Source organism: Solea senegalensis, unplaced genomic scaffold (genome assembly GCF_019176455.1).
Source record: "Solea senegalensis isolate Sse05_10M unplaced genomic scaffold, IFAPA_SoseM_1 scf7180000017154, whole genome shotgun sequence".
Taxonomy (NCBI): Eukaryota; Metazoa; Chordata; class Actinopteri; order Pleuronectiformes; family Soleidae; genus Solea; species Solea senegalensis.
Window position 1 is genome coordinate 81,777 of NW_025322259.1, and position 144,179 is coordinate 225,955.

The window sequence follows — 144,179 nt, forward strand, 5'->3', positions numbered from 1 at the left end:
TGGATCAGTTGACGTTTCAGTCCACTAGATGACGCCAAGTGGTCACTCTCACTAGAGCTTTATATATCGTCATAATATCGTATGGTGACTTAAATATCGTGATAGTATCATATCGTGGTCATTCCCACCCCTACTACCCAGGGACTAAGGCTGGAAAATTATTGATGTGCCCTTAATAAATTAATAAATATAAATAAATAAATAGTTGTGGTAGTGAGGGAGGCAAAAAGCTGCCATCAGTGTCACACTTTCACACAAAAAAAGCTTTAAAACAGAGTTGAAATTCATCCTTTCATCCACACACAATCTGAAGAAGTTTCAAAGTATAAATTAAACTTGCTCGACTACCTGTTTTGGTTTAGTTTTATTACTATTTACATTGTTATTGACAAGCTTTTACAAGGATGTTATAATGAAAATAACATTTATATTACTGTGTTCTTACACTGATCACTTTTGGGTAAGTTTGTATTCATTTTTAAGGAATAAAAAGGCCCTGTTGGTCAATATACTTTAATTGTTTTTACAATGTTACAATGAGATCATACTCGACATTTCAATTTCAATGGAAATTACTATAGCTGGGGCTTAAATGTGTGACTTTTACACTTAATTACAGTCACTTTTAGCAGAAGAAATGCTGATAAATTATATTAACATAGTATTAGTTTGAACTTGACAGTGAATAGTTGTCAATTTATAGTACTTTGAGAAAGTAATCCATATATGCAGGTCCATATCTGCCGTGGAACCTTCCAAATAGCACAAACGTTTGATTTTTGAAAACAAACACAAATCATCATCAGCAGAAATCTGTCTCTGAGTCTCAAACTCTGCCAAACACGTCAGGTCATACATGGTTTTCATGACAACTCACAGTTTCCAGCTCCGAGAACAAAGTCCTTTAGAGGGTTCAGTCTGGCTTAAAAACACAAAAAAATAATAGTAATACTAATGACAAAGGCATGAAGTGTTTGTACATTTCCACTTGTCATAAACAATCGGGGAGAAATCACCGTGGGCAGGAACACGGAACACCTCGTTATTCTGCACATAATCAGATAAAAATAACACAACAGCCTGGATTTATTTTTTGCAGAATATCACCGTGTGCTTTTATCTAATTATGTGCATTACACACTGCTCTCTCCACAGGGGGGCACTAACAACTCACATGTCTCTGTTGGGTTTTGTGACGTACAGTGGTCAGGTTATAAATCACAGAGGCCCTTTATTATGGACTAAGCCTGTAAGAATGACTCATTTATATAATCACCAGGTGTAATGTGCAGATGTCACACTCATTCTCATTTTTTCAGGAATCCATGGCCCCCATTTTTAGATATAATTATTGCATTTTATTTTGCTATGTTAATGAGAAAAACCACCACACATTCAGTTGTTCCAGACAGTTTTGACTGAGTGGAAGATGAGATGTCGACTGTTCATGAACTGCAGCTAATTTTATTCATCTAAAATGAATCTGTTTGATTAATCGTAGCAATCGTTTGGTGCGTAGAATGTTGGAAAAATGTCGATTGGCGTTTCCCAAAAACCTGTAAATGATGTAAATGTTCTCAAATGTCTTGTTTTTGTCCACAAGCCAAAAATTGATTCAGTTTTAATGACTTCTTTTCTTACATGGAGCAAAGAAAACCAGGAAATATTCATATTTAAGAAACTAAAAAGTCAGAGAAACTTGTTTTAATTATAAAAAACAAACATTCAAATTAGTAAAATTAGGCTGCGAGGGCCCACATGGTTTTATTATTTTATTTATTTAAATTTTTGAATATAATATTAGGAATCTTTCGTTTGTGGATAAAACAAGACGTTTGAGGATGAGGTTACTTAGAGGTTTCTGACATTTTACGGATCAAATATGGAGTCGATTGTTGATTAATCAAGAAAACAAACTAAAGATGAATTCAGGACATGTACAGAGAAGTATTTAAAGAGTAACAATGTGTCACATTGTCATTTAAGACTGGGGTGTCAAACTCATTATAGTTGTATAGTAGTACAGTTGAACTCAAGTGGGCCGGACCAGTAGGATAATTGTGTAAAAGCCGATAAACAACAAGAAATCCAAATTGTTCCCTTTGTTTTAATTTAATGAAGTATCTTTTTACAAAAGAAATTATGAAGAACCTGAAATTTTTTGAGAAAAAGAAGTGCAATTTAAACAATATTATGCCTAAGTTTTACCATTTACACGCACAATATATAGTATTTGACATTACATTTTTTCATTCAAATTCAGCCTGTGGGCCGGATTGGACCCTCTCACGGGCCAGTTCTGGCCGCACAGGCCATATGTTTGACAACCCTGCTTTAAGATAATCAAACTTTGGTTATTAAAAATGTAAAATTAAGCAACATTTACTGGTGAATATCCCTCGACTGACCCGTCCCTTACGAGTGTTTTGGAGGATTTACTGTATGTAGCCTTCAGTTAGCATCAAAACCCTAAAGATCTTTAGTTTGTCCTTTGTGGGCTCCTGTAAAAACATGGTCCAGAATGGTGGCCTCCATAGAGCTGACCCGGCTCCTGATATACATATAAACGGCTCATTCTGGAGAAATGAAACGCAGCAGAGACTTATGAAAACATTTATGTATGACTGTTTTATCTTAAGTCTCTTGTGTAATAACCTCCCTCAAGGAAACGTGAAGTCATGATCCACAAAAAGAAACAAAACGACTTCCTCACGCGTCTAATAGTCTGAGTGTAATTTAAGACAATGAACGAGGGCAGCAGAGTCTTTATGAGCTGCAGTTTTTGTCAGCTGGCTTCACATGCTTTGAATCACATGGTTAAAATTACATCTGAAAGTGTTGCATCAGTTCCACACAGAGATAATTTTAAAAATTGATTTGCTCAATTTGCCCCCTCCCCTCCACCACCACCCCGCTTCATCAGCTTTGTCCCAAATATAGAGCCGTGTATGGAGCTACAGGAGTGTGATTATTATATTAGTCAGTGCTTCTTTCCCTCGGAGGCGAAAAAGGCTGGACTGAGTCCACCGTGACAGCACAAGACGTTATTTATATTAAAATAACGGCTGCTTGGGATAGAAAGTTTAATTTTATATACACATTATGGAAGTTTATGCAGTCTGAAGGCCACTTACTGTATATAGATATATAGCTGGTTCTTTGTCTGTGTGAGTGTCGACAGTAATGACATGTGGTTACATGCTTGTGGTTACTTTAACAGGGGAGAGTTCAAAGATAAAAAAAAATATGAATGTGAGGGTGTATTAGGGCTGAGCTCAAGAAGAAATTGCAGAGTTCTTGCTGTCTGAACCCGTGATGGTGTTGTGCTGCCACCTGCAGGCGAAATGTCATCAGATTTAAAATAATATGTTAAAAACAAATGTTGTATGTACCAGGAATGGTAAAAACCTAAAAAACAAAAGTTTAAACAAATCCAGAGTCAGATTCAGCTTTGAACTTTTCTTTGGTAACTCCATTTCTTGCCGCTGTTGTTTCATTTTTGTTGTGACTTTGATGCTTTTACTTTGTTTTCAAGCAGACATGAGCTTGTAAGTCGAAAAACCTGATCTGACCAAGTGAGACTACTTCTAGAGTGAACTATGTGATAAAAACGTGTATTTTATCTCACAAGAATCAAGGCTGTAAACCATTTTTATTGCAAATAATTTTGACATGAGAAACAGATAAAAGCCGAAGTCAGTGGCTCTTATTTTGAAAGCCAGATAAGGAAGTGGTGCTGATATAAGATTGGCTGATGATTGTTGTGTATGAAGTAAAAAAAAAGAAAAGAGTCTGGCTCATGTCAGGATCCTCCACGTCACTTTTGTTTTCAGCTGTACAATGTTCATGAAATTTGTTTCAGGATACCTCTTTCCGTAAATACTGTGGCTTTTGTTTTTCGAAAATGTAAATTTGTCTCAAGCGTTCACACTTTTTAGTAATGTTTGTAAGAGTATTGGGGCCACATTGAGAAAAACAAAAAAATCACAGATTTAATTTATGAGACTAAAGTCATAAATTTACAAGAGGAATATTCTAACTTGTTGTTTTAGAAGAGGAGAGTTGTTAAAATGAGGGCTGTGGAGCATTTCGTGGAATTGCACTTAGGTTTCACAAATAAGGAGATACTTAATCTTTTGGCACATCAGCATCACATCGTCATAAGTATCAGTTCTTTGGATCCAGAAGGAGTCGAGATGTGGCGAGCATGGCGTCTCCGACGCCGGCAGTACACCTGAAGCGACACAAACACCTTATCGCATATGGATTCATAATGATAAACTGGAGAAATCCTGCAGGGAACCAGTTCCAGCTATTTCCTCCTCCACAAAAGTCCGCCTGGTTCTTTCTGCGGAAAAGATGCGTTTTCTTGCTCTCCTCTTCTAAAACAGGTTAGAATCTTATGACTTTATTCTCGTAAATTTATGAGATCAATCTCATAAATTAAGACTTTATTCTCACGACTTTCAACTCGTGAAAAACAACATTTACGAGATTTAAGTCCGAAATTTACATCTTTGATCTAGTAAATTCTAGTAAAGACTTTATTCTTGGAGTCTGTGAATCTTTGTGGCCCTACTGCTCTGTCGAATGTTTGCACTTCAAGGCCACTGTATAAAATAGATATAAAATTACATTAAAATACAAACTACAGGGTAAAAAAAAAATTACTGAATTGTTTGCTACTACATTTTTTGGTAACACTTTCTTGGAAATTATATCCCAAAAAGAGGTATCATTTCAAAATCACGTGATATTTGAAATCATGGGAAATGTGTGGCTGCAACAAACCAACAACTACATGTACGTCGACAGTATAACAATATAATAGTGAACATTTTAGCAGGAAAACAACAGTGTAGTCCTCAGAGCCGCAGCAGTGATTATGGCCGACACAAACTAATCAGTCTCCGCCTCGAGTCTCTAACTGAATGTAAATGTCAGAACAATTTGAGAGGTGGGAGACGCTCATTTGGCAGAAAGTTGACTGTGGAGCGACTGAGGTTTGGGAGAACTATCATCTGGAGAAGAAGCATGACATTTGCTTTAAGAATCATATAAGACTTGACGGGTTGATATGAAATCCCCCTGGGCACAGTTACTGAGCAGCTTATTAGCCTTTTTTTCTCCTTTCTATTTTTCCTCGTCCATGACATTTTATGGTCGTTCATTACTTTTCCCACAATGATCCAACTTTGACAAAAAAAGAATGGAAAACGTCTGCCAAGGCAAACAAAATACCCAGGCTTGTGTAATTAGGTAATTAGGAAAGAATTACTTATTTTAAATACATGCAGCAAAATGTATAAGATGGGTTAAGGTTAGGGTTAGGATTTATTTCCCCATTAGCTTTGATAACTCTTGCATTTTTTATTTTATTTTTCGAGTTTTGGTATTAATAATAAAATGCTACTAGAGCATCCTCCTGGAGCATTGGCCAGTGACGATTGTCCTCCAGTGCAACATTAAAATGCAATACATTATAATATGTTTCTTGTAATTAGATTCCAAAGCAAATTGTATTACTACTAAAACTAATGATTAGTTTCATAATCGATTCATCTCTCAATTATTTTCATTATTATTTGATAAATTGTATTGTTTGGTCGATAAAATGTCAATGTTAACGTGAATTTTTTTTTAATTATAGTGCTCTTTTTTGGACTAGTAAACTTAGTAACTAGTAATTTAAATATATATATGTACATATACATACATATATGTATATATATACATATACATATGTATAAGTATATATTTAAATAGCTTCCACGTCTGTGTTTCTGCAGGACCCACTGCCAAATTATAATGGATTATAAAGGATTCAATAGCCTCCAATTTCATGAAACAAACTGACAAAAACCAGTGCAGAAACCCGAGAGATGAACAGTACTTTTATATTGGATTTCAGTGCCTCTTATATTTTACAAGAATCATTTTTATTTGAGTGCCTTTTTTTATTTGCACATTAATATTACAAAACATTCCCCCCCCATACTTTCCACGGCGTAATTCAAACTAACTCTATACCGATGCCAAACACACACACACACATTTGTATTGCATTTTAGTGCTTCATAAATTTGAATGTTATTATTCAGAAAATACATATTTTTGCAACAGTTTGGCACAGTACAGTGAACAAAAAAACAGAATCAAATTTGTGTGTGGAGCCATATTTTGCACATAAATACTGGCCTGTCAGTAAATGTTTTCCATTCTTTTGGATACAATTTGTCTCTGTGCATGTTATCATTTTCAATTTGCCACCGTTAAATGACTCGGGCTACAAAACTATAGGAATACTATCCAGAGGTAAAGACATGGGAGAGGTGTGGGACTTAAAAAGTCAAGCGAAAATAAATATCAATCCTCACTGTGGTGAAAACACTGCTCTGACACGGCACTCAAGCAAATAAAAGCACAATTTGCAGTAAATGGAAAAGTCGTCCAGTTGTGGCTGGCACAAATTGGCCATCTTGATCCTTGTTGTCAAAATAGTGATGCAAGCAGTATTTTTGAAAATGCTGTGAAAGTCTCGGCGCCTCATTAAAATGAGCTCAGCTGTCAACGTGATGAAGCACAAAAAGAAACGGGAGCACAGACCTCCGCCAAGTCACGTCGCCTGTGTTTTACAAACCGGCACCTGAAGTGATATTTCTCATCCACTGGGTCAAGTAGACTTTCTGGATCTGTATAGAACTTTGTTTGTTATACAGCTATTACCATGTTACCTTATCTATCAATCACCTTCTACCACTTTATCCTCCACATGAAGGTCACGCTGGTGCCAATCCCAGCTGACGTGGGTCGCTAGTCCATCACAGGGCCACATAAAGACAAACAACCATCCACTCACACACACTTGCAGTCAATTTAGAGTGTCCAATTTGACTAATCCCCTAATCTGCATGTTTTGGACTGTGGGAGGAACCAAAGAAACCAGAGAACTCACAGAAAACCCATGCACATCAGAACATCCAAACTCCCAGGTTGGGACACGGTGACCATCGCGAAAGACATAAATATCCTGTAGTCTGATCCCAGTATAAGTCCATGTTTACTTCACTGGTACAAGCTTTTTTCACCTTGTTGTCTAATCAGTGCAAGGATTGTTGTAAATCTTTTTTTCACAACAATTTTTTCATTGTTGTGGCCCTAATACTCCGTCAAATGTCTAACCCTAACCCTTGAGACGAGGCTCTCAATCGCTCTGTCTTGCAGAACACCTTGTGAGGCAGCTGCATTTCAGTGTCAGATCTTACTACCAGACAACGCCCTCTACTCTGCCTCCCTCAGCTCTCAGCCCACTTCTACAAAATCAGGCATGGGGTGGAGGGTTATCACCTACCCATCGCCAAAAATTCAGATTGATTCGTCAAAAACTGAAGTTGCAAAAAGAAGGACAAACTTACTGATAAACAAATTAAAAATGTGGGGGTTCTTCAGTCAATTATAATTCAGTGGAAACACATTATCAGTTTGCTGTGTGTTAATGAGACTGACTTCAGATCAGATGCTGTTTACAGATGATGACGCGACCTGCTGAGACTTTCCCTCAAAGGTCAAATTTAGCCCCAATTTGATTTGAGCAACCGAGCCAAGTCTCTGTTCTGTGTGTGTGTGTGTGTAGTCCTGCCAAATTCTCTCAGAGTGCATGTTGGGGGAGATCAGCTTTGCTCCAGTAAAATGTGTGGGCTGAAAATAGGCCTGATCGAAGAATAGTGCCTCGTATTACACAGCACAGGAGACCCGTGCAGCTAAAGCTCCCGTCTCTGGTCGTCCTCTTCACTTTTCTAGACTGACAGCACACAGTGGACTCCTACAGGACACTGGTCAAGGTCGTTTTTATCACAGCACAACACAACACGAGCAGAGGCCTGGGACAGTGACATTCAGACCAGACCTCAGTTTTAAGGGGGGCATATGAAATGCACGGGGGGGCACAATTATTAGCCTACAGTACGTATATTTTTTATTATCCTATACTCTATTCACGCAGCATGTAATCATCACGTTAAACATAACCAACAGCAATATAACCAGGTATAGCCTACAACCAGTGCGTACTTTGTAAATCATAAGGTGCCGGAACGCAAAGTATACATATGACAGCGCAGGGATGACGAGATGGGCACAGGTCCCGGAAACGCATACAGAAAACGGTGTAAACACGCAAATGCCCACTTACAATGCTGTGGGACTTACAAGCCTCAATTTAAAATTATATCCATGGTATAAATGTTATGACAATAATTTACAATTATTAAATGCTCAAATCACCACAGGTGGGACCATAGGTGTCAGATAGGCCGGGGACATGTCCCCAGCATTATTTATGATCAACAATCAACACGCACCACACACCACTTTACACACGGGGGAAGCTCTCTTTTGATTTTATTGACTGTGCTAAACAGGCAAATATTTTTAATGTTTTAATGACAAAGAATGCAACATTAGTATCTATCAAGTCATTTATTTAGCTAATATGATAATATAAACTAAAAATGAAAGTAATTTTTTTTAAGAGATCTGTGCCTCAAGTGGGGAGGCGCAAGCACTCTTAGGGGCGGGCCTGGCCCCATATGGCCCGCCCATAGTGACAGGTGTGGTGACACACACACATATAAATAAAATGTCCAGAATCACAGTTATTTAAATAGGATTCTCCAATATGAGAATCAATACACCAGGGCAAATATCAATATTTTATTTATCTAAAGTAAACAGCCACTGCGTTTCACTCGTCGGGTGTCAATACCTCATGTCTCCTCACGGCGGCACTGTTCAAATGAGTGAGGGGAAGCTATGTTTTGAAGTAGAAGCTTATTATTGCTAAGAAAGTACAGTAACACTCTTTCTGGTATGTAAGGGCCACCGTAGTTCACTGACACGCTTGTAAAAAGTTTACTGTGATCAGAGGAGTCCTCAGTTTATTACAAATTGCAACCTCACCACGAGATGTCACTTATTTTTTTATCAGGTGAATATTATATTTTCTGTTTTCTAAGGGGTATTGTATTTAATTTGACTTACTTTTAATTTATTATATATATATATAATTACTTCTATTTGTTTGTAATATTTGGTTCTGTCTCTCTTCTAACTGTCTATCTCTTAATATGGCATGGAGCAACAGTATGACCACACAGGTTTGTTTCAATTTCTAATACTGTGGGACATGCAATAATGTTATCAAATTTGCATAACATGCTATGACATAGGCTACTGTATCTGTATTAGCTTCATATCTTTGGCTTGTCAACAAATGCACACGTTACTGCAACATACAGTAGATTTTAAGACAGACAATACCGCTTCCCAACTGTAGGGGAACCTTGGGAGCAAATTCTAGATTGTATTACTTTAATATTTCAACATAAAAGTCGTATAACTTCAACAACTTGGTCCCACACAGAGCCTGTTTTTTTTGGCCACTTCTTTTTCTTTCTTTTTTTTTGGATAATAAAATGTCCTAAGTGTGACTTTGTTGATCACACCTGAGATTTGAAAAGCAACTAAAAATAATAAGATAGTGAGGAGGAGCTTTTTCAGTGGGCCGGCTCACCTGGGAGCAGACAGGATAGATTATCAAACAACACTGCTACGGTTGAGTCACAATTCTCTGGGATATGAGCCAAGGCTGGCAGCCCAATTCTGGATATATCTACTGTGGCAGGACCACAGTTTTAACCCCTCTCTTCAAGCAGCTAATGTTCCCCCAGCACCAAAGCATCACTCTCTCTCCTCCCCATCAGAGCCACATATCTGGGTCTCTCACACATAATGCGTCGCCTGTGGCAAAATTGTTTTTTGAGAGGTAAGGTGAGCAGAGTAAATGACACCTGAAAATAACCACCTACAGCTGTGACTCTTCAAATGGAAGAGGAATTCTTCAAGGTAGCGCCACAAGGACACATACTCTTGTTTGACTAAGACTGTAAAACAAGTGGCAGGGGGCGAGTATGAAGTGAGAGTATGGCACAGGCAGTATATAAGAAGCAGTGTTCTGATCTGAAGTAAACTCACTTTGAATGGAAGTCTATGGGAGAATAAGCCAATTTCTCACTTGATTTATAACATCGGTATAGACTTTCCTGACTTAATAGTCTCAATCTGTAGTTTCAGTTCTTCTACAATGCCAATTTCTAAAATAATGTTTCAGTTTTAAATTAACGACAGCTGGTATCATCCAATAGAGCTACGTCTGGGAAGTTACAGTTTCAAAAAGTGACATGGTGCAGGTCAAATTGCAGGTCTTAAGTTAAATGTGTGTTTCAAAAGACCATGTTCAATATTCTGTTGGCCCAGTATTATCTATAGCTCGGTCTCACTTTTCTCTCAAAAGATCAAAACTGGTAAAAAAGAAAACGTGAGAGAATGAGTTATGAAATTCCATGAGTTATCAGTATTTTAACCCAACAATAAATTAGCTTTGTTTGTTGAAATCAAGCTCATGTTCTTCAGGCAGTAATTCAACGTTAAACTGTTTACGTTGGGGAAACTATACTAACTGACTCGACATACTAGGAGAAAATCAATATCCTCAAACCCTAAACCGAGGTGACACAGGGTTAAATATATAACAATAAGAGTTTTAGTACAATCGTGGCACTTGCACATCTTTAATAAAGTACACGTGAATGTTTCCATCCTTGGAGTGCACATATAAATGAATGAAAACTGAGCCTCATTTTTCTTTTTTATTGCGTTTTTCCGCACGTTTTCCAGAGTTCACTTATTGTACTATATTTGCCTGACACCGAAATTGTATGGTATCATTTTTTCATTGCCTTTTTTAATTTCCTTAAATAGAACATTAACACCAGCTAACCATTAAATATGATGTGATAGCCAATGTTCATTTAGCTATAGTTTAGAAAACGGGGGGAGAAATAGCCTAAATCTGTCTGAAGGTGACAAATTCCTGTGGCTAAAAGTTGCTAATTAACACATTTTTATGAGCAAATGTTGGTTTGATCCCTAAAAACAACATAATCATTCGTTTCTTTCTCTTTTTTTTTTCTTTTCTGCTGTTTGATACTATTTCTTCCTGTAACTTCCTGCACTCTCCCCTGGTTGCCTGGCAACTGTTCAGAGCCAAGAAATAGTTCAGCATATAACCCTAATGGAAATCATCAAACTGTCACTTTCACTTTGCTTTACTTTTGTGAAGAGTAAAGGGTCACACTATCCTTATGCCATGCTAACCTAAGCTAACTATTAAATACTGTAAATATGAAGCCCATAGTGTATATATTCTGGTCACTGTTTAAAATATACATTGTATTTTAACTTTTTATAGTTGTATTGTTAATACTTTGTGTCCTGTCCATTATCAACCCTATTAAAGGGTCACACTTTGTCTCCAGTCTCTATGCTATGCTAACTGAAGTTAACTGTAGTAGTAAAGGCCGATTCATACACAAAAAAAAAACAAAAGACAGACATAGATGGGCGGAGCCTTTTCTTCTGTATTTTGTGGTAATTTGGTCCATCGTTGTGTGCTTAGTAGTGGAGCTTACCATGACGGATGAAACGGAGTAATACCACTGGAAATTGCCAGAAGAGTCAATAGTCCAATCAGTCAGTTGCAGTGTCCAGTTTAGTCCAGTGTCTCATCAGCTACCAGAGGTGTCCCTTGGCCAATGGTCCCTTCAGACCTTTTTTTAATAGGTTTGGAAAAATGTGGCCAAAAAACGTCACTTCCACGGAAGCTAAGATTCTGGTGGGCGCTGGGCTTCTGCATGATGATTGGAGACAGTTTTTGATTGACAGCGCTGCAGAAACACACGACAGCTGAGCCTTTTCAGGGAGGTCTGTAGACAAATAGCTGTTGTGCGTTATTTGCTCAGCGATATAGACCATTTTAGTTTGTACATATAAACTGTAAATGAAAACACCATTAGCATTTCCGTCTTACATAATTATCGCGTTTTCTTTCTTCTTCGTTTGCAGAATTTATGTAAGAATAACTGGGCCTGAAATGAGCTGCACCTGTTGTTTCAAAGACCAGCAACTGCCACTGTAAGTCAGTATTTAGTCAGTACTATGTGCACTGACTGAATGTGAAAAAAATAAGACAGGGTGTTTTTACTCTTGACACAAGTGGCAGCCATCTTGTGAGGTTGCTCCGACTTTACGACTCTTAAATATCACACCTTTAAAAACAACCTTAACAACCTCAAATAATATGCCTTCATGGTCGTATTAGAACTGAATTAGAGCTTCTTAAATGAGGACACTAGATGTTTAACAAACATTCAGAAGCTATAAGAGCGGCACGTTCACATGGATTTGCAAGTTGACATATCTCAATGAATGGTGACGGCGCTCGTGAGGAAAACAACAGGGAGCGAGAGCTCCTGAGCTGCACAGACTGATGGAAGCAGCCACACAGGGTTTTTACTCTCAGTGGTCAGGAGGCTCATTATCCACAGTCAAGCTCACATAGTTAGAGGAGACGTGAACTCTCATCCTGCTATAATGAGCCTGGCATTCCACTCGAGACTTTGGCACGGAGCTGGAGTGAAGCAGCAGTCGCCTTGTTGCTCTGCGGCTGACTGAGGGAAATGAGCGCAGCCTCCGCCGGTGTGGTGTCCTGAATGAGCTGTTAGGCGGCGACAGCCAAAACACCAGCGCTCTGTGAGGAGCAGAGTGACCCGACTTCACATAAAACCTTATCTTCGAGGCTAATCTGTGGGCTGCTGGTGAATCTTTGAGTCTTTGAGAAACAAATGAAAGTCATGTTTGTTTTGTTTATACTCCATCTCACTCCTATGGTTTTAATAATTCATTAGCTCATCTCTTTTTTGGATGATCACAGTATCACACGCAATGACATTCTGTCTGTTATGGTTTCATTCCTCTCTCTTTTCAACTCTTTTGGTTTCAGTTTACAGTGTTTTTCATTTGTCTTTTAGAGCATTAAAAAGCTGCAACTGGAGTTTTAACCAGAACCAGTCTTTACACTGCTCCCAGTCAGTTACAGAATAAACTTTAGAGTTCTGCTGCTCGTCTACAAATCACTAAATGGTTTAGGTCCAGAATACGGATCTGTGCCGCAGGTGCACCCTTGGTGAGTTGGCATTGTAATAATACACAATTATGTACAAATACTTCATTACCGTACTTAAGTACAAAATTCATGAATCAGTACTTGACTTTGTTATTCATATTTCTTGCAACTTTTTCTTTTACTCCACTACATTTACTCCAACTATCTTTGTTACTCTAAAATAAAATCAGAAGCAGAGTTGGTAATGGTCTGTTTTTTTATAGAGCTTTTCCAGTCTTAGTTTTGCCATTAACCCATTTCACATGGGGTTAAGTGTCTTTGCTCAAGGACACATATAGACTAGCAGAGCCAGGAATTGAACCCACAACCTTCACAGTTGAAAAACAACTCACTGCCTACCACTGAGCCTTCATGGCTCAATCTTAACTCCTCACTTTTCTGACTTTTACTTCTAAAACTTAAATGTAAGTACATTTTTATATTAGAAAATGACTTTTGATACTTAAGTACAGTAAATGTCATACTTTATAAGACTTTTACTTAAAAAAGTGGGTAAAAAAAACTTGATAATACACAACTCCTTACATGGACATCCTGAGGGTGTGTGTTTATACCTATGTAGAAGTCACAAAATATAAAAATGAAAAAAAAGTTGAGTACTTTTGCCCTTTTCTGCACTTTTTGTTCTAGCGGTTAATGACATAATAAAATGACTGTACACCTCGTAGGGCTCTGATCTACTGACTCAGGTCAAATGGTCGAGCCCAAATTTGAATATTTTTAAATTCAGGTGAAAAAAACCCTGCTTTTCTCATAAACTTATGATTGAGCACTTTTAAAGGATATTAAATTTTAATCTCCTGCACTTTACTATTGTTATTTTAATAGAGTAAATTATTGTTTTGCGGCACTATCACATTTTATGCTCCATTTTAGTCAGATTTTTTATTACTCTGTAACTTTATATTATTTCAAACTGTAATGGTTATTTGTGTTTTTATGCAAAGCACATTTATGCAAAGTACAATGAGCTGCGGGCCACACGGTGGTGTAGTGGTTAGCACTCTCGCCTTGCAGCGAGAAGACCCGGGTTCGAGCCCCGGTTGGAACAAGGGCCTTTCTGCATGGAGTTTGCATGTTCTCCCCGTGTGTGCGTGGGTTCTCTCCGGGTACTCCGGCTTCCTCCCACAGTCCAAAAACATGCAATTGACCATAGGAGTGAGTGTGAGAGTGAATGGTTGTTTGTCTCTAGCTGTGTGTGGCCCTGCGATGGACTGGCGAACTGTCCAGGGTGTACCCCGCCTATCGCCCAATGTAGCTGAGATTGGCACAGCACCCCCCGCGACCCTCTGGTGGAGGATAAAGCGGTTAGATGATGACTGACTGACTGACAATGAGCTGCCCTCATATATGAAATGTGTTTTTTATTGAAACTTTTTATTGATTCATTCAGTCATTTAAAGCACCAGTGTGTAACTTCTGTCTGTTCTGTCATGGACGACTCTATGACCATATTACATACTCATACATTTTTACTTCTATTTATTAATATGCAATACCGTTTTTAACTTTTACCTTTTTTAATGTGTATTTTTTATGTAACAGGACTAATAGGATAGAAAAGAGAGATGAGAAAGAGGTGTGAAGAGATAAAACAAAAAGCCAGTTTTACAAAAATAACAAAGAGGTGTTTAAAGGATTCTCATCACCAAACAGCTTTAAACACACAGAGAGTTTAAAGTCGTTTCAGTGGCTATTTCCAGCTTGGAAGGAGTGAAAGATAATGAGGTCCCCTCCTTTCTGTGTCTTTGTCAGAATAATAAGCAGCTGTAAGTCTCAGAACTCAGCTGTTTCGACGGTGACATTGTGAGATTCAAGTGACGGCTAAATTACAAGGAGGTTTAACACTAACCGGCTTAAAGTTGCCGTGCTTAACTTTTGTTGTTGTTACTATTTTCTGCCTCCGTTTGGTCTTGATGAAATGTTGAAAACGATGAAATGTTCTTCTTTAAAAAAGGGGCTCTGTGCAGCAAAACTATCAGCGTATTTGTGTGTACACAGACAAGAAGACTTCATCCTGACAAAGTGCTGAGTGACTGTGATTTTTTGCTGGAATGCCAACTTTGATCCCAGAAATCTGACTTATTTCTCAAGGAATTCTGAAGAATAAAAACTGACTCTCTTAGAATTCTTTGAGAAAAAAAAATCTGATTTGTGAGATTAGAGTCAGAATTCCAACAAAATGTTTGGAATTATGGGGTTCTTTGTATTTTCATTGGGGGTGCACAATTAAATAATATAAAATAATCTCAATTGCAATATATTTGATTGTAGAAATTCAGATTTGTTTTACTCCAAAACACAACACCAACTGTAAAATGTAAAAATCACTTTGAATCATACAAAAACGGCAACAACTGTCAAAAAGAATCTACTTTTCACCCCCACTCCAATCTGTCTGCAGTCGTCTCTGTCTGTCTCAACTTTACACAACACACTTTTTATGTGTACTGCTTTAATGTCATCGAGTGACACGCGATCTAAACACTGCTTTACTGAGAAAAGAGAGTCGTAATCGGCGTTCAGCTTAATCTGAGACAGAACAATGTGTATTTAAAACATCTAAAAAAAAAGCATCAAGTCACCAAGTGTCAAATACCAGGAAATTAAAGTCCTGTCATCCTCCTTCAAAGGCTCCTCATCCTCCGTCGAAGAATATTCTGACAACACAAAAGGCTACTTGATCTCCAACCGCCTCCACTGGGCACAGAACTAATGAGTTTTCATTCAGTTACTTCTTTCTGATTTTGCATGCTCAGTTTAATAACAAGTTTGTCTTGGCCGAAACTATCACTGTCTACCAGTCTATTGAATTATCTCTTTGGACACCCACAGAAAAACTAATTCTGCAAAAAAAAAAAAAACCTCAGTGACGATGTTCCAAGTTTGAATTATTCTGCTTTTACAAATAGACACAATTAAAGTGTAATTTAACCCCTGAACCACATTTTTCAAGTGTAAACCAGTGTATATGTGTATCTAATTAAAGTTATTTGTTGATCCAGGTGCAAATCTTTAGACTTTAAGTATTGAAATTATACATGTTGTGATAAAAATCAGTGTATCTACTGCTTCTCAGGTCAAACACCATGTACGGCATTCATATTATGCTTTGGCTTTCTTATGCTGTGTCCCCACCGAACATAATTTGTCGCGTCGCTCAGCTGGCCGCAAGTCACAGTATTTTCAACAAAAGTGACGGGCATTTCTTTTCACCATCAACCACAGCATTGTTGCACACTCTGTTTGTGGAAACATGTGCAGAGAAGAAACCAGTGTGTCTTGTGGTTTCACAACACCATACAGAGCCGGACACAAAGTGGCTTCAAGATTAACTTCACCGCTTACTTCGGGAGCTCCGTGTGTAGCTTGTCATGCGAAAGTATCGCTGGAAGCAGCTCTCATCCATACAGAGCTCCCAAATGTAACAGTGAAAGTCGCCAAGTTGTGTCCAGCTCAGAATGATGTTGTGGAAACACAAGACGACGGTTTCTTCTCTGCAGATGTTTCCACGAGAGATAAAGTGTCGTACAGTTCCACACACAAAAATAAAACAATTACCCAAGTGGAGTCTGGCCGCTGGCAAGTACATAATTTGGGGAATCTGTACGCCGATTGGCAATCGTGTAAAAACTCGATATTTGTGCGATAGACACAATTTTGTGAGCTGGGAATCAAACCCACAACCTCCGAGTTGAAAGACGACACGCTCTACTGTTGGTTCTCTCCAGCTCGTCCAAACAACAGGGTCCTCTGTCACAGTGACTGAGACTCACACAGCTGCAACTCAAAATCAGATTTCACTACTAAACCACACCCCCTGGACTGCTCTGCTTCCACTCTCTCTCCCTCGGCTCTCAGCCCAATTTGTTGGCATTCCTCAAAATTTGAGTTACCCTCAGAAAAGGGCGTTAAGTTAAGTTTAGTTAAAGTTCAATGGAATAGCTTGAGCTAAACTGAAACTTGCCAACAACACACACAAGTACAACAATGATGTTCAGAAAGTCACTTTCCATTCGAGTGACGACCTTGAAACTCAAACTCCCGTTATCACTGGATTTTCATCTGCAGGAGATCTCAAAGTAATATCCTGCAGCTGCAGTACTGGGTCACGGAATACTTTTGTACTGTACGGCATGCTGTCAGCTCTGTCTCACTCATGGTCATCCTGGCTATCCTTTCTTTCTGTTGCCATGACAACACCTCCCTGTACTGTACTGCACTGCTCTGCCTCTTGATTGTGAGGAAAATGAAGGAGACAAAGGGAAAAATGTCAGACACTGAGCAGCCAGAGACTGAACAAAGACGAGCAAGTCAGCCCTGACTGGCCTACTTTGTCTGAAATTTATTTAAAGGATCCGCTTGATGTATTTGAGATGTTGCACATCTTTGCCGGTTTTAGTCTCAGCGATGCCAGCTATGTATAGTTACGGGAAGTGTCAAATCTTTCACTGTCATCATAGTACATACAGTACAGTGTTTGCGTTTGTTTTTAAAAGTTGATTTGGATGTGGCACGACCTCTGGATAGCTCCAGTGATGTGCTGTCTGCTGCATCCTTCACAATCTAGACAGTGTAGTTAGGTCGCTGTTTTTTTCTGGAACCCTCAAGTGCTTTTTATAACTAGGACAAATGAAAACAAGCACACTCGCTACTCACCAAGGCCCACTCTAGGTCCAGGAGCCCGAAGTGACAACTCCCAGCTTTTTGACCCAGAAACATGGTGGCGACAGACCTCATCACCGACCTGCCAGCCTGAGGAGGAAGGAGGACAAGTTGAGAATGAAGGCCCAGGCTGGAATTTAGGAAAATGTGTCATATAATAAAGCCGGAAGATCAACAATGAACGGACATGTAGTGTAACATGATTGAAGAACGGAGATTTGGCATCTGGGGCGCTCCACAACAACCCGACGAGAAGTCTAGCATGTTAGAGTTTTCTTTTTTCCTGGACGTTAACCAATAGGATAACAAAGTTCTCTGATGCCGTGTAACATATAGATACAAACATGGTGAAGAGGTGACCCTGAAAAATGTTTCGTTGAACTTTATCGACTCTCTGATGTCTCTTCAAAGGATGACTATGAGAAAGATGTTGGCGAGAAATAGGGGAGGCACTCACAGAACTCACATAATGTTGTGAACGGTGGTTGGTCGGGGTCACACTTAGTGTTGCCAGTCCCCCGAACATGACTTGGTAAGAATCTGTGCCGCTGATTGATAATCTGACATGGTGAAAAGTATCGTGTAGTCTGATCCTGACATTAGACTGAAGAAGAAGTTCACAGCTGGTAATCAAATCGTGCCACGATAACCAATTCAGAAACATATGCAAGCAACTGTGTTACCGTTTCCAAAGGTTTCGGTGCTAAAGCAAAGCCAACATAACCAGCTTTTTTGGCTCTAAAATAACAGTTTTTAAACATAAATGGAGTAGTATGGACGCAGCCTCGAACTAACTAAATTTAGCGGATGTATACCTCACTCATGCCACTACAGTATATCTCATTTAACATTAAAGAAAACAGCCAAAAACTGTTATTTAATGAGGCTATACTGTGACATTTGATTTTTGGCCAAGCAAATTCAAACAATTAACCTGTGAGTTTTTGTTGCCAAATTCTCTTTGTACGTGCTTCAAATAACACATTTACAAGGTAGCAAAATGGTTTTGTGAGGTCACAGTGACCTTGAAGCTTGACCAGAAACATTCAAATCAGGTCGTCCTTGAGTTGAAGCAAATGCTTGTGCCTGGTGTACTGAAATTATTCTTTTTTTTTTAATCACTTTATGACCTTGAGTTTAGATGACTAATGTGTACTCAGTTTCTTTTTTTGCACCAAATTTTAAGAAATTCCCTCAATATGTTACCAACATTACTTTGATAACATCAAATGGTTTTGTGAGGCTATGGTGACTTTGGTTTTTAACCTTCAACCTCCAAATTCTAATCAGCTCATCCTTGTGTCAAAGACAATGTTTGTACCAAATCTGACCAAACTCCCTTGAGGCATTCTTGAAATATAACGTTTAGAAGAATGGGCCGGGAGTTACTTTAAAAACAAAAGTTCTAAAAAAGGACATGTAAGAATCAATCAAAAGCAGAACGCTGGGCTTATTTTCTCTCTGCTTATATAATATTAGAACAATGAGCAGTTCATCCAGTATGAAAAGTGTTCCGGAGATGAAACAGCTCCACCGAGTCGAGAGAGGGAAATCAGAAGGTCGTGTACATTTGTTTTTTTTGTGTGTCTCTCTTTGAAGTGGAAAGCTTCGAGCATGCATGAATCACTCACACAGCTGAGCGCAGAAGCCATGACACTCAAATCACATGACCACAAAGAGTGTCTGCACAGACGCCTCCCGCTCCATACCTGTGCCCAAACTCTGGTGAAATGACGCAACAGCCATTTTAGCATTGCGATTAAAAATGGGAAATAGTAAGTAATTTATAGAACAACTTGCTGTAAAGTGTTTCCCTAACAACTTCTTTAAACACTGGAATGACAAAAGTCTGATTTAGCAATGAATAATAGGGCTGAAACAATTACTCGATTAATCGATTATTAATCAATTACTCAATGAATCGATCGATTGTGTTTTTAAGGAATTAAAGCAAGTTTTCTGATGTTTCAGCTTCTCGTGAATGTGAATATTTTCTGGGTTTTTTTTGCTCCATGTAACAAAGAAATCAATTTTTGTTTTTTTGGACAAGCTAACAATTTGAGGACATCATCGTTTCCAGGTTTGAGAAACAATGATCAAGGTTGGGCAACATTTTATGGACCAAACGATTACTCAAGAGAAAAATCGACAGATTGACCGACTATGCAAATAATCGTTAGTTGCAGCCCTCAATAACACTAAGCAGATTTTCATTCAAACGTTTTGAAAATTCTAACCACGTTTTCCAAAGAATTGGTACGTAAAAATGTGTTTTTATGTGTGTCAAGCAGATAAAGATGCACAAAAAGAGTGTTTGTATTCAAAGTAATTCTGCACAATAGTAATAATAATAAAAAAAAAAGTTTCTATTCAAGTTTTTTATGGCCAGCTTTTCAAGGTAGAAGCTTGAGCATGTTTGGTCTCAGGCGTGATCCAATCCATGAAACAGTTGCATTACTCAAATAAAACAGAACAAGATTAAAATTCCCCTCTGTGCACGCATTTAATTAGGCGCTCTCTCTCTTTCTCTCTCTCTCTATCCATCTGAGCGGAATTACAGCACTCCAGTCTGCACACCTGCTCCCTCCTGAAGAAACAGCTCAACAAACGACTTCAAAAAAACTTTGAAAACCTTTGTTGCGGATTCACCTGAACAAGAATTCACACAATCGTCATATGTCTGTCGCACAGAATGTCGATATTCACGTTTGTACATTATTGTAATATCATCTTCTCCGTGCTTCCAAATAGCAGATAGAGTGGTTTATTTTTACACAGCTGGTTATTGTTATTGTTGCACCATGTCATTTTCCTACTTACTCATTACTTACTCTGTGTGAAATAATAAAAAAAGAGAGAATAAAAATACAAACATAATATCCAAAATGGTACTAACACAACACGCCTGAGCATCGGAACAAACTAATTAACACCAAAGACGAGGATATTATTCAGACTTCAGGACATAACTCCTCCCGCTTTATTATTGCTCACAGGTGGATTTTGCAAACAAAAGATAATTGCCACTTTTACAACTGTTGTTTTCGTGTAAGGTGTATAAACAAATCCTCCACATAATGGAGCTGTAAAAATGATTCATGATGACGTTAAAAAAAAAGCAGAGACATTCACGTTTACAGAATGTCAGAAAGACACCGACGATTGTCATCTGTCGTCGTCCATAAACGGCAGCTCACCATTTCACACTTTACGAGTGAACGTTTGAATTAAATGTCACTGTCTGGAGAGTGTCTCGTGGTTTTATTTAAAAAAAGAGAGTCAAGTTTCAGGTCCTCTGGGGACTGCGTGCACTATTTATAAGGAAACTTTACAGATGCAAGAAGACGAGAAGTTACTGTAAATAAAAGTTAGTTGGCTCTCATGGTCCGAGACGCTTCCACATCAAACAAAAAAACAGTGAGCGTTCTCAAGAGGAAGATGGTGAGCCTCTGGTGCTTTAATCTTAATTTTAGATGAAAAGGTTCGTCTAAAAATAAGATCAATGCCTGTCAAGGCCTCTTCATCATCTGTACATGATTAACATTTAAGAGCCGAAAGGACGTGGTCAGCACAAGTGCCAGTAATTCCCTTATCCATGTTAGGGCATGTACGTCTGTCGGCGTTATTAAATCGACAACTAGGATTGTCACAATCTAAATGACGTCCCAATCTCGACCTTCATGTAGCACAGCACAGGACATCTCCACATGTATCATAAGACAAATACGAAGACAACTCGGTCAACTCTTCCGTTCTTCCGTCATTTGGAGCTAAACTTCCTGATATAGAAGTTAAAATATCACTTAACATTTTGTGTTTACTTGGGTTATCCTTGTTTAATCTTTAAATTTGTTTGATAATCAGAAACATTTAAGTGTGACAAACATGCAAAAAAAGAAAGAAATCAGGAAGGGGGTAAATACTTTTTCACAGTAATGTATACGCTGCAACAACGGGCTCAGCCATTTCTCCGCATATGTTTTGGTTGTGTGTACCCACAATGCACTGGAGTCAGCTTCCTGCATTTGGTTCACTTGAAGCGAATAGAGACCTATGTTTGTTTTTAGGCGGACAAGAGTTTTCGCATTCACAACTCCTTAAACGAACCAGACTTTCTGCCATGTCTTGCCCAAGGACACGTCAGCATGTAGACTGTAGCGGAGCCGGAAGTCAAACCCACAACCTTTAAGTTGAAAGACCCTTTTACAAACAAACTGAGGGGTTGTATGTTCAATTTAAGCCCTGTTACACAATGGACCTTTAAAGAATCCACACAAAAATAAACATCGGAGAGGTTTGTAATTAGAGCCATTACACCATGAAGGCTCTGTGTCTCTCTCTCTCTCTCTCCCTGATTCACTCACTCATTGGGTCTATTCTTCCCCCCTCTCTCTCTCTCTCTCTCTCTCTCTCTCTCTCTCTGACAGACACAGTATAGAGTGAATCAGTCTCGGTGTTGTCTGACAACCTTCAGCTCAGTCAAGGGCAGCACATCTCTGATGCCAAACCCTCTATCAACTGTTGTTTTTTCTTTGGATAATAGTTCCACTTATTGCAGAGTTACTTGAATTTATTTCACAGGGAACAGTGCAGGAGCCACACTCAGTGCTTTTTGTTGTTGTTGTTGTTGTTGTTTTTTACTCATGGAAGTTGGGATCAGCCTCGCCACTTTTACGCATGGCTGTGCCGCGTCTCTCCGCAGGAAGCAGCCGCGCTTCTGAGGAGTAAAAAAGTGAGCGACGATGCGGGGCACGGAGCTGCTGCTCGGCTACTTTCTGGTCAAAGTTCTGGTGTGCGACGCGGAGGGCGAGCCGGGTCACGCCACCGACGACGACGACGCGGGCGCCGCCGACGACTACATGATAGTGACCGGGTTTAACGACTCGAAGGAGACGGAGAGCGCAGCCACGGAGAGTGCGCACACCGAGGACAAGTGCCGCGGCTACTACGACGTGATGGGCCAGTGGGACCCGCCGTTCGTGTGCCAGACGGGGAACTACCTGTACTGCTGCGGCACCTGTGGCTTCAGGTTCTGCTGCGCGTTCAAGAGCTCCAGACTGGACCAGACCACCTGTAAGAACTACGACACTCCGCCGTGGATGATGACGGGGAAGCCCCCGCAGAAAGTGGACGTGGCGCAGGAGTCGGCGAAGGATAAAACCAACCTGATCGTGTATGTCATCTGCGGGGTCGTGGCCATTATGGCGCTGATAGGGATTTTCACCAAACTCGGTTTGGAAAAGACTCACCGGCCGCACCGAGAGAACATGTCAAGGTAGGTCTAACAGTCACTGACAATCACTTTATTCATCCTGTCATCACATTAACACATTTAAACTAATTCATGTTATATCAATACAAAAGGGTTTTCAAATCAGTCGATATCCAACAACGCGATAAAATTTAAAGATTTATAAAGTTTTACTCTATGAAGATACGAGTTAAAATCAACACACACCTGTTAAACAGAGAAACAATTCAGCAAATTCTGCAAATGTGTCTATATATATATATATATATGCCATGTATATATATATGTATATAGATATAGATATATCATTGCCATGTCACAAATCACAAAGCTATATAGAAAAAAAAAGAGAAGAGTTAAACCGAATGAATGTTATATGTTTTGGGATTTTGGGTAATGGAGAAATGCCATGGATGAGTTCACTGCATCAATTTCCTCCTTAATATGCTGCTTTTCTCAGTTGGATCATATTTGCACAATAGTGTTAGGCTAGACACGTTATTGGTCAGATGAAGACAAAAAAACAACAACTAATCAGTGTCATATCAGATATAGTCTGCCCTAATTTTATAAAGATCGATAGATGACACAAAACTCATAGACTGTATACAGAAATTTCACAAACATCACCTGCAATCAGGCACCTATTGGAGCATACCAATTGTTAATCACACTGTGAGTTATAAGTGAGTGAAAAGTCGGCTAATTTTCCAATAGACTGAGTTTTGATTTGCCAAAAGTGGAGTCGCCCCCTGGTGGCTTACATATGATCTCCTTCATGGGCTTAAATGACCTGGGTGCTGCCAATGAGTGTCTAGTCTGGTCAAAAGGGGGTCAATCAAAGAGAAAAGGGTACCTCAAAATGTGACACTCGATACAATAATATCACAATGATAATCAATATATTGCAAGACAGTCATATATACATCACGATAGCTGTCCGAGTGAAGAAAACAAAACGTTAAAAGTGCAGGATTTCTCTATTTATTCACAACATAGAGAACAACATGCATAAAGTCTATGTATTGAACGTGGATGGAGCATCTCTTAGCATAGCTTTCTCCACCACTATCCCGCTGTAAACTCCCTCTTCTTCAGCCAGGTAACCTACACCTATAAGTTTCCCCTCATTCATTTGAGCAGCGCCCCCGAGTGGAGACACAAAGTAGCGACAGGGACTGTTTACTTTGGAGCACCTTCATTTGTTCATTAAAATATCGGTATTTGCCCTGGCGTATTATCGTATTGCCCGAGGAAGGACTACGGTGTATCACCAAATCGATGTTCTGAGCCATTCCTAGTTCACACAGAGTATAAGCAGCATATGACAGTTGCTTGTGAAAACAGCTGTGAAAACTGTCCAAGAATGAGTGAAGAGTGTTAACCCTTCTGTTCCATAACTCCTAGACCGTTTGTGATATCTAGAACACCTATCTAGAAAATTCGAAATACTATTTCAACACTGTAAAGATGAATATTTATTAAAAGTGGGTCGTCTTGTGTAGAAATGTAGTAGAAATGCGAAAAAATATTTGAATTAAGTGCCTTCTTGGCCGAAAAAGGCAGAAGATGTATTTTTCGGCTCATGTACTGTATATGAATGACAGCATCTCCCAGAATGCACTGCACTCGCTGCCCTGCAAGGCCATGCCCCCTTCTTACCAAGTGAAGCAGACTGAGCGCCAGTTGTGTAAACACAAACATCCCTTTGAGGAATTAGATGGCAAATACATTACAGACTTGTAAATTACTAATACTGCGATGTACAGTAAAAACAAGAAAAGAACAAGCATTTGCCAGTCAGAGATTCAGAGCAGTTCGCCTGTAGGCTAAAGCTATCAGCTACATTTTGCCATTGAAAACTACATTCTCAGTCTACTCTGTGGCGCAAGAGCCTGTTAGCGCTGCTGTTAGCAAAGATGGCAGACACCTTGTTTACATTGTGGGAATGAGGTCCCGTCCCCCTATGGGTGGGTTCAAAAAAGTGTGGATCTAGCAGTGTAGTTTTCAGCCTAGGACCAAGAAATGCCCTCTGATGACACAAAACAACAGGAAATGGGGCATTTTGGGCATTCCCGGGAAGCCGGGAATTGAACCCACAACCTTCAAGTTGTAAGATGACTCACCACATACCACCTATATATATATATATCCATACCACTATAGCGTTGCCCCCTACATACTACTGCTAATAGCAGTAGTATAAAGGGGCGACGGTAACTCAGTGGCGAGTCATCTGTCATCTTTTAACTCGAAGGTAGTACTAGTAATACTTAACTAGTAATACAAAGCTGAAGGCAAATAAGTATTTGCCAAGTATTCTTTTAACCAAGCACAAGAAAATGTAACAACCTTCACCTCTCTGATCCTTTCCCTCGTCTTCCAGGGCTCTCGCGCATGTCATCCGTCACCCGGCCTCAGAGCACACGGACGACATCGGACTTGGCCAGCACTATGAGAACATACAGACCAGAGTGACCATCAACAGTCTCCGTAAGTACCGCTGAACTCCTACATTATCGCGTACAATAAAGAGCAGTGTTTTTTTACACCTGTATGTGCTCACACACCGCTGCCATCTGCTTTTGCCCCAAAATCCCACTCACAACGTTTCTTTAAATATACACAAGTCTAATTTTGTCCCACATACTGTACATTTGCCTGCACATCCTGAATTAGCTGGAACCGGAAGTGGTGGTGGTGGTGGAGTGTGGGGGGAGTTAAAAAAATAAATAAATAAAATAAATAAAGATACGTCCAATTTCCTGCAGGCTGGTGAAAGCAATTAGTCATGCCCTTAGCAATCACTTAAAATACACACTAATTACCGTCGACAACCTAGAACTTTCTTTCCTTCATCAGTGGCTACTGTATGTAACAATGTTAGACACCCTCATTCTCTCATTCATCAGCATCAACGCCTACGTGCACACCCACACTCGCACGCACAGACAGGAAGGGTTCCTCTTATTAACACTAAAGTGGTTTACTGCTGTGACAGCTACAGTCAATGAAGGTCTCTTTCTGACACACTAATGCACTTTATATTCAGGAAAAATATAACCATGTTTTTGTGTGGCTTTATTAATTATTTATGAAAAGGTACAATAGATGCTGAATTATTTCATTTACGTGAGAAAGAAAAGTCTGATTGGGTCCAATATAAATTACACATCATGTACGGTAAAAGGTCAAGGAAAGACAAGGAATCCAGTTACAGTAGAAATAAGTTGAAATAACAGTGAGTCACCTGAGCTGTGTTTGTTATAAATGTGTATTCTTGTGGCTTTATTCATTATTTATGAAAAGGTAAATGCTGAATTATTTGATTTATGTGGGGGGGGGTCCAATGTAATTCCACATTATGTACAGTAAAGGATAAAAGGACAAGGAATCAAGAAAGCAATTATTCAAAGTCAGGATCAAATTACAGTCCAAATAGGTTGAAATAACAGTGAGTCACTAGTGTTTGTTCAACATGCATTTTTGTTTAGTTTATTTGAGAAAAAAGTAGGGATGCACCAATCCGATATTTGTATCAGTATCGGTCCCGGTATTGAAGAAAATTCTAGATCGGGTATCGGTGACAATGGGCTGATCCATAGCGGCCGATCTATTCAGTCTAATTCCATGCTGTGCGCTGAGTGACGTCGCACGCAAGCAACACGCTGTGCGAAAGCCTACATTGTTTTCAAAATTAAGTGAGCGAAAGGATCAATTATCTGGCATTTTTTTACACTACCTCAGCCAACATAAAATCAACGGCTCTTTGCAATACCTGCGCAGTAAATGTTCCGAGGGGTGGTCATCATTATGGATGGGCAACCGCTGTCGGTTTTCGGGGACAAGGGATTCTGGCTGCTAATTAGCCATCTAGAACCACGGTACAACATTACTTTATTCAGCTGCTTTTATGTTGGATGTTGAAATCATTGTTGTACTAAACTAAACCATTAACAAAGAACTGACTGTTTATTTTGAATGTCTATAAAGCTTGTGAAGCTATTGGTTTATTTAAGATTGCTGTACTGCATGGGGTACATTTATTAAATAAATAAATAAATAACCAAGTAATTCAGTACATTTCTATCTGTTTATATGGTTTTAAAAAAACAGGAAAGAAATGTTTAAGTCAAGTCTGATGTTACCTTGCACAAAAGAATGATCCCAATCTTTTCCACACAATGAAACATACCGTTTGTTACCAAAATCACGCTGTCACGCTGTTTTTCTGTATCGGTATCGGATCGGGATCAGCCCATTCAAACCTCAGATTTGGCTTTATTCATTATTTTGGTCCAATTTTATAAAGTGTTTAGTGAAATAATTACTCCCTCTGTACAGGAAAAGTACAAAACAAACAAATAACTAATTAATCAAAGCCAGAGTTTGGATTAAAGATCCAATTACAGTGTTGAAAAAGTTGAAATAACAATGAGTCACCTGAGCTGTGTTTGTTAAATGTGTATTTTTGTGACTTAATTCATTATTTATGAAAATGTTAACACTAAATTATTTAGTTTAGATGAGAAAAGTGTAATTTGGTCGATTTTCATAATGTGTTTAGTGAAAAAATGACTCATTCTGTGCAGGAAAAGTACAAAACAAACAAGGAATTCATTAATCAAAGCCAGAGTTTGGATTAAAGATCCAATTACATTGTTAAAAAAAGATGACAGAATGAAATAATGGGTCACCTGAGCACAGGTCTTCATTAAACATGTATTTTTTGTGTTTATATTCATAAAATTTAGAGGAGAACTAAGTACAATTTGCTCCAATTTCATATTGCAAAATTAAATAGTCAAACTGTAGATTACTCTACAGTAAAGGGAAGAAAAAAAAAACCAAGGAATGAATTAATCAAAGCCAGGATTTGGATTAAAGATCCAATTACAGTGTAACAAAGATTACAGAATGAAATAACAATGAGTCACCAGGAGCCCAGGTCTTTGTGAACACAGCTGCTGCTCTACATGTTTGATCTGAAGCAGATGTTAATAAATATCAGGGATTATTGTGTGTGCTGTGGGAAGACCACGCATCTACATGTTCTCATTAGAAATGATAAGAATACAGCTGCTGAGGTCCCTGATTAGTTTGGAAGCTTTTCCTATTAGTGAAAACCACTCAATTCTCTGTTTGCTCACGACACACAATGTTTATCTCATCACACAAGTTATTTTTTCAGCACAAACTCAAATCTGTAAAGCACACTGGTGGCGAAAGGTTTACAGATCACATGTTCCTGTACAGTATATAAGGACACGAAATGTATTGTATCCGGACGGACACTGGAACGACGGAGTTTACACAAAATCAAAACTGTTTATAAAGCCTTTACGGCATGATTTTGGTATTTAGCAAACAGGAAAACTGTTTACTGGCATCAATATGATGGGGTTTTTTTTTTATGGCAAAACAATCGTTTTAATGAAGTCTGTAGTGTTAAGTAGCGTAATGAAAAGCATCCAATGTTAAATCAATATTTTGGTATGAGTGCACAGCACAGCGCCCCTGTTACCCGGTTTAGATAAATGATAACTGACGATTACAAAGACTAATCAGAGTGCATACAAGTAGGGCTGAAACAATTACTCAATCGATTATTAATCAATTACTTAATGAACTATTTTGATAAACGCTTAATCGGTCTAAGTGTTTTTAAGGAATTAAAGCAAGTTTTCTGATTTCTTTGCTCCATTTGACAAAGTTTTTTGTGATAACAACACGGGATATTTGACAACATCATCATTTCCAGGTTTGAGAAACACTGATCAACATCTATTGAGAAAATAATCAACAGATTAATCGATTATGAAAATAATCGTTAGTTGCAGCCTTACATACAAGGTGTCGAACTTGAGGCCCGTGGGCCACATGTGGGTCTGCCACTTAATATCAAGTCATGAGTTATTTCTGTATGTTTTTTCATAAAGACATTTCTTATTGTTAACTCCATATCAAACCCATATCAACACCAATGCTTTTATTGCTTTTAGTGTTATATCGTCAAAACAAAACAACTGACATTGCAATATCAAGATGTAAAAATCTTGATATAATTTGAAGTTCATATTGCCCACCCCTACAGAGTAGATGCTTTTTCCCCACTTGACTGGCCACCTACTGTCCAGACTACATGCTCAGTTGGTCATTTGAGTTTGCGCCCGCCACCTAAATGTGAATATTTTCTTGTTTGTTTACTCTTGTGGATACAAACAAGCAAACACCTCACTTCAAATGACATTTTCTCCAATTTTCTGGACCAAACAACGTAATCGTGGAAAAACGTATCATGTAAATGGTTAGCAGCAGTCGTGCATCTCCCTAACATAGTGGAGAAAATGCAGCTGGCTGACCTTGGGTACGGCAGTGTGCCAGCTGCAGTACGTGTGTGTGTGTGTGTGTTTGCGTTTGTATCTCGCAGGGAAGTATAGGAGGGATTCTGTGTAAGTGAGCTGGCTGCAGCTCAGGGATGACTGTGGTTTTGACAGCAATCCTCGCAAGGTTACAAGAGGTGAGGCGATATATTCATTTATTTTACCACATGTATCCATCCTGTCCTCTCCAGCTGTGCTTTCTAGTGTGGCAGGTGTGACTATGCCCCAGCTATAATAATCACTGCATATACTGTAACGGCTACTGGTAAAAAGCGGCGAGTGAAAGGTTTCAGTGGGAGCTTCTGTTCCTCATCTGCTGCCTGTCAAAGATAACAAAAATCTGTTCAACCCAGTTCATCAGCTCTCCTTTCTCTTCAAGACACAGATTTCTGTGAGCTGCCTTTTTTCTTTTTTTTGCGACCAGTACTATCACGTCCTTGTCCTGCTGGTCATGTGTTTGTGTGTATGTGTGTGTGTGTACATTTTTTTTTTTCTTACTCACCGGCAGTCAGCCAAAAAAAGAGAACAAAGTCTCAGCTCAGTGCCAGCACTCCACTGGTGCGTGACAGTCCACTTCCATGCTGCCAGATAGAAATGTATTTTATTTTAGCTGCATTTTCATTTGACAGCAGCTGAGAAATGGTCACCAAATGTAGAGTCTACCTATGGATTCATTTTCCACCTGCCACATGCTTCACTCTGGACTGTTTTGGTGATTTTTCAAACCTTAAAAGGTACGGTTGGAGATTGTGGAAAAACAGTTTGAGCAGGCTACATCTTTAATACCAAAAGTCCAAGCTCCTTTCTTAAGACGAATGTCCAAAGCTACGTGTCCAGTGAACAGTGCCACTGCGTGGCATCGGTAACCTTTTTTACTTTTCGGTGATGCTAAGTTCTGGATTTATTTTATGGCCCTTTTTCCCAAAGATAACTTTCACTTTCGATCTGGCAGTTATTCAACGGTTTAGGAAATTATGGTACTGAGAAGCCGACGTCACAAATGTTTGACGCTATGTCAAAAGTCGTGAGAGCAGTAAAACGTGCTCACGAGCAAATAATATTGCTGCAAAAAAACAGTGCCTCTGTTTTACGTGCACAGTGGTCACATGTGTGCTCTCAAGTGAAGTCTGGTCTCAAAGTTAAAATCTGCTCGTGAAGTTGAAATCCACTCGCTGGAGTGACCAGACCTATGACATTTTGTGGGTGGAGACCAAAGAGGACACCGGCCCTCTTATGATTGGTCACTTTCAGTGTGATCACAGCTACAAACAACATCTTATTTGATTGACAGATATCACTACAAGACGTCCGGAGCAGAGAGGAACGTTAGCCTGAAGCAAAGAATTTGTAATGGTCGTAACAATTGCACAGACGAGAATGGGACAAATGAAGCAAAGAAACCGGAGAATATTTGTATTATAAGAAGCTGAAGAATCTAAAAACTTTTCTCAGTTCTTTAAAAAAAATACTCAAATCAAATGAGTTCTTGTTTCAGCCCGAATTTATTGTTCCCTTGCTTGTTATGGGCTGTATGATTCAACTGTCTCTGTGTTGTTTTTAAATGTTTTCTATACAGCATTAACACTCACAGTGTCTCTGTGAAAAGGGCTTTATACATAAAACTCCCTAATATTAAATTAGGATCTAAGTTAAGATCAAATAGTTTACACATGTATTTATGTATAATTTAGCTCAACAATGATTCCTCAGAGTGTAAATCTAACAGTGTATATATATAAAGAGCTTCAGAAGACCAGACAGATGGAAAGATTTTGACTCACAGAGAAAAGAATATTTTCATCACTAAATAGAAAGTAGGCTGTCTGTAAATAAGAGCGTCCTTCTCCTTGTGCCATTTATTTCAGGGAACAAACAGCTCCCGAAATACTCCTTTAAATCTTTTATGAGTTCCACTGACGTCTGTCTGTCTGTCTGTCTGTCTGTCTGTGGCGTTAACTCGACTTATTTCGCCGCAGAAAACCGCAGAGCCTTTAGCCTTACAAGTCTCCAGAAGTGGCCTACTTTCTCCCGCGCAGTCGACATGAAAGCTGCGACGTTGACTGTCACAACAATACAAAACACAAGTAAACACAAAGTCAGAACAAATATTAAAGAGGCCGATAAATAACTCTACAGCGAGTTTGGCCTGAAAAGAAATCCTAAGACTTTAAGCTAGTTTTATCTGAGACAGGAAATAGTGGAAATAGTGGAAAACGTAATGGAAAACACAGCAGCTTGTAACGATTATTATTTAATTTGGTGGCTTCTATATTTAAGAGGATAGAACCCCAGTTTGACCTTGAATGGAGACGGTGTAGCTTACAAACGAGCGCCTGCGTGGGTGACTTGACTAACGAGCTCTTCAAAAATACTTTTCCATTGTTGGGTGATCTTTTTTTTCATAAGCACGAGAAACACATTTGATCTGTTTGTGTTGTTGCCAACTTTGAGATTTTTGGGGCTGATTCTGATGTTGGGGAAATGGAAATTTCCAATAATAATAATAATAATAATGTTGAATATATTCAAGGTTCTTGCCAGGATTTTATTTAAGTGTAATGGTTATGGCGAGGGAGCGCAGCGACCAAGCGGGGGGGTTGGTGTGGAATAAAATCAAGTGATTTTTAGGCAAAATAAAAACTTACTACGTTATGGTAAGAGCTGCAATCGCTTTATTCCAAGTGCAAATTAGCCTTTTATGGGTTGTACTGGCAAATTAAAGTTATTCAAACAAATAAAAAGGGTGAGGTATAATCTGTCATATATTAGCCTCAGTAATTTTGTGGCAAAATAAAAACATACCTCAGAAGGTAGGAGGTATGTTATTGTATTGATACACCATTAATTATATTTGCTAATGCATGTTTCTGCTGTGTTTAATCAGTTAAGTAAATGTTTTCTTCCCAGTAAACACAAACACTGAGACTATGAATGCCACGTTATTGCTGCAAAATGTATAATGTGGGAGCAGATGATCTAATTTGACTTTCAACTTAAATGAGACCACACTGATTTGAGAGTGAATGAGTGTGTGTGTGTGTCCCACTTGTTTGAAAGTGAAACAGGTCAATAAGCTCATAAAAGGAACCCGACGAGGTAACTGGGTTTGATGAAGATGTTTGTTTCAGGTTAGAGAGGATTTAAACTAATCGTATGTTACAGTCAACAACTTTTAACATGTTTATATGAGTTTTTTCATTTTATGGTTTTAATGAGGTTTTAATAGACCTCTCCATCACTGTGATTAATGCGTTATCTGCTCTTTCTTACTGCTTTTAATACTTTTTTTTTTTGTTATAAAAGAAAGTGGAGCTTGTTATGAAGGAATCAGTGACAACATCAATCTTCTCACATGTGTGATCTCTACCCACTTGTTTAGGTGTGGTAAATTCAAAGAGTGTCCTCTGCATGTTTTCATGAGACAGCATTGATAATTAGAGACGTTTTCAAATTAATTAGTGCGGTAGAAAAATAATCCTTGCTGACCAGTAGGGAATAAGAGCCCAATTAGCCTATTTTCTTTATTAATGATCTGTTTTTTATCGGACACATTTTGAAACAAGGACTAAGGACCCCGTTGATTTAAAGTTGGTCAGCTTTTACCATTGTGTGGTGATGATATCTACTCATATATACAATATAAAAGTCTTAAGAGTTCATAACATTTTTTCCCCCTCAATTTCTGCAACACAAGTACAGTGATTAATCTTAAAAGTTGTGGTCACAGGAAATTAAAAAAAGGAGAGCTTTAAGTAAGTAAAGAGAGCCAAAAAACTTAATAGAAACAATTACAAGAGTCCCAACAAGGGATGTGCATGAGTATTCAATTAGTATTGAGTATAAAAAGTCAAAAGGTTACTGTGACTATTTGCATATAATAAAAAGTTACAAAACAAATGTTTTTATGAATAATGGTCTTCATAAAAAAAGTTTTTGTCGACTCGGTGACAACCTAGTTGTGGCGCATCTATGACCACAAGGTGGCAGCAGCAGCAGCACGGATTTATTTAGTATGTAAAAGTGATAAAATTTACAAGGTTCATGAAGATAGAATTGTCCATCCCTAATCCAAACATTATTGATTTTGACCGTAGAAAGTGTGTAGAAAATCTAAATCTAATCTTAATCTAATAACACTATACCAGTGTGTGAAGTATATGTGAGGAAGAAGAAGAGGATGAGAGAGCTAATTATCTTATTGGGAATAAATCTGCCTCCTGTGAAAAGTCAGCAGCTGACTTTGCTCGACCTATTTACACCACTGTATTTTAACGTTGGTGATAATGGTGTTACTTCGAGAGCATGATATTTTCTCATGTGGTACTTATTATAAAAAGCGTCAGAACTACTGCTCTAATGCACTACTAGGATCATATTCTATGACAAAAAGTACTGTACTAATAACTTTCTGAATTCTGAAAGTGCCCATAAATGAACAGATTATAATCACAGGCTAATTTCCATCTGTATTCTCTGGGTGGGTTGATGTAACATACAAAATGAACACATACATGCACTCAGTAATGGATTCATAGTAATAGGGCTGCGACAAACGATCATTTTCAAAATCGGTCGATTATTTTCTCGATTAATTGAGTAATTGTTTGGTCCATGAAAATGTTGAAAAATCAGTCAACAGTGTTTCTCACACATGGAATTGATGATGTTCTCAAACCCCAAACCAAAAGTTATTCCGTATTAGTTCAGTTTCTTTGTTATATGAAGCAAATAAACCAGTAAATATTCACATATAAGAAGCTGAAAAATCGAAAAAAAATGATAATCAAGATAGTTCAACATGATACAAGCCACAAATACACATAATCCAAACAATATCAAGTGCTGCATTACAAAATTAATAGTGAAAATAACAAATTGCACGAGTGTAGCAGAATTAAAATGTGATGAACTGAAGGTGAAAACAAAGGGAACATCTGGGACAATTTCTAAACACACTCTGTGAACATTTCATTTCATTTCCATTCCAAGAATATTTCATTTCCATTCAAGACCACTGATTCTGTTACAAACCACATAATTCCTTTAAAAACAATCACATATTTGGATCTATGCACTGATTCTGTTCTAAACCGTCGCCTGTGAACCAGAGCGTTCCACTGATCCTCCACCGATCTAAAGACAGAGGAAGAATAGGACTCTGAACATCTGTTTGCTCTGTCATGCCAGTAGGCAGGGGGCCAGTCTCTCTCTGCTGTGCACCCCTTAATTTACCAGATGTCTACTGTAGGATAAGTACAGTTTTACAAAGAGCAGTCATGACGCACCAGCTGGATCGCCACAAAAAGCCTACTCGAGGTTACAAAGTGACACCACCATGTTAGTGAAACCACTGCTGCAGTTGTTGTCGTCGTATATTCACATGCGTCCGTCGAGCTCATTTACATTCTGGGAATTGTAAAAGGTCACACGAGCATGTTGGATTTTCAACAAAAACTAATTAGAGCCTGATCAGTATAGATTTTTTTTCTGGAATGACATTACTGATATTGAGTAGTGAAAAAGATATGATTCAGAATTTGATATTTGGTGTAAATTTGCTAATGATTCCCTAAGATGTCGATATCCAACCCTGATTTCTAGATCAATTTGGTGATATTTATCTAAAGTAAACAGTCTCTGCCAGTTTTCACTCGCTGGGCATCACTACTTCAGGTCTCCCCGTGGTGGCACTGCTCAAATGAATGAGGGTGAAACCTGGGTGGAAGTTACCTGGCCGAAGAGGAGGGAGTTTACGGAGCGATAATAGTGGAGAAAGCAACGTTAAGAGATGCTCTATCCACATTCAACACAGACTTCATACACTTTGTTCTCTGTGTTGTGAATAAACAGAGAAATCCTGCACTTTTAACTTATCACCGACATTGATTGTCTTGCATCACAGAATCGCTGTATCGTGATATTATTGGTATCGTGGACCATGTATCATGTATGGTGAGGTACCCTGTGATTCCCAGATTTACTCTCATCATCCTCTTCCTCACATATACTTCACAAACTGGTATAGTGACATTTATTATTATTATTTTTGTGTTATTTGTTTCATTTTCTACGCTCTCCAGTCAAAATTCCTCAGCTCCACTCTGATCACATACCCTGGTATATACAGTAGAACAGTATTGCTCACTTTCCTTCATGTATCACAAGAGGAAGCTTGCGTACCGCAGTTTGAGAACCATACTAACAATCATATATTATTTGTACATTTTACCTAAATGATTACAGGGATTGGCCTTTCTGCAGGGAGTTTGCATGTTCTCCCCGTGTGTGCGTGGGTTTTCTCCAGTTTCTCCGGCCCCTTCCACAGTCCAAAAACATGCAGATTTGGGGATTAGGTAAATTGGACACTCTAGATCAGTATTTCTCAAACTTTTTCAGACCGAGGACCACTTAACCATAACAAAACACTCACGGACCACCTAACTCAAAATAGCCTCAAAACAATATGCCAACTTCAACAGTTCACACATTACAACCTCCTAAAATAAACTAGTTGATTTGATATTGAAAACAACACATACGTATGTCGCAAAACATGATATGTTACTTGCTTGTCATCTCGCTGGCCACTAGGGGTCGCTCACGGACCACCAGTGGTCCCGGGACCACACTTTGAGAAAGGCTGCTCTAGATTGACCATAGGTGTGAGAGTGGATGGTTGTTTGTCTGCCCTATGTCAGCTGAGATTGGCACCAGCGCCCGCCGCAGTGATAGTGGTAGGAAATGGATGGATGGATGGATTATAGTGGTAAAATATCCAATTGCTCATTGCTTGCATTCAGTAAAAGTGTCTAAACGTGTGTGTTTCTCCCTCCTTCAGACAGCAGCCAGATGAACAACATTGTTCAGACGTCGACTTTGATAGCTCAGCCGTACCCGGCCGTGGGACAGGTCGCCAGTCCGTACGAGCAGCAGCAGCAGCAGCCGCCTGTCAAGGACCTCAACAAGTATGCCACGCTCAAGGCTGTGGGTAAGAGACGCTGTTTACAGTGAGGCGCCATGACGATGAGAAAGCGGTTAGCGCTCTTCATCTGATCTGATTAGTAGCGGAAAAACCTGCATAATTAATCATGGATTCCTTGCATCATGCAAGGTGGTGTGCTGGGGGTTTAATTGAGTGAACAACAGAAGCTGTAATCTGAGTAATCACAGGTTTATTATACATTTTTATTTATCAGCGACACTAAATTAAATGTGGTAAGTGTTGCTCATCTCAACAGAAATCTATTTTCCGCCATCCGTAGTTGCTAATCAGCATCCTTCTCTTTTTTAAGTGGTAAATATTTTATGATAATATGAATTCAGTGTTATTTATTTTTTACACATACAGAACAGCAAGATTCCTGCAGACACACACACACACACACACACACTGCATGCGTCATTAAAAACTCCAATCTAGTCTAAGGCTGCCAGAAATCCTTGTCAGGAAATCAATAGTCCATCAGTGCCAACAGAGTTTTTTTATTTCAGAGAGAAGTTTGGGCTAATTTTGGAAAGTCTGTAGCCTGGGCCTGAAGAAGCAGCACATGGAAAAAGAAATAATGGGAAATACCAAAATAGTACGCACAAAACAAGACAGTGCTAAGTGATTTTTCTTTAAAAACGAAAAACGACATAATTGTAGAGTTAAAAGGCATGAAATGTTATACAACACCACCCTTTATATGGTTGTTGTCCCTTAATAAATAGGAGAAATACTTATTTTTATTGATTCAATCAATCAGCCATATTTCACAGACCTCATCATATTACACTAGATTACAGACATCCGCTTTATTTCTATGGCCCTTTACAACAACCCACAAGTGACCTGAGTGCTTTACAAAATAAAAGCATGACTCGTGCAGTGAGTGAGGTCCAGTCACTTACTCGAGCAGCTGAAGCGTCGCCACCACTAATCCGCCCAAGTGCCGTCAAACAAACGGATCATTAGGGAAAATAAAAATAGAGCTAATCTTAGCTAATGAGACTGGGGACAGGAGACAATCAGGAGCAATCAAAACACAAATGAGTCGTCAAGGCGTGGCGATGGGAGGCAGTGATACGCCGTCAGTGTTGCCTCTGTGGTCTTTACAGATGTTAATATACCTGCACTGGTAGCAGAGTTTAATGAAGTAGCTGCTGTAGAAGGATCTCCCATCTTTATTCATCTACCAGGAAGTGTGGACAACAGCAGAGATCATAGACTATATACACAGTATATAGAAATGCTTAAAACCTTTATTCTCTAGAATGGCCATCGGGGGCAACCGTTGCACATTTTAACGCATACAGGACAACACAAATAATCAAATAAATGATAAGGGTCAGCAAAAAAAAGCTCAAAAGGTCACTGAATCAGAAGCTTTAAAATGTTCCTCCTCTCATCCAAGAGGCTTCTTCATTACAACTCACTTCTTTATTTATCATGTCAGTGTATATTTTCCAGGAGGAGTCATGTTAGTAAATCACTTGTTTTAGGTTTTTGTCAAAATGTAGCATGACATGCATTTCTCTTACTGAACTGAAATACAGCTAAATAGGTTGTGATTCGGCTCGTGATCTTCGGCTTTCAGCAGCTAAATACACTGGACTCCTCTGTTAAATATTGAGATTTTTGAGAAATTCCTTTGCTGAATGCTGGAGATAAACACATGTTTTCAGGATTTTTAAGTCTTTTTAACTGATGTACAGTTTGGTTTGATTCCTGTGTTGACTACCTCTAATGGAAAAGCACAAAATAACAAGTTAAGTCAAGCCGAGCCGTGCTAGAACTGTACAATGGAAAACAGTGTATCTGAGAGTCTCCGCACTCTCGGTAAGACCCACCCCTCACTTCTTCCCTGGCTCCACCCCCTCATCCAAATATGATCAAGTCTATTTTCAAAATCTAAAAATTAGATAGTGCTACCCAAACTGTAAAAGTGAAATGTTAGTAGAGAATCACAGTGAAGCTTCTACGGACTTCCTTTGAAAATTTTACACAATAATAGTTCTCTCTGTGAATAACTGTTATTGTGCTGTAGTGATTTGAATAATTCCATGTTTAATTCATAGCCCTTAGTAACCACTGACATTAACTCACCATTTAAATATGAATTTAAAGTAGCAGACGTGTTACGCGTTAATAAGTCCCAGGAAAGAAACCAGGACAGTATACATAAAAAAAAAAAGCATTACAGAAACATGTTACTTACATGTTGTGTAATTATTTTCTATGATAATGGCTTATAATTATGTTCACTTTTAGACTCTGTGTCTATGTTTTGTCATGTGTCTGCCACTGCTCTCAGGATACAATAAAATGAGCAACGTGAGGTTAAACACAATTATTTATGTATCTTTTTTAGCAGAGAAAGCCGACAACGGCTTCTACAGCAGCCGCCGGCAGCTGATCAAGGTGACGACGAAGGGCAGCCTTCCTATGGAAGCTGTAGATATGGAGCCCGAGCCGAGCAACCCTTACAGTCCACCCAAACAGCTCTTTGCAAAGCAGAACGATCACAAATACAAAAGCCCCAGGAGCCGCAGCTCCCAGTCGCTGTGCTACAGCCCCGGCTCTGTCGCCAGTCCAGCCGTGCCAAGATCCTGGGACAGCAAGGACACGCTGGGGCTCCGGCCGAGCTACGGCCCCAAGAGACTCTGCATCATAGAGAAGGAGCTGCACACCACTCGCTACCTGCCTCCTCACCCTTACTTTGTCACCAACAGCAAGACAGAAGTGACGGTATGAGGTACTGAGGGACAAAGACAGGGATTGCTGACTGACTTGACTGTTTCAAGGACTTGCTGAATGTGCGCACCTTGTATGTGCAAAGTACAAGGTGACGCCACCTACAGGTGAAGTGTGTTGCAAAAAAAAAGAAGAGCATTCACTGTAACTCAGCCCGACACAGTGATGACTATAGAGTATATATAATCCAAGTGCTTACACATAACACAAAAGCTTAATAAATCCTTTATATCAGTGACATGAAGAGTGACACACTATGTACAGTTGTCAAAACTCAGTCAGTTAGATCATCCGCCATTTCCACGGAATCAAATCGATTGTAAATAAGAACGTGTTTCTGATTTACTGTTTACTGTGGTTGAATGGATATTGATACACAAATTATTTAAAACTCATAGACACTGTTTGAAAAACTCTGACACATCTTATAAATGAATGCACTATTTGAGTTTATATATCTATGAAAATTGCATAGATAAACTGAACCAGTCCAAACTCTGGATATATCATTTAATTATGCAAAAAGATCGAATAGTTTGTGACTTTGAATGAAAAAAAACTTGCAGATCCACATATGAAAATTCCCCCCCCAAAAAAGCCAGATTGTTATGTTTTAAATCAGAATTCAGAAGTTTTTTTTCCAAAGTTTCTGACTTTATTCTTAGAATTCTGCCCTTTTTTTAATCCGTTTTGTTTCCAAAAATGTTTTACCATTTTGGACCTAAGCTAAACTCTAAATATGAAACCCCAAAAGGTCGGTTGTAATCAAATGAGATAGGATACAATAAAAACATATATTACTGTTGATTTTCAAAGTGTCTAAAAAGCATGACAAAGCTGGTAAATGACAGCAAGTTAAAATTAAATTAAAATTTAGTAAAATATAATAAAAAATAAAGTTATTCAGGAACATTTTCGAAGACATTTCAGTCTGTGAACGGTGTTAATGTGAACTTAATGGTCTTTGTGAATGTGGTGTGTCCATGTAAAAGTCTCATTTTGGAGGGAAAATTGTTACTGCCAAAAGATGAGCTGTCCTACTGATACATAATTAGGAGAAGTAGCTGCTGACTGTTGAATCTGTGTCGTGTTGGTGTAATAGTGCCTCTCATCAGTTACCAGCATGTGAGTTATTATTTTAGAGTTTTACTGTAGAGGAGGAATCCCCAGTGTTAGAACGGTGATTGGTCTTATTCTTAGTCATCCATTACGCCCCCAGCACAAGTCACTTTTACAGTGAAGATGGCCCACAGTGTCCATAATGTATGTAATCTGATGGACTTTAATCCCATAATCTCACTGGACTAAAAAGAAGGAGGAGTGGAAGGAGCTGATATGTATATTGTTAATGAAGTTACGTCAGGATTAATATAAAGTTGTTGTGGAATTTGTTTTTTTCATCTGTTATTATTAGCGTTGGGTTGTGCTCATATTTCAATAATAATACCTGGAATTTAGTTTTTTTTGTTGTTGTTTTTTTGGTGTGTTGGCTTCATATATACCTCTTAAAAACAAAAATCACACAATGACACCATTTGTTTACTTCAAATAAAAATGCTCAGGAGGAATTGTGAAGCAGCTAGTGGCCGAACTTGTGCTAATAAATATGCTAACAAAAGTGAGAGCTGTTCAAACTCGCACTACTAAAGCGAGTTGGCGGCGCAGATGCCAATTTCAATTACACTGTTGATACCTCGCAAGCTTTGTTGTTCATGGAGGTTTTCAACTTCCTCTGTGCTAGCTGCAGGTACACTAACATTAGCAGTAGCTGCGACTAACGTTAGCAGGCTAACATATACGGTACACCTGTTGCTAGAATAAAAATAAAAACACTGCTGTTGTCATGGACAGCCTGGTTAAATGAGGAATAAATGTCCATAAAATGACTTGCATGTGTTAGGCTCAAAGAAGAAGCAATAAGTCTACAGGACATTGAAATGATGCACAATAAATATCAACAGTACGAGTACATATCTCACACACATTTATCTTCATAACAAGCTGGTGATTAAAGACAACACCCACATAGCCTAAGGGAGCAAATGTGGGGTTTTGTTGACTGAAGATGTTGTAAGACACTTTGCCTGATGAAAATACGATCTTTAGGTCCCAATATTCAATCCTTTGTAGCCACATTTACTTGCTGATCCCTGCAGTACACAGTTTTTACTGATTTTCACGCTTCATTCAGACATACGCCTCACACCAACACTCGCTAACGTTGCTAAATGGTGAAGTGAAGTCCGAGTCATTTTTGTTTGTTTTTTATTTACAGAGTAATTTTGCATCATAAATGTAAATACAAAAAACTGAAATATTTTCTCATCCCACCTTAAAACAAACACTTTTATTTTGAAATTCTATGAAGAACTTTTAAGTGGCCCAAAGGTCATTTTAGTTTCAGACACCTGATTTAAATATGGAGTTAAAGTACACATCCCTGGTTGTTACACAAAGAAATTGGTTCTCTAAAAACATTCAGACCAGTGGTTCTCAAAATGTGGTATGTGTACCACCAGTGGTACGCGAGATTCCTCTGGTGGTACTTGGAGGAAAATCAGAAATGTTGTTCTACTGTATATACCAGAGTATGTGTGTAGTAAAGGAAAATAATAATAATAATAGTAATTACAGTCACCATCTTAATCTAATTTCAGCATACCAGTGTGTGAAGTATATGTGAGGAAGAGGGAGAGCAAATTATATTTGGGAATAAATCTGCCTCCTGTGAAAAGTCTGTAGCTGACTTTGACTTTGGCCTATTTACACCACTGTATTTTAACTTTAGTGATAATGGTGTTACTTCGAGAGCTCAGTAATTTCTCAGCTGGTACTTGGTATAAAAAGAGAACCACTGTTTTAGACATTTAATTGAATAAAAAACAACTATACAACATTATTTACCTGCCGTTTCTGGTCAATCTTTAAAATAAAAGCTCAGTTTCAGACACACGTCTGTTTTATCTAAAAGGTTTATGAGAGAAACTTTTTTGTTGTTGTTTTGTTTTTACTGAGCCGAGTTACCGACGCTACCGAGAACTAACAATGCTGTTATTAACTGATTTTTTTCCCAGTCAAGCAACATAGTGGGATTTGCTCGCGCCTGCCTGCCTGCATATCTTACTCATGCGGTCGATTATTTCAAGCGGCCGATGACAAGGTGGCACTTCACAGCTGAGTGGGAAGTGTTAGTGTAAAAGGTTTATTTATGTGTTCTCAAGTCCAGGGCTTAAAAAACAACAAAAAAACAACAACACATATAACAAGGGCATGAATGCGGCAGGTTGTCATCTGTGGGAAGCTGCTAATATTGTTGGACTTACAGTATAACAGTATGCACTATTTTCACAAAAGAATATGTATAGTTAGTGCACCAATCTGTCATTTTCACATATGAGAAATTAGCTGTTTTAATGTTTATTCCACGTTTTTATGTACTTACTCAAACAGTATGGTCACAGGAAGTGTGTCACCGGAATCACTTTTTTATTAATTCAATTACATTAAATAAATCACAAGGTCTAGTGCAACAGTGGTGTATATAATATGTGTTTACACTGCAACATCCAGTGGTTAGAATGCAGCAGCAAATTTTATATTTTAAGATTAAACAAGCACAAGTTAATTATACAGTTCACTGTGATGGCTGCCAGTTATATGTATGTATCGCTGTTGGCTCACAATCTCACCACGTAACTGATCTAACGAATGTTATTGCGTATCTTTATGGACATTACAGACGTACTGTGATGTTGAAGATTTCTTGTCACGCCCTCTATTGTTTTTTTCCTCATGTTGTTTTGCGCCAGAATAATACGACTCGAAATTACAGACGTTCACTTTCGATTTTTTTGTGGTATTTTGAAATTGTTTCAGTGCAATTTGAGAAAGTCCAAGGTTCATGAAACATTTTGTGAATGTGGGAAAACCTTCTCTAAAGTTTCTGTGAAGTTCTAGGGCTGCAACTCATGATTATTTTCATAGTTCTCAAATTTGTTTCGTCCACAAACCAAAATTAATCATTTTCAATGATTTATTTATCATATGATAATATTCACATGTATGAAGCTGAAAATTAATAAATTATCAAAACAGTTGACGATTAATTGAACAATCATTGCAGCCCAAGTACATTCAGCACAAAGTTTGCAGACTTTAACATTCCAGCTGACAGGTAACTGTCCTTTTAAAGTACTTAAAAACACATTTGGCTGATGTTTGATGGGTTATTTTGTTTTCCTGTCTTTTTAAAAACTATGATTTGAGCTGGTACTACTGGCTACTTCCCCCCCACAACAACAACAACAACAACAACACCACAGCAGATGGTATCAACAACATGGACCAGTGCATCCAAATAAACCTCTACTTTTATGATATATTGCAGTTTATGGCAATTTCTGTTCTATTGTGACTCTGCTTTAAAACAAGTGAAGTGTAAACATTAAAAATTATTTTTAATAACTCTCATCTCTTTTCCAGACTTTTTTGTTCCTTGATAATTATTCGGGATGATTGTCATTTTACAACTTTTACCAACTGTGTAGTCAATAATCTGCTCCCACAAATGAGAAATAAACGCCTCACAACATGACTCAGCTAAAATGCTGTTGCTTGTTTTTATTTAATTGTTTACAGTAAGATGTTATGATTGTGTCAAATTTATATTTTTTCTCCTTCTGATATCCAATTCATTGATTTCAGTATTGTATCAGCTCATCCCTAATAATTATGATTATTTGATTGATTTTAATTCCTGTTAAACTACATGTCTTTGTAGGAAATTGATTACTATAGAAAATATTTAGTGAAAAGTTATCGTAACAGCAAAACAATTACAGCTGCTTACTTTGCCAATTCAGAACAAATTTCCAAAGAAATTATTGTTTTTATTGATGAATATGTCAGTTGATTAAGTGATTAGATATAGAGCTATATAGCAAATGTTGACTGGTGTCCTTGACATCTTGTTTTGTCCACAAATCACAGAAAAGCACCAAATAAAGAAGTCATCACATTTAAGAAGCTATTCAAAATTAACTAGTGATTAAATCAAGATTCAAGAAATTCAAGAAATGACATAGCGTTGATTCTGTTTAGTGCAAATACAAGAATAAAAATAGAGAATATAAAATATGTATAAATATCCAAGAAGAGGCAAGGATTTATACATTCTTATCAGCAGAAAATGTAAGACATATTTTTAAAAAATTGGGTCAGAATTTTATAATAATTAATAATCAGTCAGAATGATGTCAGGTAGCAGCATTTAGATACTGTATATATAGTGCGTTAAAGGTAAAGAAAGCAAAAGTGCAGTCTATGGATTGGAGTGCAGTCTGAATGGGAATTTTTCAGACTGATTGACTACTTGCTGCTGCCCTAATAAAGTTAAAAACAACCTCACATTCAGAGACAATTAAAACCTGCATCTGGAAATGTATGTCGCTTCACAGCCCAAACTCCAGATGGTAAAACTTTTCACACCCCCCGCATCTCCCTTCAGTCTGCTGAGGACCTGTTACTGCGGATCACTTCTGTTTACAGCTGCACTTGCAATCAGAAGTCGGGGGTTTTAACGCGCCTCCGGGAGCACAGTCATTTTCTTGAAAACGCCGGGAGACTTTCTTGTTAATTAGCAAATGATGTTGCCTACCATCGCTGTGGTTCCCTATGGAAATTAATTTAGCACAATAACCCAATTCAGTCAGACAGAGGGGTACAGCCGACGTCCTGGTGTGTGTGAAAAGTCCTGATCCTACACAGAGACGACACCAACACTGAGGATTGTTGTCCATCAATCCAGAAGATTGTGCTGGAGTAGGAAACGAAGTAACAGGTTCATCGGGGAGCAAGTGTGTTCACAGCAGCCTGTTTTAATCGCCACTGCGTGAATCTATTACTAAATCTTTAGTAATAGATTTTTGCAATAATAACCCACATGTTCCTGTGGAAATCCCTTCACAACACAGTTGTACACATACGCCATTATCTAGACCAAAGTTGGGTCTAATTGTGTATGAATATTACGAGTTTTAGCTGAGGTGTGAGGAGTTCACCCAGAGGGAGCACAAAGACGTGACGCTGCTATGCCACAAGGAGAAGAGAATGGGGTGGAGTGGCACAGTGGTTAAGACCGGTACCCTGTGTGCGCAAGACATCATGGTCGCAATGGTTGCAAGTTCAACTCCACCCCTGGCTGATTTTACTCAATTCCATTGTAAGTCGCTTTGGATAAAAGCGTCTACTAAATGACATGTAATGTAATGTAATGAGAAAAGCCAGTTGAGGGAATCTTATCAGGATGCCTCCTTAGCGCCCTCTATTGGGGTTTTCAAGCATGTCCAGTTGGGAGGAGACTTCAGATTAGACCCAGCACTTGCCTCGGAATCCTCTGAGGGATAGTTTTCAAATAAGGATGGATAGATTTGACATGAGAGTTAGCTGCGTGTCATGTTTGAACAAGTCTCTCACTGAGCAGTAAATCCAAGTGTCCCAGAACAAATCTCTCTCTGCACAGCCATAATTATTACCAGGATCATATCCACCACACACATACAGACACTTTGTAAACCAAGACTTTGGTCCTGGTCTATATGAATTAGGGCTGTGGCTACAGATTATTTTCAAACAGTCTGTCTGTAAAATGTCAGGGCGTCTTGAAAAATGCTTATTGGCGTTTCCCAAACCTGGAAATGACGACGTTCTTGAATGTCTTGTTTTGTCCTCAAACCAAAATTGTTCAGTTTTAATTCTTTTTTTGTTTTATGGAGCAAAGAAACCAGAAAATATTCACATTTAAGGAGCTGAAAAACCCCAAAACATGCTTTAATTATTGGAAAAAAACAAAAAAAACACTATATGCCAACAACAATAACACTAAAACAACAGATTACTGTTGATTTGAATAAAAATAAAATTAAAATAAAATCAATTATACCCTCACACTTTTACGCGTGTTTATAAAATCATCCTTTTTCTCTCAGGCATAAACTACAAAGCGAGAAAGAGAGGATTCTGAGTGTTTTAATGAGTGAAAACCAGGAGCTAAGAGAGGAGCTGATGTAAATGAGTCTTTCTACAAAAAACAAAACAAAAAAAATTAATGTAGATGTCTAACTAAATTGGACTTTTAAAAGGGCTGGTAAATATGTTATGTTACTGAAATTGTACTAAATTTGGATTTCTCAACGTTGGACTAAAACACCCAGACAATGCAGCCTCAAAACTGGAAACAACTGCTTAATACTAACAAGCTGAAGGGGGTGCAACGCCACCTACTGAATAAAGTCAATAAATAGATTTCCTACTAGTTTACACGTTTAGTGGGACAAGGACAGTAGAAGCATTGAACAGTGTTGTTGAGCTGCAACCTGAGCTCAACTTAATTGTTTCATTACAAAGTAAAAAAAACAAAACCAGTAGACAAGAAGTTGCAAACAAAAGGACAAACTTAATCCGGTGAAAACATGTCCTCCTTAGTGGAGGTAACTACAGGGGAAACAACTTGATTGGTCATAACGTCCACGGCGCTGCAGTCGAACTAGACGGTTAATAAGGGAACAAATTCCCTGCACATGAATAGACACCAGCACGGCGAGAATAGATTGTCGATGCTCCAAATTAATCCATTCCCCAAGCCACTGTGCAGCGTTAACAGAGCCCAGATCATTGTGCTGCTATAAAAGTGAGCGAAGCAGCTTGGAGCAAAAATCAGAGCGACTGCGAAAAGGAGGCACGCTGAGATTAGGAAATGTGGAGCACCTCAGAGAGATGACTCCGCAGCAGACAAAGACTCCGGGAAGCCCTTTAACTCCTGCTCCAGGCAGGAAGAGAGGTCATCTTGTTTTTCTCGGACACAGACTGTTTTTTTCTTGGGTTAAAAGTCTGTGATGCACTGGTGGTTAGCGCAGGAAAAGTCACACCAACCAAGTTAGGTTTTGCTTTCATCTAATCTAAATTTTATTATTTCTAGCTCTGCTTGAGACACGTTGAGAGACGATTGAGAGGTTGGCGGCAGATCCTCTGCCCTGAGTTCAAGGATAGCTTGAAGAAAAAACAAGGGAGCAGTCGTTAACAAAGGCTGCTTATGTTTGTGTTTATTTGTATGAATGTGTGCTTGTGTTAAGAAAGCATAAAAGTGGTGTCAGTGTCAAGGTCCTTTTTAAATTTCACTGCATACCATTCAAATGATCCCCCATTTCACTACATTGCTCTTTTCCTGGCACAATTTCACCTTTTAAAAGTGCAATATGTAACATTAGGCAATGCTTATTTGCAGAAATTGAAAATACTAATAGGCCCGAGCCGTGGTTGGAACAAGGGCCTTTCTGCGTGAAGTTTGCATGTTCTCCCCGTGTGTGCATGGGTTTGCTCCGGCTTCCTCCCACAGTCCAAAAACAAGCAATATGGGGATTAGGTAAATAAGCCACTCTAAATTAACCGTATAGGTTGGAGAGTAAATGGTTGTTTGTCTCTATATGTGGCCCTGCGATGGACTGGCGATCTGTCCAGGGTGTGACCCGATTAATCTGTCTATTAAATCTTCTTGATTAATCGATTAATAATGGAGTTCAGTCCATAAAACATCAGTAAGATGTTGATCAGTGTTTCTCAAAGCAAAAATGTTTCCGTTTTATTGATTTCTTATATATATACATACATATATACATATATATATGGAGCAAAGAAATTAGAACATATTCACATTTAATAAGCTGAAAATGTACAGGATATGAACAAGAATATCCAATGAAAGTTAGAAAAAATCTCACTTTTGTCACAAAAAAACAAGTTGTCAGACACGATTTTTCACGATTGATGGTGTTCCTGACAGATGCCAGAAGTAAAGTAGTTCTCATAGTTCTAATCTTAACTCAACTTTCCTTTGTCTCATCACAATACCAAGGTAGAGAACGATGAGTCATTTCATTTAGCAAAAGTACAAGCTGTCTCGTTTCGGCTAATTTTAGACAAAGAGGCCACTGTCACGTTGTCAAAGTGTCTCCAATCATTATTAAACAGCTCAATGAGGCAGCACATTTTTTGGCAGGTGGGTCACAAGTCTCCTCAGACTATCACAGACTTTTTTGATTTCCCACACCTATTTTCTGGTGCGGCCGCTCCGGTCTCACCATCAGGCGTGATTAACATTTCAATTAAACTGGGCGAACATCTCCACGCTCACGACGTACCATCAGGACGTCCCTCTGTGGCAACCAGCAACTGCACACAAGTGCTGGGATGTAGGACGCTTGTAAATACAGAGGATGAATGTAGACGTTAAATGATTCTAAGAAAAGCTGCTTTAGAAGAATTACTTATACCTAATTCCCACTGGTAAGAAATCCAGCATTAGCCTATCCTGGGTTTAACAGGTTTTTGTCCAGTGGGTTTTCTTTAGGGATGAGCCTTTCATGCTAACTGAACGCTGTGTGTTGCGCTAACGGGAGCAACTAATGAGATGCATTCTTCTGTGTGTGTACATGTGACAGTTTATCAAGTAGCAGTATCACCCAAAAAATGGTGTTAACCCCCAAATGTCAGTGTGTAATTCAAACACTAGTTTCGAGAAATCTCACTTCTAAAAACAAACTTTTAATTCCCCCAATGGTGTGCCTGTTGTAGCTGTGCTAACGCCTTGTGATAATTACGGTGGCCTTGAAGTGCAAATCACCTCCACAAATAGGAAAATACAACAACATTAACAGAAAACACAGTGACAAAAGTTATGTTTCTCATTCTGTTTTCTGCTTTTGTTGTTCTTTCAGTTAATGTTGTTGTGTTTCCTGCTTTGACTGTTGTGGTTTAAGTTAGTGTAGTTGTGGTTTAAGTTATTGTAGTTGTGTTTTAAGTAAATAGTGTTGTGTTCTGCTTCTGTTGTTGTGTTTTAAGATAATGTTATAATCAAGCGAATAATCACACACTCATGTCCATCCATAGTTTAGTTTCCATCAGCTTTGGCATGTTTTTAGCCAACCTTACTTTTTGGAACCAGGGACGGTGCCTGATATTTTAAAACCAATACATTACTTCATTTTACTCTATTAGCACCGGAAAATTAATAATTTGCCGTTGAGTGTAAGCAAGGAGACCAAAGTAAAAGATGTGAGCTGGATATAACTCCTGTCTTAACTTGTGTTTCTGACTTCACATTTCACGCACAGCCTGAAACAAACACCACACACAGAACAACCACTGATAATGAGAGAAGGTAGGTTCAAAAGTATCAGAGAAACTGGCAAGACACAGACACAGAGAATCGCATGTCTTTGTTTGACCGCAGTTGATCACGAAATGTCACGCAGGGTTAGAGATGGTGGAGGTTGTACTGATGAAATGTAAAAATCAGCTTTTGGTTTCATAGATACTTGGTAGATGTGGGAAAATTAAACCAGTTCCTACATTATTCTGTTATTATTACACTAGTACTACTTATACGACCCTGTTTTACCATTTTATTGGATTATATGCTTACATTAAGCAGATCTATAGACAGAAGACTTCGCCTTATTCACCTGCTGAGGCGCGGGTGAAAGACAAACAGAGAATAAAGCGTATGATTTTTGTCTCATGCGCGGATACAAAATCATCCAACGAGTACTAAAATAAATTCATATTTGTGTGCTGCTGCAGTCCCCGTCTGACTATTAAAATATTCCCCACATCCCACAGCCACCGTGTTATTTTTTAAATTATTGACCTACACTTCTGCCCAAAATGTATTCGCTCCACTACCCTAAATGCGAAACAGGAGCCCTGGGCTACAGATTGATGGCACATGGCCATTTTCCATCACCTTGCAATGACGCACACATTTTTCACCTGTTTATGTTTAATGGACTTGAACCACTTTAGGAAAAACAAGGGGTTCTGAGGAATTGGTGTAAAATCGTAGCTCTTATCGGTCACAACTCCATTATTAGCGGTATATAAAAACAGAAATCCTTCATTTTAGTTGTATTTTCTGCAACTAAACGAACACAAAACGGATCCACAGTTGCTGTCAAACCCGTCACACAATGCAAATGCCGTCAGACACTTGGGTGATATTTGCACCAGCTGAGACTGATGCTACATGTGTGTTCGTGTTTGGCCCAAATATAATATGAGACGCCACCGTCGCTGAAATTAAATCACTCCGTCACCTGCACACAGCTGCAGAAGAAATGAAATTCTCAACCTTTAAAATGACATGCAGATGGAATATAAGGCAACTGAAAGATGTTGCGACTCTCATAACCACGAAATTGTAGAGCCATTGCGAAGAAAAAAAATTGAATTAAGTGTAATCTTTGTCGTGCTACGTCCATGTGATATATATTTTATACAGTAGGGCTGCAACGATGCATTTTCATACTTGAAAATAGTGTTTTTTCAATAATTAAAACATGTTTTCTAATTTTTTTAACTTTTTTTTTTCTTTGCTCCATATAACAAAAGAAATCATTCAAATGGATTCATTTTGGTTTATGGACAACACAAGTCATTGGAGAACATCAACATTTCCAGGTTTAATTAACAATTACTGACATTTTACAGACCAAACAAGTAATTAGATTAATCAAGAAAATAATCCAAAGAGTAATCAAATCAAATTAGTTAGCAGCTCTAATGTACAGTTAAACATAATGAACACATGAATGAGTGATGCAAAAGAGGCTACAGGTTCTCTTTTGTCCTCTCCTCCATGGGGGTGATTCAGAACCTGGCAGCAGATTCAGGCGGTCTTCAGTGAGCGTTTGAGTGTGTGAAATGTGTCTCACCTGTGTCTTCTGCTTGGCAGTGGAAGCTGATATATCCTCTTGTGTGTGGTGTGTTCAAGGTTGTTCTGCAAAGTCAAAAATGTAAATGAATACACAGCATATACCTCCAAATAAGGGGAAAAAAACATAGCCAACATAGTGATATTTGCATTATTTTACAAGGGATATAGTTAGTGTTACAGTCAAAGAAAGCAATTTTGGTCACTATTGACTCACGAAATGAAAAAAACCCACAAAGCTTTTTTAAGGTTAAAGGTCAGAGAGAACAGGGAAAGACCATGAGAAGTGGTGTAGTAACTCACCTCAACAGAGCCTGACCAATATGGATTTTTCAGAGCCAAATTATACAAATATAAATCTGCTGATTAGTCTATGAAAATTATACACTGTGGGCACATAAAATGTAAGTTTGTATGGGATGTTGCATCACAAATCTAATAAAAAAAACAGTAATGCACAGTAAAAAATAATAAAGTAGAAAAAATATAATTGCAGATCTTGTCTAATATTCACTCATATGAATCACTAGTTTCGACATTTAAATTTGTATTTTTAAATTAATTATGTGTTTTTTCTGTTTTCATGTTACAGACAGTAGTGTGTTTATGTGTGTGTGCGCCTGGTATTCCTTATGTTGTGGGGACCGAAATATGTTAACATAGTCACATTATGGGACAAAAATCAAGTCCCCATATATAAATTACTACATTTTAAGGTAAAGACAAGTTAGGAAGTTGAGGTTAGGGTTAGACCAGTATTAATAAGGGTTATGGTTAAGGTCTCCGGGAAATGAATGTAAGTCAATGCAATGTCCTCTGAAGTCCTGGAAACCAGTGTTTGTGTGTGTATTAGTGTGTGTGTGTAGTTCACACATCTAGCTGCTGGAAGAACCTAATTACATAATTAGGTCACGAGTTGCAATGACTCACTCCTCAGCCCCCGTCACAATCATTCCCACTAATTCCCGAAAAGAACAGTGGCTCAGAGATCCGGCAAACCTTCCAGATGTCGAAAAACAAGTCTCCTCACAGGAAGCTTCCACTCGACAGTGGTTATAAATAGCCACTGCAGGTGTGTTACAAAGGTTCATATGAACCTACGGTCACTTCCGTGAACAGGTCAGCTCTATAGATACAGTAGGTTTGTATAAATTGGCTTGAAAGGGATAAACTAGAGTCCAACTATCAGCCAGACGATTGTCAGCATTGACCGAGTGTCAGTCGGTGTCAAATAAGGAATATAAGTCGATTATACCACATTGAGGCCTTAAAAAGAAATTAGGTGGATTAAACCTTTCCACTTGGTAAAAGAGAGAACAAATAAGGAGAGAGAGATGTGTGGACATTGCTAAAGCATGATGATACAGAAAATGTCCCCCTTTTGTGACTCGTATGCATCACTATACACTATGTGTGCTTTATTTAAAAGAGCTGACATCAATTAATAAAATCGATGGAGGATAAAATGGCAGACAGATGGATGGATGGAGGGATGGATGTATGGACATTACCATTTATTTTGTAGAACATGATTGTCTGCTCAAGAGGACAACTTGAGCAGACAGAAGTTTTTTCCTTCTCCTTAAAACATCACTGTTGTCTTTTTCTGATTAGAGGGCAAGGATACAGGCCAAGCTGAACTGACCACACCCCCTGCTGCTAGGCAATTACATCCAGTCTGATCAAAATTTGACAGTATTTCAGATGGGATAAAAAGTTTGCCTTTGAACTGTAATTTTGTGCTCAAAATGCAGTCTGTAATAGTAGAACCCCTTAAAATCCAGCAGAGGGCGCATGTGAGGTTTCTAACAATATCATATGGCAATGACAGCATCTTGGAGATACAAGCAAGATATATAAGTGATATGTAAGTGTTCCAGGGACATATTTGCACACTGAGCATGTGTTCTCATTCACGATCAGGTATGACAGACTTGTGTTTCTGGTGAATAATATCAGAAATTAAGATTGCTGTTTGTCTATCGGTTCTATAGAACCCATGTAACATTATTACGTTTTAGTCAAAAGCTGTTGGAGCTTCCTCTTGTTGTCTGTGAGTTTTCCGTTCATCCTACTCTAAGTGTTGTATGCTAAAGCAGCACTGTTAACAAAGAAAAAAATGTATTTAAAAGTAATGAAAACTGAGCTGTTGGTGGCAAAATGTGTTTGCTCGGATCATTACAAATGTATTCATACTTGATTTTTGTGCAGTGTCTTGGTGACAAAAGTTACATACTAGAGTTTTAATAGACCACATTTGTAAATCTTGCTTGATGATCTGGAAGTGACAGGAAACAAAGCAGGAACCACCTACAGATTATGTAGAAACGTAGAAGCTCCCTAACCACATTTTTATGAATTAAAACAGTATGTTTTTATATTTTTCTAACAATTATCAAATACAATGACAACTGGTTTGCACACGTACCACCAGTATAATGGACTCTTTCACTTTTGTTTGCAGTAGAGTGAAGGAGGCAGTGTTATGGTGGTTTCAGACCCTGATCAGTATGCATCCGTCACATTCAGACTGACACCATGCCTTCCAGGCCTGTCCACCTCTGCTGAGGTAGCGTAAACATTTATCCCCAAGTAGTGAAGCAAGATGCAGCCCAGTCAAGCATTTTACAGCCACAGCAGCAGAGTCTGACACTAACTATTACGACTCCGCTCCTCCACTCACGAGGCCCACAGCAACTGACAAACCTGGAAACATTTGAGTGCCGTGGAATGAGCCAATTAGAGGTGTTTGTCAGCGGAGAAACAATCATGGAATGACGCACTGGGGCATCAATTCAGTGTTTTATTTTTTTACTGAACCAACAGTATAAGCTGTAGTTCTTATGTGTTTATAAAATGATTTAATTGTGAATTAAAATAATAATAATAAAAACACTCAATTCAACCATTAAGCAAAGACAGTGAGAACTTTCTTGTTCAGCTCTGATCATCTACTACTTGAAGAACGTGTTCTTCTTGCCTGTGGTTGGAGATAAATAACTCTAACCCTAAATCTATATACAATATTTAGTTATTTAAAAGAGGAATAGGAAAAAATAGAAAATTGGCTAAACATAATCTGCAACAATTATTGGCTGCCCTGATTTCTAAAAATTGGCATCGCCCACAGAGATCCCAATATCTGTCGGATCCCAAATTGATATTTTTCCCAAAATCTCAACTCTCACTGTTAGTGACATTATATTGTTTCCCTTAAAGTAAGTTTTTCTTCTTTTTTTCTTCTATTTTTATTTATTTTTGTGTGACAACTGTATCGCATCTTCTCCCCTTAATGTTATTTCTTGTCATGCACTGCAAACCTGCACAGGTTCCCCCCGGAGGAAAAATAATGATCTCTGAAATAAACTGTTGAAACTATTCCTGGTGAAGACTGAAAGTCATTATCATCTATAATCTACCTGAAGAATTACACCCAGCTCAATCTCTATCATACACTGAATAGTTTTCCTTAAGATGAAGCAGCAGAGACTTCTTCTGAGTTTCAGGCCTACAGTGCTCTCTAGTGGCAGGAGACATTAAAATGAATTCAGGACTCCGATAATCAAACTTATTTTGGTGCCATATTTGGACAATTTTGGTCTTTTTCATGACACATGTTGTTAAAAACCCAATTTCTTAGTGTATTCCATTGCAAAACCATATTAAAAATTGAATGAATGCTATAGAAAAACAGAAATGAATAATGAATCACATCAATATCACCACAATTCTGTAGAAATGATGTGAGATTACTTATTTTAGACTGTAACTGAACTAGTCATCTTAAATCTATCCTTGTGATATAACATGATAAACAAAAATAAATCATCACAATATCAAGTTAATTGTGTTAATTATGTGTGTATATATACTGGTTTTCTTTGTGCCGAACAAGTGCTGACATGTCAATTAATGACATTCATGTACAAACACACATCGTTATCTGGGTTTTGGTTTTGTCCTTACGAGCATGACCAGTTCACGGTTGACTAAAAAGGACTTGGGTACAAACAAAAAGAGTAAACAGAAAGTTAGTCATTACAGTAATCGATAAGGAAATGCACCTCAGAGACTGACCACTGTCAAAGACATGAATTAAACAAAAATGACACCAGCAAAATCTAAAAAAATTTCAATTTTGGTCCTCCAGCAACGAGTTTCCTTTAAAATAACTTAAAATACTCAACATTTTAGAGAAAACATTGCTGGAGGACCAAAATATACCACATCAAATGTAGATTTTTACCATTATCCATAAAATGACTCAACTATATTTGAATAAAGTTAAGTTAACTCATTAATCAGCACATCCTCATCTTCCTTCCTCTTCCTTCATATGCTGAGGGAAAGTCTTTTTTGATTCCTGCTCTTCCTATTTTCTTTCTTTCATGTATTGTTGTTGTAGTACACTATTGTTAGCTGTACAGTTCAGTGAGATTTTGTATTTTGACTTGTGTCTGTCATTGCTGTGTATTTTCTTGTGCAAAATAAATCAAAATAGTCTTCTGAGTGGCCTCATAATTGAACTACTTCAGATACTAATTTGCTAAAAGGTTTAGTACAAGCAAAACATACTCATGACTACTGATTAACTAAAACAATTATGTCATGGCTTCAGTGCACTGGGTTCATTTTATCTCTCTTCCATTGTATGTCAGTTAAAATCTACAGTAAATGCACTCAGTGACAGGGACCTGACTTTAGTCAACACCAAAGGTCACTTACATATAATCCCTTATTAGGTTGCTAACTCTGTATGTGTGAGCCACATTAATAATAAAAGGGTATCATGCCCAACTTGTGACATTCTGCTTGATTACATTCACATCTAATAACTAATAAGACAATAAAATGGATTTCCTGAATTTTATATTTAATTGATATTAAAGACTTTTGATTTTTGATTTGACAACTTCTACGTTGATATTAGTGACAGGAGGCAAAATAATTCTATGATCTATGATTAAGAGGAAACTGGGGGAAAATGTAAAACTGATCTGAAACACACAGCTCATGCCCGGTGGAAGTGAACGGGTTAAAAATAGTACACATTCAGTGCACCTGCCACAGGATTTTCAGCCTTTCCATTCAGTATACAAACAATTGCACAAGTCATTCGTCTTTCACAGTCTGACCACCTTAAATCAAGACCTCTCTAAGGTAAGGGAATACATTTTGACCTCACATTTTTAAATTCTGCATTAACAGCTACAGTGTGTACATGTAGTTTGTGGTGACTTTACAGAGTTTATATTTGACTATTCTGTCCCCAGCTGTTATGAAAACCATTGTGCTGTTGGTGCTGTGGGTGCTGGGGACGTCACTGGTGTTGCCAGACCCTGACACAGCCGGAGACAAGGCGACTGAAGAACCTGTTCCGTGTTCTAAGGGATGCACCTGTCTGCACGATGACTACAGCCTGGAGCTCAACATGTACTGCAGTGCTCGCAACTTCACTCAAGCACCGTCGGACATGCCGACGTCCTCTCACTCTCTCTGGCTGGATGGCAACTTGTTCACCTCACTCCCCGCGATGTCCTTCAGGGACCTTAACAACCTGAACTTTCTGAATCTGCAGAATGGCCAACTCGTGACACTTGACCCTCAAGCTTTCAAAGGACTGCGTTCACTAGCACACATTCATCTCGAACGAAATTCCCTCCGTGCGTTACCAGGTGCAGTGTTCCAGAACACACCCAACCTTGCTTCACTTAGTCTGCACAACAACCAGCTTACCCGTATTGAGGAGAGGCTGTTTGCCGGACTCTCACACATGTGGATGCTCAACCTTGGGTGGAACTCAATAGCAGTCTTGCCAGAGATGGCATTCCACGACCTGCAAAGTCTACGAGAGCTCATCCTCGCAGGGAACAGACTCGCTTACTTGCAGCCGCAGCTTTTCCAAAATCTTGCTGAGCTTAAAGAGTTGGATCTAACGGGGAATTACCTCAAAGTCATCAAAGCGAACGTGTTTGGTAAACTCACAAAACTGCAAAAGCTGTACCTGGCCCAGAATCAGATTGTAACAGTGACAACTCGAGCTTTCACTGGCTTGAAGTCACTCAGATGGCTGGATCTCACTAACAACAGACTGACTTCTCTACACGACGACACATTCTCGGGCCTGCTCAGTCTCCATGTACTGCGTCTCTCCAACAACTCTATCACCGGAATTAGGCCCAGGACCTTCCGTGATCTGCAGTACTTAGAGGAACTACGGCTCAGTTACAACAGGATCCGAGTCCTGGGGGAGAGGATCTTTGAAGGACTTGGTCATCTGGAGGTCTTAGAGCTGGAGCACAACCAAGTGCAGGAGGCACAGGCAGGCAGTTTCACGGGTCTCTCTCATGTGGCTGTCATCAACCTGTCTGGAAGCTGCTTCCTCAGTCTGCCAGACCAAATCTTCAAAGGTCTGCCAAAGCTTCACAGCCTCCATCTGGACCGAGGCTGCCTCACAAAGATCACATCTCAAGCTTTTACTGGACTTTCAGGTCTGAGGAGGCTTTTCTTGCAGCACAACAACATTTCTGTGGTGGAACGTCAGAGCTTCGTACATCTGGTGGGTTTACTGGGACTCGACCTGAGCTTCAACAAGCTGGAGGTTCTCACAACCCACACGTTCTCTGGCCTCAGGAACTTGGAGTACCTGCTTTTATCCAACAACGACTGTCGACAGTTTCTGCAGAATGGCACAAAGCAGCTACTTCCGAGGCTGCGCTATCTGGACCTGAGAGCCAATGCCTTGTCAAGCATGGTCCCCGATTTCCCTGAGCACATGGAAAAACTTTTGCTGACTGGAAACAGCTGGAAATGTGACTGTAGCACGCTGGCACTCAGAAACTACAGCTTGAGAAATCCGTCAGTGATACCTCGGCGTGTGGAGACCCACGCAGAGGGTGAAGAGCCCGACACAACCATCACCATATACAACAATATCACATGCAACAGCCCACCACATCTAGCTGGTCAAGACCTACGAGATATTGACAACGAAAACTACGAAAGCTGCTAAACTGATACATCGTCATGTCATGTAAATCACACAATATCCAAATTACTCAGTTTCTGATTTCAAGACTGAAATTGTATCGATTTGATTTATTTTTTAAATTCCTTTCACCTGACCATGCCTGTAAAACTGCTTCAAAGCTGAGGTTTGCAAAGTATAGTTCTAAAATTAAAAGTATAAACAACCCATATTACACCAGCTTTAAGGATATGTACACAAAGCACATTTTTCATTGTCGGTGAACTTGATGTCACCATTTCGTAGAAAAACAGGAGGAACTAATCCACAAAATACGCTTTTATGTAGATTTAAGAATAATATGGACTGCAAAGAAGTATGTTTTACCACTGTGGTGGCGTTGCTCGATGTGACCAGACTGCAGGAGCTATAAAAAAATATTGTGGTGATGCATTTTAAGTATCTTTAAAGGTATTTTTAAACAATGTTTAAGATTGTAAACTACTTGAATCTCCATTCAGTGCCATTGAACTCAGAGAATATCAATGTTACATAACAATGTGATTTCCGTTGCTGGGGTCATGGCCTACAAAAATGGACTTCAGAGGACTCTGAAAAACATTGGCATAGTCGTGTAATTTGAAATGGAAACATACAGGTGACTTTTTAGAAAACCCCACAAATCTCATTCAAAACTGAGAGCAACAAAGTGAAATTGTCATGCTACTAAATTTTAAGTTAAAGTTATTTATGTGGCTGGGATGGATGGTTATTGACAGGAAATATACATGCACAGTTCAAGCACTAAATGGTGTGTGTGTATAAGTAAAGCTCCATGTTTTTTCCCTTTAAAAGATGTTCTGCTGAGAAAATTGCCTTAAAAGTGCAATAAATGTGTTAAAAATACTGAGTCTCCACTTTGATAGAGACTAATATGAGTTTCTCTATTGCTGATGGCAACACTACTTTATATTTCTTCTCCTGACAAAGTATAATCAATCATCATAATACAAAAATGTTAACTTAGAAAAAACATTTATTCTCTCTGATCTGCATACTTATTTTTTTTAATACGTTAATAAACAAAACAAAACACAAATACAGTATATTTTGTCTGCAATGCACTTACACATCCTAATAACATAATAATTAGTACATAAAAAACAAAAAATAGGTCAGATAAATGTCAAGTTTTACAGAATATACCTTTGAAAATTTATAACCGTCATAATAATCACCTGATTATGTAAATAAAAATTATTTAAAAAAATAAATAAACATATTTATAAGTGTTTCTTACACACAGGTTTGCGCAGCTACACTTTTTGGGACAATGCAAAGCAGTAGTCTCAGGGTCTAAGTCAAACTTTTTGAGAAAAAGACATAGCAAAATTATATGTATGATGATATTTCACATCATTTTAAAATGTGTTTGTTTTGATATGGAAGTATAACAAGTGTACAATATAGAGATTTTTTAAATTTATTAATTAATCTATTATTTAAAAAAACATACAGAAATAACTCAACACAACTTGATGTAATGACAGGCCACATGAAACTAACAGGAAAAAGGGTTATTCCTCATTAAATTCAAAGTTTTTGCAGAATTTAAATTTTTTATTTACCAAAGAAAAAAATTGTTAACCACATCCGGTTTTGTATGTGCCAGTGAGGATTTGTTTGGATGTGAAACAAAAAACAAAACATTGAAGTTATAATAACAATAAAATAAACGTGTGTAATAAATAATAAACACACACATGAATCATATAAAAAAATATGTACCTGGAAAACAGTAGAAAACATCTCCTCTCAACGAAATCCTTCAGGCTCTTTCGACGGTTGTAGCAACAGTACCTGGAAAAGGTGAGTGACTTTAGCAGACCAGCTAACTAGCCGGCTAGCAGTCCGTGTTATAGTGAACGGCACATCCAGTTTAAGCTACATTTATTAGAAAAATAACACGTTTACACAAACTATGTACGTGTCTTTATACACTATGTGTAACTATAATGATATTAACCGACCGCGGACATCTCAAAGCTACGATGTTTTTTGAGGGTTTTTTGGGATGCACTTTTAAACGTTGCATTCACGTTCTCCGCGAAAAGTCCAACGTCGTCCGACAGTGGTACGTTCACGTACTTTTAAGTCGGACCGAGAGGAAAAAACGTTAACATTAAGTGAAAATACGTCAGATATTTTAATGCAGTTTTAGTTATTAGAGTTGAGTAAAGATTTGTTAAGGCAATACATTTGCTCAGGTATTTTTGTCTTACATTGCGTTTGGTGTCTTTGGAGAGTTGTATCTCAGCCACTTGGGGTGGCATTAATGTTAATTTTATCCAGTCGGGGGGGGGCAACATTGTTAGCATGCAATAAGTATGAGATACTAAGTCATACTATTTTACAATTTCGACTCACTATCTAGTATGTGTAATTTGTGTTCGCTGTTTTCAATGAGGCAAAACAACACATTCTTCCAAAACAACTCAACAAATGTTTCATAATGTTATTTATGGATACAATGACAGTTGCCAAAATCTCAACAATTGGGCAATGCCAAAAACAAGTGAGGGACAGTTTCTGGGCAATCATTACAAAAGGATGTTTCCTTAACTTTGTTTGTAATTAGATATCTGTTTGGAAGAAGCCAAACCTTTTTTCCATGGAGTACAATTTTGTTGTTGATAGAATGATTGGACAAATAAACTTTCCCAACAGGTGCGTCAGCTGAAGATAAACAGTTGTTCAACATCAACACACAAGCTGGTGCTTCTTCATCAGTTGCCAGTGATGGCCTCAGATGAAGACACAAAATACTGATTTATGTGGCTTTTTAATTATGTAATTGAGATTAAAATGAAGGGATGAAGGGATGAAGGGATGTGAACAGGTTTGTTGTCGCATTCAAAGTAGTAAAAAAAGTTGTTCCCCTGCCTGATTTTTTTGTTTGCGATTTAAATTTTATTTTGCCTTTTACTTAGCCAGAGTGTACATTCTGCATTTAAAAGTAGAAGCTGAATGTGATAAAAATGTAAAAACTACATCCTTTCTGGTATGTGATGGCCACTGTAGTTCCCAGATGCATGTGAAAAAGGAAATTGTTATACACTGGACCTTTAATTTATCATGTGACTGTTGTGACCAAATGCAAAGCAAGGTAGTTTTATTTTAAAGTTTTCTAGACAATGGCAGAATCAAAATGCTGTACAGAAACATTTAACAACACAGAGGCAGAATTTTATTCAATAAATCAATACAATCCATAACAAACTGTTAAAGAAGTGCATTTAAGAAGAAGTGTTAAAAGAGGTGAAAGGAATATTAAAAGATAGAAATCTTAAAAAAAAGGTAAAATATAAATGAATAAATAATAATCCTAAACATAGGACTGTGTTAAAAATAAAGTTAGATAAAAGCACTTTCAACAGTACGATGGATTTGGGAAAAACGTTCTTATAGAGAATAAATTTAGCCACTCACAAATTAACCCGCAACATTTCACTTGAATATTAATAGGCGGTTAAAATAAAATAAAAATCCCATGGGATCCGAGAAAATGAAGTTATAATTCAATATGTTTAGCGACACTGTCTTGAATTCCCCCTCCTCTGAGGGGATTAATAAAGTACTGATCTAACGGATGTTGATGTCCCATATTTCCACAAGTGAACGCCAAACTACACCCCAGAGACTCAGAGGTAGAAAAGTGAGAAATACAAAACAGGAACGAGAAGCAGCAATTAAGATGAGTAAGAATACAAAAATAACACTAAATAGTGTAGAATGATAATGATTTTAATCTTTTTGTGTTATCACGCCAAACGCTGCACCCACGCTGAGAGTCAACGCATCGAACACTGGGTTCAATCATTTATAAAAACAAAACGGGTTCCTTTAAATAATTTAATCATTTATTGAGACTTTGGCAGACGAAACACGACTCCAGTTCCAGACGACCTTTGTAAACAGTGCGGCAAACAAACGCCCGTGTGTGCTTGTTTGTTGGTACCAGGTTCGCTGAAAAACAGTTGGATTACCTCGCATGCCCTCGCGGACGGGCCATCTGCGGGGGCACGGAACGCTGGAGGTCACGCCGAGATCGGGCTGCCACCTGGTGGCGGCGAGGAGGATGACGGGAAACACGTCGCAAAGATTGTGTCGAGTGCAGACGAGAAGGTGAGAACTCTTGACGTCTTCGGTTTCTTTGCAGCGTAGATTCACATTCATCATTTATTGTGTCTCTAAAAGACGGCTCGTCTTGACAACCCAACTTCAATCAGATCATTTTATTTATATTATATATTATAAATACTTACCCATACGATGAGTTAATAGTAGGTTTTAGTCAGTTTAGAGATTAATACTGTCCCAACATGAAAGTGGTTATTTGGGAAACAGATAAATATGTTTAATTTATTGAATTAGTTCCAAACCAAAAAGAATTTATGACGATGAACACACATTCATCCATCCACAATATTCTAAATTTTTAAATTTAACACTTTTGGTTAAATCCTAGCAGCTGATGAGAGTGTGTGTTGTCCGAAAACATGGTTGTTTGGGCATATTAAAAAGTTCTGTGAACGACGTGACGACCCCAATGCTCGTCTGCTAGCCGCCTTGGGGAGGCGGGGTCATCGCTATGGTGATGAGCCACACCTGGACCAGGACAACACATGGTTTAAGAAGCATTCGCTGCATTTGTTGCAGCCTAAGAGCCGTAAGGGCTGTAACAACAAGTATTCCATTTTTGTTAACATTAAACTTATAATAACTGCTTTAAAATAACACTGTTCCAGTTCTGCTCAATGTTAATGATGAGAATGATTCATTCTTATTTTGTTTCAGTCTTTATCTTGAAAAGAACCAGTGAGAGTACCGTTAAAGCCCTGGATCAATAAGCAGTATTGGAAAAAAGAAAATAGTATCGACTTTTATGAAGTTATGGTTCTAAACAAAAGTATGCAACATCCATTTCCTGGTCAACTCACGCCCCCAATCAACATTCACTTGAAATATCAAACATGTTGAATTGTTCCACCAGTGTAATCTGCTCAGACTATGAGAGAAATGACATTTGAATTAGCGTACCATCGAAATAATCTTCAGAGACATCATTTGAAGGATGAAATCCTACAGTGTGTTGCTTTAATACCACACATTTCTTTACATATATATGTCATCATCACCTTTAAAAGGCACAAGCACCATGTTTTAGAATCCACGTCTTTATTCGATCAAGTTGCATTCGAGACAATGAGTTTCCACACGTTTCGTTTTCGGATGAAAAAAATCACTTTTTTCTTTTTAATTCTCAAGATGATAAAAATAATTCTGTGAACTCTGTAAACCATTGCATACCTGTAGTGTAACAATTGAACAAGTGTTAACAAACTAGTAAGTCACTACAGAAATTATGCATTACACACAATCCTCGATGTAGAAAAGAAACAAAAAAAGGAAAGAAAACCTAGAATTCTAAGACTTGCACCAATTTCTTTGTGTTCACAACACAAAAAAAAAATATCAATATACCAACAGAACAGAATCATTTCTACGAGTATTTGTGGAGAATTTCCTACATATCCATACACCTTTGTCACAAAATAAGGGACTTATTTCTTACTCTATCTATAAATAATGTCTAAACTCACTGACATTTATAAATCCGTGAAATGCACTTTCCTCAGATTTAACACACGTTCTATTAAATTGCTGTATTACCCTGAGAAAAACACATTTCTCTCCTTAGATTTCCCTCCATACGGCGACAAATAGAAACTTGAAAACTTGCATTTTTTTGAGTTCTAATAATAATTTTTTTTTAATTATTTTTTTTATTGAATAGCAGTTCACAAACTAGATGCTACATCGTAAATGAATTAAACTCCATAAGCTCCATAATATCCAGTGACCCATTCATTTTCAATATCTAATTTAGATTTAGAAAGAATACATTCAATATATTTCAGGGCTTAAAAGTCTAAAATAACTTTTTTTCTTTTATTTTGAACAGTTTCCACACGTCATACTCCATATACATGTAATAAGATTGCATAAATCTTCAGGCTCCATTTTCATAAGGTTACAAAAAACAAACAAACAAAAAAGAAAATAAAGACGACACACGACAAGTAACAATAATGCAAAATAGATTAAGCTATTCCAATGCAGAGCATATTGATATTACATCTATTACAGTTTCATTTACAAGATTCGTCCTATTTGGTGCTTTTCGTCACAAACAATCAATCGAGTTCTTCTTTCCTTTGTATTTGGTGCCAAAAATCTAAATCTTGATTAAAAATCTTTGTGTTCAGTGGTATTGCTGCATTATTATTTATTTATTTTCCCCAAACAGGATGGCAAATACAGACCGAGAGAGACAGTTATTGGTAAAATAAAATAAAATAAAAAAAATCATTGTGGTCCACGAAAAACTCTGTAAGGCACTGGAATTTTGATTCGAATTAAAAATCATCTGATTATTTGAATCGTCTGAGCAATAAAACGCTTACCCGACAAATATTCTCTCAAAAAAAATCAGGGATATCGGACAGATAAATGCGTAAAATCCGGTTTATTTCTTCTTTATGGGAGAAGAATATTTGTTACACAGTTGGAGAATTATGTATTTGAAATAACACGGATTAAAAAGGTCTAAAAGTGACTGTTGGACCGATATTGGCATCATCAGATACTCGAGTATTTGTGATGGCCATCGCAACTCAAAACACCAATCAACGCTGTGATGTCAAACAAGGCACAGACGATAACTTCAAAGTGGAAATGGTCGTAAAACGTAAGCTGTGCTTCCCACGACTGGAAATTAAGTCTCTTTCTTTGCTTTTCTTTTTTTAAAAATTGGTAAAACCACAAGAGATAAAAGGGGCCGTCAAAACAAATTTACAATCATTTCATTTGTCTGTATCTGCCATTGATGCTTGTCACAATCTCATTCAACGAGGGCTGCAGCGATTATTAATCGATTACTAAATGAACTGTTGATGATCGAGTCATCAGTTTGAGTTTTCTGATTTTTCAGCTTCTTAAATGTGAATATTTTATGGTTTCTTTTGCTCCATAAAACTAAGAAATCATGAAAACTGAATTTACAGGTTTGGAGAAAAACAACAGTTTTTGGATCAAACAAATAATAGTTACTGCAACTAATTATTTCTGATCTAATCTAATCTGTTGATTGTTTTCTCGATTAATCAAGTACATAAATGTCAGAAAATGTTGAAAAAAATTATTTTTTGTTTCTCAAATCTGGAAATGACGATGTTCTCAAACGTCTCGTTTTTGTCCACAAACCCCAAATTATTCAGTTTTAATGATTTCTTTGTCAAACGGAGCAAAGAAATTAAGAAAATATTCACATTCAAGAGGCTGAAAAATCAAAGAAACTACTTTTTTTTTGAACACTTAATTAAATAATTGAAACAAGCTTTCTGATTTTTCAGCTTCTTGAATGTGAATATTATTATTAATATTTCCAGGTTTGGGAAAAAACAACAATCAATACTTTCCAACACTTTATGGACCAAACAAGCACATTCAAGATGCAGAAAAATCAGAGAAACTACTTTCGAAATAACACCTAATTAATCACTTATCACGACAGTGGACGATGGATTAAGTCATTGATGAATTGCAGCCCTAATGATTTGGATCACAGGTTTCAGAGATAGACAACTAAAACACCAGGTAAATAAAAGAGAAAGCGCCTCATTCTAAACAGCATATTATGTATAAATCATGACTGACGAAACGATCTGGTTCAAAAAGAGTCGATAAAAAGAGAACGAACGTCTGTTTTATGGCCATTAAACTTTCCTTCACTGTAAATAAAACGCACGCTGAATCCTCGCCATAAATGTGCTGTATATTTAAACACAGCTATTTAAAAACAAAGAACAATTTGTGAGGATGTGACTCATGCATGTTTGATCGTTTGTGTATCAACTCACTATCACTAACTTTAGATAATAAAGAAGAAAGATGTTGCTAATTTCTGTTAATGAACCACACACTGTATCTATTTAAGGTACTAGGTGATCACTTTAAAGAAATAAAAGGTAATGAATGAAATGTCGTACAAAAGAAATAACGCAGAAAAAAACAAAAACATGTCTTTGGTAAAATTGCAAAAAATCGGGCTTTAGTCCGTTAATGTCGCGAGTAAAATCTGTTGGCATAGTTTGTGTCATTTACTCACTAGAAGATAAACATGTTCTACTAAACGAAATATTAAAGCAAAAAAAATGCATTCAAAACAGAATTCCTGGACTTTGTCGCATTTTTAAAATCGACCTAACCTCGGGGCTGCGAATTTTCCGATTCGGATTCCTTAAAAATTGTTTGAAAAGGGGCGGGTTTTCCCTTTAGAATCCGTATTTGGAGATCTGCTAGAACACCACTTTGGTTCAAATTGTACATTTCTTTTTTTTTTTAACACTAGACATCATTCAATTTTGTAGGTAAAAACAAAAGAAAGAATAGAAGCGTGTGAATTTAGCTGCACGGTGCGCTGCTAATCCCACGTACGGGGTTTGGGGTTACGGGAGTCAGAAATCGGGACAAAAAGCACGCTAACCTTCCGGTAACGTGAAAGACGTGGGCGGAGAATCTACAGTAGCAGAGGTCTGTGACATCATTTCTAAGTGATTTTTCTTTTTTACAAAAGTATGGAAACTTTGATGGGATTTACAAATGAGTCGTAGTCCAGTTGAAACGCGGGCAGCCGGTTACGTTGTGAGTTTTCTGGCGCGGATATCTGACCTGCCTGTGAACGCACGATAGCGTTCGAAACACCGAAATGTGTAACGAGAAATAACATGAATACCTTTTTTTGTTTTCCCTCCCCCAGTAGCAGCGAAGCTCGCAGACGTTTTTAAGCATTTACTACACTAAAAAAAGAAGTCCATACAAATATTCTGGCAGTGTGACACAGTGCAAATTTTTTTTGTTTTTTCTTTTTTTTTTCTCTGTAGCTGGTTAATATATCGCATAACATGCAATAGCACGTGTTGAGCCTGCCTATTGATGCTGAAATATTGTCATGAAAATGCTAAAATACTATCAGCTTTTGTTGTTGTTTGTTTTCCTCTGAGTTGCTTAATTGTCATTTCTGTGAATGTAAACAATGCATTATTCCCATATTTCTAATAGAAGTAGTAGTAAAAAGGGTGTACCTGGAGATACGAGATTTTCTAGTGACTTTTAAAGCAGGAATAAAAAGATTTTTTGTTTTAACACAGTAGAAGGTCATTTCAATTTATAGCAACCTAAGCACAACGACAAAGAAAAGAAAGAAACATTTAAAAAAAAAACGTTACTACAGGATTCTTCATTCGCTGCAGAATTATTACAATCTAAACTAAACTCACGGAACGGTTTAAAAAGCATTTGTATATATACGCGCGTCGCTGTACAAAGTCACGTGTTTGCATACTCCCAAACCTTCAATTTGAAAAACCTAATTTCAAAATGACTCAAGCTGCACCAAAAAAAGAGCACCACGACCAAAAGGAATGAGTGGGTGGAGAAGTGGTTGGTTGTTGGAGAAAAAGAGGGGTTCCATCTCAAAAGGTTGAAGTCAGGACAGGCACCGACAGAGACCACGCCAAGACCTGGTTTTAACATCCGTCCTCAAGTGCGACTGTACAGATGTGTCTGATGTTAACGAGTTTTATGTGCGCGTTTGTCCTTGTGCGTTAATGATCGATGGAACCTCACTAATGCTGGTACTAAAAAAAAAAAAAAGGTACCAGGTACTATCACGAATGGCAAAGCAAAAAAACCCAAACAAGCGTTCCAAGTTGTGTCGTGCTGGCACTAGTAGTGGAAAAGCGCATCAGAGAATCAAAGCTCTTGTTCATTTGTTTTGTTTTTTAAAAATTAGTCATGACGTCACTTGAGAAAGTGGATTTTAATCCCACCCGATGACGGATTACATTCATGCACTGCTAAGAGCGGTGGCCACATGTCTCCACACACCACCAGCGGATGTAGTGACTTTTCCAGTTGTCGTGACACAGAGAGCGTAATCCTAGATCCCAATACTTGGCCACCACATTAAAATCATTGCCGTTGTTTTGGATTATGCTCAGCATTGACATTGTTTTGGAACCATCCCCCCCACTTTTAATACTGAAGCCTCTTTCACACTAATATTAGCAGGTGAATGCAGGTATCAGTGTGTGAGAGGACAGTCCCATTCAGGTAGAAGTCACCTGTAGTTCAAATCAAGTACTTGGATGTGAACGACATACAGTGGCTGGTAATCTGTATGTAGCTGCTGTGATCCAAGACACATTCTGGACAGATTACTTTTTACTTCTATGTTTCTTTACTTTACGCAATTACGGAAATGTATATCTGCATCTGCTGCGACACGAGTATGTAAAATATTATGTTTGTTTCAATACAGAAGAGACTACATGACCTCTGGAGTTAGGTGTGGGAGAAAATGTAAACCGGTATCCGTTCTCGGCCCAAAAAGTCCCAATATCATGCTTCCCTGCGCTGAGGAGGGACGTCAACACCAAGTCTGGATGGGATCAATGTTTGTTTTCAATGACCTTTCCGCAGAAATACTTAAATAATGGGATTTGCCAATCACACCGGTATGTTTATACTGTATAAATGTGTGTACACGCACACACCATCATAACACACGCGTGTCACGGCTTCATTGTCGAAAAACCTGCGCGCAAGCTTTGACGACTTATGTCTCGCTCGGGAGAATTCGACACAAAATCCTTTTTTTCCCGCGCTAAGGCAAGGCACTTTAAGAGTTAGAGGCCGATATGTTCTAGACAAAGTCAAGAGGCTAGATTCCTACAAAAAAGAAGGAAAGAAAAGAAAAATCACCATTTCAGGCTTTTAGCAAATACAATACATGCTTCTTCTAACGGCTAGGCTAATATAAATCTCTACAAAAACCAAACTAAGTGATTGAATAACAGCCTTAACATGTAGCATGTGCCTTTACTGATATTACAGCTGCTGGTTTACGCCTAAAATGCATCTTAAATTTGCACTTTATTTGATTGAAATTTTTCTCTTTTATTTTTTATAAATCTAACTATGAAAGTAGAAACTATTTAAGTACTTTTTTTTTCTATGAAATCTTTACATAATATGTAGAACCATGCCATGATTTTAACAATAGGAAACATTGAAATATTCAAATTATGTTTCACAGTACACACAGACAATGCTTCAGACATTAGCTTATATAGGAAAAAAGTATAAAACTAACAAAAAAAAAAGAGACACAAACAAATACCTACAAAGCAGCTTAAAGCAAATAAGAAAAACAACTCTATATACCCTTTAATTAAGTCCCAGGTCAACAAAGTGCTTTAATAAGAAATCAGACTTCTTCAGAAAGTTGGTCAAAAATAATGATGCTTGACTGGCGGCATTTGGAAAAATCTGGAGGGGTTTTGAAGCAAATGGCGGCTTCACCTAAAGATGAACTGTGACAAATGTCCGACATTTACTGCTGCTGATTGATTAACAAATCTGCAAATTAAGGGGCCGTTTGTGTGCAGCCAAGTTCGATTTTTGTGTGCTTAATACTTTAGACGTAGGTCAAACTCTCGCTTGAATGTGTTTCAAATTCCACGAAGCTGCAACAACTTCAAAAATCTCGGCAGCTCCCTCATTTTTGGTTGCTTAGTAACAACAGAAGCCGCGGTGGAATTTGCTTTTCACACATTTTTCCCCCCACGCTGCTGCACATGAACGGGAAACCTCTTACAAATACAAAATCTGCCAGTTCCTGGAAGCTCCAATCTTTTATAAAATGTTGTAAATACACGTCACATTCGTCCACTTTGAGTTTTGCCCATTAATGCTGTGCTTTCACCATTTTAAATAACGATCTCCTGACCGTGTGAAACGGATCCACCGATCAAACAGAGAGGAAACGTTTGATTTGAATATTCTGAATTATAATTTCATTCCACAAACCTTTTCCACTCTTAGATTGATCTTAAAATGTGACAGACATGAGGCGTTTTTTTTTTAACTATGCTTTTTTAAAACTGACATATTCCTTTTCATGTTAAGAGTAGCAACGTTTTCCAGTCTTTACACACAAAAACCCCCTCGAGTTGAAACACATTCACTAAAAACCTTCGACATGAAAGGTAAGAACCAGTAATGAACCCAGCCTCATTCATGTCTTTTTAGTTTTAAACTTATACTAAGTGCAATTTTACTTTTGTTTGTAATTTTGTATTTCATAAAAATAGCAATTTATCAAAAGGACAATGCATATTTGCATTTCTTGTCAGTACAATGTCTTTACATCACAGTGTAAATCAATCGTTCTTTATTGTCTCGAGTCATAATTGAGGGTTAGGCACCACAGGGTACATTTCATATTCTAATCTGGGTTCCGCAGCTCTTTGTGGAGATCTGGTCGTATAGATAAAATGAGCAAAAGCAGCGGTGACTGAATCCCCTCGTACACGACGCGGTTTTGCGACGCTCTCGTCAGTCAAACATCATTTTGTTTCTAAATGAATTAAATCACTGTATGAAAACAGACATTGCTATTTAGAAAGTGTATTGTAATACCTTAGTAATACATAAGTAGTTTCACCAAAGGGCTAATTCATTTTAAATAGTACCTCAATTCACTGAAAACTCTCTACATCACCACTTGAGTATTTTCGTTCTACAGTAAGGACATTCTGTTTTACTAGGTGCACACGTCTCACAGAACACATAATGTTGGCAAGGCTGCAGAACAATGCAACGATCATGCTTTTGGCAAACTATACATTTCTTTGACTGAAGCTGATATATTACCTGTTGGGGGGGAAGAAAAAGAGCGAATATCAGCCGGAGCTTTAAAGGAAAAATGCACTTCATGCAGACTTTTTCAAAACAAAAGCATGCGTGATGATGAGTCTGTTTAAAGAAAAAGGAAAAAAAAAGAAAAAAAAAAGACTACGGCGAGGCTACGAATGAAAATGCGTTGTATGATCTCGTCTTTCTTACCCCGTCTATAAGGTCTAGGTCATTACGCAGCTGACTCTGGATGGAGTGGAGTTTGGACAAGGGGAGCTGCTCCAGCTCGCCATAGCTGCGCAGGAGCGGTGTTCCCGGGGAGCGGCAGAGAACGTCAAAGTCTCCTTGGAGCTCTTTCAGCTTGCGCTCCGTCTCCTCCCATTTCTGCTCCGCCAGCTGCCGCTCCGCCTCGGCCGTTTTCGCTTGCTCCTTCGCCTCGCGGGCTTCTTTCTGGCATGCTTCACACGCCTGCAAGAGAGACAGAGTCTTAGGGTTAATGAATGAAACTCGTCAGTCGCTGTCAGTAATGTCGCTTTTGCATTGCTTTGTTTTTTTGTTTTCTACGCGAGCTGAGCTGATACTAAAATGTGACGTCAACACACTCAGCGTCGGCCACTGATTGGTCAGAGAGTCAAGAATCAAACCCGCCAAAAATTGTTTTTTTTAGCTGTCAAGTCGAGCAAATTTGGCATTTTATGAAGTTTCTGACTGTGTTTATTGCCATTTCTGACAACTGATAGTAGTTTGAATAGCTAGATAAACTAGTTAGATGAAAAATTTGCATAAAAATACAAATACACAAACATTTACGAGACCAAATAAATGAATTTAGCTGAAATTATCCACAGGATATGTGATTTTGTTTACACAGAAACCAGGACTAACTAATAGAAAGGGAGCATGCTCCCTCATGTGGCTGTGGGGTGTACTGCAGATATAAGTCTTAAAACCAACTCAGTTTCTGGGTTTATAGGTGCAAACAGGGCTGCAATGATTAATAATTAATAATTTTTTTGCTTTCTGACATTTTATGGACTCAAATTAATCGAGAAAATCGAGAAAGTAATAGTTAGTGCATAAACGAGTCTTTTAGGATAATTATATTATTACTGTTATTATTATTACCCTATCAGTAGGATAATGATAGGGTTATTTGACTATTTGCCTGCCTCCCTTTTTTATAAGTAAAAAATGCATTTGATCCAGTGTATTTTTTGACCCAGTGAGTATACACAGTATTTAGTGAAGAATCAAAAAAGTCAAATCGTACCCTTAACATAAACACTTCAGTGAGAGTTGGCGTTAAACACTGACCTGTTTGACCTGATGCCAGGCCTCCTCCCATTGCTTGATCTTCCTCTTGGCCTCGTCCAGCTCTCTAAAAAGTCGCGTCAGATCAGCGCCGCTGCTTGTGGAGGTCAGGCTGCTGAAAACTGGAGATGGACTCGGCGAAAAGCTGCCGCTAACAAAGTCCCAAATGCTGCTGGCTCCTCCATTTAAGCCTGAAAAACACACAGGAAAGACGATTAATCTTCGTAAAGAGAGGTTTTGACTGCTTGAGGCGGTGATATCGGCACTGGTGTCAGAATCGAGCCATCCCTAACCCTTCATTGTGTTAGCAGTTTTTGTTTTTTTTGAATATATGATCAGCCATACTTCGAATAAACAGGAAACTAGAGTTAAAATGACAACAAGAATCAAAGGAAGTGCAAACGACTTGGTGTTGTAACTGTATAGTAAGTCAAAGGTGCAGTGGAGGAGTAAGAGATTGAAATCCAAAGTCACATGCTTTCCCTCTGATGCTATCAGCTCACCTAAAGAGTTCTGGGAAGAGGAGGTGGTCGTTCCCAGGAGGCCGTGCTCTTGTTTGGCCAACATATTTGAAGGTTGATTTTGCTGCGATACCGCCGCAGACAGGAGAGACTGTGACAGCGACTGGGAGAGCGAGCTCAGCGGGGAGGTGGAGAGCGATGACGAGGAATTGAAAGAGGACGACCGTGCCAGAGAGCCGGGAATGTTAACGGGGGCTGAGCCGACGAGAACTCTGTGACCTGTCAGCACGAGGAGAACACTGCTGTTACAAAGTCAAAGTCTCTTAATGCGTCTCCCGTGGGAGAAGTTTGTCTCCGACAGGAGGAAATCGCTGCAGTGCATTCAGAAATGACCTTACAAGTTGTTTAAGCTTAATGAAATACATTTTCTGTTTAAAATCAACCTTTATGACCTGAAATCAATTCATGAAATTGTAAGATTCACCATTAAATACACACCACAACCCATGGGCAGCTCAGACAGATGCAGGTGATGGCTGCCATTTTTAAAACAACAGTTTTAAAACAACCAATGATAAAAAAAATAGCTGTTTCCCCTGCTTTTATTCAGCCGTGATAACTGAGCACTGCTGCCAATATTTCACAAAGTCGACAATAATAATGATTATCATTCATAAAACACCTGAGCATTTCCCCTTAAATTTAATCCGAAAATGAACAAAATACTACATAATACTAAATCACACGAATCAAAGACTTTGTGATTAATCTGTGTGTCATTTGTTCTGTCAATATTCAAATAAGAATCTAAAATCGATCAATTTTATTTAATTACTACTTAATTACTAATACTTTAGATTTTGTGCTCCAAAAAGTTTTTGTGTTTGGCAAATTAGGCAGTAGAAAACCTGTATTACATTAGAAAAGTTTTTTTTCAACTTCTTTTAAGATTTTAAATCAAAAGATGATCACATTAAAGCTCTAGCACAAGTTTGTACAAATACCATTGGTACAAAAGTCCTCACTATTTTGTCCTGACATGATTAACGCGTGTACCAACGTTCACAAAAAAATCACCTAAAAGCATTTTTTTCTGCCACTTCCAGTTTTCCCACGCTTTTTCACTTAACAACTTAACACGTACGTTTTCCACCAGAAAAAAAGAAGAACTAGTACAAATTGTCTAGTTCGAGCATTTACAGAGTGTGCAAATCGCCAAGATGGCCGACTTCCTGTTGAGTTGAGGCCATGGTCCCAATTGACTTTTCTGTTTGTATTGGGCTATTACAAGCTCCCACCGAGTTTCGTGAAATTCGGTGCAACGTAATCTTGGCTCGGTCAATCCACGTTTGTCTTAGGGGGCGCTATAGAGGCCTGGTGCAACGCACAGGTCCGAGCACTATGCGTTTTCACCAGATTTGACCCCTGTACAAAGTTTCAAGAGTTTTTATGCATGTTAACCCCCTCAACAACTACCGTAAAGCCAATGGATATTATAATAATAATCTTAAGGATAACAATTGTTTCGGCCCCTAGCGTTCATGCTCGGGCCCTAATAACTTCAACTTTCAATAGGGTCCTCCGCACTTTTTAGATTCTCAGTTGAATATGGAAAGAATGAATGATGCACAGCTTGTGATTCATAATCAAATGAAAACGGTAACAAACTATGGTTCCTTACTTGTCAACCCAACACTGTGGTCCTGCTCCTCTAACTCCTTGTCCAGAGACGCCACATTAATGTCACTGAAGTTGAGGTCCAGAGCAGAACCTGAGGGAAGTGCAAAACGCGTCCTGTCTGACATTTGACAAAACCCAGAAGGGAGCAGTGGGTTTGATCCGTTTACCGGCGTCTTAATGTGACACTTACCTATGACAGACTCCACCGTGTTGCTCCCGGGATAGAAAGGAGTGGCTTTTGCATTCATCGTTGATAAGGTGGTGGGTGACGAGCTGTCAGAGCCAATACTTGAGGCCAAGCTGGACGTTATACTGGAGGTAAAGCTGGACGCTAAAGGGTTCACCGCAGAGAATACAGTATTTTGTGTCTGAAAAGGGAGAGCAGAGGAGGTATTTGTTGTTAATTATCGTTTTGTTTTGAGTTTTTATACCAAGTACCACCAAATTATTGAGGTTTTGTGTGTTTTTGCAATAATTAAAACACATTTTCTGATTTTTCAGCTTCTTAAATGTGAATATTTTCTGGTTTCTTTGCTCCATGCAACAAAGAAATCAATAAAACTTGAGTATTATATATATTTTGGTTTGTGGAGAAAAGAAGACATTTAAGAACATCAACATTTGCAGGTTTGGGAAACACAGATCAACATTTGTCAATGTTTTTACGGACCAAACAAGTACTCGACTAATCTAGAAAACGATCGAGATTAATGGATTATGAGAATAATAGTTGGATGCCGCCTCCTCTCATATGCTTCGCACACTGGTAGAGTGAAATTAGATTAAGATGGAACGGGAGATAAGACGGCTCTAATAGAGCTGCAACTAATAATTAATCTGTCGATTATTTTCTCGATTAATCGTTCGTAATCAGAAAACCTTAAAAAATGTTGATCTGTGTTCGTCAAACCTGGAAATGATGATGTTCTCAAATGTCTTGTTTTGTCTACAAACAAAAATGATTCACTTTTAATGATTTCTTTGTTATCCAGAGCAAAGAAATGAAGAAAATATTCAAATTTAAGAAGCTTAAACAATCGGAAATCTTATCTTAATCATGAAAAAAGCTTCAAACCAATTAATCGATTATCAAAATATTTGTCGATTAATTTAGTAATCGATTAATCGTTTCAGCTCTAGACTCTAATTATTATTATTGAATTTATTCTTCTTTTGTTATTTGTTCCATTTTCTACACTATCTGGTCAGATTTTCTCATCTCCACTCCAATCACACTCCCTGTATATACAGTAGAACAGTATTTCTGATTTACCACCAGAGGAAGCTCGTGCACCACAGTTTGAGAATCATGGTCAAACCAAGTATGATCAACACAAAGAAACCCATTGAAAATACTGACCTGCTTTTCTTGGTCCATCATTTTGTGATCCAGCTTATTCTTAATCTAAAAAAATGAATAAAAAGAAACAGATGGAAACGGTTAAACATGAATGTTAACTTCACAGCTTTAACTAATTAAAATTTTCTCTCTCTCTCTTAAGCTGTGATGTGGTGACAGGCTCCTGAGCAGCTGCTGATTCACTCGCTTTTATCATACCACTTAATGTGGTTTAACCGCCGAATTACACGCAATCATCGGCGGAGGTGGTGCGAGGGGATCACGCGACACTCGACGTGTTTTGTAGTCATTCATAGAGCGACATGAGGCAGAGTCGAGTGTTTGATTACAGTTTCTTTGCTTTGAGCGGTGGAAACAGACGAGTGGGCAGCCTCCTGCTTTAATCACAACAACACCAAGAAGCAGCGACAGAAAACTAGAAAGGGGAATTAAAATGCGGAGTGTCAAACACAAGTGGCTGTTTAGTGTTTTTGTCTGATTGGAGGACTGTTTGTTTTTAAAACAATCACATCACCCTGGTATCAACTTCTTGTGTTTCTAATAAGTATGTGTAGGGCTGGCTAATAATTCAGAAACAATATAAATGATAGAATTTGTATTGATAATATATGTTTAAATGTATAAAGTGTTGTTTTCTGACCATAAAGACGTTTGAAACCACAACTGGTTTCTTTAATTCTCATTTCAGGACCGAAAATCAACCTTTAATCATCTGACAATTTCAGGTCTGCAATGATTTATAGACAATTAATCGGTTTGAGTGTATTTTAAACAATTAAACGAGCTCTCTGGTTAAATGTTTTAATATTTTAATATTCTCTGGGTTCTTTCCTCCATATAACATAGAGATGATTAAAAACTGAATAATTGTGGGAAAACATTTAATAATGTCGTCATAACTAGATATGGGAAACAATAATTGTTTAGTAAAACGATTACTTAAGAAAGATTATGAAAAAAACAGAACGTTTAAAAACATGTTCATGGATTAAATGTGAAATAAATATGACAGAATTGCAATTAACCGTAAAAGTAGAGTTGTGGCAGCCATCTTAGAATTAGGGGTGGGAATCGCCAGAGACACCACAATACGATACCGTCACAATATTGCGATATACTGCGTGTTTTCGGAATCATACATTGCGATATACTCACACAACAGCTGTAGTGAGAGCGAGCACTTGTAGGCACATGTAGTGGAATGAAACGTCAATTGTTTTTTTGTTTGTTTTGCTAATCCACAAAATGTTTAATGTTTATTTGTAGTTTAAAATGTATATGCTTTTAAAAAAAACAAAAAAAATGTTACCTGGTGTCTCAAAAGCGAAATATATTGCGACATTTCACCGTATCGATTTTTTTACCCACCCCTACTTGGAAACCCATGAAAAGGTCGTTACAGTTGAACTATTAGAACATGAAACCTGAGAAAGAGAAACGGCACATGGTCTCAATAAAAAAAACGATGATCAAAACATTAAAAAAAAATAAATAAATAAATTTAAAAAAAAGAGAATATATCTTTGAGTGGGAGCTGCTGAGGAACTGCTTGTGCATGTAAAATAGTGGTAATGCAATGAAAAACAGTGAAAGAAAATGGTAATAATGACAAATCAATGTAAAGAAAACAAGACTGGGGGTAAACCTATGTGGAAGTGTTATTTAGCTGCTTTGTAAGAAATCCAAAGAGAGGGGGAAACTTACACTTTCTACTTGTCCGTTGCTACTGGTTGCGCTGATGGTGGAGTTTCCTCCACTGTTCCACTCACTGACTGGACACTCTGAATACTGCTGAGAGCCCAGCTGGGACTGTGAGCTCGACTGCATCGCTGTCAGCAACGAACCCATGGTCTCTTCTGTGGAGGGAATTCCTGGAAGTATGGGAATGAAAACTGAGACACAAAACCAGGAACCACGAACGTCCGATACAGAGCTGAACATTTCGCTCGCTTTACACCACGGACAATAACTAAAATCACACTATTTTGTTGTGCTGTAAAATGAACATCTTGATAAAATGACCCTCAATTGTATTTGCGGGCTGACTCCTACAAATCGAAGTTTTGTTTGTAAACGAGTAATTACAGCTTTTTTTTGTCAGTGTTTATCAAGACACTACGGAGTTCCCCTAACAAAACTCACTCACAGCACAAGTAACATAGCACCCAAAATTCGAGCAGATAATTACAGTTTGAATATAAACTTCACATTGCACAATTGAAATTGAGTTTCTAATAAAAAAAAAAAGTGACAGCCACAGCCCTGAGTAAGTTGGGACAGTTATCCGATTAACAGACGGACAGATGTTCCTCGCAGATAGACAAACTGCCACATGCTGTGAATAAATAAAAAAACACCGAATGCTTGATATCCTCCATATTCACCCTTTGGTTACTGTGTCATGTTCTACTACTGTGTCATGTTCTACTACAGCAGGAACACAGTCAGATTAGAGTGCACTGATCCAAACAGCATCGTGATGAGCTGCACTGCAACACTTGGTAGAAAACAAGGCTATACAGTATTAAAAAAAGAACCTAAAGGTGCCCCAGTAAGTTGAAAAGGGGATCTAGTATTTAATAAAAGTGCAGATATGATAATATAAAAGTAGATATGTCTAATCAGAAACATAAAATGGTACCAAGCCTTGGTATGATAAGATTCTATGTTTGGTAACACTACTGACTATTTTCAATTTCACACTCCAGGGCTTTATTTTAGTCTGAACAGGCAGAACCACATTTGTAAATAAATGATGATGTTTTCATTTCTGTCACTACTCCACGATCAACTGTGAACACATTTCTTGGTCATTTCAGTTCCACTTCCTCATCAGAGCAAGAAAGAAAAAGTCCCTACTCTTTTTTTTCCCCCCACAATTGCTGTTCCCTTTTTTTTCTTCTTAAAGAAATAGTATTTTATTAAAGTAAAAAAACAACAGCTGAGAATGTGGACACCAACATGAATATGTCAATGATTATGTGATATGTTTTCAGGTAAGATACTATGGATGCAGATTACCTCTGATTAGGGCTGCAAATAACGATTCTTTTCATAATTGTTTGTTTATTGATTGTTTCAAAAATCTGAAAATGATGTTCTCAAAAGTATTTTTTTGTCCTCAAAACAAAATGTAATGATTTTTGTTATATGAAGCAAGGAAACCAGCAAATATTTCCATTTAAGAAGCTGACCCTCAAACCGTTCAAATCGATTTAAGTAGTTGACGTAATCGATTAATAATCAATGAATCGTTGCGGCCCTACTTCTGATTCTGAGAATATTCTGAAACATTTACTGTTATGTTTTAAAAAGTAAACTTAGTGGTATGGATGCAAAGTGTCAGTGTTACACAGGCTTTTTACTTACTTTCTACATGTGCGAATGCACAGAATGGTCCTCGTGGACAGTATCCAGTTTGCCTCATATCATTGCATTTGGTAGATTTGTAGATCTTAAAGAAACAAAACAAAAAGCAAGCCATGAAGAACACAAAATCAACCCTTAAAAAACTAATATGTACAGAGTTCCATTTACAGACATTTACAGAAAAAAAGTTGTAAAACAACAACTGAAACAAATGTTGAATGTGACCTAACTAGCCTTTAATTTTCTCACCTCTGGGTGAAACTGCTGTTCAGTGCGGGAGTGACAATACTGGCAACTGTCTCCACTGTCGCACTTGGACGGCTCGCCCCATTCGTCCCCGTGTTTCACATTCGGGCAAGGAGTCGACCTGCAGCGGTGTTTCAACCACAACGGTCAACGTGCTGCTACTACACCAATCAAAACCCATTTGTGTTTTTTTTTTTTTTTAACTTAAACCGAGTGACATCTTACCTATATTTGAACTTTCGTGGATTTCGTCTTCGGTCTCTACTGTTGTGGTAGTGTGGGCAGGCATAACCCTGTCTGCATAGTCGTGGGGGCTTAGTACACTGGTCTGTTTTATAATTGGCTAAAACAAAGTTGGTATCTGTAAAAGGGGAAAAAAAAAAGAGAGATGTTTTTTCATTTCATTTTGCAGAAAAAAAGAGGTTTACTCCTTTGTAATGAGTTGTGGATTGAAGACGGGGTTTTTTCTCACCTTGCCACCGAGGGTCTTCCGTCAGAGTTTTCTCAATCATAGCTTGGCTGGCTAAAACACCAGGCTGCAAATCTGGGATTCCTTCCCCAGAGCCGAGCTGACCATTCTGAAGAGCTTCTTGTGCTTGAATTTCTCTGTGTACAGAAAAATTATCGTTATTTTTTTAAGCTTGGTTCACAGGAACAAATTATTTTGTTAATCTCTCTAATGCTACAACCTTATTTCATGAATGAACAGCAGTTTTTCAGCTAAATATATGAAATAAATGTCAAAATGATCACTCAATTTGGTCGATTCCGTGTGCTGAAATCAGTGCGTATTAGCGCCGCAACTAATGACTCTTTTTATAATTGATTAATCCGTCAATTGTTTTCTGGTAATGTTGGAAAACTGTTGATCTGTGTTTACCAAACCTGGAAATGATGATATTCTCAAATGTCTTGTTTTGTCCACAAACCAAAATGATAAATTTTTGATGGTTTCCTTTGTTACGCGGAGCAAAGAAACCAGAAAATATTCACATTTATGAAGCTGAAAACCTGCTTTAATTACTGAATAAAACACTCAAACCAACAAGTAATCAATAATCGAAGTAGATGACATTGTTGATCGTTAAAGCTCTAGACAGGGGCGGAATGATTTTAAAATAAATGCATCTAATTGCTATTAGCATTTTGATTCGTGTATCAGAGGGGATGGACATTTTACGTCATTATTCTCATTTTAATTAGCAAAAAAACATATTTAAAAATGACCACTGAGAACAAAGTTCTGAGAAAAAAATGTCTCTTTTATTGCACCTTGTGCTATTTCGATAAAATTTCAATTAATTGTTCAGCCCCACTGGCAGCCATGGAAGAGACCAGAATGTTAATCAACCTTTAGTTTAAGATCACGTTACTCCAAATTATGCACAGCAGAAACTGATGTTTATCACTCCTGAATTTTAAACTCCTAAATGTTGCTTTAAATCTAGTATCTGCTTTTTCCGAGAAGACGACAAGTGTTCCCCGAGTTTTTCACCTGATATCATAGACTGGAGGTCGAAGGTCATGCGGCCCGTGAGCAAACGCACAGTGGAGGCCGTTCTTCACACAATGCCCTCGAGCATCCGTCTCATGGATACAAGTGCCCGTCTTGTAATAGCGTAGATGGTACTTGCGCTCTGTGTCACCAGTGGTCCGGTGTAAATAAGGACAGCTAAAATGAAGCAAACGTTTATGTTGATCATCAAAGATATCAAAACAACAGAAATGTCTTTCAATTCAAGGTTTATATAAATGTAAAAAGGCGTATAAACAAGCAGTTGTTTTTCTATCATGACCCAGAAAGGATTATAAATTACACTACGAGGATGTAATTTCTAAGTTGCATACATTTTTAATCAGGAATGATATTCCACTGAGAGTCAGCCATGCCTCAAGAAATGCACTGCCAAAAAAGCCTGTCTGAATACAGCAATATTCTCCTTTCTTGAGTAGCAACAGTTGCTATAGCAACACATAAGGTCATACAGAAATAGCTTCCATTGGCAAAGGAGGAATTGTAAGGATTGCTGTGGTGTTTTTTTATTTGTATTATTTATACTTCTATGTGAGGCTCAATTAAATGTTAGGCTGTTTACTTTAATTAAATCCCTGCTCACACAATGAGGCAACTGTCTTTAATTACTACAAATTAAAAGACTTGAATCACTCATTATATTTTTTCCTCTCTCTCCTGAGATGAAGCTTCAAAATGAAACTTTCCATCAGACGTTACATCAAATCACATGTTGCCATTTTACTTGAAGAAGAAAGGAAATTTAAAAAAAGCAACAGTCATAAATATAACGCTGGAGGGTGGAGCCAACCAGTCAACATTAGCCTAATTTGAATACAAACGAGTTGAGCCTGTTCAGTCATACATTTGACACAAAGACAGTAATTACCCACCAATATGTATGAGGCGTAATCAGAGTACAGTGCGACATGTCACAGCAGCGAACATAACGTACACACAAGTCATAATCAGACTACAATCTGTAGCATTAAAGACGGGAATAATACATGGGACACTCTATCGAACGTTCTAATCTGAATAGTTGACTCAGTTCAACTAAATTCAGTAGTCTGATGTTAATCACATTATAAAACACTAGTCGCTACATCTTCAAACAGCATGTCCTAATTAACTTAATCTGAGTAAGCAATAGTCAGTTTGAAGATGTGTGAAGTGTTAAGAGACACAGACGTATTCATCTCAATCAGATTATGTCACCCTTTTTTTCATAATAATGAGAAAGATCGTGTTCTGAGAATGAAGAACGCGATCTTCTTCAGAATGAAGATGTGAGGAATGTTCAGAGACATGTATTCATCGAAATCAGATGATATCATGTTTTTAAAGACAGCATGTTCTGATTAACCTAATCTGAATAAGTGTACACTCAGAATAAGCAATAATCTGATTGAAGATAAATGGAGTGTTCAGAGACATGTATTCATCTTAATGAGATTATGACATCCTTTTAAAGTTCACATAATAATAACACTGTGTTCTGTACTATGTCAACAACATGTTCTGATTAACTTAATCTGAATAAAACGGAATGCATGTGGCGTGTTCATATTATAATATCCTCTACGTTTTCATAATTATAAAACTGTAAACTGGATTTGTGATTCTCTTAATCTGAATAAGATTATACTCACACCACAAAGATTAAGGCATGGAGCATTAGTCACACTGTGTAAACAATATAATCTGATTAGAACACCTGTTCTTTAACAAGTAAACTTGAATGCAAATAAAATACTCAATTAGCAAATTATGCCAAAATTTAAAAAAAAAAGTAGTATTCTAAGGAGTATTTTAACCTCAGTACACAACTTGACCAGTTTATAACATCAGATTTCAGGTGTGAAGAGGAATGTGAGAGTAAAATCCCACGAGCATGTTGTGCGTAAACAACATAATCTGAATAGTCAGCGACATTCCCATGCAGACATTCCCATGCAGCGGGGAGGGTGACAGTGAGTGGCGGCGGCGGCACTTACTCGTCTCCATCGGGGCAGATGCCTGTGGTCTCGTCGTATTTGGTGCAGTAGACGTCCGGGCTGTAGTTAAAGGTCCCGTCTCGCCTCCTGATGGGTCGCCTCCGCCGCTGGTTGAGGAAATGCCAGTGAAAGCACGTAAAGGGTCTGTGCTGCGTACACTTGTGCTGAAGGAACAACGGGCACTGCTCTGTCCTGAACTCCTTCAAGTATCTAAAACAAAGACACACAAAAGCACAAACACGGCGTCAACAACCGAGTTCTCACTGCGAACATTAACCGAGCAAGGGGGAAAAATAAGGGGGGGGAAAGGAAAATGTTCCGTGTCGTGTTGTGTTGCTAGTGGCTGAGGCTTCTCTTTATTTTTGGGTCACTGGCGTTAGCTCGCTATTCCGACAGCGAACTACGCAAGTATTGTGACGTAGTGCTGATTGGAAGCCCGTGAGCGTACGCGTATTTATGTGCGTAGTAAGGGGGAACTCAAAATAAGGCCGAGCTATTTACAAGCAGGCTGGTTAGCGAGTTCCTGGCTAATCATTTAGCAGACCGCGCAATGCTCAAGTGACGGTTCAAAACAAGCCCCGAACTGCGTGAAACACTTGCGGGGGGTTTCCGCTAACGACTGTCGGCTGCGTGTTTCCCACATTAGCACTGGTGTCGTCAGTGTGCAGTCACTGTTTGCTCTGTAACGTTAAGGCAGTCACAAAGCCAGGAAAAGCACCATGTTTTTTTTTTCTAACGCGCACGCAGGAGTTTGAGGAGCGAGGCGAAAATGCAAACGCGCGCTACTGCACGTGCAAGGAGCGTTTTCCTCGACAGCGAGTGATTCGGCCGTGTGTGCGCGAAAGCCTTTTACTCACGTATAGTGGGTAGGTTTCTCGGTTTGAGGAGACGCATTGGCCGCCGTTTTCGAAACCGACGGCATTTTCAGTCAAAACAATGAATTGCGCATGCGCTCGGATCTGTTGCTTGCGTGCGTGCACGTCCGCCAGCGCGATGTAGGGGCGGAACAAAGGAGCAGGGGGCGCTGCCGAAGCGAAAACTAGGGACTCCAACTTGATGCGCTCTCGCCCTCTAAATCAACACATACTCTTTATTTATTTTTTTAAAATAGTTTTTGTTTATTATGAAACAAACAAAAATAAATAAATACTATTATTCTCATTCAACTGCCTTTAAGCTTGTACCAGCTACTTTTACTTTATTTTTAATTTACTATTCAATGTTTATATTCATTACTTGTTTTTATTTTTTGGAAGTTCTTTCTTATATATCTTTTTCTTTTTCTTTGTACTTTCTCTGTATAACTTTATTTTCTACCCCTCACACCACTATGTAAAGTTGAGGCATCACTGATAATGTTGCATTGTTATGACAATCAAATAATCTTGAATATTATCATTGTTTTGTTATTGTTATTGTCATTGTATTTTAGTGGGTGCTCCAAACAGCAAAAATGCACTAAATATATAAGGTAAAATATAAATAAACCACGGTACATGGTTGTGGGCCAAAATTCTTCCACTCACTTTCTATTTCTATACATTTCAATGAAAAAAACATTCAAATTAAACTGGAAAAAGCACCCACAGAGTGTAAAAACCTTAAGAGTCAAATACTCTCCTATGTGGTAAGGTTACTTTTCATATTTTTATATGAATATGAACACTTTCTACTTTTTGTATGACCTACAATGCAACTTTCAAATTGTATAAGAAATAAATCTGTTTTTAGTTTTCACTCCCTCTTTTAGCATATATCTTTGTAAGCGAAGCCTGGAAAGACCTTTAATCTGAGGGTCCAGGGTTCAAGTCACTGTTTAGGTGAAATAATTATCATTAAGAATGTGATTTAACTGAACCTTATAAAAGAAAGGGATTGAGCTTGTTCCTGGAGGATGGCTCGAACAAATGATGGGATGGGTCAAGGTCTGGGTTACCCTTGAGCAAGGTGTCCAATACTTGTTCCGTGTGTGTGTGTATGCCAGGTATTAATAATACTGTGGGGACCTAAATCCGTTTCCACAGTCACATTATGAATGCTTGTCTTCCTCACATGAACAATAATCAAGTCCCCGTCACATAAATTAATACTTTTTAAGGTGAAGAAATGGTGAATGGTTCGGTTTGGGGTTAGGCCAGTAGTAGTTATGGTTGTAGATAGTTAGAGTAAGTCACTAATCAATGTAATGTCATCGACGGTCAAACCAAACTCTATGCGCGTACTTGTACATACATCTTTGTGTAAGAATAAATAACAGGAAGCAAGGACATTTTGTGAAAGTGAGGACAACAGGGCTGGTTATACCTTTAAGCTTAGATTAAGGGTTATTGTTAGGCACTTAAGTTGTGATGGTTAGGGTAAGGGGCTAGGGAATGCGTTGTGTGCGTGTGTGAGTGTCTTCACTTTGGTTGTCCACATGAATGAAAATCAATGAGGTGTCCTGAGAAAAACAGCTGCACAAACCTATGTGTGTAGTGACAAGTTTAGGTTTAATTATTTTCAGCAACATCCCATGAGTTTACAATATTTTATTGTTATTATTATTACTTTCCTGTTTTGTTTTCATCTTTCTTATCAAAAAGTTGACTTTCCTCAGTTTGATTTTGCAGATTTAACTAACTGTTTTTCAACAATTCAGCGTCACTTTCAAATCACCTCGTAATATACATAATGTGTACAGTACACATGGGAAATATTGATGGAAAAAAAATATGAGTTGGATGGGGTGTTCCTCGTCATTACTGAAGCCTGTCAAACTCAGAATCTGGAAAGCCAATCTCCTCTATTCAGCTCCCCCCTTTTTCTTTCCTGCAAGGGTTTTAATTTACAAATGCAATTATACGTCTAATCCATTATTCAGCTGCTCAGGTCCACCGAGTGCATTGCCTCGTAATTATGCATAAGCCCAGTCTATCCAGTTGTAATTACTTTGACGTGCCCCACCCCCTAATGTTCAGTGCACCTTTATGTAAGAAAACTTTTAAAAGTGGTCATTTTTGTGCAAATTCTAGGTTTATACATTAACTCCTTGTGTTTTTTGCTGGATTTTTGTGCAAGATGACACATTACTGCACCTGTATGTGCATGTGCAGGGGCAAAAAAATTACCCCTCACTGGAAAGCACAGAGATTCGTCTCTAAATTATGTGACAATCGTTCATCTCCTTCCACAGGAAATAACCCCGTCCAGTTTTACACAAGAACAATAAAAAAAAAGAATACTGTATGATGCTATTTATTTATTTAGTGACTGTGATTTTCCTCCCAATGTCAATATTTTCTTAGCATCATCCAGAGGAAATATCATGGATGTCAGGGAGGGCAAAAGTCACGCCCCCCCTTCTTTTTCCTTTCTGTGACGTCAGCCACCACAAACCTTTAACCTCAGCCTCAGCTGTGCACACAGTCCACTGTCAAACTCTTCTCACAGCATCACTGTGTGTGCATGTATGTGTGTAATGTAACGACGGTCCTTTGCCTCCTTCCTCAGGCTCGGCCTCATAGGTGTTAGCTGCTCTCACCTCTCCTCCTCCTCCTCCTCCTCCTCCTGTGCATTTTCTGGCTTTGGTATAGAAACAAAGTTTTTTCAAAGGATGAAAAACAACAACTATTCAACACACGGCATGCGCTTCAAGATATCGGAACATGAAAATAACTGTGGAAACATCGTGCGAGACAATCTTTCGTTACACGTACCACCACCACCAAGTTTTTGCCTTCTTTTTTCGCAGACCCTCTAAAAAACAATCACTCGACCAATCCTCAGTGCTGCTTTCCCAGGCTGCCGGGGCTGTTACAGCTGGAATAACAGTTTGTGGTTTGGACTCCTGTTTTTCCCACTCGCGCCATTATCTCACACACACACACACACAGCAGAGGTTTTTATATACTACACTTATTTCCACACCCACCCCAACACATGCACGTAACCTGTTTTTTTATGATCCTGTTGACCTTGAGCTCTGTTGAATTTGAAAGAAAATAGTGCGATATTACGGGGAAAGAATTTATAATGTTTGTCTTGACTGATCATCAAAGAGAGAGGCCGTAAAACTTTACGACAGGTTTCATGGAACCTCTCCTATCACTATTAGCAGAAAAATTGTTTACACTGCACCCGTGTAGCCTGGTAATGTGCATTACAATAATCAGTTTGTGAGGGAGCATCTCTTTATTCGGAATCAGATTTTGATCGTTTAAATACTGAAATCAAACCCCACACGTCCTCAGGTGAAAACCGTTTTTTCTCGTGTTGTTTATGAGTGCAATATATGTTTTAGGCGGGTAATTGAAGCGAGCCCCCACGTTATCAACGTTGAATGATGTGTTTACTCAGTCTGGTCCCCCACAGGCAAAACAACACCTGCCTCTTTGCTCCATCATTATGCTAACAGGGACTGGCAGGTGGGGGGGTTTGGGGGGGTAATAACTCAGCTATCTCTGAAAGGAGCACTCACCTATTCCTGCCTCACCACGTCATACTCATTCCAGAAAGACCGCATCCTTCGCCGGACCATTCAGCACAACACTGCATCAAAAACAATTTGACAAATAACTTTCACATTCCTTTTTCACCCTTGAAAACGTGTGATTTTCTTTAATTTGTTAAAAAAAACAAGTATGCAAACACTTGTTTGCATAATCAAAAGAACATCCCGTGTATATATATATATTATATATATATATATATATATATATATATAATGCACATTTTCCATCGCTGTAAAGGAGGTTAATGGAACAAAGCACAAAGCTACAGAGGAGATGCAACATTAAAGCTAGGGTCTGTAAGTGTGGATGAGCGAGCAATTGCAGGCTACATTTATGGAGCTTTTCAATTATACAGTTTTCAACTTGATTCTACTCGGTTGTTCTTGCTTTTCCATTAGTGATAGTACCTGGTACCTGCTGCTATTTTTAGTACCTGCTCTGGCGAGGTCCCAAGCGATCTGAAAACGTGACGTCACGTCAGAGAGTGTCGTCACTTTGTGTGTCTGTGTCGCGTATAATACGACGGCACAGCAGTTTTGTGCAGCCATGCTATGATGACCCCGGCCACATTGAGGAGGTACATGATTTAGTGGAAAACAACGAGCCTCATACCAAACTACGGTGGCCTTTGCATACCACAAAGGAAAAAACTGTACTTCCCATCTCTCTCCTCTACGACTTGAATGCAAGATATTAGATATCCAATATACCGATATATACACTATGTTTTACTCTGTGCCCAACTGCAGAGGTAGTTTAGTTTCTTCTGCAGTGAAATTAACATATTTTACATACTTACATATTTTCTTGTGCAAAATAAATAAAAAAAATAAGAGCTGTAGAGGGAGCTGCTTCTATTCCTTGTTTTCATAATAAGATATATATAAAGGGCTAATTCTAAGGCCTACATATTTACAGCTGGTCATTTTTTGCCACTAACAAAGACCTTTCAGACTTTAAGACAGCTTCACCAGTCAGTACACGTGGAAAATGAAATGATTGGTCATTTTTAACCACACTTTTTTCCTCAACTTGGTTGATTAAAAAAGTGTTTTAGAAACAAATTACAGACCCTAGCTTTAACCGTGACGACCTGAATTGATTTTGCATTGTTTTACGATGAGCTACTCTGTTGATACATCACATTTTTGTTTAAGGCATTTTCATGACGTTCATTGTGCGTTTCTTAAAAAGATAAAAAGGCCACAATTTGATATATCGTACAAGTTCACGTGGGGTTTTTTTTTTAAAACAAAAATGATACTTACACACTCTTCATCTGTCACTCTATCTGTCAGTTACCTTTGCACACAGGCTCACATTTAGCCTCTCAGTAGTATTTCATTTAGTTCTGCCTGCGTTTGCTCATTCCACCAAACCTTTTAAAGGAACAGCACACCAAATTCAATTAAAGGAAACAGTCCAACATGCAGATCGAGTCATTTTCATCACTGGAGTGCACATTCCTGCTGCGCTTGTGTGTTGTTTTTGTTCAGAATGTGAGCTGGTTAACTGAGACGATGAGGCAAAGCTAAACAACAGCAGAAAGAAAGCTGAGGTACTGTAATATTTCACCCTAGTTGATATGGAGTTGTTTTTTTTCTTTGTGTGTGAACTAAGTTTCATAACAATCGTGCCTCTTCTCAGCAGTCACACCTGAGACACTACTTCCCTAACGGGGAGGTGCAAATCAAGGCTGTGGCGGCAGAAGCGGTTCACTGCCGACCAGCTGGCCTTCTGCTTAACGAAGAGTCGCAGCTTGTCTCTGAAGGTTTCTCCTAGAAAGCTGTAGATAATGGGGTTGAGGCAGCTGTTGGAGAAGGCCGCCAGGTTCACAATGTGGCCCGTGAGCGGGTAGTCATGCCACAGGGTGGTAGCAGTCCTCTGCGAAGGGTCAGCCGTGCCCTGCAGCAGCTGGATGCTGATAAAGACGTTCTCCGGCAGCCAGCAGATGAAGAACACCAGAACCACCACCACGATCATGCGCAGTGCCTTCTGCCGCCGTGGCCACAGTCCACGGTGCTTCTGCGCCCGCATGAGGATGCGTCCAATCAGAGAGTAGCAAAGGCCGATGATGGAGAAGGGCACCAAAAAGCCAATGGTGACCTCCAGCCACTGGATCTCAAAGACGTTGGCAAAACAGAAGTGCACCTCGCCCCTGTGCTGCGTCTGCACGATGGTGAAGGGCAGGAGCGTGGCCAAGATGGACGCCATCCAGATGAGACCACAGCTAAGCTTGGCGTGCTGCATAGTCCTCAGCGGGCTGCTGCTCATGGAGCTCGCCAAGGCTACGTAGCGGTCAAAGCTCATCCACGTGAGGAAGAAGATGCTGCTGTACATGTTGACCTGCAGGAACAGGGACATGAAGGTGCAGAGGACGGCGTAGTCGTAGTACTTCTCGTTCAGGTTGAAGACCTCGATGAGCGAGTCGGCCACCAGGATGAGGTCGGCCACGGCCAGGTTCACAAAGTAAAGGTCAGGGATGGTCATTTTCTCTCTGTGGTTCAGGTTCACCACCAGGATTAAGATGTTCCCAATAAATCCAATAGGAAAGAGGAGGATGGTGTAGAGGCAGGAAAGGAAGAGACCAATCGTGTAGGAGTGGTAATTGTCTGAGTTTTCGGTCAGATCTGTGGCGTTGTATTCATGCGAAGCGTTCAGCTCTTCTGTCCCGTTAACATATATCCACAGCAAAGAGGCAGTCTGCACTTCCATACTGACCGTGATTGCACTGTCTTGAGTCAGAGGCCACATCTATGTCTCCGTTAGCTGCTACATCATCAGACTGTGTTGGCTCCCACTTATGTCTCTTTAAAGGGTAACTCATCTATGCTGTGTGAGCATGCTGACACAGGTGGAGCAAAAAAAACAACAAAAAAACAAAAAACCTCTTTGGACCCATGCTGTCGAGACTCCCGGCGCGCAGATCTAGTGTGACGACTCACATTGTTCACACGTTTCGGGGGCCCGTTGTTGACTTGAGATTAAAAGGTGTCTTTTTTTCTCCTTTTGTGAGTCATCTGATTTGAGTGCTGCTTTGTCTCTTTGAGTCCACGTGCATCTTTATTCAGTGAGTCCTGTCCAGAGACGCTATTGCTGTGACACCTGAGCTGTGGAGAGGAGAGAGTATAAAAAAAAGAAAGAACAGGAGGACATGAAGGAGAATTAGGCGTTGGAAGAGCATTCGTCTCGTATGCACTCAAATTAAAAACACAATAAAACAGTTGAAATAATCCCTTTAAATCTTCACATCAGATACGAAAATATGAAGAGATTTGGGGAGTTTTCCCTAAACGGATTCGAAAAAAACGGATGTAAGTAAACACATTAACATTCAACATTCTTCAGGCTTAAACAGATGCATTGAAATTCCCTCTTCGAAATCCTCAGCCAATCTGAGCTCACTCAAACCACATTTGATGACTATTAACTGCTGAGATGAACAAAAAAAACACACACACGCTCTAAACCTTTTGTCTTTATGATGGATTCAGTCAAAACACAATCACACTCAGTTCTGAATAACAGTCCTGAGTCCTTTTTGTTGACCAATGACAAACCTCAGACTGTCCCTGCTTGCCAAACATGACTTTCACTGCTTATTTTTTTTGTTTACTCTGACTGCTAGTGAACAAATTGCTATATCAATGCATCCTCATTAAGAGCAGTCTTCACAACGGGACTCCAGCCCATGTACGACACGCACACATACACACGGAGGTGAAACTGGACAGAAAGAAAAACAATAACAGAGACAATACCTTCTAAAGTTTTAAAAAAAAAATTTAAAGGACACTCTTAGCAAATAAATGATAAATATCATAGTGTAAGACGCTTGCCTTTCCAATTTTTAGTGCCTGTTATATGTGCAATAACAGGCACATTAAAGCAGTTTAATATCCCACCTAATACAAATTCTACAGATATCCTTCAAATATTATTACCTTTCGAATTTAACAAGTATTAGGAATATACTTGTTAAATTCGAAAGGTAATAATATTTGAAGGATATCTTTTTTGGTTATTCCCATTAGATACATAAATCTGGAGTTAGTCCTTTGTCACATGAGGTTGTTGTGGAATTCACTAATTTAAATAAAAATCTAAAGTATGTAATGGATCATGATACAGAGCTGGTTGATGAAACGGCCCGTCCACACTGACATTATTAGTGTTGATTATATCCTAATAAATAGGTACACAAGCCTCGGCTTGTCAGTGTACGTACAGTAAAGTGTCCCTGTGTAAGGGCCAATAAAACCACAATAACATATAATACAGTTATATTATATCGTAGCTAATAGCATAAGTTGTAAGTCATTTAAAATATGAAAATCAATGCACTTACATTTGAAATTTGGGGACTTGTTGTTGCTCCATACTTGACTGCTGCAGAGAGAAATCAGAGAGCCAGCGGTTTGTTCAGTCCCAAGTGTGGGCTTCTCCTCCTCGGCACCACCTGCTGTTTGGCCCAACCCTGTGTGGACGAGGAGGAGAGGAGGGCGGGGGAGACAGAGACAGAGACACAAGCAAAAAAGAAGATCTGTCACCAAAGGACTGTCACCGTTCTTCATCTGACGCGCTCTCTCTCTCGCTCGCTCATCTCTGCTTCTGTGCCTTTATTTGTTTTGATTTGTTTTGATTCACCGTGACCACTGAGCATCTGGAGAAAAAAAAAAATAATAATCATAATAAACCAGAAACCAAAATGGCCGAGGGCTGATCTTGTAACACAAAAGAAAGTTTGGACAGAAAAAGACGTCCAACCAGGTTGTGTCGTCATGGAAACCACTTCATTTTTTTGGTAGTGGGGGCAGTATTTGTTCACCTGGGTTGTGCAGACCTCAGTGTGAACACACTCCACAACCTTTTATAAATCCTGTCCAACCTCTGATCTGTATCGATTATTGATTCCCACATGTAACGGAAAACACTGCCCTATGCTTATTTAATGTTTATTCTTAATTCCTGCCGTTACATTCAGATAAGGCTGAGGAAACCGTGAGCCTTCAGTCTCAATATGAGCGAAACAGAACAGACCCTTCGCTCCATGGGCAAAGAGCAACATTAACATAATTTGAACTAATCTATGCGACTATGGAGACCTTTTTTTGATGTGGTGTTGGCGAGTGTAGAGTTTCCTTGGACGGGGAATTGTTTCTTAAAGATCAGTGTGGAGCTGTGGGAGGAAAAACAAGTTTTGGAATTAGGTTTGTTTTCCAAAACTCCACAGATGGAGGCAGATTTTTGGGAAGGTCACTTAAACAGTCAGAGGGAGAGGGCAGTGAAGAACATGACTGGCCAGAATCACTCATACGTGCACAGTTAGTTATAGTTATAGTTTTGTTATAAACTCAAACCTTAAATTGTATGATCTGCCAAACAACAAAAAACCCCTAAAAAAGCCCCAGAAATATTATATATTTCAGTTCCAGATACCTGTGACCAAATGCCTTTTTGGATCTACTGCGATCTGTGAGTTGTAATGCACACGTGCAAATGGTAAACATGGACATAATATTGTTGAAATTGCCCTAATTTTTCCCCAAGAAACTTGAGATTGTTCATAATCTGTTTTGTAAAAAGATACTGAATGAAATCTAAAACATTTGGAGTTCTTATTGTTTATAGGTTATTTGGCTACATTATTATTTTACAAATTGTGCTCTATGTAGGCCCTGAACTGAAAATGACAGTTTTCAAAAAAAAAAAAAAGTCCTTCTTCTTTAAAAAATAAAGAAGAAGGACTCTAAGAATGACAAAAAAAAAAAAAGCAGAAAAATTGAACTAGCCTCCTGAATGAGGTGAACCATCCTCAAACTAAACTCAAGCGGTCCTGATGATTACTGGGAGAGGAAAACAAGGATCAATTAATTACTTTTAAAAGGTTTCAAAGTCAGATTGTGTTATTGATTAATTAAGTGACATGCGTTAGTCCAGATAACCCCAAAGCACTCTCCACATACATCGATCAATTCAAACCACACATGAACTGACTATGAACTAGTGACATTCTCGTTCCTCTGCCAAAAATCTTGGCAAAAATATTGACAGCTCCTAAACAGATTAGTTATTTTGTAAAAACAAAATTGTTTATCTTTCCAGCTGAGCCGCTTAGCAAAGACTTTGACTTTTGCGTTATGCAAGTTTTTATTACGTCAAATTTGGACTACTGTGGGTATAGAACAGTCAAGTGCAAAATGAAGCAGCTTGTGTTCTGACTGGAAAAAGAAAACATGACCACATTACACCAGTTTTGTCCTCCCTCCAGTGGCTTCCTGTCCCAACTTATTTATGTGATCTGTTACATCTCCAAACTCCTACCAAAGAGTAACAAGATCCTAAGAATGTTTTCCCTGATTTAACCAGCAAATGTCGCACTGTGCTATGCTAGCGTTTTGCGTTTAGCTCGGTGTAGCATCACCCGCTAGCAGTTGTAAAGAAAAGATGTGTGTGGAGCACTTTTACACACTTCTATTGTACAGATATAGTTCTGAGGTCATATTATCCATGTGTTTGCATCCAAAAAACCCCCATCATTTGTTGTCCAGTAATTAAACTGAGACCCTAGCAAGTTGCTAACATTAGCTCAACTTATTTTGTAAGTTCACTCATTTTTCATATCGAAATAGCTTGTAATAAATAAAAAACTGCATTTAATGCTCCTGTAATGCAGTGGCTCACAAATTGGAACATGTTTCTCATTAATAATAAAAACTGAGTCATTTCCGCTGGATTTTTAGTGGTGAGGAAGTCTGGTGTCAGTCACAGCAGGTCTATTCAGTGTTGGTGCTGACCAGCGTATCATGTGTCACTGGTCCGGCTCTGCCCAGTCCTGTTTGTCATTGTTTCACTGCTGTTAATGCCCCCAGTGTCTGCACAGGTAGAGTCAAACAAGAGAGCATTCACACACGCAGGAAACATGTGAGGACTTACACTCAGTGGCCACTTTATTAGGCACACAGGATAACCGTGGGTAAATAACAAGAGTGGCACCAGGTGTGGTCTCCTGTGCACAGGTAAACATAGATTTTTTTGTAGGATATTCTCACAAAATTGTTGTTGCTGTATGGGCAAATGTTATCACAGTTGCTTCTCACAGTTCAGGAAAGGGACTGTGTATATTTTCCTATGTTAAACCCCCTTCATGAAAAAATGGCTAAAAAGAAGTTTATTGACATGTACCAACTCCAGGAGTCCTGTAAACTAGAATGCATGTTTGTAGGAACTGATATAGTGAGATAAGATGAGGTTAAATAAACAGTGAGCCTCATCTGTACCTCTGAAAGGCATTGGCTGAAATTCTGTATGATGGGAAAAACTGATAAGGAAAACAAAATTATTTTTAGAGACTCTGTTTTCCTCTGACCTCGATTTTACCTTTTCTAGTTATCTCCATTTACATCAGCTACACGACTTCCTCTGTTAAAACATCTCAAACTGTCTATCTGCTCAGGCTTCTGAGAGAGGTTGCACTCCCTGCTCATGTCCACTGGGTGGCCCACTGGCACAAACGGTGAATAATGCTTTGGCAAGCTGAGGGAAAACTGCACAAAACTAGATTTGGCTGAATTAGTGCAGTGAGTGCTGTGGTTATGGAGGATGGATTTCATGCAAGAAAAAAAAATGTACATTTACAGGTGAGAGGTGAAAGCATTGACTGGAATACTGACTCTCACAGAGGCTGAAGGGGGAAGTAATTGAATTATATGGTAAATGACGGGGAGAATCCGACCATTGCACTGGTCTTGGTTTGTTATTATGATAGCCGTGAAAACCTACCGTGGCTGTAAAAACCTGTCATTATAATACTATATTGTTTTCTTTCCCATGAAAGAAAGAAACAACGGCACTTCCCCTCCACTCACATTTAATGAACAAGACAACATTAGCAGTGTTATTAATGGGAAGCTGTGGAGGTTTAACTGCTTGTGGTCGGGGGAGAGTGAAAGTGGGAGGTCTAATGGGAGAGAGGGAGGGGAGGGAGGGTATACAACACCCTCATCTGCCTCCACTTACCAGTCTGATGTGCTTCTGGCTTCGTCCCACAACCACAACCTCTGGATGGAACATCCTGCACAGTCCAGCTCCTCTGCACTGCTTCCAGGGCCGTCTTTGATATTTAGCTGATGCTGGGATTTTATTGTTAGTTTTCTAATAGAATAATTTCTGAAGAGTAGAGGAGGATGGGTTGTTTTCCGTGTGTCCCCCGAGCTGAGGAGACACTGCGGGTCAAACTCCCTTGTGAAGCCTCCGCCGTGTTCTGTGGCTCTCATTATGCCGAGGGCTTTTAAATACGTCGAGAAATGTCTTCGAGATACAGTCAACAACAATGAGTGGAAATGCTTTGAATCACAGTGATGTTGTCCCGGTGGTCTTTTCAATTTGATCCCATTTTATCTTCCTTGTATTGAATTCCACCCCCTGTTTTCTTTCCTGTATATATACAGAGAAAACATACATGCATGAACATTGTTCGGTCTCTCTCAGGTCTCTGGCACTTGAGAAAGGATTTAGGATTCTGTTGCCCCATTTCTGACACACTCATTCCCAAAGTGCATCGAGCATTGTTCCTCCCCTTTACATTCTGCAGCTCGGTTTGAGCTGCATCCAGGAAAGCTATGGTGGTCTAGTGCTGTGTGTGAAATCTGGTTGACAGCCAGATTAAACATTTAAAGCCACAAGCCAACTGTTCTGACTACACTGGTGGTCTGACGCTCAGCGCTGTACGTGCGACTGGAGTTGACCCTCATACTTTTGGTCTGGCTGAACCTCGGAAGGAGAAAAACAACATCAAGACTAATGTGGCACATTAAAAAGTGTGCCATGTCAGCGGTACTGCGTTCCCCCTGACAGCTAAAAGCTTTTCCTGGTTCTCTCTGACTTTAATGCAACCTTGACAAAAACAATGCAAAACATCTCATTTCACACACACAGATCATGCTTTAAGGTTCTCAAACTGTGGTAACTGTTGTACCAGTGATACTTGAGCTTCCTCTGATGGTACCTTAATCACTTTGTTCGTTGACTGTATTTTAACATTGGGGATAATGGCATTACTTCAAGAGCTCAATATTTTCTCAGGTGGTATTTGGTATAAAAATTTTAAGAACAACTTATCTACAAAAAAGATTTGCATCCGTCATTGTGCGCCTTGCCGGGAGTTCGATGATGGATGAAACTGAGCAATGCTACCGGAATTCGTGGGGGCAGTATAGAGTCAATACTCAATACAATGAAGAGGAATCTATTTAATTTAAAAAGTGGCGTAAAGTTTCGAAGAGTGTCTCTTGCGAGATTATGGAATTATATCCATCGATATGATGTTAATGGGACGACTTCAATGGTTCAACATGGCGTTTCTGTGGTCGCCATGTTTGTTGATGCCTGCAATTTGGCTCTCAGCACTGCCCTCTAGTGTCACGTCCAACGCAAAAGATGCAAAGGGGTAGTGACGGAGATAACAAACTGACATAAAACAGATGAAATTGTAGTATGTTGGCGTATTTCCACCGGCTCTGCGGTGTACCGCAAAATAGTACCTGGTACCAAGTACTATTTTTAATACATGCTCCAAAAACGTGTAGGTACTATGCGATTATTCGGCCCCTGACTGGCCAGAGTGCGTTAATCTCCTACCACATAGATGCATTTTAGTAATTACATATTTTTTTACTGTTAAATTGTTATGCTTTTAGACACGAGACTAGAAGAAACACTCACAAGGAGGAGCAAACAAATCTCAACACAATTGAACAAAAACCAGGGAAACATGAATGACTTGCTATGAAAGAACTTGAGAACGTAACTCATGGGCCAAACAATACAAACTGGCCACTTGACAGGGGAAGACCAGGACTATTTATACCGGACGTAAGTGGTAACAGGTGAAAGCAATCAGGGGCGGGGCAGACAATCACAGTGGCGGGAAATCACACAAGGGGAGGAAGTCAGGGTCTGAAATGAGAGGGAAAGGTGAATACAAAATAAAACAGGAAGTGCAATGAATGAATGAATGAATGTCATGGGCCAGACAGCTAAAGATCACTGTAACACTTCGAGTGATAGGTTTCTTTTTGACATATGATGAACTAGTATTAGATTCAATATTCTGGTATAACATGTGCATGTTGACTTGAAAAAGAATCTCATGTTCAAGGGAAGCCTCCTTGATCTTCTGCTATACGCAAATCTACTAATGTAGCCCTTGAGTTTGAGCCAAATTTGTGCCAAATTTGACAAAAAATCCTCTCAAGGTGTTCTTGGGTTCTTGACAGCCCCAAAATGAAAAAAGCCTCTGGTCATAGCTGTCACCGGCAAAGAGCCATAAATATGTTAATTACAGCCACTTAAAGCACAGACAGCAACAATTAGGGCTTTTTTTACTTTGCTCGGTTGACGACTCGTACCCCTCTCCGAAATAAAAACGCACTGATGTTTTTACTTCACGCACCTGTGTCGAGTGGGACATGGAACGTGGAGTGTTGAAGGATGATTTCTTGAGGGCCCTCCTCTTGATCTGGCACTGACGTCATTGTGCCGTCACAGCTTGTGCCAAATTTTAGGAAAAAGGTTTCGAAAGATTTAACTACACTTCCTCTCTGGTTTCTCTCTCTAGAGTGGTGGAAACGGCAGCCATGACAACCATGTTCAAGTCACTCCATTATCATATAATTTCCAGATGTAGTCCATCTAATCCAGGACGTCCTCTTCCTCCTGCTGTACTGATTATGTTTGGCTCTGTGTGTTTTCCTTTAATACACACACGATTGTGCAACGGCACACTGATGTTATTGTTGCAGAGTCTGCCTGAAAGGAAAGGAACACAAGCTGCCAACAACATGGCACTGTGTGTCAGTTTGTCCTGCTTTAATTATACACATATCTGTTCATAAAAGTGTAATTCATCCTCTCAGCCATGTTTCGGGCTTCCTGTTGTAGCATTATTTTCTTTTTTTCCAGCTCTGTTATCAGATGTAGCCGACATACGCGGCATTCTTTTCATTTTGAATGGCAGCACTTTTTGGACTGTCAGACTCACAGGAGACAAAACAATTCCCAGAATGCCTGAAATGTTGCTTCTTTTTCTTTATTTCTCCCCTTGTCTGACTGTCAAGCGATCCGCTGCTCGCAGAGTGACACGCAGGATGACACAGCACAACAAGCTGTGGCACAGAATTTGAATAAAGAGTCCTTTTTCAAGTTTTTTTTTTCATTTTGAGAATTAAGTCGTCATCTTCCGAGAATAAAGACGTAATTATTATTCAAGCAAGATCTCACATGATCAGCTGCGACTTGTGTGAAGATGAGGAGCACGGAGCATCTGGTGAAGTTCCATTTTTTTGCTTCACAAATAAAGAAATACTTCATCTTTTTGGCACATCAGCACCACATTCTCATCAGCATCGGGTCTGTTTGGAAGAAAGAATCACACGGACGAGGAGGAAATCATCTCTTTTGTGGACTGGAAGAGGAAATGGCTGCAGTGGTCGACTGCATACAATCACATGTAACATTACATGGCATTTAGAAGACACTTTTATCCAAAGCGACTTACAACGGAATTGATTACAATCAGCCAGGGGTGGAGTCGAACTTGCGACCATTTGCGACCATGATGTCTTTCACACACAGAGCACCGGTGTTAACCACTGAGCCACTCCACCCCCAATTACATGTCTGTTCTGTTGCTATTTAATACTAATACATTAGATAATGATAAAAAAGAAGCTCATAATATTACCACTTTATTCTCGTAAAATTACAACTTTATTCTTGTAAAATTATGACTTTATTCTTATCATGACTTTATTCTTGTAAAATTATGACTTTATTGTAAAATCATAAAATGATTACTTTTATCTCACAATATTGTGACTTTTTTAATGTTACAACTTTATTCTCATAATATTATGGCTTTATTCTCGAAAGATTACATTTATTACATTTTCTCTTGGCCCTAATACTCCTTTGTACTTTTTGAGGACAGAGACCCATTTTTTTAATGTCACATAATAAAGAGTGATCAAACATCCATGTTAGTTTATTGTTTAATCAGTCTTTGACTCAGATGACAGTTGATTTCTTACAGAATCATAGTACATCTCTCATAATATAACGCTGTAGGTCTTTCTTTGCTTTTCTTTTTTGTAAAGAAAGAGCACGGTGTCTTCCTGTAAATCTCTGACACACAATATATACACATCACATATACACAGGCACTAAAGCATCACATCTGAAAGTGGACTCATCTTAACTTCTGAGGTTTTTTTTCCATTCAAACGTCTGAAATGCGAGCGCGTACATTCGAAACCCTGTTTTTTTTTTTCACACTCAGCGTGTTTCAGTAAATTAACCCATCTCAGTGATTATCACTCAGATTTCTTCTTCTTCACTCTGAAATAACAAACCAGAGCGAGGCAGACAGGCAGGCAGACAGTGCACTCATCAGGGGTTGGGTCTTTCTTTGATCCCGCTTTCTTTTGCTGGTCGTGAATATCGTGCAGTCAGTCAATTTGTGGAGACTGCTAATTATTAGCTTCGGGGCTAAAGGTGTTTGTTTTAGCCCACATCTTAGTGAGATAGAAAAAAAACCAGCATTTAAAACCTGATTAGATGTTAGAAGTGACGCCGTCTTTACATTAACTGAAACGCTTTGCGTAATTGCATCCACATCAGCCGCGGGGCAGTGCTGCAGCAACGTGGTACTTAAAAATCACACTAATCTCCAAAAGTCGTCAAGATTGTCTGTCAGTTTCTACAACAGAGTCTCACCTGTTTTCGTGACATTGAGATCAATTTACCATTGATGTTATCTGAATTAAAACTACAGTGAAAACATGATCAAATAATTAAAAATTGATTTGGTTTTAGTTAATAAAAAATGGACCGGTACAGGCTTGGACTCTAATCATTTGACCGTCTGTGTCGCTGTTTTTGACTTCCAATCGGACAGGAATAGTAAGCAGTGGGACTTTGAACTTCAAATAATGATTAACTGTGTCACAATCCCTATTTTCTGTCTTCTTTAAAAAAAATAGCACACATTGTAGCTTGTCATGTAAACATACAGCTTAAGTGGAAAATAAACTTCCTACCGACTCGTTGTGCATAATGACGATGGGGCTGCGTGGGAGGAAGTAAATTGATGGACACCGTTTCAAATCCACTTTGTGCTTCTTTACTCAACGAGTATTTGTCACTTTCTGGCCATAAATAGTTTTAAACGCACAATACGTGAGATACAAACACATATGACAGGCATGAAATCATTGTCCAATCTTTTAAATGTTTCAGTCAAAGTGTTTTTTTTATTACAATTATTATGATTTAACGTTTAACGTGAGTGGAAATAAAAGCCGTGTGTCCACCTTCAGATTAATGCCCCACATCGCTGCAGTATCTGTTCACAGGATGCATCATGAACTGGCAACACACTAACAAAACAAACAAACAAACAAACAAAAAGAAACTGATTCCATGGTGCAAGTACAACATTTCTCTGTTTGTTTTTAATCACTTGGGTTCGTCAAAATCGTTGTGCCGAAGATGTGCGGGATCATGCATGTCATTGGCACGTTCTGCAGGTGTTTGGCAGGTGAATGTTTGTTGATGACTGCTGCTGCTGGAGCTGCAGCGTGGTCAGGCTACATATTTCCACTGAACAAAAACCCTCCCCAGCCACTTGTGAGTGTGCATGCAATTTCGGGGAATGCACATTCCACCTGCTCGGGTGTCTTCCCCATGACCCCGCGTGGACTTTACTGACCCCCATGTGAGTAAGGCTCTGCGTGTGCGACAGATGAGAGCACAGAACCGCTTGTTGACTATAACAAATGTGATGTGATGTGATTTCAGCGGAGATCACCAGAGGTATACTTGTTATGTCTGAACCCTGAATATAAGCTTAGTTCTGTATGACTTTAACGTTTCTCGTGGAGCTTGGAATACAGTTTTCTATTAACATGAAATGAGAACAACTCTTCACACTAGCCACCAACTTACAGCGACAGGCGAGCACTGGCAACGGTAAAGAAAATAGCTTTAAGAAGTTAAGAAGCCTCAACATCTGAGGGAGACTTTGTACTTCACCTTTGAAATGTCAAGAATACATTTTTACTTTCACTGCATTTGTCTAAAAGGGGGGTAAAATCCGGCTCCCGTCTTTTTTATTCAAGTGATCAAGGCCTCTAGCTTCAGGGGGAGAAAATGGTGCCGTTAGCTGCGAGCGCTAAGTGCAAATGTTGACACACAAAGGAAGTTCATTAGCGACGCTAAATTGCTGATACACAGTTTTCTCCTTGAGAACACAAAATAACTTGGCGTCGCTTGATAATTAAAGTTAATAGCTTACTGGTTCTGGCTGTGTGATTGTGGGGGGGAAAAGCATTATGCTGAAAGGAAACGATACAGAGATTCCAAAATACACGGCCCAGCCCAGAAAAAGTCACACACTCCACTTTCTGTTAGCACTGTGTTAAGTCTTCCTCAGCATAATCCCAAAAACTCTCAGTGGGGTTAAGGTCTGGACTATGAGGTGACCAATCCATAGCCAGGGATTTTCTACACTTGGGTGAAACCACTAAACAGGGGTGTCAACTCAAATGACCTGGGAGCTACTGAGCATCTAGTCTGGACACTAGTCTTTATGATGCAACATTACTACATCTTTTACAAGAAATGTAGAAATAACTTATGACATGAAATCAATTGGAGGGGCCACATTTGGCCCATGGGCCATGAGTTTGAGACCTCTGCGCAAAGACAAGGCGACTAACACAATTCAGACGATCCAATTATTGAAAGAAGCTTGCTGCCCTCAAGTGTTACAAGGTAAGGATTGCTACAAACATTTATGCTAACAGCTAGCTACCAAAATGGGCAGATGAAGAAGAAATGAGATTGTTTTGACCAGTGGGGTTCATGGTTCAAAGAATTATGACTCATGCTCCGTGAACCTTTGTTTCACAATTTGAGCCTGGAATATCTTCAAATATGCTCAAAAAACCCTGGTCATTCTGTAATTTTTAGAAAGTCAGCTGACCTCATAACGCTGCTGAACCAAGATCTGAGATAAAAAAAAACTGCTAATATTGTCAGAAGTAATCAGAATATTACAGTATGTGACTTTTTCTTTGGCTGGGCCATGTAAATCTGATAGCATATTGAGACTTTACAGTAAAAATGCAGGCAGTTGTGCATGAGCACGACAACAGTGTAACACAATACAACACCCAAGCACAGGCTTAGTGATTGGGGGAGTCCTTGTTGTTGTTGGTTTGCCTGATTGTGTCAAATTTACTGCTCTGAAACTAGAAGCCCACAGATAAAGAACTTCACTGTGTGACAAAAAAAACAACAGCACTTAGTGGTTTTTGTGTGTCTCACTGCAGAACAGGATAAATCTGATCAAGTCCTGGAAAGTGACAGGAAATTCCACAGTTAGCTACGTCGCTCTTAACACAGTCCAGAGCAGCAATGGAGTCCAGGGGGTGGGGGGGGATAAGTGCCGGCTAGGCCATGAAAGATACAGGGGATTGGGGAGGTTACTGATCTTCAAGGATTTGGGGGCGGGGGGGTGCAGGGGTGATCTCACGTCACCACTTGCTGCACTGTAGAGCGTTCATGAGGGCAAGACTGGCCTCCGCAGTGCAGCCGCCGGAGCAGCCGCTGGAGCTTGTTGGAGAAGTTCTTGTTCATCTGCCTGTACATGAGAGGCATCGCAAAACTGCTGGAGAACGCCAGCAGCTTCGACACACATCCCAAGAAATAATAAGTATTTAAGTATTGTGGGTTGCTATGGTGCCCTGGCGCTCCGGCTACAGTATGTACCAACAGAGTCATATAGTATGGAGTCCAGAGGACAAACTGTACACAGACTGAGGCCAACAGCAGCCTGTGGATAGAAGGGTCCAAACGAGCAGAGTCCTGGTCCAGAGGCGTGGACTCCTTCCTGATGCGCAAAATCAGCACAAAGGCGTAAAGGACGGCCACAGCCGGAACCACGTAGCCGATGAACATCATGATGGCGTCCGCCGCCTCCTTGTTCTGCATTTTGGAGCACTCGACCATCTTGGTGGAGATGTGGTTGCACACGTAAAAGAGCAGCGAGGAGAAGCTGGTGAGCACCGCGCCGCCCCAGATGAACCCGCACACGTGTTTGGTGTTGTACACGCTGGACATGTACGTGCGAGGCAGCGCCCGCTCGATGTAGTAGTCCAGACTGAGCAGCGTGGTGGAATACATAATGACCAGAGAGGAGATGTTGAAGAGGATGAGCAGGGTGATGTAGACCTCGTTGTTGTACTCCCACGCATACCAGTAGGTGAAGGTGGAGCTCAGCAGCTCCACGGGAGCCACCACGTTGAGCACGAGGCCCGCGATGGCCATGTTTACGAAATAAACGTCCGGCATGGTCATGGACACCTTGTTGGAGAGGTTGACCACGACCAGCAGCACATTGTAGCACAGCCCCAGTGGGAAGCACACCAGGAGGTAGATGAGGGAGGAGACTGAGAGGATGAGGCTGAAGTCCTGGCAGAGGCGGATGTCCACACTGGTGTCCGTCTCATTGTAAACCATGCAGATCCACATCGCTGGCCTCTGACACTGGTCAAGTACGCTCAACAGGTCAGCTGCAGCAGAGGAGAGGAGAGTTAGTAACGACACTTGAGAAGAACACTTCAATTTAATTGTTCCCAAACTGGGGTGTGGAGTTATAACAAGGGGTGGCACTGAGGCCAGATTGGACGATTTTTGAAATTCCCTTTCAAGGATATGATTTTGGACATATTTTGTCTGTCATCTGTGAGCAGTACAAACTCTGGCTTGAATTGACACTGTGGGCGCAGTGGACGGCGTTGTTTTTGCTAATGAATGTTCTGCATCCTGAAGAACTCTACTCTATAAATAATGAATAATTATCTAAATTAATGCAAAGAAATGCTGTGAGGGTTCCGACAATAATTAATCAATTTCTCCCCAATGACTAAGCTAATCCCCAACTGTTTTGACAATTAATTCATTATGTTTATGGGCATTTTAAGTGTAAAAGTTTCAAGTTTCTTAAAATGTGAATATTTTCTGGCTTCTTTGCTCCTGAATATGTTTGGTTTGGTGACATTTAGAGACTGTGACAGAGCAGATTTATTTATTCATTCCTTTCATGAAACTGCACAATAATACAATTGATTGGAAAGGAGCAGATTGAAGAATACAATTCTTATTATTTGACTGTCCCTTACACGGACACTAGGAATCTTAGATGATCTATCATTTCCAGTAACCTAAACCATCAACTACACCCTTGACGACAGCATAAATACAACTAAAATAAAAAAATTGAAATTTTTTCTGAAGATTTCTGATAAAAAAAATGTTCAATTCATTAAGAAAATAACCCATACTTGTTAGAAAGCAATAATAATTTGTCATTCCGAATCTTAGTTGCTGTCACTTTTAAGTGCAGAACATCAAACTATTTACATTACATATATTATGTCACATGTTCCTGAAATTTGCCTTGGACATCAAATCAAATGAGAAACGGTGCAATAAAGAAACAACAAAAATCAAACATTTCCAAGTTTCATTTCTGAAAACTCATCTTTACATTTGTGTGTGTGTGTGTGTGTGTGTGTGAGGCCTCAACACAACAACACGTCAGCTGTGGCACAGTCCTATTATTGTCCTGGGTAACACTGTTAATTTCACTTCACTGCATCTGGCTGGCTGAACGCCTCACAATGACGCCACCACAATGTTTCAATTGCCAGCTCGGGCCTCAAAAACCCACCGTTTCTCCTTCTTTGAGAGCCACAGTGGCCCCAGCAAGCGGGGGCCCTTGTTCCCTGCCTGTCTGCCCCTGTCACACACAATCATGTTGCTGCCTGTGCAGATCTGCCCTCGTACTCTGCACATGGTCAAGTAGCAGCATTGAGAAAAAGCTGAGTAAAAAGCCTTTGCACCTCCAGTCCGTTCAGGTTACTGCCAGGTTGAAGGAGAGGGGGCGGGGACATGATGATGGATAGATTTATAAAGAGTGAAATGTGACGCAGGCTACGGTGAAGGGTCAGCGAGGATTGGGAGACGGGGGTTGGAGTTCAGGGCAAGGTCAAAGGAAAATGACCATGCACATGTCAGGAGCCTTTGTGTCCCAAGACTGCTGAGGCTGCAGGTTTCAAATTAGTTATGTAATACTCCCTACGCATAATTAAGTGCAGTCATTTTAAAGCTGTGGTGCTTAACCTCAGGGGATTTTTGTTTTTTTTTGTTGATGTCATCATTGATGCCTCCGTTTGGTGTTCTTGAACAGATATGATGATTATTTGTCCTTTTTTGGTATTTGAACATACTAATGTAATAATATGACAATGACAAAAGATATAATAGTATGAGAGGGAAAAGTTGTTTTTTTTAGCTATATATCGTTTGCATTTCTTATCCAAACAGCATCAAAGTCGGCACTGCACACACCGGTGTCCTCAGTAAGTCACCTGTCATGTTTGAAGCCTGTCAAGTGCACCTTCAAACAGTTATGTGATGCACAGACAGACAAACAGAGGTTCCTTTTGTAGATCAAATCTGTGTCCTTCATCTGAAAACAAGCTCTGTCAAGCAATAAGGTGCGTTACATATGTAGCGGGAATTTCCAAGGTCATGCGGCGTTCATGTGTAAGGAAGTGGATTTCCAACCCCTGCATGGGTTTCCAGGATGGCTGCCGCCACACAAACACTGCTATATTTAACATTAATTGCACTTCTCTTTCACAGTTCCTCACTCCTACACATAGAACTGTTTCAGTTTTAAACACTGACACGTTGCTGTGCTGTTTGTGTGCGCAAAACAACAGAATTGCACTATTATCGACAGGTATTGCTATAACAATAGCTAACAATGGCTAGACCCAGATACATTCGTCCATGTCTTTTTCCGACTTCTCGAGTTCCTGAACGCAGCAATACTGTCAGATCTGACTAATGGCGCGTTTGCTTTATACAGTTCTAGCACTACTCAACTCGACTTTACTGTTTGGTATCAGTCACATCGCGTTCCATAGTTCCTCCTCAACGTGGACGGGGTCGCCATAGCACGGCTGAGCACAGACTCTGTCTGACAGTCACTGAACGGGTTGTGTTTTGGCTCACGATCGCCCGCTTTCGACAGCTGCTGTCGCTAAATACAGCTGCTGTTTTAAGTCTTTTTGCCTGATCTACAGTTTGGCATTGTTCGGTTTGATTCTTGTGTCGCACGTCGCGCGAGAAGGTACCAAAAAAAAAAGGTACCAGGTACAATCACTAATAGAAAAGCAAAAAATAAACTAAACAGAGGCTGTATAATGGAAAAACGCCATAAGGGAGTGTTTGTGCGTATGCAAGGTTTTTTTAAGGAGTAGAATTTCGTTTGTGCATTTTTTGGTTGTATAATGACAATAAAGATGGTCACGTTTTTAGTCATATTCCAACCTGTTTGCAGCCGTCTTGCTTCACCGTCTGACTTGACAAAAAAAACAACACTCACTCTGTGCAGCGCCCAAATGTCACCAGGGGACATGAGATCTAAATGTGTAGCTGACAAACAGTCGGAATGCAATGTATATTTACTTAAGTATAAAAGTTATGCATGAAAATAAATCACTGAAATTGCTTTGGTCAGGAAAGTTCATGAAGGCCATGGAGCAGCAGTTTCCGAGTTTTACTCATATTTGTTTACTGCTGCATTTCACAAACTGAGTCAAAGCTGAGTTGAAACGAAGATGAATGAATGAATGGCTGGGGGAATTTCTGGAAATGCAAAATAAATGACCTAGATAGAACTACGTGTAGGACGTCAGTTTTGTTTTCGGGAGGATGAGTAATGATGCCAGTAAAGGGGAAACATTCCTCCCTGCGTTTACTTACATAACTCCACTACAGAGGGGCTGTTTTGGCCTTCAGCCGCAGACACACACACACACACACACACACACACACACACACACACACACACACACAGTCCCTCCTCTATACTACTCCAATTGGCTGCAGTGACTATAGTGGAGGCTGGAGAGCAGAGCTGGACTGGAACAGGATCAGGAGGAAGAAAAGTGTAGAGTTACTGTGTCGTTCCCAGAACAGAAGCACCGGTCAGCCCTGTCGTAAACAAGGCTCTCTAACAACAGCAGCTTTAGTGACTCATTGTTTTCTGATCGTTTCGCAGATTGGAAGTTTTCTCGGCCCCTTCACTCCCGCTACAACCTTTGATCACTTTAAAAAGAGAGAAGCTGGTGATTATTAAAGAGAGCACTCACCGCTTTGTGGTTGGCCCCTTTCATTATCACCTGCTGTAAGCAGACATCGCTGCCACCCTTTCATTATCACGTTGGCTCAGTCTGCAGCTTCCGACAGCTGAGGAGTTTCTCATAATTCTGCATGGAAATGAGGTGTATGTAAAAGGTGTTTTTGCTCTGCGGGTGTTTAATTACTATTCAAATGAAGTCTGAACAAAAAAGATATGAAATAATCAGACAGCGTCTGTATCATGTGGTGCAGACACTTGACGTTCTAGTTTCTGACTCTACACTTCCTGTTTCCTGAGCCTCTGTGGACAAGATAAACCTCGTATCTGATGTTTCAAGGCCTTGACTGGAGACGTTAAACACCACAGCTTTTCAAACACAATCTTCTACCGGGGGGTCAAGGTGTGCAATGGCATGAGATTCCGCTGGCATGACAAACTTAAATTATCAGGACATGACGGCATTGTCGAGATCACGGCTTCCAAATGTCACCTCCTTCCATCAATAACACAATCGCCTGACAGCTCACACCAGACCGGATGAAACTCGACTCTGGTTAGTAGGGGTCGGTCAAAATATCGATTTGGTGACACATCGTAATCCTTCCTCATGCAATGCAATACTCGATACACCAGAGCGAATATCGAGTTTTTTCTAGTTTCGCTCGCCAAGCGTCACTACTTCATGTCTCCTCATGGCGGCGCTGTTCAAATGAATGAGGGAAACTTGGGTGGAAGTTACTGGGCTGAAGAAGAGGGAGTTTACAGCGGGATAATGGTGGAGAAAGCTACGTTAAAGAGATGCCCCATCCACGTTCAATACAATGACTTTATGCACTTTGTTCTCCATGTTGTGAATAAACACAGAAATCCTGCACTTTTAACCTATCTCATGATGCGACAATAATAAAGCGCCTCTATTCGCACAAGAGTTGGTACGGACTCATTGACGATGGCCAGTTACCGGCTACGAGCTACGGGTAAGCCGAGTTGCATCGGCACGGTACCAGAGGTTCCCAAATACGGTTAGGAACCAGGAACTGGTGGAGGCAACACAAACATCTCAGTTGCGTAACCAATGCCGAGAAAATAAACATAGATTACGAGTCGACAGCTTGAAAAAAAATTAGCTACACAAGCCTGGCAGTCGCACGTTGGCAAGATGGAATTTAACAGTGGGACAGCAACCTACGACTTCCTACATTCACCATCTGGAACCTGATTTCACTCGTTAAACTAAGACAAACGAGTCCTAGCACAGTTGTCACCTCGCAATAGCAACACTTTTTCAAATCAGGTTTTTCATGTTCAATGTACAACCAGTGCTCTCTTTGCACCGTCTGCCTCAGATCACTCAGGGGGCAACGGCACTCTGTTGTTGTGAAAACCGCTGCACTGCACCGCTGCACATTTTGCCAGCAGCCTGTGATAATGAAATCTCTCGTTTTCCACTCAGCAGAGAGGAAAAACAGGAACTGAGGTGAAAGCAAACATCTCCTTCTCCTCACTTAGAGGCACCGCCACTCTGTATATCGCGAGCGACGTCAAAACGAGGAAATTCCACGTGGGAGGCTGTCGGAGCAACAGGTGAATGTGATGTTGAGTTGGTGAGAAGGTCTGAGATACCAGGAGGAAAACATGCTGTATTTGTCTCTGTAGATACAAGAATAATACAACAAGTCCAAAAAAACATACCATGAAGAGTCAGAAATGATAAACTGTAATTCAGCACAGCTCTGGTTGGTTCTTACGTGATCGGCAAACGAATCCCAATGCAAAGTTCGATTTACACGAGCCAACTTTCACATCCACATCCACTTTGTTTGCTTTGCAGCGCCGGAGATTACTCAGTTCTGCAAAATGGCTGCCAAAACGGCCTAAGTTTCCTCCAACACAAATATATTACAAAACTGATAATTACTTAAAAAAATATTGTAATGTAAAATGAGAATTTGTTATGGGCCTTTATAATTATGCATTTAAGTTGTCATTTTTAACCATTGTTGACATTTGGACTGTATTTTACCCTAGATTTCATAAAGATGAATTGGGAAGCCAAATGGCTCGCCTGCTGTACAGGTCATACAATCCACCTCCTCCGTGTTATGGTGCTTTTCCACTATACAGTACAGTTCCAGCAAGAATTGGCACGGCATGGCACTGCTCGACTCTACTCGGTTTGGTATCATTTTTCATTGCTATCGCACCTCCTCAGTGTGGGAACGGTTGCATGAAACTGCAGCGACGTCGTTTTATACGCAAACACAAACGAGTGACTTGTCAGGTCGTTGTTTTCGTCAAACTGAATCATTAGAATCAATTCATTAAAAAAAAGATTTGTTCACAGAATCGTTCAGTACTTGACCAGAGCACAGCCACTGGACTGAAATACCGGTGTGAAAGACTCTGGATCGAGACGACGGCGCCTCTCTTCTGTGTTTTAGTGGTAAGAAACACAGCTCATGGTGACGATATTTTCATGATGCAGATACAGCGATATTGCCATAAAATCATATTACAGTACAATACATTGTGGAGTTTCTGTCTCAATGAAGAATACAAAATATCGGCTTCACTGTAGTCAAATTCTTCTTTCGCCCTCAATCCTGTGAAAAGCAGGTAGTGACGCTAGTTTGCATATACTAATATTTACAATATTTAATGCATTAACATTTTGTCCCACCTCGTTTTCAGCGTTGGGTTTGTACAATGGAAGGAAATGCATCACCCATCTTTATTTATAGTCTGTGATGAATACAAGAAAGATCACCGGTTCCTGTATTTATTTGATCTTTCGTGCACCATTTTAAACACAAAGGGGAAAACAGGGCGGGCATAGAGGGAGGATAAACTAAAATAAAAAGGTGCAGTACTTAAAACTACACGGCTATGTAAATAAGGGCAGTCTGAGCTCTCTCACAACCACGTGAGAAAAAAGGCTGTGCCGAGTTCCTCCTGCCCGTGACTTTGACTGCAGGCCCGAGACTGTGGGTTAAACCCCGTCTGAACTTTTTGCACCAGTTCATGTCAGATGTAGTTAAGTTGTATATTCCCAGAGGGGGAGGCCCCGCTGCAGCATGCTTCAGCGGCCCCACCAAACACCATCTCGTAACAGTGACGCCCACATGCTTTGACGTCTCAGTGTTTTGAGGCCAGATCTCGCAGCCTGATGGGAGTAGTGTGACACACTGGGCCCACACCCCTCATATATCCTTACTGGAATTTACAGGCCCTTCTCAGAAAGCACTCGGAGTGATGTCACATGACTCTGCAGCCGCGCACAGTGCAAGCGGGAAAAAAAGCAAACACAATCACACGAGTCACAAGTGCGACGGTTAAGCGGCATTAAGAGGCGAGGTGGGAGCTTGACAAAGTGGCGTTTGTTCTGCGGAACATTCGGGCGATCCAAAGTCGACAACAAACACTTAGAACATTAGAGGCCAATAACTCTCAATCTTCCATGGTTTTAGTGAAGCTCTCAGCTGTCTGTTCCTGGAAAGCAAGGCATTAAAGCTGTGATTCCATCACGGTACGGCTCGGTTTGGTACAGTAGGGTATGGGTACCTACAGTACCTTCATTTGGCAGGCAGGGTGCGGGCTGCGCTTTGATGGCCATGTTGCGTGACGTCATCCCAGTGTGAAGACAACAAACGACAACATTGGACGTGACACAACGTAGGGCATCAAGCTTTGTTTGAGAATTGGCTGTGGGAGTTGAAGAAACACTGGTCGCCTGGGAGTGACGTTTTTCTGTCGCCCAAGAGTAAAATGGTACGGTCTTTGGTAGTAGTACCCAAGAATGGAGCGTTTGGTGCTGGTCATTTTGGTACCGTACTGTACCAAACTGTTCCACTCGGTGGAAACATGACTTAAATATCCAGTGCGTTAGAAATAGTGACATCTAATGGTGAGTCTGCAGACTGTAAAAAACACTTTCTCCCTTTGTAGTAACCCTTTGCAAATCAGAAAACTATGGCTTTAGCTTCAAACTTTCCCTTAAGTTCCTATAAAAGGCTTATTTTAAACCCAAACAACGTGTGGCTTAAAGCAGTAACACACTTACATACAACATGTCTGTCAGTAAACCCTTCCAAATATTACACACTGGAGCTTTAATTTAGAGCAATCACGAGGGGGATCTGGCTTCAGGTGTATGCTAATCCAAAAACAATTTTCAAATTAAAACACTTAAGCTCTCAGAGGTTATTAAAACACTTGCCACTGACTCTATTTCTGTGGAGTTTAGTGTAATGTTTTGCTTTTAACCAAATCACATCACGATCCCGAGAGGACTGAGACACAGGAACGGCATTTGTTTCTTGTGTGCAATAGCTTTTTTGTGTTTTGTGCCAAACTGTGTTTCTCAAAGTTACTCAATGTTAAATGAACACAAATATACAAAGATGTCATCATTTCCTTTTTGAAAACAAAACAGCTTTTCCCTCACGCGAAGTTCCCGTGTCATAAAAGTCACGCTCGGACTCGGCGGGCCTCCCATGCTTGAAGTGTCACGGGCATCAGTGCAGTCAGAGTTCAACGGTCAGCACAAAGAAGGCTTTACTGTCACTAAGCACACACACCCTTTGGTCACGTGGACGGAGCCAACAGCAAGTGCAAAGCCCCAGGCGAGGAGCTCTTTAACGGGGTCGAGCTGTCACACTGATCCCAGGAGCTTTCTGTTTTAACGCGGCGACGCAATCAGGTGGACGCGTGACCAGTCATATATACGTAGGATATCACCACCGTTACTGGGTTATTATACTGCTGCATATGCTTGACCTTGAAAAGTGCTGATGTGTCCACTTCTGGGTATGTGAAGAAGATAATGAGCCAAAGACAGGTGACGCCTGCCAGCGTGGTAAAACTTAATCGTTGGAAAATGAAAACGATGCATGAATCGGGTTTATTTACTTATTTACTTCCCTCATCTTCCTCTCCAAAGAGGCTGCATATGATTTACACTCTCTCCTGAATGTTAGGGCAGAGTATTGGCAAGAGTTTGGAAATATAATACATATTAAATAACAGTTATATTAATCACGATACAGGGTGATGATACAACATATTGTGTGTGTGTATTGCGAAATAGTCCAAAACAGTCTATTTTAACCAAAAATATCATAGAAAACATTTTAATGTTGCATGCAGATGTGGAAAGACAGGGATCAGGGCTGAGTGATCGGTGGGAAAGGCTGCAGTCTAATTCTTCCATTTGTGATTGTTCAATTATCTGTGCAAATTCAAGTCAACGTAACACACATGTTGGAAACAGCAACATCCTGAAGTTCTCATCCTTAGACTGCCGTGTCAAGTCATAGCGAAAAGTGAACCGGACACAAATCAGTTGCACCATCATTTTTCTGCCAATAGAAAGAAGCCTGGCCAAGAAAAAGAAGACGCTCTTCCACTCTGATTTGGACGCAAATGTAAAATCTTTCATCATCAGTTGACATTTATCGCAATACTTGTTGATACCTGATATCCCCATATGACCATATCTCATGCCAGGATAGATAGATAGTTTATTTAATTGGGGAAACTCCAGACAGCTTGAAGATATGATGTTTTTTGATGCATTTTTATGCAGATATTTGATCTAAACGTCTTTTTAGTTATGAAAATGTGTTGCTGTTGAGTTGTCAAAGTGCATGAATGCAAAATACTGTCCTAATTTTGCTGTATATCAGTTGTAAACATGACATGTAGTTAAATAAACAAGCTCTCTGTGGACACTTCTTCAAGTAAAAAATAATTCTGCTTGTGTTTTTGAATCATAAAACCATATATTATGATACATTTTCTTACTTCACAGGTCTGTGATTGAGGTGATAGAACTTTTTTTTTTTCCTTTCTTTATTCAGCGCTAGAGGAAACTGATCCCGTGAGAAACGTCTTCAGGTGTCTTTCCCCAAAGCGTCATTAAAAAAAACAGTGGAGATCAGAACAACAAAGAGACACTTCTCTGCATCTACTATCATTATTGTCGTTATTGTAGTAATTGCAGACAGTGCAGGTCTCTCCGTCACTGTGAGCCTGAGCAGATAAATGCGTGGAAAGCTGTCATGGCTTTTTTTTTCTGGCACTATTGTTGGCACAAGTCTGGCACAGCCTCCGTCTGCGCGTAAAATCCACCTCTGCTCTGCGACCGAGGAGATGACGATTGAGTGCAAATGTTTGCGCTTTGCTTTGCAGGGAGAAATTACACTACAACTACTACTACTACTACTACTACTACTAATAGTACTAATAAAGAGAGTAAAAAAACTCACCAGAAACGTTTGGCTTTGGCTCGGTGACAAACCTACGGAGGCATCGGGTTCGGATGCAGCATTTCCACTGGCATTTCTCGGTCGTTTCATTTGACAAACAAACTCAGAACAAACAGAAGGTGAGGGAACTAGATTACGCTGCTGCTGCTGCTGCTGCTGCTTATGTTGCTGCTGCTTCCTCCTGCGCTCGCGTGTGGAGCCTCGACGCACAGAAATGATCCGTTTCAGCGCGTTCGCCGTAGCTTCGCTCCACATCTATCAACTTTACGGACTGAGGCTCGTTCTGAAAAAGGGGGCCGTCCGTCCGCAGACTTTACTACTGCTGAAGTGCTGCTGAGCCCCACACTGTGTACACACGTGACCCTCCCCCACTGTCTCCTCTCCTCTGCTCTCAGTCCTCTCTGACTGCTGCGCTCTGCGCTCTCTACTACGCACCGGACGCCAGGCCCCGAATGGCCGCTTCTCGGCTCTGATTGGACGAAGGGCGGGGAGGTGGGGACAGAGGGGACCCCCCCGCCCCCAACATACACATAAACACACACACACACATTCTTGTCCACCATCCTTAGTTAGGACACTAATAGACAATGAATTATTCAAAGTTTAACTGTCACAACCTCAAACAAGTCTAAACTTAATGCTAATGTGAATCCTAAAACCAAGTCTAACTCCTCAAAATACTTTTAGTTGTACATGGCAACATATGTGAACATGTAAAAAACAAAACAAAATCTTTGTATTTTTGATATTTGATATACACCTTTAGCACACTTGTACATCCCAGTTTCATTGTCTCAAGTATTGATTTTGTATTTCTATTTTTATATGTGATTGCAGTACTTGTCTGTTTCCGTCCCTGCTGCTGTAACACGTGACTTTTACCCATCGTGGGATCAATCATGCAAATCTAATCTAATACAATTTAATCTCAATGTCCTCACGACACACACACACACACACACACATACAATTATACACCCATCTCAGACTCACAGCCATGTTATTTTAGCCCCAAACCTAGGCCTACAGTAAACACACTGATTCATAGTCCGATTACTCCTGCGTGTACATGCTTAGTCAGACTGGAGTCGGACTTGGCGTTCTGTGCGTGCACCAAAATTTCCTCCTCAATCTTTGACTCGAAAGTAGAATGTCGTTCGCTGTTTGTTTTTCTGTGACGTAAAGGTCAACAGGAAACTGATTCCATACACACAAGCTTACAGAGAGATACAGCGCCACCTACAGAGGCGGAGTCAGACGTACACAAATAAATCGGATTTCACCCCCGCATGTATACTCGGACTCAGCATGTTGTCCTATACGATAAATTATATTTTTCCTCCTTTGTCGCCCTGGCTTGGTTCATTCTGTCTGTGTCTGTTATTGTATAAATCAAATAAAGCTTTATTTTATATTAAAAAAAAAGGTCGTATGCAGCCAGCACACATGCTTTATGCACATGCTGAACGTCTCCTCCTCCGTTTTTGGTGTATTTCTGTGCCACGTACAAACCTGCTCCACACATGCTATATTTCTACTTTTTAAATCCAACTTTTACAATGAACGACACAATAACTACTGCCATGTTTTTCCCCCTTTTACAGCACCATAGAAACAGCAATAAAGTCTTGCGTTAGAGTGCAGTATCTTGTGACTGATTTAGTATGAATGATTTGCTCTCCACCGTATGCATTTATTACACTTTATTACTCATACTGGGGGCCCCCGGGTTGTATTTCATCGTCTCACCGGTACCTGAAACAACAACAACTCCAGCAAAGCAAAAACGTCTGCTGATCATAACCGAACCAGAGACCTTTCCCGAAACCACAGAGGGCAGCGCTGAAAAAAGAACGAGGGAGGCAAAATATTTACTCAGCGTCTAAGTTTGCACCTGTTGGCTAACTTTAGGATGAACACATTGGATTGTGACAGGGAAAACATGATGCAATGTATGTTATATTTCTGCTTTTGAAATGCATGAAAACCATAGAACTAATTTTACTTACATCAGCCCTGTAAGTAGGTTCCAATACTATTTATTTAGTTGACTGAGAGACCCCTAGTGGTAGAAAGGACTTTTGCAAATAATGTACTGAGAGAAAACTAGATTTCTGCTCCTCCTCTAGACGTATATGACAACTTGCCGAGTGCGAGTATACATGCGGGGTAGAAAACCTATTTATTGGCTGTGTACGTCTGACTCCGCCTCCATAGGTGGCGCTGTATCTCTCTATAAACGAGTGCGTATTTAATCAGTTTTCTGTTGACCTTTACGTCACAGAAAAACTGCAGTTTATACGTCATCTTCTTTTACTTCCAGGTCAAAGGCCATGTGCAGAACGCCAAGTCCGACTCCAGTCTGACTAAGAGTATACATGCAGGAGTAATCGGACTATGAATCACATTAACCGCATTATTGTCTTAGTCCGACTAAAATCTGACTTTTAACATAAACGCACTGACTGTCAGTCTAATGTTCCATGCATGCGTACTCAATCTCAAATTCACCAGGATTTGTCGCCCTCATTTGGGTTTCCTTGTATTGTTTGAGTGCTGACTTGTACATGTGTGGGTGCTGGTGGACTTCCTCCGACAAAAGTTTCCATGGTTACCGTCTTCGTCATTGTCACTTTTGTCCAAAACATAGTGGACTAGAAAGGAAGCCTGCGCGCTCAGCATGTATGGTCCATGTGGAATCAAACTGGAGGTGTGTGCTGAGAGGATCCGGGCGGTCTGAAGTGGAAATGAGCAGATTACAAAATCTGCATCACATGGACCCTAGCAAACCTCGGAAAGGAAAGACTACTGAAGTAACGGGGCAACTTCAGCAATAGCTACAAAGCAACCTAAAGAATTATAAAATAGTCTGAAAGAGAGTTGGACAATAAAACATGTGTTAAAATGGGTGGAGCCTTTCACAGATTGTCCTCGGTCATTTTGTGTGCGAAGTGCATTAAACTGTCCGTTCTCATCAGGCAGGACGATATATGGACCTGCATTTAATGAAGTGTAGGTAAGATTCAACAATCAATCCAGCCGACCACAACTTTAAGACTTTACTACTATCCCATTACTACTCCCCAGGACGAGAAACATCTGGAGCAGAGCGCAGGAGCTGATGCACAAGTCTCTGCCGCGCTGGAGGGCAAATCTGTGTTTGAGTTCGACTCTGACACAGTTGGCACAGATGTTCCTCTTCACTGTGGTCCCACCTGCAAAAGCCCAAGTCTTTCTGACACATGTGAGGAGCAGCGATTCACAAAAGCAACACTAGTGTTTTGAATCACTCCTAATTTGCTTGATTTGAGATACGGGAGACCGACAGTTCCCAGGTGTGGTAGCAGATTGCAGCCATGCGTGCCAAACACGCAGCTATCTGTTCTTGTCGTCACTTGCTGTGTTTGTGCGTAGTCCAAGTTTCTCGGAACAGACGTCGGTTGGAAGACACGAGACAAAACACTACCCAGGGAAATCAGCAGGTTCAAATGGAAGACAGATACATAATCATGAGGCTTTTGCATCCATCCATTATCTTTGTTGCTGATCTTTTGCTTTGTGGGAGCTGGAATCAATTCCACAAAGAGCTGACACGGTTACAACCCTCTTTTTGTTTTTTACAAAGTGTTGTCATTAATACTGTGTTTTATTAGAATGACGGAATACCTTTGTGTTGCTCTAATACTTTGGCTGGTGTTTGTGAAAAAGATGAAGGACTATGATGAACAGTAAATTCTTTATTATTCTTTATCATCCTATCATAATCCTGACAGGGATGAGTGTGTGATTTAAAGGATCACATGTGCCTTGTTTGAATAGAAGAAACTACTCTGATATGAGATAATGAGCCACGTTATATAACGAATGCAAAAACTTATTTTAATCATGTTGTTTCTTGCTTTGATGGTCATTCATTATTCAAGTGGAAAGCCTGAAATTATACAGCAATTTAACAACACAGCTGGGGTCCACTTTATTAGGGACACCTTAGTTAGTGGTCTACTGCTGCTTTAGATCTACTACAAGGTTTGACATGTTGCGATAGAGATGGTCTTGGTTGTGAACTGATAACTTGCTGTTGAACCAGTCTGGTCATTGTCCTTTGACCTCTGGCATCAACAAGGCCACTCTCTCTAGAGAATGATTGTGCCGGAACATCTCATTAGATCAGCAGTTTCTGAAAAACCAGTCAGTCTGGTTACCAACAACCATGATGTTGAGTTTAACAGGTGTACCCAATAAAGTGGCTGACATGGTTTCATTCTTACACTGTACAATATAGCGCAGACCTTTTAGAAGGTGGTGATGAGCAGCAGCAGCGCAGTTAGCCGGTAAATGTCATGTTCATTTATTTCAGGCATGGCACTTTGTCACTGGAAACCTATAAAAGCCTATTTGATCCTTGCTAAGCTTTATCCGGATATAAGCATGACACATGCAGTGCGGTAACATCAGGTCTTAATCTGCGCTTCGCTGTGTACACATCCGTCTCTTAATTTCCTGCCCTGCACCTGGGGTGAAGGCAGGATACGGCAACAAAGTCCTGCGAGTGAAACCTTGAAGATCCAGCCCCGGGGGCAAATATTTCATTAAATGCATGAGAGTCGTCTCTGTGCAGCCTCAGCCCTCAGACTAATGCAAAAAGTTCCTTGGCCTGCAATTAAAGTGAAAAAAGATGAGCATTGGAATGCACACTGTCACAACAAAAGCCATGGTTTATTGGGTGCACTCATGCAGGGGTGTTTCAAGGGATTGCAAAAAAGGGACCAGGGGGGCGGGTGGCTGCATTAAACTGAACCAAACCCCCTTCAACCCTGGCATAACAAATTCATTTAATGCAACAGAATTTCACTTCACTTTGAAAACTCCCTGAAGCATAAATGAGCTTCATGATTCATACAATGTCGGTGTGAAATTAAAAAAAGCTTGTGGCAGCATGCTCATGGCATGAGGCCTCCCAAAGGGGCGTTTCCACCCCATAGTGTCATCTCCTGTAAACAGATGATTATTGATTTGAAGGGAGTTTGCACCAAATTTGAGTAGCTATGGATTAAAGCAGTCAGCTGCTCTTGGGTTGCCTGTTGCATAGTCTCTTTATAAAAAAATGACTTAGTCTGTTGTGAGCTACTATCGTGTTTGTGAAGGTTTTTGGTTCAAGTCCCAGCTCTTCTTTTCTACATTTCAACGGGTCAAAAAGGGGTGTACCACAAGGTTCCGCTCTTGGGCCACTACTTTTTTCTATTTTTGTAGAGGTGTGTTCAATGGTCAAGACATTGACAACTCTGCTGTCTGTGCACATAGATGCACTGTATGAATGTGTGAGTGAATGTGTGAATGGCAAAACTGTAGTTGTGTACTTTGGTAGAGTACTTTACGATTCTTCTCGAAGCCAACCAGGAATTACGAATATACAGAATAGCCACAAGGGGGCCACTCCATTTGTTGCAAAAATAATATATAAATGGAAATTTATAGAAAATCAGTCAAATTGTGAATGTTGAGGCTTTACCAGAGGAGTTCTGTTTTCTGTGGTTGAGGTTGACTGGTCACCACTTGGTTTCAAACACCTTTCCAGAGAGTATGTAGGAGAACTGAAGTACATATGTTGTAGTAAAACAATCCAGTTTAAGAATATACTGTGATGCTCAGAGGTTTAATTAACCCTAAGGGAAATTGGTATTGAAATTATTTCTTGTTTCAATCTAAAAAACATAGTTGTGCAATAAGTCTGTGGTCACATTTTCTAAAAAACATAAAAAATCTTAAAAACACAAATATTATGACAAAGAACAATATTCTTTGTCATGTCTGTCAACCCAACATGGCGGATTAGTGTGACGGTAACATAAAGTCATTTATATTGCATGTGCTTCACCTACACTTAACTTTTTGAATTTGGTGAAAGCACATCTTAACGTGCACGTGCGGACGCTAATAAGCTCAGAAAGCGTTGAATGTTCCAGTGTGACGGGTTTACTCTGCACACAATAAGAGGTTTAGAGTGCGGACTATGCTCAGCGCTCCGCGGTACGTGCTGTAGGTGCAGCATTTTCTCAAGTTTGACGACACGGCAGCTTCAGTGTGAGACAAAAATCTAAAAAAATCACCACAGAGCGAATGAAAAAGTCCCCATGAAATGAAACACTTCTTATTCCTTGTGTTTTTATCTCTTCTTCTCAGTAGCACACACAGACTTGATCCTGCGAGACAGAGATTAAAAAATGTCTCTGTGATTGCTTGTTGACAGTTTTCCTTTTAAGATAAGAGGTTTTAACCCTCCCCTATAGTGCACACTCTAACGCTTGCTTGCATGCTTGGCTCTGCTCCTATCATATCTGCAGGTTTACATCGGTCAGAAAAGCACAGGGAGTTACAGTCTTTGACCCCAGGATTTATTCTGATAGTTGGTACCAAAGGTTGATATTGAACTAGGGAAAAAGCTATAACCTATATGTACTGCTGGGTTAGGACACTTTTCACCTCAATGTTTTCTTTCCTGGCTGAATAAAAACAAAATAAAAATAACACAACTTCCATTTAATCCTGGACTGCATGTTTAAACGGGGAACAAATATTTATCGAGGCTGGTTATGTCAGTGGCCAGGATGTGGTCAGTTGCTGAGAGAGTGAGCGTTTGTGTTGGAGGACCGCGGGGTCTGAGTGAGTTCTAAATCACAGTTTATCCCCAATCAGGCTCTGAAATCTGCTCCTATTCTTGGAAGCCACTGCAAAGCTCCTCTCTGCATTTAAGGACGTTAGGGTGCATGACGACATATGGGTTGTTTACAAATGAAAGTCAGTGCGTGGCCTTAGACGCTCCCCCCGGATGCATATCAGCTGTCTGCACAGTCACTTCGGCACCAGATGGTCACAGACACGTAATGTCTATAATGCTAATGTCTGTGGACGCGAGTAAACTGACCGTGACAGTTTTTACCCCACAGGAAGTTTGGACCTTCAACACCTCAGTGATTTTTAAAAAAAGAAATGCAGTTTTTAGTGGAGAATAAGACACAAAGAAGGCGTTTAAATAGTGCAGTGGAGTGAATGCTGTGCACACGCCTTCAGGCTCAGAGGCCTGGGAGTGCACATTAAGCTCATTAAGTGTGTGGTGGAGATTATAGTGTGTTGACCAGACTCCAGCGTCCAGTCAGTGGCTGAGCCATCTTCTCATTTTCAGCAAGAGGAAGTGGAGGGAGGAGGAGGAGGAGGCGGAGGAGGAGGAGGAAGAGAATGTTTAACTGATGGCAAAGTCACACAGTCACGATTTGTGCTAACACGATCATCCAAAAAAAAAAAGGTTTATATAACGTACACAAGAGAACAAAAGCTTGTTTTTGTTTTGCCGTCACGTGTGACTCGGCACCACACTGAGGTCTGTCATCCTGTCAGACGCCTTTTCCTGCATGGGTAAAAAAAAAAAGGCTTCCCCTGTGGCGAGATGTGTTTGTGTCACCAGGGAGACACAATGTGGAGACGACGCGAGCATGTACGTGCTGCTGGTTTTAGAATCTCTGCCGTCAGAGCCACGACAATCTGGATTCTTCATGTCTCATGTTAGGGTTCATTCATCATTGGTCACATATGTAATGTAAGCTGGGAAAAAGAAAAAGAAAAATCGTGTCATTTCTACATCATGGAGCACTGGCAGGTTAATGTTCATCTGCCATGCTGCACTGGTGATGAGTGGCGCCCCCTGAAGGTTAACAGGTGGCCGGTGGGCGGGCGCGATGAAGCGGCCACGGCCTCGGTGTTCATCATTTTGAGGAACTGAGAGAAATGGGAGGAGAAACACTGCTAGTTAGAGTTAGAAGGCTTGAAACAGAGGCACCAACTCTTCCTACTTGTCATGACCCAGTATGTAAGGAGAAAGGGAAGCAACATAATAACACAGCATTAAACTAAAATATTACTAAAAGTGGACCCTTTTAGTTGATTACATGCACAGTTTAATCAAGCTAAGGCCATAGTCCGACTAAGATAGGCATTTGGAGCATACATGCATCCATTTATTGGCCATGTACTGCAGTTTATAGGTCATCTCTTTCTACTTCTGGGTCAAAGACCATGGAGTAAATTTAAGACTGCAGTCCGACTAAGCGTATACATGCAGGAGTTATTGGACTATGAATCACATTATCCAGGTAGTATGTTAGTCCGACTAAGACTAGCTCGATTTTAGTTGGGCTAACTTGTTTACATATTCTAAAAAACAAATTATTGTCTAAAATGGGACATTTAACATGCATATAAATGACAAAATCAACACGGCCTATATGAGAACACCAGCCTTCATCCAAACCTCTAAATCACAGTTTCTGAAATGACTGAAAAACCTGCGCTCAAGGTTTTTCCAAGTGCCACTCAACAGAAATCTAAATCACAGAGAGATTTATGAGGCTCTCCAACTCTGAGAGGCGCCCAGTCTGAGTGAAGTGAAGCCTTCTTGTAGTTTCCTCCTTCAGGGGGTTGGATCACTGGAGATTGGGTGCCACAACAATCCCATTCCTGTCCACACAAGGACTCCACCCACTGGGTTCTACTTTGCATCTGTGAAAGCACACAGCGTTAAGGCCTGGTGAGGATGCAGGCAGCAGACCGTAACACTCCTCCTCCTCCTCCTTCTGCACAGGTAAGATGTGCTGTCTTACCTGTGTAAGAGCAGTGTTACGGCCTGTTGCCTCAGGCGTTAAGCTGAGCTAACCAGGAATATTCTGACTGGCTGACTTTGATTCTTGCAGGAGGATCCTGAGCTTGTGTCGGCTCTGAAAGTAGTCACATTAAGTTAAAAAAAAATTTTTTCTTCCTACTGGCTACAACAAGTTGTTTTTTGCTACCTAATTCACAGGAAGACGTATTGTGCGTACATAAGGTTAGGTTAGGAGTTTTTGTTTTGTTTTGTTAAAAACTAGGGTTTTAAAAAAACCCAATAACTAACTGAAACTGAATTATGTGTTTATAAAACTCACTTAATCTAACTAAGATTGTAGAGAAAATGTGCTACACAATAGTGTTCATGTGAAGTGTATTTATTTTCTATAATATAAGGTGTTTTTATTTATTATTACTGTGGCAACCAAGAGTTTGCACCTGCAGCAGGGTCTGTGCCGTGCGATCACTAAGGGTTAAAATGCCATCTTTTTGTTGGGTTTTTATGCCATTTTATGATATTTATGATGCCCTTTTTGAATCTTGCACCTGGCAAATACTCCATATTACAAACAAAAGAAACTAGCAAACCCGCTCGTAAAACAAACTCATTTTAAAAACAAAACCTCTCAACTCACGATTACTTTTGTAATTGATTCTTTTCTCGATTAAACGAGCACTTGTTGCTCCATAAAATACCAAAAAGTGTTATTAATGCATAAATCAGGAGCAGAGCACCCTGCCACTGCAGATATGAAGGCACCGTGCAGCACATATACTGTAGCTGCACTGAGGTCTGCATAGCTGCGTAACATTCCTGGAGTGAGTGAGGAGGACAGGCCGTGTTTTGGTTGTGGGTGTGTTTTATAAAACAGGGGGGCAGGTCTGCGGGATAACTGAGAAAACACACACTCCCTCCATCCCTCCATCTGCTCTTAGTTCGTCCCTGGTGAAAAAAAAAAGAGCGCTGACCTCGGGTCAAACCTTGTAATATATACTTTTCAATAACATCCACCTCAGCTCGGAGCTTAAACAGTAGTTTTATGGCACGTTCCGTGGATTTTCTCTGTCTCTCGTGGGAAATTTTTTACTCACAGAATCCCGGAGTGTGAATGTGCTTCAGCTTTGACTGTAAACACACTGACCTTCATTAGGAACGTGAGCGATTTAGGCTCGGGAATCATCAGCTCTGTTTCCCAACTGATGGTTAAAAGTTCATTTTTGCTTTTTGATTTCACTGCTTCATGTTAACTCAACATCTCTCTGGTGTGTTTTTTGTAAAAAGTTTTTGTTTTAGTGACACCAAAAATTACATATATATATATATTGTTTATTTAGGACTTTTCGGTTGAAAACTATACAAAGTGATATAGCTACTGTAAAGCAGGGGACTCAAGCTCAAAATGACCTCTTTGATTGATTTGAAATTTATTATCTTGATAATCCATTATGATATTACAAATGAAACATATCCAGGATGATATTGCACACTAAGTAAACGTGTTTGTTTTGAGATATATTTCACAAAAAAAGAACATACTGTATTTGTGACAAAAACAGACAGAAATAGAATAGAATCAAAAAATCTGTATTGATAATAACATGTAGACAAGATTATATACAGTTAAAAGTTTAACTATGGCCTAATCGGCTTCATCTGAACTCATTTACAATCCAAACCCATCCAACTTTATTTATAAAGCACTTTAAAAACAACAGCGACAGCTGAAACAAAGTGCTGTAGATCAGAGCTGAATGAGATATAGAAACATACTATGTAAAAAAACTTCAATAAAACAACAAACTACTGTAGAAAATGTATAAAAAAGCAGGTAAAATCAACGTCTCATACTGGGTCGAAAAGCCAAAGAGTATTTGGCAGTGATTTAAAGGTAACAGACATTTATTTATATTTAAAAGTGACAAACTACAGCGATGAGTGTGAACCCGAAATGTAAAGAAAAGTACAACAAAAGAATAAAACCTTTAAAAAAACAGAAAATGTATTATATATGAGATTAAAACCTTTTGTTTCGACTTGTTTGGTCAAGTTTACGACTCTTTATAATGCGAAGAACATAGTTACATATTGAGCAAAACAATGAATTCATTATGTAAAAAAACAATGTTATTCATTCATTGTTGGGCAGACTCATGCAAATCCTCTTGTACATAATCTAGTTAAGAATTTATGGACTCGTTTAAACACTTATTGTGTTTTTTTCTTTTAAAAGGACCTCGTGACACGTCTCATTGTTTTCCCTCTGAGCAGGGGACGGAGAAGCATGCAGCCGGGGATTGTGATGTGATGTGGGCCCCTCATGACTCCCGCCCTCACACCCGCCTCACCCGGCCTCACTCTCCTCTGCTCCGCAGCCGCTGTAAGACAAGATTATTCCGCTCTTTGGTTCTGGCAGATTTTGGCAGCGCCACTGTATGGGCACTGTCTGGCCCTGATGAGCAGATCTAAGCGGGATTAACGGGCTGTTGTGGTGGAGCGGCGAGAGCAGTGGGAGGCTGTGCACACACAGCTGTGTGTCAGTGTGTTTCATAATGCTCACGGCCTCTGGCCTTTTTCCAGCTTTGGCTCCAACCGTGAACCAACCTTTCCCTCCCACTGACCTCACAGTTCGGGGAGCTCCTGGACCGAAGACAGCGGGGACTGGGACATTTCTGGACGGACATGAAAGGTTGTTTTTTTTGTTAGTGAAACACGAGTCTGGTGAGGGACTGCGCGGTGCACAAACACGCGGCCTTGATTGTTTAGGATTTAAACCTCATTTTTAGATACACAGATTCAGTTCTTGGGGAAAGATGTTGGTGCGTGTTACATCTATCACAGACTGAACTGAACAAGAAGTAGGAGTGAGGTAGTATTGAGCCACCAGGGGGCGACTCTGCTGGATGCGAAACATTTTTCCAAGGAGATAACATTTTTTTCAGTGTTTTTGTAAATTACGTTCCCATTTAGAGGGAAACTGACCGCTTGTATCGTCCAGTAGGAGCGTAACTTTGAACATTTACGATATTTATATTGCTGAATTCAGTGTATTAAATATAAATACAGTAGTTCTGTTATATAGAACATATTAATGCAATGTCTACATATGTGTATATAAATAATATGGGTGAATTTATATTTTATTTACACCCCTCCACGTGTTTTTAGTTCCTATCACTGCCTGTGTTGTCAGGTGGGAGAGATTATGGCGAGATTATGTGTCGTGCGACGCACGTATCGTGAGAATCAAAGTAGTGATGTTGGAACTGTCGGGCCATGTTAATTAATGAATACTGTCAGTGTATGAACTGTGACCCGCTACCAAGATCAAGATTCAGGGTTACAGGAGCATAATTGCAGGTGACGTCTGTGTAATTTCCAGTTTCAGCAAATCTCAACTCTTCACAACGGGAGATTATCCCCTTTTCAATTATACAGTTCTCGCTCTACTCGGATTGGTATCAGACAAGTCGTTTTCTATGACTTCATCGCTCCTCCTCAACGTGGCCGGGGGTCATCATAGCACGGCTGCACAAAACTGCCGCGACGTTGTTTTATACGCAACACAGACACACAAACGAGTGACTTGTAAAGCAGTTGTTTAGAACGCCATTTTAGATCAAGTCTATGGCAGTTCTTACTCAAGAGTATGTATCAGGACCATAAAAGTACTGCAGGTGGGGTCATGTTAGGTCATAAACATCAACAAATATAAAGCTTTTAATGTTCAGTTTTGAAATGAAGCATCTAAAACCATAAAGATATTTATGATTAGATATAAATGATTAACGTTGGTATTTGTAAGTTGTAAAACCTTATATCAGAGCAAAGTCTGTTATTCATAATATTTACTCCTTAAAGGCAGTAAATTGAACGTATCACTGTGCAGCTACATGTACGCGCAGTCTGATTTAAAATCCTCGTGTGTGAAATAAATGATTTTCAGACTTTCAAATGGGCTGTAACATTTACATGTTTGGGAATGAGCTGCTCTGTCGTATCCGCAGAGTGAACGTGATGCATGGGGACGATGAAATAATCCTTTCATGCACAGACAGACAGAGAGAGAGAAATCCTTCTTTGGTGCGTTTCGTCTGCTGGCACAGACAATCGCTTCTGCTCAGGTGAAGCTGCCAAGTTGTGTCCCGACTCTGGTCGTATTTCAACCCCCAACCCCCCCCCAACCCACCCCCTGTTGTAGCAGCCAACGTTGGTTTCTATTTACAGACAACAATCCCCGCGGACAAACATTTACTGGAAAATGTCAGATGATGAATGTCTCATGGAAAGGAGCGCCTGAACGCGGCGGTATCAGAGAAATAAAACGACTCCCCCCCCCGGAGAAGTTTAAATGCTACGCTATATTTGTCATAGCATTTGCAATTGTTGGAAAGTATAATCATGAAAAATGACATTGCTGAAGATGAAACCATGAATGTGAAAGGGAAATATCAGGAGGAAGCTCGCGTACCACCTGCGGGACACGTACCAAAGTTTGAGAACAAAGGTGTTTGACAAAACCCAAGCAGAAACTTTAGCTCTAATGAGTCGGGGTCTATTTTCTTTGTTATAATCCATCGCTTTTTGTTGTTTTTTTTACGCCGCCATGCATCGTACACGTCAGCAGACCACAGCTATGCGTGAGCCCACATTTTGTGAACCAAGATTACACTACTTATTTACGTGTCTGCAGATGTGAGAAATCAGCGTAATGGTGTTTTAATCACTTGTGGTGCTTTGGAGAGAAACGAGGAAATGAGGGCGATGATGATGATGATGATGATGATAACTATTTCCTTGTCATGAATCTGGTTAGGTTTAGGTTATTTCATTGCAGCATCGACATCCTATCCAAAGAAATTAGGAAATCCATAAAAACGCAGAGATATTTGATCTCAAACTATGGTTAGCTCTCAATACTGTAGATTTGCAGAAAAGTAAAATAGAAAGTTTTTCTGACTTTTTGGCACTCAGACTTAGCCAAAAGTGTGTGTAGATTCCTGGGAAGGAAACAGAGAATATTACCAGTGCTAGAAACCATTTATGACAAGACACAGAGTCAACCAAAGCATAAGCAAAGTAATTCAAAGTAATTCAAAGTAATTTAAAGTAATTCAAAGTAAATTACGTTCTAAAGTTTTAAAAACCGTGGTTGACTAATTCAATTCATCTTTTTTTCCCCTTCATTTCCTTTTATGTCATAATTATATTTTCTTACTCTGTGTATGTATGTTAGTATATGTGTGTATATAAGTACAAATTATGTGATTAAATGTTGTAGAATGGGTGACAAACATAATGGATGTGAATGATTTGTATGTCTCCTTGTGAATTGAACATTTGTTCTTCTTTATGTTCCAAATAAATAAACTAAACTCAAGTTCAATATCACCACACTTAATGGTTCACTTTGAATATGAAAGTGCAAATAAATTGCCCTTAAAAATAGTTAAAAAAACACAAGAGTGATGCTGGATTGGTATAAATAAAAGTTACTCTGAGGTGGTGGAATGGGGGCCCCCCAAAATCAAATTCACCTTACGGTCCCATTAATGTTTGGGCCGGCCCTGACACTACACAAAAACCAAGACATTGGCTCGATTTTAGCCCAAATTTCATCTGTGATTTAAAATCAGCGACGGCGTCTCTCTCTCTGAAATCACCAGGTACTGAGCTCCAAAAGTCTGTAGCTCAAACATAAAAACAAAAACCATCTCTGCTGTAGGTCTCGTTTTGCACAGTAACTTCGGTTAGTCGTCCTCGTGCGATACGAACTCTTTATTGACCAATTTTCTTTGTTTGTATTTTTGGTATTTTTTGGTGTGGGCCACTTTGTTTTCTTCGCCCCTTTCTCTGAAAACACTTTCCCTCAAAGGCTGAAACAAATAAATGGAAAAGTGGAGTGGTCAGGAGAAATCACCCTCCCTCCAGACCTTTCATTTGTCTAGAAGGCCTCAGCGCGCATGCAACATCGCCAACGACTGTTTGGATTCTGCGTCTCTTCCCTCTCACTCTGTGTGTGTGTGTGTGTTTGATGTCGTGGTTTTGGCCGTTCTCTAAAGCAGTCATTTCAGAGCGGTTACTCTGAGCCTGGTTTTGACTCACTGGCTGTCTGCCTACACCCTGTGGTTTACCAGCCACTACAACAACTGTAGATATATGTGTGTGTGCGTGCGTGTGTGTGTACACAGTATTATTTATTTTTGTGCACAAATACTGTACATTCCACTAGAAACTATATATGATAATCTGTACATTATTGTCTACAGGATTATACAGAAGAGCTGCAGTCCTTGGATTCTCCACAGTGACGCCAACAACCAACGTCCACTAAGCTGCCGATTTCCATCGCCTATCGTGGAATATACATAAAAATTGATGGAGTTGCTAAAAGAGCTCAGTTTGAATGAAGGTCTATGGGGAAAATGAGCTTTTACTTCTCACTCACAACATCAGTGAACACTCCTAGTGTCGGGTCTTCTTCAGTACAACATCTTGTCAGTTATGTTCCCATGTTGAGGAAAATCCACGATAAAGTGTGGCACATTATGAGGGAGCACCAGTGTGATTGACAGCTCACATTGTCCAATAGGGGCCCGGTTGCAGGTGACGCCTGTGAACTTACAAAACCTCAACTTGGCATTGGCCAAATGGCGATTCCACAGGTTTTAAAATGGGAGTTCAGATTGTTATGTGGGACTTTACATCAATTCCTCGTGTCAGAGTCATCTCAGAAGCCCATTAAATCTGAGGTAGGCAACATATTTGGTAGTATTTATTCAACCATCCATAGGGCAAGCGGTGGGCTACACCCTGGACAGGTTGCCAATCCAAAACCAGAAACAAGCAACTATTTACTCACTGTCCAATCAACCTTTGCATGTTTTGGGACTGTGGGCGGAAACCAGGAGAACATGTCCAACTGAGATTCGAACCGGCGACCTCTTTGCTGTGAGGTGAAGATTTAAAAAAAAAATAAAGTCTTGGCCACATTTGGGGAGATATCAAAGGTGAGAAGGAAAATCCCCCAAAGTCCAGACACTGACATGGTAATGGTGGTTGGTGACCTTGTGAATTTGAAGACTTGAAGACTTGAAGACTTGGTGGCAATGAGGAAGAGGGAGAGTGTCCATGAGAGCAGGGTGAATAAACTTATTAAGAATTTACATTTTACAACTATAGGCATGTTGCAGTGCTACGTGTTAGACAAGACCAGCGAATGGACATGTGATCGTGACATTGACGTGAAATGATAGGTAGGAAATGCAACTGCAAAAAAAAAAAGACTTTGAAAAGGGGTGAGGAGTCTAAAAGAGACAACAAAATGAGTCAATATGGGCGGAGCATTTCAACGACGAGGAGTTTGTCTCGAGTCATCAATCATATTTGAAGAGTGTGCATTGACCTCAGAGCTGGTGTTGTGTCATAATAAGCAAACCTGCATGGAAAACATGATGTACACCAAGTGAAAGCTATTGTCTTTAATGTTTTGGTTTTGGAAAAACACTGAAGACGTCATTCTCAGTAAAAACTTGTCTATTCACTCATCACAAAAATAAATATACAGATTTTTCTTTTTAAGATGTTTGTGTAATTTTATGAAATTAAAGTACATACATTATAAACAAACATTATAGTTTGAATTATAGTTCTTATAGTCTCCTCATAAAAACCCCAAAGAGAAGCTTATAGGACATCATTTCAAATGTGGATTTGTCTATTCAATTACAATAAATTTGAATCATAACATCAAGATTCCTGGAATCCTGTCCACTGCAGCTTTAATGGACGGATGAGGAGCATACAAACACCATGCTCATTATGTTTTTAAATGAATCCCATCATTGTTAATTACACTCAGTGTCATATTCTGGGCCAGACGTGCTTATGTAAGAGCAGAGTTCATCCTGTTAACAGATAACAGTAACTCCTCTGGATTTCCTGGAAGAGATGAACCTTTAGCAAGAAGAAGAAGCCTCTTGTAAAAATGTTTGCATCTGCAACAGGAAGGCCACGAGACGACGTATGGAGAAGCTGTCATTACCATTTTATGCACAGCAGGAACAGTATGTATATTCGTTACTAAAACAGAACTTTGTCAGATGTTGGGGGGGGGAACTATTTTGCAATTTTGCAAATCCGTCATCTGCTGTGCATCACCCGATACCTCACATCTGTATATTCTGTTTTTAATCTCACATCTCAGATGTCTTTGACTGCACTGCTTTATGGGCTGACTTCAGACGACGTGTTGGTGAAAAACACCACAGTTTGGTTTACAAATGAATGCACATAATTCAAATTTATGCATTTTTTTTTTTGCGGGAGAGACCCCTTTTTGACTTCATTGTTCAAAAACAATAGCGTCTTTTCATTCACCGTGTGTAATGCCCCTAACTGGGCTGAGTCTGCTGAAGCCTCTGAAGCCATTTTTAGAACAATTGAGCCAGCGACATGACAGGAAGTGTGCAGGGAATGACTGGAAGAGAGAAAGGAAGTGAAGAAATGTTATGAATTCTTTGAACTGAAACAAAAAACACCCAAAAAAGACACCGTGGCCTTTGGCGTTTTTGAACTCTTGATCTGGTCTGTCCCTGCTGCAGAGCCGTTGTTGTGAATCAGGCCGTAGCGGATTGAAGGATGTGTGTACACAGGGGAATGGAAGACAGCAGGGGAGGAAATGCTACTGATCTTTATGGGCAATAAACTGGACATATATCTTCTTACCAATAGATGGACATGACCTTTGAGGTGATTTAGTTACACTTAGGAATCTGTGTGAGCGTCTGGGGAGGCCTGACGTCAAAGGATCTTTTAGAGTTCCAGTGATGCAGGGATGAGAAAACACAGGAGCTGAAAAGCCTTCGCTCAGTGTAAACTATGTGGTCTTGATCTATTGTTTTTCTCCCCTCCAGGAACCAAAATATTTCTGCTTCACCTCAGTCTAAATACTCCCGGCACCGAATCGTCTCGACCTCCACCTTCATTCAGACTCCGACGTCTCACATTCAGCACACGGCCATGTTACCAGGCGTCCGTGTCGTGTCGCTGTTACACGATCGATCTCCTCGGAATCTCCTGGTCTTTGACCCGTGTGTGTCTGTTCAAATATTTAACGTCCTCTTCTGAGTTCTACTTTGTGATCAAAGAGGAAGAGGCTTAAAGGCAAGGGACATTTGGTGGCACCTTCACAGTGGATGTGTGCACCTCCTGCTGCAGCTCTTAATGGAGCAGAACAACCCCCCCCCACACACACACACACACATACTCCATGAGCCCTTTTCTGCCTCTTATGAGCCTAATGAAATGGGTCTGGGGCCCCTCTATCAGATAACACCTGATAGGGCTTTTGCCTAGAATACTCTGAAAGAAAGAGTAAACACTCACACACCCAACACAAATGTAGAGTAAGAAAAGGGAGCTCATTTTTTTTCAATGAAATAGTTCAGTTTATTATTTCCCAGAATTTAATACTGTAATCCTGGGTTTTTCTAGGATTACATGATTGTGTTAAAAGGGCGGTGGAGTCTCTTTCTTAGCGTCTTCCTGAACTCAAAAAGGTACTTTTTATTCTAATCATCACATCCTCATCACTCCACCCATCTCAATTACAACACTGTAAAACAACACGTGCCAAATAAAACAGTTCCTGTTCAATGCCATACAACCACATTGATAATAGTTCTAATTTAGTTGAAATCTCGTTTTACAATACCATTCTCATATCTGTTTAATCTGAGTAACAAATCTACCTCTAAAAGTCAATTTATTGCCATACTTACTTACCAGATAAACCAAAATCTAACATCACCATGTTTAATTCCACCTCCTAAAAGGGTCTTTGATTTGTTTCTGAAAAACACTCAAAAGTTGTGTGTCTATAGCTTTCACAATACTGTAATTAACACCACCAGTCGTTTCATTCAGATAACATGTAAGGCGCTATTGCTAGCTATTCCACATTCAAGGGCACTAGCTTAAAAGTTTATATGTTGTCAAAAGGCTATTTGTTTCTGCATATGTGGAAAAAACAACAACAACACAAGATAAGGAATGGACCTGTCGTGGGTTTTCAAGTGATTTTAAGTGGTACTTGCAGTTACTAATTGTGCTATAATGTTCAAGACTCCAACAGAGCTAACAGTAACTAGCTTAACGTGAAAAGTCATGACTTCCTGCTCTTTGTTACGCACTTCTTTGTGAATTTAACCAAAGAATTGTACAGGTTTAGTCTCTCTGTGTTAGATGGTTGTAGGTTTGTCAACTGTCCTGTAAAAATCAGGATTTCTTCCGTTTTTGAAAGATAAACGACACGTTCCGTGGTGAGCAGGTATGGAATGCGCGTTGTTCCTCATTTTGGACAATCAAGTCAGTACAAAACGACAGATTGTGAAGTGTCATTCTTTACTATCCAACAGATAATTGTAAAATGGTGAGGAGTAGAAGGGAACTCAGAGATCTCAGAGATCCTTTATTATTTTTTGCACTTTTTGAAGCAAAGTTTGCAGATTATTTGTATTTAACGTGTTTGTATTTAACGTGCACGACTTAAAAATGTGATTTTATTTATTTTTCGTTAGGGTTATCGCTTCATGTACTGAAAACCATCAATAAATCAAAGTTGTGTGTAAAAAGAGAGAGGTAAAATATCCAATGTCTGTAGCTATTGCAATACTGTAATAAACACTATACCAATCGTTAAATTCAGATCACACGGAATGATTGGCTGGCATATTTGTCTGTAAGTTATCCAACAAGTTTGTATTCCAAAGTTTGGCCCACTATTGCCAGCTTTTTGCTAAGCGGCTGCTGTCAGTAGCATCATATTGACCTGCAGCTGTTACTATGTGCCATTTTGTTTCTAAACTGCTTTGCTTATAAAGCTGGAAGAAGAAAAGAGTCTTATTTTCCATGTGAGAGAATCTTGTGTCAAAGTGACTTATTTGAAGCTTCACAGTTTGTGCACCTGCTCCCGGCTGATTTGTTTGTTTGTTAATACAGCAGACTCCTTCTCTTTAACCCGATATAGATTTCTGAAAGGCAACTTTCTTCTGCATGTTTTGCGCTACAACGTATGAGGTCCATATGTATTGTAATCAGGAATGCCCCTCTTGTTGTGGTTATGCCTCATGTCATAGCTTCATCAGCAGATCATGCAAAAAAAGCCACAGTTTCTGAGAGATTTATCTTTCAACACCCTTGTGGTGAACCAAAAGGCAGCCAGCGGAGGATCTAACATCAACCAGCCATTTGTAGAAAATAAAGCCACAGAATAGTACCACATGTTTTTACGGTCACGTGAGGTATAGACTGGCCTGGTTGTGTTTATACAACAACAGCAAAGTCATGATTTCTGCAACAAAGACAAACGCATGTCACCTCTTTGACCTCATCAACCTCCACCAGCGCTTCCAGACATAAAACCTGTCTGAAAACACACTCATACTTTATTTATTATTATACTGTGCCCATAGTGACAGGTGAAACAGTCAAATGACAAATATTCCTCATAAACTCTGCGTCTTAGCTGTTTGTTACAGCTAATTCATCCCTCTAAGCTTGTGTAGTGACAATCATGTTTGTGCAAACATAAATGGTTCATTTAGAGAGCAAAAAAAAGGAGATCCTACAAGAATGCCAAGACATACAAACAGGGTTGAACATCTGATATTAAACTCGGATGAAGTATGCATGTGGGGAATGATAAAGTGACGCACACCCTCATTTTGTATGTATGGAACAACAAAAGAAGAAATGTGTAGCAACTATGCAAATACAGACTGTCGAAAGTGTGGAGAGGCAGTGACAACATCCTAATCTGCGTGTTTTTTGGACTAAAGGAGAAACCCAGAGAAAACCCATGCATGGGCGAGGATTTAATCCTAGAACACTGCTGTTGTTGTGAGGCATCATTACTAACCACCGCACCCCTGTGCTTCCCTACAGCCATGACGTGTCACATTAAATCATTTCCTCAGCAGGACTTCTTTGCCTCTGCTATCAGAGGTAATTATCGTTTGCCTTTACATTTATTTCACCGCCTTGCTTGCAAGCACAGAATAAAAATCAGCCATGTGACAATTTGTTATTGTTAGTGAGATGTGAGATGGAGGCTAATTTCATTCTTGATTTTCCTTAACCACTTTCCAAACAATACCCAGTTTCCCCAGGCCTGCATAACAACTCACAGAGGGGAACTTTTATATAACCCGCTTCAAAGAGCGCCATGTCTCTCATCGGGATTACGCAGAGCCCAGAGAATATGAAACCCTGCGCACATGAAGTCCATTGATCTCGCTCTGATGCAAATGACATGGTGGACTGGCCACATGAAATCTGTCTGTGCAGTGAGACGCTAAAGAAAAGCTGCATTAGTACACAATGAAGACACAAATGATGGCATCTGCTGTGTGCATGCTGTCGGTCCATGTTTGTGCCACCTGTTCCAGCTTGAGCGTGAAATTTAGCAGAGATTTGAAAAATGTTTGTCCAGTTTTGTGTCAGTCGCAGCCTTTTCCAAACACTCCAGAGACAGAGAGAGAGGAATACAGGGAGTTTAAATGAAAGACATGTAGATGTGAAGCGATAAAACAGCCAAAGTGTACTCATTTGAGAACGTGTGGGTGTCTGCTTAAATGGTTAATCATTAGTTTGGCTAAGTACCTATAGCGCTGTTTTGATACACATGGGGATAAAAAGGAAGGAAAAACAATATAAGCCTCTCTGGCACCGTTAGATGTGCTATTAAATCATCATCCCGGCCACAGGGAAATCTTTGGTTACTACGCCTCCAGCCACAGCGATGGAAGCCTGAACAAAGCTTGACGCCCTAACTGGAGAAGGAGAATAGGGCACTTTTTCAAACCTGCCACATTTTTCCCTTTTGTGTGGTAACAAACAGTTTGTTGTTGTGAAAGAGAACAGGAGTGAAAATGCTGGAAAAAAAACAACAACAGCAGATGGTTCAAAACAATGGTGTTTGTTTTTGATTCAGAAGAGGAGATTTTAATTGACCCACTTGAACATGTTCCCCCTAAAAACAAGCTGAAATGACCCTCAACAACAAGAGGTTCTTGTTTCTCATTCAGTAGAAAATTAGACACATTTAAGTAAAACAATACAGCAGGTCATACATGTACGTGTCATGAACTATGGCTGAGCAGAACAAGGGACTCAAAGGCAGGACTCAGAACACAAATCAGTCAGTAACAGAGTTTAATACCAGGCAGAGGTTCGGTACACGGGAGGTCAAAGAGATCAGGCAGAGGTACAAAAACGTCAAGGTCAAAAAAGGCAGGCAAGGTTCAAAAACACGAGAAGACAAGACCACGGCTGTGAAAGAGAGTGCTGGGACGTGAGCTATGAACTACAACGAACTGGCGACGAGACAAGACACAGAGGGGAATATGAGCGGTGCTTGATTAGGGAGTGATAGGATGCAGGTGTGGAAGACACAATCAGGGATCAGGTGCACACCAACGAGGAAGGGGGCGGGGTAGACAGGAACCTGAAACAGAGACAAGGGTGAGTGATTTCCAAAATAAAACAGGAAGACAAGACATGGAACATGAAGGGAGAAACAAAACAAGATACTTAACGGAGGTGACAGATCATGACAGTATGTTATGATTAAGGCTGTGAAGAGCCTCTTCTACCAAATAATCATGGGACAGATGCATGCACTTACATCCATGATAGGGTTCTGGAGGTAAACTTGAAGTAGATATCTGTCCAGAAAGACACCTTAGGCTTGACTGTCTACTGTCCAACATGGGCAAAACACACACGGTCACATACGGTATATGCTCATTAATGTATGATGTGTTCTGCCGACGTCTGGCGACTTCTCAGCTATTTTCCATTGAAATTATAATACCATATAAAAGTCTTGATATATAAAGTGCTTTGGCAGTCTTGTGTGACATCTACATGTAGACTGGCAAAGCTGGGAATTGAACCCTGACCTTCCAGTTGGAAGATGGCCCATGAAAGCAACATATATTCACATTAAACTCTTATTCCCTCTAGCAACTTTTCCATTGAAGGGACGCACATGCAGCCAATAGGAGCAGCCCTCTCACTCGGTTCTAGCCTGCGATTGGTCAAAGTTCAATAATAACAACCCGAGATTTAAACAAATGGTGAACAATCAGCAAATCGTGTGTAAAACCTTATGTTAGTTTTTAATGTAACCTGATAAAAACCTCACAATTACCATTGAACAACATGTGCGGACAGTGGATCGCATACTTCATAAGTACCACAGATGTTTGTACTCTTTCATATTGGGAGGAATTATGGGTGCATTTACTGGCTCTGATGGGAGGATGCTTTAAACTTGGGTGTAGCTTATTTTTCAATGACATGTTCATTGTAAAAATATGGTCCCGGCCCCAGACTGAGGACACAGCTGCGGATCAGTACGTGCTAAAAAAACTGGATGTGACTCAGAAAAGACATGTGTAAGATGGAAAACCTAAAGCTGCTGTCAGTGATGTCACCGTTTGGCTAACTTCCTGTCCATCGCTGTCATTATCGCCACCCCTCCCTTTTTCCTTCACAGGCCAACTGCTCAAACAGGAAGTCCTGGATCCTGATTGGATAGAGGGTTTCGGGGTGATCGAAATGTTCTCATTCATCCAGGTCATAGTCGTCTTCTGTAGTTGGCTGTAGGCGACTGGACTTGAGTTATGTTGAAGACGCCCAAGTCACGTCTCGTCCAAGAGGCTTCTTCAGTTCTGACTAACTGGTGGGAAAAAGCAGGTATTTTAACCTCTGAGGCTGAAAATGGAGTTTTTGAAGTGTGGTTTGGAAGGTACTGACTGCCAAGAGAAAATCTGTGTTTTTAGCTTGAAGGGACACAAGAGCTGCTGGTTTTTCTAGGATCTGCAAACGTTTTCTATCCCATCAGCTTTTTATCCACACAGAACCAGCATTTGTCCTCAAATGCTCCCAAACAAGTGAAACAATCTCCAAACGCCACCCTCACATATTCATTTTCGTACAACCAATAAGCAACGTGGTGTCAAAGCCATACTCTTGCCTTTGACGTCGCCATCTTTCTTATCGTCCTCTACTTGTGTTTGGAGTTTTCTGGGATTCATGTGGATGAAAACATTTTTTCTTTGTGTGAAAAGGCCTTAGATGAACCCAAACAAAGGAATTCAAACACCAAAGTCATGAGTAGCAGTGGATTAACAACTCCTGTGCTTCAAAATTGCGGATTTTCTCCATGGAATTTTGTGCAGGAAGTGATTAGTTTTAGAAAAAGTGGCAAACATACTGTATTGTAAAGATATTGAATTTAAAGTGACCGTATTGTTACTTGGCAGAAATCTGGCATGTCATTAATTAACAGACTCGTTCATGGAAACATCGATGTACTCGGCAGAGTGAAAGTCAATGTTCGTCATGTGTCAATACCCCGTACAGCCACGCTTCAAATAATAACCCCAAACTGTCTCTTTAGCCTCACAACTGCAAGCAGTTTAAATCTCATTTCTTTCTTTTTCCTTTTTTTTTTTCTCCTCTTATGTTGTGGTGTTGTAACACACGAGACGACCAAAGCAGTGCGACTGATGTGTGCAGTGGTGAAAGATGACGACAAAGCACACTGTCTGTGCTGTTTCCAGAGTGGTGCTGTCAGCATGGTGCTGTGCGCCTCCTCCTTCTCTCTCTGTTCTGCTGCACACTGGGCCTTTCAGCCGCCCTTCTCTGGGCCTCCTTCCTCTCCAAAGCCCTCCTACTCACTATTGTTCCCTTGTTTGCCGCTTTGTTTGAGGCCTCTTATCAGCTGTGCAGCTCTCCAACTCTCCTATTTATAATCATCTTAAACATCTCTGACTTTCTCTGCCCTGCTTACTTAAAGCTGCAGTGCGTCATTTTTTTTGAGAACATTAACATTATTTGTGTGCTGATTCCGTTTGTGAAATGGTTTGGTATGGTTTTGTTTTGCGTTTCCATTGGGAATAGTACCAAAATACCTGGCCCCGACCGTTCCATTTTTCAGCACCCTTCTCTTGGGGAACCAGATTAATGGTATGCTTAAGGGTTTGAGCTAGGCCCAAAGTTTGACGTCTTGTTGAGACAAACAGCCACAAACCGAGCTGCTGGACGTCCTCCGTTGTTGTTTGTTGTGTCACGTTCAATGTCGTTGTCAACCTGATCGAAGGCTTCACAGTTCCAAACCGTACCGAACTAGCAGTACTGTCAGACCTGACTGAGGGAGCGTTGGAGTGTATACAGTGGCAGCACAAGGGTGGGCGGAGACAAGGGGCATTAATCCCATCAAACTGCTGAAAGACCAGGTTTCCCTGAGCAGGAGATTTAGGCTTCATTCACAGGGAAACCTTCCCTGTACGATATTTTTCTCTTTTGCATTTAAAAATGTTTCCGCAAACATGATATGATTTTAAGAAATGACCCACCCCCCCCAATACGCTACAGCTGTGTACATATTCCAAAACACAAAAAAGAGGAAAATGATGAATATGGCAACAGGGAATGCAAGAGCAAGAGAGAGGAGGAGCTATGATGTCATGATTTTGGTTGTATGCACGAAAATGCAAGGGTAGCGTTTTGCGATTTCTTCACTCCGGGACCCATTTTTCAAAAATAGCATTTTAGGGCTCCCATAACACCGGTTTCCGTGTGGATAAATAGCTGATACATGAAAAAAAAACCTTAGGCAGATTCTCCTTAACTCGTTCTCGTGTGTACGGGCCCTTAAGTAGCAAGTAGAATAGTTTTTATTTTTAGAAGAAAAACACTTTCGGAGGCACTTCTGTCATATTCCACTTTACTAGCTCAATGTTGCTGTTGCATTTTGTCTGGTTTTATAGTAAAACAAATCACTTCCTGTGTGCAGCGCAGCACTGCCTGCTGTGCGACACAAGATCTAAGCGCACACAGAGTCGTGTCCCACATTGCGGTTTGAACCCAACATTTGTCCATATTTAAAAGTTACGCACTGGTTTTAAAAGTAAAACACACTGACTGAAAGTCATGTCCGTGCGCCTCCGTCCCACGTTACTACCTTGTCTCTCCTCCCTCAACACTCCCCCACTCTTTCCCTGTTTATTGGCCTTTTTAAAACACTGTGGGAGGTTTGTGTGTAGGTAGAGCCGAAGGTGGCCGCCCTTGTCTCGGAGGCTTGTTTTATGGGATGTCTGGGATGTCCGGATTTTTCTAGAGACTCCAGCAGACGGCCGAGGGTCGGACACAGAGCTGGAAACAAGACAGTGCCGGAGTGCAATCCGTTGTTCCTGTGCTCCTCGTGTGCACATTATTTATGTATACAAGGTGGTGTGAGTGCAGTGAGGTCACGCCGAGGTGGGATTCTTAGTTTATAGCCAACACATGGGGCGACCTCGGAGAGGATCGCTCATTACACCGTTTGTCTTACATCAGCCATATTTCCTTCACACCCCAAAACACATGACTGTGCAGTGCAGACAAAGAACGCGCCTCTCTTCTGTTCCGGCAACACAAACATGTCCCTCTCACCGCTAAGTTCTCCAAACGGTCGGGATTGTCTCGGTGACATCTTGAAGTCAAATCACTCTGCAGCAGCTGCGCACAGGAACCAGACTTCAGGCTTATGAGGCTTGTGTGAGAGATTTAAAAAAAAACATGGGGCCGTCCTGTACTTTCAGTCAGATAAGAAGACCAGGGAGTGAGGCACGGACTTCCCTGAACATTCCTCTCAGGTTTTATCTGCCCTCTACATCAGGATGCATGTTGATGTTTGGGTGAGCGGCAGAAGCCGTGTACCTATGGATCGCACGGAAAAACTGTGTAATCAGCTTACATTTACTCTTCACAATGGGCCACCCAGTCAGTTTAAATAACACGGAGTCAGTCACTGCCTGCACGGGGAACATACCCCAGGGTTTTCTTTCTCAACTTGGAGTGATTTTTGTCTGCTCGTCGTAAAACTGAGAAAACCCACCGCTCCAGTCCACTTGCTTTATCTCACACCAAATAATGAAGTGTTGATAAATCACTGTGGATCTTTCAGTCGGTGCCTTAAGGGGTTAATGCTCTCCACTGGGACATGCGAGTAAAGAAAGGGTATCATTATATTTAAAAGCCTCTTGGGGGGATTCCACGATTTCACACCTGGATTCATCAAATTCAAAGCAGGTAAAAAAAAAACTGACAGGAAAAAGATAGATTTATGTCGTAGTATTAGAGATAAAGTCGTCACCGGCGCCTCCGAAGACCTGCAGCAGTTTTCAGATCTGATTCTGAAACGGTTTTTTCATTTACATTCAGAGAATGAATGGTCTCTACCTCTATCATTTAAAATCTGCTGCCAGTGAGTCACTTCTGTGTCAAATATCTCTCAAATCTGACAACTATCGCGGATCTCGATTGTTTAGTCAGGGACGTAAAGTCTCTCAGTCTCAGGAATTTGACAGTCATTCTAGAAGAGTGGTCCTATATGCTTAAGAGCTTTGGCCAAATGTGTTCATGGCAGTAAGTGAAGTAAGAAGGGGGGAAAAAGATGACCTCACTGCCAGCAGCTGATCAGACTAATATCAGCACATACAACAAATATCCCATTAACTTAAAATAAGAAACTTTAAAGTGCAGCGTGGTGTACGGTGTTGTCCAGGGTGAGGAAGTTAAACATCTTAAGGTGCATTTATACTTGGATACAAATACAGAAACTGAGTCTTTTCACTGTGTTTTGTGTTCATTTTGTCAATAGTTGTGCTTTATAGTTTTTTTTATGTCCTTATGACCAAATTTAATTGGCATTTAATGACATACAAAAGTAAAAAGAGAAGACAGACGGAAGACAGTCTTGTCTCTGTTGTGGAGGACTTCTTGCTTCCGCCGTGAGGAGGACATTTCTGGAGTGCGACGGTTCATGTTTGTGTTGATATCTGATTTCAGGGAGGGACAAAATAAACAAGTTACTGCATCTGGGTGCTACTTCGTCAGGTTGGGGCAGGGCAGTGAAAGAATCATATATCAGAAATCTCAAAGCAGACTTGAACACGTAGCAACCTAGGAAATCAGACCAATCTGAACTTAACAATATTAAGTTGTACATGAGATGTTATGGGATTATTAGCTTGGGATTATAATGTCATAGGGGTTTTGAAGTATATGAAATAAAGCAGTATCACTGTAAACCACAGGGTACAGTGGAGCCAAGGGAGTCAAACCTTTGGACGCAAGGAAGAAATTTAAGGAAAGGCCGAACTTTTTATACAAAAAAAGTGGTTTTGCTTCTTTTTAAGAGTTACATCATCATAACTTCTCGACTCTGTGCTGCCTTCCAGTGGACGTATTGCTTAACAAACAAAGCAAAGTGATGGTCGTTTGAAACAAATATATCTCCGTTAGTACGTAAAGGCGGCAGAATTTGGGCCTTTATTCGCGCTTGTCCGTCAACGTGCAACATTTAAAACGATGATAAAAACTTCACTGTATTTTCAAATGATGTCAACATTCACTGTAATTGTTTGCAGACACAAAAACACTCGGAGTTTCTTCATACGCTGGAACTGTATCTGACCGACTCCTCAAAACTGAAAGTCACACATTTGTGTTTATCACAACGAGGTCTTTTGATGTCGTTAGATTTCTTTTTTGGCTGACGGATGAAATGGTCATGAAAAGTGTTTCCATCCCATTAGTATCTGATGTCATTATGCTGCATGGTCCTGCTTTTTTCTTCTTCCAGAATTAGCCCTACCATAAATAATACTTCATTATGTCTAATGGCTTGTTTACTGGTCTTGGCTCCATGCAGAGTTTGATGTATGGCCGTTTAAACTCAAAGTGCACATACAACGCTGCGGCTCAGCCGGTGCAGCACATGGGCAGAGATTCATGTTACAGATGGTTTCATAAATAATCTGTGAAGCAAAAATAAACCAAAAAAATAAATAATCTGGTTTACCTTTTTAAAGGTTTGCCTTCATCGGCTGCAACTAAGTGATTTTTGATATTGGTATTTTTTAATACGGACACTGCTACGGCAGAAATCACTGATTCTGAATGAACTCTGACACATTTAGTGTTTAAACGTAAACACAACACCACTCTGAGTCCAGAGCTTCAACACCACAGCACAAATAACACAACTATAACCATTACTACACATTAAATAACTAGAGGCTGAATAAAAACAACCCCAAAACAAATCCCTAAAAAGTTACACACTGCAGCTTTAAGTAGTTAAATCTGTTTCTACAGATGGATAAACTATATACTTCAGCACAAAAGAAAAAAAGAGAGATGTTTTTTACGATAGATGCAGACACAGCAGGGGGTTTTTCTTACGGTTCATTTCCAGATACAATGAACCCATCACTCCTCACTTCAAAGAGAGCAGTGCATGCTGGGGGATACTGCTGGATTTAGCTGTTGCGTAACAACCAAAGGGGTGTTTCTAGGATTTGAGCTGTGTGTGTGTGTGTGTGTGTGTGTGTGTGTGTGTGTGTGTGCATGGGTGAATGCACTTGATCTAATAAAGTACAGTCTGTCTGCTCATGTCCTCATTATCTGTGTTGCACCGGGGGTGAATTACGCTGGGTAACCCTCGCTCCACATGACGCGTCACACTGGAGCAGAGTCTTTACATCCAATAAAAGAATCCCTACTGTTACGTATTGGGAATTGCCGTTTTTACGCAAGAAACTGTCAGTTTTTCCAGAGGACTCGAGGTGAAACGCGGCTCTGCTTCCACGAGGAGAAAATCAGTCATGTTGTTTGAGATGAGACGGCGCCGCTGTTGTCGAATAGCTGGCATCTGGATCGAGTTGCACCCCGCTCGGGCCATGTCCTCGGCAGATGGTCCTCCCCAAGCGAGCGAGCAAGCGAGCACAAGGCTGATTAGAAGCAGAGGGGGCGGGGCCTGCACTTACTGTACACTACATGCAACCTATTACATTTGTCCTTGTCAGAGGGGCCAGATTTAATAACACATACTTTACCTCAGGGGAGAAAATCACTTCCACTCTGTGGGGTGGTTTGAACAGGCAGTTTCTTTTTGCTGTAAATGCGGGTGAGAACTAATGAGCAGCGTCTCCTCCGGTGTCTGTCAACTTCACGTAGAAACTAACTATGGCAAAGCTTTAATTACACCCCAAAATTGTCATGTTCGCTGTTGTGTTGTTTGTTGTCTGTCTGTCTGTCTGTCTGTCGGCGGGATTACACAGACACCACAGAGCAGAGAAACCCTGAAAGTTGGTGCAGCATTTTTGCATCAGTAAAAGAGTAACCAGAGACTTTTAATATGTTTTTTTTCTTATTCTGTAATAATAGCCACTTTCTAGGAAACCAGTCGCCAAAAGCATATGGTAAAATATTCAGTCTTGATCTACACTGAAACGTTGCCATTCACACCCATTCACACACCGCTGGCACAGCAGCTGCCGCTGCCACGGGCAATTTGGGGTTCAGTGTCTTGCCCGGGCGTCGCAACTCACCAACCTTTCTGGTCGGAAAACGGTTGAAAAGGAGTCGCAACTGCCTCAGTGAGAGTGAGTGCGTTGTTAGATGCGTAATATTAATATCATCGAATATAGCTGTGTGTTGGGGACTTGGATTTTATTTTATTTTATCTTATTCCTTAGCCAGAAAGGTCCCACTGAGATACAGGACCTCAACTTCCACGGAGTCTTGGTCAAGGCAGCAGCACAAAATGATGTCAGATCTAAAACTCACAACAGAACATAAAAGCTAAAGGTAAAGCAAAAAATAAAAAAGAGAGACATAATAAAGTGAAAGGGCAGAAGTATATAGTCCATACCAACAAAATCCTCAATCTGCACCCCTCAGAAATGCAGTGTTACCTTCGTGACGGTCCATAAAACAGCTTTGAAGGTGTTTAAAGAAGGCAGGGTCTCTAGTTTTTGAGGGAATTTTAATC

General features: G+C 39.7%; 5 protein-coding genes across 6 annotated transcripts; 2 read left to right on the forward strand and 3 right to left on the reverse strand.

The window, feature by feature from the left end:
• Window positions 1–22,213: 22,213 nt before the first annotated feature.
• shisa9b (shisa family member 9b) lies at window positions 22,214–39,694 on the forward strand. Its single transcript, XM_044018408.1, has 4 exons — window positions 22,214–23,021; window positions 25,384–25,490; window positions 36,219–36,368; window positions 38,731–39,694. The coding sequence occupies exons 1-4, from the start codon at window positions 22,489–22,491 to the stop codon at window positions 39,111–39,113; spliced, it is 1,173 nt and encodes a 390-aa protein (XP_043874343.1). The 5' UTR covers window positions 22,214–22,488; the 3' UTR covers window positions 39,114–39,694.
• Window positions 39,695–55,971: 16,277 nt separating this feature from the next.
• Window positions 55,972–58,891, forward strand: igfals (insulin-like growth factor binding protein, acid labile subunit). The gene is made up of 2 exons (XM_044018411.1): window positions 55,972–56,037; window positions 56,151–58,891. The coding sequence occupies exon 2, from the start codon at window positions 56,156–56,158 to the stop codon at window positions 57,887–57,889; it is 1,734 nt and encodes a 577-aa protein (XP_043874346.1). The 5' UTR covers window positions 55,972–56,037; window positions 56,151–56,155; the 3' UTR covers window positions 57,890–58,891.
• A 7,999-nt stretch (window positions 58,892–66,890) lies between these two features.
• On the reverse strand, window positions 66,891–83,530 carry unkl (unk like zinc finger). The gene is made up of 15 exons (XM_044018403.1): window positions 83,461–83,530; window positions 82,604–82,813; window positions 80,589–80,765; window positions 79,566–79,699; window positions 79,319–79,454; window positions 79,097–79,214; window positions 78,848–78,932; window positions 77,183–77,349; window positions 75,479–75,523; window positions 74,309–74,486; window positions 74,120–74,209; window positions 72,481–72,717; window positions 71,981–72,168; window positions 70,877–71,134; window positions 66,891–70,684 (listed from the first exon to the last, which is right to left on the reverse strand). Exons 1-15 carry the CDS (start codon window positions 83,523–83,525, stop codon window positions 70,529–70,531), a joined length of 2,244 nt encoding a protein of 747 aa, XP_043874338.1. The 5' UTR covers window positions 83,526–83,530; the 3' UTR covers window positions 66,891–70,528.
• Window positions 83,531–87,876: 4,346 nt separating this feature from the next.
• gper1 (G protein-coupled estrogen receptor 1) lies at window positions 87,877–91,583 on the reverse strand. 2 transcript variants are annotated; one of them, XM_044018407.1, is made up of 2 exons: window positions 91,442–91,583; window positions 87,877–90,198 (listed from the first exon to the last, which is right to left on the reverse strand). In XM_044018407.1, the coding sequence occupies exon 2, from the start codon at window positions 89,845–89,847 to the stop codon at window positions 88,744–88,746; it is 1,104 nt and encodes a 367-aa protein (XP_043874342.1). In that variant the 5' UTR covers window positions 89,848–90,198; window positions 91,442–91,583; the 3' UTR covers window positions 87,877–88,743. The 2 variants fall into 2 exon arrangements, with proteins under 2 accessions (XP_043874342.1, XP_043874341.1); XM_044018406.1 differs by having other exon boundaries at window positions 87,877–90,203.
• A 7,546-nt stretch (window positions 91,584–99,129) lies between these two features.
• Window positions 99,130–114,050, reverse strand: gpr146 (G protein-coupled receptor 146). The gene is made up of 2 exons (XM_044018404.1): window positions 113,638–114,050; window positions 99,130–103,727 (listed from the first exon to the last, which is right to left on the reverse strand). The coding sequence occupies exon 2, from the start codon at window positions 103,684–103,686 to the stop codon at window positions 102,685–102,687; it is 1,002 nt and encodes a 333-aa protein (XP_043874339.1). The 5' UTR covers window positions 103,687–103,727; window positions 113,638–114,050; the 3' UTR covers window positions 99,130–102,684.
• Window positions 114,051–144,179: the final 30,129 nt, after the last annotated feature.

Excerpts from the sequence above, each read along its gene's own strand:
- shisa9b (XM_044018408.1), top strand. The coding sequence starts at position 22,489 with ATGCGGGGCACGGAGCTGCTGCTCGGCTACTTTCTGGTCAAAGTTCTG. Across the intron at positions 23,022-25,383 it reads CACCGAGAGAACATGTCAAG|GGCTCTCGCGCATGTCATCC; the intron begins GTAGGTCTAACA and ends CTCGTCTTCCAG. Across the intron at positions 36,369-38,730 it reads TGCCACGCTCAAGGCTGTGG|CAGAGAAAGCCGACAACGGC; the intron begins GTAAGAGACGCT and ends TATCTTTTTTAG.
- igfals (XM_044018411.1), top strand. The coding sequence starts at position 56,156 with ATGAAAACCATTGTGCTGTTGGTGCTGTGGGTGCTGGGGACGTCACTG.
- unkl (XM_044018403.1), bottom strand. The coding sequence starts at position 83,525 with ATGCCGTCGGTTTCGAAAACGGCGGCCAATGCGTCTCCTCAAACCGAG. Across the intron at positions 72,718-74,119 it reads CCACAGTGTTGGGTTGACAA|GTCACAGAGTTCTCGTCGGC; the intron begins GTAAGGAACCAT and ends TCGTGCTGACAG. Across the intron at positions 70,685-70,876 it reads ACCTAGACCTTATAGACGGG|GTAATATATCAGCTTCAGTC; the intron begins GTAAGAAAGACG and ends CCCCCCCAACAG.
- gper1 (XM_044018407.1), bottom strand. The coding sequence starts at position 89,847 with ATGTGGCCTCTGACTCAAGACAGTGCAATCACGGTCAGTATGGAAGTG.
- gpr146 (XM_044018404.1), bottom strand. The coding sequence starts at position 103,686 with ATGTGGATCTGCATGGTTTACAATGAGACGGACACCAGTGTGGACATC.